Source organism: Antedon bifida, chromosome 5 (genome assembly GCF_963402885.1).
Source record: "Antedon bifida chromosome 5, ecAntBifi1.1, whole genome shotgun sequence".
Lineage (NCBI taxonomy): Eukaryota > Metazoa > Echinodermata > Crinoidea > Comatulida > Antedonidae > Antedon > Antedon bifida.
In genome coordinates this window covers 20,975,025-21,077,297 of record NC_136230.1, presented here as the reverse complement: position 1 = coordinate 21,077,297, position 102,273 = coordinate 20,975,025, and the positions used below count along the sequence as shown (strand labels likewise).

The following is a 102,273-nucleotide window of genomic DNA, read 5'->3' as shown; positions in this document are numbered from 1 at the left end:
AAAGAATAGAGATTTTACTGTGTAATTTGAACTATCCCCCCACTGATAAAAAGTGCTTATTTTCAGCAAGCTCGTGTAACACAAATAAAATCCCAACAATTATGGAACATCGGAAACTATAGATCGATAATTATTGGAATGTATGATCAATAGAAATTGTTTGCCCGCACCTGGCCTTTAAAGCTAAAAATCAAAACTAGACCACAATGTAATTACAAAAAAGATACAAAACCTCACATAACAAAAATTGCAAAATATAAAAAACCATGAAATAAAAAAAATGTAGGCCTAAATGAACAAAAAAAAGTAAAACGAATCTTTTGTGTTGATTTCCGTAAGCATTATTATTATTCCAATACTTCACACCTTTTCGATAACTTACCAATTCATATTTTATCATTAAAATGATTTAATCTGTCGACTGATTGACAGACTTCAACGTGAGGCGCACCCTAGATTAATATTCACACAGCACAAAGTCCCATATCCAGAGTTTTTCGGAACTAGAGATAGGGCCAAAAAAAAAAATTATTGTGTTGGCCACGTTTTGGGTAAATCCTAAAAATGGGTAGGTCGGTAGGAAAAGTTTTTTTTTTTTTTTCAGACCAAAAATGTGTTGCCGGCAAAATAATAAACAATTTACACAGTTGATACAAAAAGACTTTTAAACACTTTTCATAGCATCCTAGGCTCACGCTAGCTATAATTGTTTCAACAAAAGTTTAAAAAAGGTTTATTAAATAAACGTAGGCCTAGCTTTTTGAGGCAAAAATGCCTAGGCTAGCCCTAGCTACCATTTTTAAAGCCAACAACAAAAACAATTAAGATCGAAATAAACTATTTCCGTGTTAATGCTACATTACGCAAGTTAACATATTATTCTAGATGAAAAATATTGAGTTTCATATTGTTTTATCCATACGTAATTACACTGGCATTAAAGATATAACATTAAAATGTAGGCCGTTTTATGAGCCATATTTCGCCGATTTCTTATCGCGGGGAAATTCCCCACCAGCGACATCGATCGATCGAGGCTAGAGGTCCGGCTAGAAGCCTAGTGTGCATGCCGGAACGGATGGATTATCGCTATACAAATAACAAGTTTGAACAAAAGAGCTTACGACAATCTTAGGTACATTTTTATTAAACGTATATAGGCCTACTTGCTTGGCGAATCCATGCCTTTTAAAGGTTTACGATGAAATCGGTCGCGTCTGAAATCGGTCGCGTTTGAAATCGGTCGCGATAAAATCAACTTCCGGTATTTTGTATGGCGCGCCGCTAGAGCTATACTTTTGATGATATCGGTCGCGTTTGAAATCGGTCGCGCTATTTTGTATGGATCGAGCGGGATGCATGCTAGAACGGGATATACATTTTTTGTTTATATAGATTTAATTGATATCTTTTAGGAACTAGATTATTTATGTGGATATTTTTTACTTTCAATTTATTATCAATCATTAAATTAATTTTTTTTTGTATTTCACAGGTCTCGGAGAAGGACTGTGTCTTTTCAAAATGGCCATTTCTAAACACGTTTAAATATTATATTAGGCATAATTTTATATTAGGCATATAATAATTTACCTCTATTTATATGACTGTAATTAATATATTATATAGAGAATATTTTCGTGTCTTTTATTATGCAAACAATTACGTAAAAGAGAAAAATTTATTTAAAAACAAATAATTTTTTCAATATAGAGCGTATCCATTTTTATACTTATGCATACTGTGTGGCAGATTATATCATATCCATGTCGTTAACAACATACTATTCGATCTTTTTATTTCTATCCGTTATGTAGGATAATATTAAGTGTATAATGATTATTGTTGAGGCAAATCACGTGTATGTTTTTATTTCTAATGTTTAAAATAGTTTTTAGTAAAATGATCATTATATGCGGATGGTTAATAGGCGAGTTACTGAAATAAACCCCCGAATAGTGCGCCTTCTATGATCGTGCAGCTGTTTCCTCTAACAATACGTTATTTTGCTGACGGGGATTCCCCTTTTTAAAAAACACGCACTTGTTTGTGTGTCAAATCATGGACAAAACACGTACGATCGTTGTCCATGGCGAGGTAAAGATGACGTACATTTGAAACGTCTATAGGCCTCCTGCACGTGTTTTTGTGAAACGATCCAATGAGCTATAGATGCTCGACGCGATTATGAGATCATGTTCATTCATTCATTCTTTATTTAGACTTTAAAATCGAAATACATTTAAAACATAGGTAACCAAATCAAGACACGTGGAAATATAAGGAGGCAAGGATAAGCAAAAGCAATTAAAATCGCTGTAGCTCACAGGCTTGCTTATCCATAATAATTCCGAATAAAGCACTTTTTCTATAATTTGATAGTATGATTTATATATAATTTACGTATATACGTCGGCGATACTATAGATTTTAATTTGAATATCTTTTATTTCTTCATTTATAATAATCATTTAATGTAAATAATTAAGTAAGTGCAACTCAGTGTCTCGCATTCATACGCCGTTCGTAAATCTAAATGTTTAATATCAGTGCAGATTACCTCTTTGAGAATCGTGTCCACCTTTATTATCCATACATTATTATTCTCACATCTATCATTGTACATCATAGTCCTACTGTAGGCCGGTAGATTGATTTATAACGGCATATTATCTATATATTTTATTAATATCCTAAAACCATACGTAATTGTTTGCATAATAAAAGACACGACAGACGTATATTCTCTATATAAATTATAATATATTAATTACAGTACAGTACATATAAATAGAGGTAAATTATTATATGCCTAATATAACATTATGCCTAATATAATATTTAAACGTGTTTAGAAATGGCCATTTTGAAAAGACACAGTCCTTCTCCGAGACCTGTGAAATACAAAAAAAAATTAATTTAATGGTTGATAATAAATATTTATTAACCAAGTAAAAAATATCCACATAAATAATCTAGTTCCTAAAAAATATCAATTAAATCTATATAAACGAAAAATGTATATCCCGCTCTAGCATGCATCCCGCTCGATCCATACAAAATAGCGCGACCGATTTCAAACGCGACCGATTTCAAACGCGACCGATATAATCAAAAGTATAGCTCTAGCGGCGCGCCATACAAAATACCGGAAGTTGATTTTATCGCGACCGATTTCAAACGCGACCGATTTCAAGCGCGACCGATTTCATCTCACACCCTTTTAAATCATTTAACAAGTCCGTAATCGGATCGTAGTACTGTACAGTAAAACCAAAAAACATCGCATCAACAACCTCGTGCGATGTACGATCTGTTGTTCTTTTGCTGCAGATCAACATTGGTAGAGTCCATTAATTATGAGGGTGTTTAAAAATGTGATAACTATTAAAAACCAGTCTCAACCACTGTGTAATCAAAGTGTTTATTTAATTTAAACCTGGATCCCCCAAAAATTAATAATCGCGTATTCCGGTTATCACGTGATTGATTCACGGTTGGTTGCACGCTTCTTTTTTACACGTCCGGCGGAGGTGAAATATGTTCGCCAATTTGGCAAATAAGACAATATTTTTTCACCATTTTGTTTCAAAATTGCCGTTTGGCTCAAAAAAAAAAAGAAAAAAAAAGCCGACCTTCATTTTCGGCAGTTTAGGGTCGGTCGGGCGTGGCCAACACAATAATTTTTTTGTTTTGGCCTAGATGCCATTATGTTGCGTCTGGTCAGATGAATATTTAAGGCTACCCGTACATATAGATGTTGTGCCGCTGCACAATAATTAAAAGATGAAAGTGTTAGCAAAATGACCAGGTTACAATTACTTTGGTTAACATGCAGTGTTTGTTAAAGGCATGGTGAAGGAATTTCATGTACTGGTAGTACATGTCTTGAACTATTTTGATGTTGCACATAATTGTGTGTTTTGTTCCTCCTGTGTTTGACTGTTGTTGATGAAGGATTCTGGTGGTGAGAGGATATCCATACGGGGAATGCATCCTCACGCCTACTGTTTTGATGGCCGTAAATAGTTCCGAATTGTATTCTTGACAATTTTGTTTTTTGTAATAATTTGTCAGGGGCCGGGAAGAGTGCGGACAAACCATGCGGAGCACGGGTTCTGGTAGAGCACAATTTAATTACAAAAGTAGCAAGTACAGTAGGTAACAAAATATTGCAAAATATCAAAACCAGTGAAATAATAATAAAATGTAAATGAATAAACTTAACAATTCGTGTTTCCGTAGCAATGTGTTTTTCGTTCGATTTTTGTCCACTTTTTTATTTTATCTCTATGTATCAAAGTACATCACGAAAAACTCCCAAAATAATTAATATAGTTTAGCATTTTATACTTTCGTTATTTGTTTACGCGCATCAACTAATTCACACAGCACAATTTTTCTTTTAGCGTCTTTATTTTCGTAAAGTCTGAACAGTCAAAAGTAAAGTCTAAAGTTCCATATCCACTATTGCTTTAATTGTTTAGCCTACATATATTATAAAGTGAAGGGATAGTATATATAAATCAATGGCAGTAAATACAGTAGTTCCGAATTTTTTTCGTGATACAATTTGTTTTTATTTTAATAATATTTGTCAAAGTAGGCCTACATTTATCAGAGTGCGCTTTTATTATACTTGCCCATGAAAATTATATAACCACATATTAAGGCATAAAAAGACCGTGCGGAGCAGCATCGGGTTACTACTAGTCTATATATTAATGCTACTAAAGTTAAATGCAATGATTATTACTTTATTTATCTCTGTTTATTTCCCAGTATGCCTATGGGGCTGATATAAGACTAATGAATGTTATTAGTATACAAAATAATGAATTTTTATGAGTGTAATATGGTACAAATAATGGCATGAGGTGAATGATTAAAGGTTATATTTCAATGAGGCGAAATTATTATTAGCCTACAGTAGCCTATTAGTTAGGCCTACCCCAAAAATAGACAATATTAAGTCCAATTGAACAAATCTAAAGAAGCTAATTTATCACTTCATTCTGGTAGGAATGGGTGTCAACATTTACCCCAAAAATAGCTCGGTGGGGAACGGTCAGTTTTGGGGAGGGGGTAGCAAAGGTCAGTGACCTGAAATGTCATCGTGTTTGATCAAATGAAAGGAAATCTAATTTTAAACACAGGAGGTGGTATTTATTTTGTCATATTATGCATCTGTAAACATTTCAAAGATTGAAAGACATAGCAGCACTGTCTATGCGATTTAAATCTATTCAAAGTGTAGGCCTGTTTTGTAGGGAAATTTTGAACATTATGCACAACATAATATGAACATACTTCCTCTGCTGCTTCTTCTTGTACAAAACCACATGGTTCAATGTTCATCAGATTCTACCTGTTCCGATATAATCAAATACATAACGTAGATATGCATACACATTTTTTATACACATAAACATAATATTCAATTTTGCAAGAGCCAATCCATCCCATTTTAAGGCGCGGAGCAGTAGACATTACCAGTTCGTCTTGTACAAATATAATTATTATGTATACCTTATCGGGCGGGCGGGATACAAATTGTTGTAGTCATTTTAGAGGGCGTGATTATATTTGTTTTTATCATATCGTCGTAACTGGGCTGCTGGATTGAATTCGCTCTTTTACAGGTTTGTCACGAGAGAAGAAACATAACATAGGCCCTACTAGTACTATTACTAAATCTAGCATAAACAAAACTAGGCCTAAATAATTAGTGTTAAGCAAACATCAATACAATTAAAATGGCAGCACCAGAAATAAAGTATACGCAGGTAAGTTAGCACCGTGTGATGACTTTAAAAGTGTCAATAAAGTAGTACAGACAGTAGGTAGCCCTGACCATGATGGAGAAATAAGTTAACTTAACTTATTTCTCCATGCCCTGACTGATGTGATATAATTATTAGTTATCCGCTTGGTAGAGCGGATAACTCCTTGTTATTGTATGGGATCAATATTTTTGGTTATCCGCAACTTAGTTGCAGGATAACCCATGTGATTGTAAATATCTTTTTTTTCATCTTCTTCTTTAGTTATCCGCATTCAGCGGATAACTCCTTGGAACTGTCCTGTTTCATCTTTTTTTTTTCTGTATTCTTCTTTCTTTCCGTCATTTTTGTGCAGAGCGTATCTCTTAAACGTGTACAGTTAACATTTCATAACTTTGTCAACATATGGGCATTCACGTGAAGTTGTGCACCTCTTATTGTGAATGACGTCAGAGTTGCGCAACGTGACTTACGCGCGTTTTTACGTTTTTCGCGTATTTAACATAGATCGAAAACCATATAACAATTTCAAATGAAACTTAGCAAAAGTTTAATTTATATCATGCGCTAACTTTCTGTGGACAAAAAATGACATATTTCACACAAAGTTACGCGCGCACGGGCGTTTAAAATTTCAAAATGCGAAAAATCAATTACTAATCAACTTTCTACGCGTTTCATGTCATTTTAAGCATGTCAAAAATTCCCAGGCGCGCGCAATTTTTTTACGCATGCATGCGCACGTAGCGCAAAAAACTTTTTTTTTCGCGTGATTTATGTTTTTCCAGCCTTTTCTAGTAATTTTACAAACTTTTAAACAATTTCGACTTAAATTCACGTCATACGGCCACGTAGAATTGGATAATTTTCGCGAGTTTTTGATGAAAAAGTTAAAAAATTTGTCAAAATTTGTCAAAATTATACCTTTTTTTAAACAGTCGTAATTTCTAAACTGGACGGTCAACTTTTTGTGGATGACATATTCTTGAAGTTGATGAGTTGTAGATATCGGATCATGTATTAATATGGTTAATCGGACATTGTGACATCATCGTATGGCCACGCGAATATAAAATTTAGGATTTTTGTATCTTTCGTCATAGCTCATCACATTTAATAGAGCGCATCTCTACTTATCCGTTTTCCATTTTCACCCCGATTTTGATAGTGTCTAGGTCAATCAACTATCTTTCGCATGAGTTAAAAATATTTTAATTTTTATTACGTCATTATGTCTAAAAACGTCAATAACGTGGGTCACTTATTTTCATCTTTACAGTAAATTTCAATCTGTTATAGCTCGTCAGAATAAAAAGTGATAATCATGATTAAAACGTTTCCTGGAAGCTATTGGATTGTAGATACGAATTCATGTGAACATTTTTCCAATCCGACGTTGTGACGTCATTACATGGCCAGTTTAATAAAAAAAGTTGTATTTTCATATTTTGCGTCATAGTTCATCACATTTAAAAGAGCGCGCATCTATATTTTACGTATCCAAATTTCTTCTTCACGTTAACATGTTGTTGCTGAGATAATATCCTTCCGAAATTGCTATCTTAGTTTTTCATTTTGATACCGTCGCCATGTTAAAAATTGGAATAAATGGTGGGTCCCGTAATTTCACCTATTCTACACTGTATGTAATATATGTATAAAGATTTTACTGGTTATACTGACTGTAATGGAATGGTATAGCCCAAATCATTTATTTCCTACCTATTTCTATAATGTAGCAGGCCAAATAAGACTAGGTTCTGATTGGTTATTTTACTATTCGTGTAAAAACTACTCACTAATTTTTGGTAAACAACTTATCCAGGGACCTAGTAGGTCTCTGGCACTCTTCGTTTTGATATAAGGTAATAAATGCCATGATCTTTTTCTGTGTGCAATATTCCAACGTATGACGTGCGCGTGGCGCTTGTCGTGCGGATAACTAACTCGTCAAAGTGACGAGTTACATGTCTAGTTAGTTATCCGCATTCAGCGGATAACTCCTTGTAACTGTCCTTTCTTTCTTTCTGTCATTTTTGTGCAGAGCGTATCTCTAAAATGTGCAAAGTTAACATTTCATAACTTTGTCAACATATGCGCATTCACGTGAAGTTGTGCACCCAATATTTTCTAATGACGTCAGAGATGCGCAACGTGACTTACGCGCGTTTTTATGAATTTCGCGTATTTAACATAGATCGATAACCATATAACAATTTAAATTAAAACTTAACAAAAGTTTAAGTTATATCTTGCGGTAACTGACTGTGTAAAAAAAATGGCATGTTTCACACGAAGTTACGCGCGCACGCGCGTTTAAAATTTTAAAACGCGAAAAATTAATTTCTAATCAACTTTCTACGCGTTTCATGTCATTTTGAGCAGGTAAAAAATTCACACGCGCGCGCATTTTTTTACGCGCGTGGTGCGCACGTATCGTTGAAAACAATTTTTTTCGCGTGATTTATGTTTTTCCAGCCTTTTCTAGTGATTTTACCAACTTTTAAACGATTTCGACTTAAAATTACGTCATACGGGCACGTCGAATTGGATAATTTACGTGCATTTTTGATGAAAAAGTTCAAAAAATCGTCAAAATTTGTCAAAATTATGCCCTTTTTTAAACAGTCATAGTTCCTAAACTAAACGGTGAAAGTTATTTTTATTGCACATTCTGGAAGTTGATGAGTTGTAGATTTTGGATCATGCATTAATATGGCTAACCAGACATTGTGACGTCACCGTATGGCCACGCGAATATAAAATATAGGATTTTTGTATCTTTCATCATAGCGCATGACATTTAATAGAGCGCATCTCCAATTATCTGTTTTCCAATTTTACCCCGATTTTTATATTATCTAGGTCAATCAACTATTTTCCGCATGAGTTAAAAATATTTTAATTTTTATGACGTCATCATGTCTAAAAATGTAAATAACGTGGGTCACTTATTTTCATCTTTACAGGAAATTTCAATCTGTTATAGCTCGTCAGAATAAAACGTGATAATCATGATTAAAACGTTTTCTGGAAGCTATTGGATTGTAGATACGAATTCATGTAAACATTTTGCCAATCGGACGTTGTGACGTCATCATATGGCCAGTTGAATAAAAAAAGTCGTATTTTCATATTTTGCGTAATAGTTCATTACATTTAAAAGGGCGCGCATCTATATTTTACGTATTCAAATTTCTTCTACACGTTAACATGTGGTTGCTGAGATAATTTCCTTCCGAAATTGCTATCTTAGTGTTTCATTTTGATACCGTCGCCATGTTAAAAATAGGAATAAACGGGGGGGTCCCGTAATTTCACCTATTCTACACTGTAACATGTATACAGATTATACCGTCTGCACTGTATATACTATATGACACAAAATTAACAGAATTCAGCACTAACAGCATATGATATTCTTCAGTTCAGGTCATAATGCCATAATCTTTTTCCGTGTGCAAAATTCCAACGTATGACGTGCGCGTGGCGTTTGTCGTGCGGATAACTAACTCGTCAAAGTGACGAGTTTCATGTCTAGTTAGTTATCCGCTTAGTAGCGGATAACTCCTTGTAATCGTCCTGTTTCATCATCTTTTTTTTTTTTTTTTTAGTTATCCGCTTAGTAGCGGATAACTCCTTGTTATTGTAGTGGATCAATATTTTTTTTTTTCTGTATTATTCTTATTTCTTTCCCGTTTTTTTGTGGCTCACGTATCTCTAAAATGTGTAAACATAACATTTCATAACTTTTACAACATGTGGGCATTTACGTGAAGTTGTGCACCTCCTATTTTGAGTGACGTCAGAGTTGCGCAACGTGACTTACGCGCGATTTTATGATTTTTAATGTTTGATCATAGCTTAAAAACCAAGCGTAATTTTTTTTTGACCCTTTATGAAAATTTAAGTCATATCAAAAGCAAACTTTTAGTTAACTAAAAATGGCGTGTTTTACAAGAAGTTACGCGCGCACGCGCATTTAAAATTTTAAAATGCGCAAAATTAATTTCTAATCAACTTTTTACGCCATTCATGACATTTTGCGCATGTCAAAATTTCCCGCGTGCGCGAACAATTTTACGCGTGCAGTGCGCACGCAGCATGAAAATCAGGTTTTTTTCTATTAAATTGTGATTTTCCAGCCTTTCCTAGTCATTTTTTAAAAGATTGACATCATTTCAAATTAAAATGACGTCATACGTACACGTTGATTTAGACCATTTGCATGCGTTTTAGTTGCAAAAGTTACAAAATATTGTCAAAATTATGCCTATTTTGAATCTATTATAGCTCCTCAGGATCAACCGTTACCCCCGAGTTTTTTAACTTAATATGTAAGCAGATATGTTGTAGATATGAATTCATGCAGAATTTTTTCCTTACGGATGTTGTGACGTCATCGTATGGCCACACAAATGTAAAAAATAGGATTTCTGTCTCTTTCGTTATTGCTCATAACATTCAATGGAGCGCATCACGCTTATCCGTCTTCCATTTTCTCCGAGATTTTAATATTATTTAGGTCAATCAACTATCTTTCGCATGAGTTAAAAATATTTTGATTTTTATAACGTCATCATGCCTAAAAATTTAAATTACGTGGGTCATTAATTTTATCTTTACAGTAAATTTTAATCTGTTATAGCTCGTAAGAATAAAATGTGATAATCACGATTAAAACGTTTTCTGGAAGCTATTGGATTGTAGATACGAATTCATGTGAACATTTTGCCAATCAGATGTAGGGACGTCATCATATGGCCAGTTGAATAAAAAAAGTCGTATTTTCATATTTTGCGTCATAGTTCATCACATTTAAAAGAGCGCGCATCTATATTTTACGTATCCAAATTTCTTCTACACGCTAATATGTTGTTGCTGAGATAATATCCTTCCGAAATTGTTATTTTAGTGTTTCATTTTGATACCGTCGCCATGTTAAAAAATGGAATAAATGGCGGGTCCCGTAATTTCACCTATTCTACACTGTATGTAATATGTATACAGATTATACTGTTTATACTGTATATACTATATGACACAAAATTGACAGAATTCAGCACTAACAACATATCATATTCTTCAGATCAGGTCATAATGCCATAATCTTTTTCTGTGTGCAAAATTCCAACGTATGACGTGCACGTGGCGTTTGTCGTGCGGATAACTAACTCGTCAAAGTGACGAGTTTCATGTCTAGTTTTTTTTTCTGTATTCTTCTTTCTTTCTGTCATTTTTGTGCAGAGCGTATCTTTAAAACGTGTTAACATAACATTTCATAACTTTGTCAACATGTGAGCGTTCACGTGAAGTTGTGCACCTGCTATTGTGAATGACGTCAGAGTTGCGCAACATGACTTTCGCGCGTTTTTACGAATTTCGCGTATTTAACGTAGATCAAAAACCATATAACAATTGAAATTGAAACTTAACAAAAGTTTAAGTTATATCTTGCGCTAACTGACTGTAAAAAAAAAATGGCATGTTTCACACGAAGTTACGCGCGCACGCGCGTTTAAAATTTTATAATGCGAAAAATTAATTTCTAATCAACTTTCTGCGCGTTTCATGTCATTTTGAGCATGTAAAAAATTCCCACATGCGCGCATTTTTTTACGCGCGCGGTGCGCACGTAGCGTTGAAAACAATTTTTTTCACGTGATTTATGTCTTTCCAGCCTTTTCTAGTAATTTTACCAATTTTTGAACAATTTCGACTTAAAATTACGTCATACGGGCACGTTGAATTGGATAACTTACGTGTGTTTTTGATGAAAAAGTTACAAAAATCGTCAAAATTTGTCAAAATTATGCCTTTTTTAAAACAGTCGTAGTTCCTAAACTAAACGGTTAAAGTTATTTATATTGCATATTCTGGAAGGTGATGAGTTTTAGATATCGGATCATGCATTAATATGGCTAACCGGACATTGTGACGTCATCGTATGGCCACCCAAATATAAAATATAGGATTTTGTATCTTTCGTCACAGCGCATCACATTTAATAGAGCGCATCTCCACTTGCCCGTTTTCCATTTTCACCCCGATTTTTATTTTTTCTAGGTCAATGAACTATCTATCGCATGGGTTAAAAATAATTTAATTTTTATGACGTCATCATGTCTAAAAATGTAAATAACATGGGTCACTTATTTTCATCTTTATAGTAACTTTCAATCTGTTATAGCTCATCAGAATAAAAAGTGATAATCATTATTAAAATGTTTTCTGGAAACATTGGATTGTAGATACGAATTCATGTGAACATTTTGCCAATCAGATGTTGTGACGTCATCATATGGCCAGTTGAATATAAAAAGTCGTATTTTCATATTTTGCGTCATAGTTCATCACATTTAAAAGAGCGCGCATCTATATTTTACGTATTCAATTTTCTTCTACACGTTAATACGTTGTTGCTAAGATAATTTCCTTCCGAAATTGCTATCTTAGTGTTTCATTTTAATACCGTCGCCATGTTAAAAATTGGAATAAATGGCGGGTCCCGTAATTTCACCTAGATTACACTGTATGTAATATGTATACAGATTACACTGTATATACTATATATGAATCAAAATAATAGAATTCAGCAATAACAACATATCATAGTCTTCAGTTCAGGTCATAATGCCATAATCTTTTTCCGTGTGCAATATTCCAACGTATGGCGTGCATGTGGCGTTTGTCGTGCGGATAACTAACTCGTCAAAGTGACGAGTTTCATGTCTAGTTGTTATTCTTCTTTCTTTCCCGGATTTTTGTGCGTCGCATATCCCCTATTGCTTGTGAATATATCTTTTGTATAACTTTGTCATTATATGGACATTTACCTGAAGTTGTGCACCTCCATATTTTTAATGACGTTAGAGTCGCGCAGCGTAAGTTACGCGCGATTTTATGAATTTCAATGATTGATCATAGATTATAAACCAAAAGTCATTTTGTTTTGACACTTAGTGAAAATTTAAGTCATATCAAGGGCAAACTTTCTATGGATTAAAAATGACATGTTTCACAAGAAGTTACGCGCGCACGCGCATTTAAAATTTAAAAATGCGCAAAATTAATTTCTAATCAACTTTCTACGCTGATCATGACAATTTAAACATGTCAAAAATTCCCACGCGCGCGAAAAAAATTACGCGTAAGGTGCGCACGGAGCATGGAAATCATGTGTTTTTTTCTTGAATTATGATTTTACAGCCTTTCTTAGTCATTTTAAAAAAGATTTACATCATTTCAAATTAAAATGACGTCATACGAACACGTTGATTTAGACCATTTGCGCGCGTTTTAGTTGCAAAAGTGACAAAATTTTGTCAAAATTAAGCCTATTTTTAATCTATTATAGCTCCTCAGGATCATCCACGACCCCCAATTTTTTTAATTTAATATGTAAGCAGATATGTTGTAGATATGAATTCATGCAGAACCTTTACCACTCGGATGTTATGACGTCATCGTATGGCCACACGAATGTAAAATATAGGATGTTTTACTCTTTCGTTATTGCTTATCATATTAAATAGAGCGCATCTCACTTTTACGTGCCCAAAATTCTTCAAATTTGATTTAATGTAATTATTTAGATAATTATCTTCTAAAATTGTTATCTTTATATGTCAATTTCATGACGTCATCGTGTTAATAATTGGATTTAAAAGATGGGTCTCATAATTTTGTCTATGCTACACTGTATATAACATACAGTTTATTCTGTAAAATACTGTAATATGATGTATGCTACATAATAGGTACAATTCAGCACTGTAAACATATTTATTTCATGTCATAGGATGGCATAATAATTGTCGAGGTTCATATGGTTAAGTATGTGCATGTTGCGTTTGCGCGGATAACCCGAACTCGTCAAAGTGACGAGTTCAAATCTAGTTTTTCTGTATTATTCTTGGATCCTTCCTTCCTTTTTGTGAGTCGCGTTTCTCTAAAATGTGTAAACATAACATTTCATAACTTTGACAACATATGGGCATTTACGTGAAGTTGTGCACCTCCTATTTTTGAATGACGTCATAGTTGCGCAACGTGACTTACGCGCAATTTTATGAATTTCAATGATTGATTATAGATTAAAAACCAAAAGTCATTTAGTATTGACACTTTGACAAAATTTAAGTCATATCAGGGGCAAACTTTCTACGGATTAAAAATGGCATGTTTCACAAGAAGTTACGCGCGCACGCGCATTTAAAATTTCAAAATGCGCAAAATTAATTTCTAATCAACTTTTTATGCGTTTCTTGTCATTTTGAGCATGTCAAAAATTCCCACGGGCGCGCAATTTTTTACGCACGCGGTGCGCACGTAGCGTTAAAAACATATTTTTTTCTCTTGAATTATATTTTTCAAGTCTTTCCTAGTAATTTTGAAAACAATTTAGACCTTTTCCAGTTTAAATAACGCCATACGAACACGTTGAATTAGACAATTCGTGCGCGTTTTTTATGAAAAAGCTTAAAAAATCGTCAAAATTATGTCTTTTTTTAAACAGTCATAGTTTCTAAAGTAAACCGTGAACCGTTTATTTTTATTACAAAATCTAGAAGTTGATGAGTTGTAGATATCGGATCATGCATCGATAAGGCTAAAAAAACATTGTGACGTCATCGTATGGCCACACGAATGTAAAATATAGGATTTTTGTCTCTTTCGTTATTGCTCATCACATTCAATGGAGCGCATCACGCTTATCTGTATTCCTTTTTCGCCTAAATTTATATATTGTGTAGGTCAATCAACTTTCTTTAGCATGAGATAAAAATATTTTAATTTTTATGACGTCATCATGCCTAAAAATTTTAATTACGTGGGTCATTAATTTCATCTTTACAGTAAATTTTAATCTGTAATAGCTCGTAAGAATAAAATGTGATAATCACGATTAAAACGTTTTCTGGAAGCTATTGGATTGTAGATACGAATTCATGTAAACATTTTGCCAATCGGATGTTGTGACGTCATCATATGGCCAGTTGAATAAAAAAAGTCGTATTTTCATATTTTGCGTAATAGTTCATCACATTTAAAAGGGTGCGCATCTATATTTTACGTATTCAAATTTCTTCTACACGTTAATATGTTGTTCCTGAGATAATTTCCTCCAGAAATTGCTATTTAAGTGTTTCATTTTGATACCGTCGCCATGTTAAAAATTGGAATAAATGGCGGGTCCCGTAATTTCACCTATTCTACACTGTATGTAATATGTATACAGATTATACTCTTTGCATGTATATACTATATGACACAAATTGACAGAATTCAGCACTAACAGCATATCATATTCTTCAGTTCTTGTCATAATGCCATAATCTTTATCTGTGTGCAATATTCCAACGTATGACGTGCACGTGGCGTTTGTCGTTGTGCGGATAACTAACTCGTCAAAGTGACGAGTTTCATGTCTAGTATGCTTTGGTATTGTTCTACTAAACACCGAATTCGATCCAACTCAGCCCTAAAGTCAAGTCGATGTCCTCATGAAGAAGATTCCGGTTTAAATCCTTTTCAAATATAGTTCAAATATTAATAACAGGCCCGTAGCCAGGGGGGGTTTTTATGGTTCGGGCGAACCCCCCCTTTACAGCGAACCCCCCTTAACCGACTGCGAACCCCCATCCCCGACATGCCCAATACCTCACCCTCATCTCAAAATCGTCCAAATACGTGCCCCACAGTACAAAAAGTTGTTCGTAAATTGAAAAATTCGTAAACTCGTTCGGAATAACTCATACAGTACCTTCTTCCCTGTATGAGCGTACTTCGAGCCGCGATACGTGTCTGTAAATTTCTAAGAGTTGCAAATGAATTGCCGATTTTAACCTGAAAAATAAATGTTTGGTCCCTGCATGTAACATGATATTGACGCGTCTCACAGCGAGCTGAGGCACGAACGATTCGTACAAAGGACACCGCCAGACAACTGCGTACCAATTGTTTAGATCACTGGCAGTCAGGCAGCATGCATAAAGTATAGGCTATAGCCTTCCGACATACATCAGTATTTATGTGTGGCTATGAAGTATAATGTATTTTTTTTCTAGACCACCAGCCGATACGTACTCAAAATAATGTATCAATATCACCTATTTAAATTGGCATATTTAATTTCCTCAACAAATTGCTGTATATAAATATTATAGATAGAGCTATAATAAGAATTGCATTTGCCTTCACCCAGTGTGCTTTTTTCGGGGCTTCTCCTAGACGTACGTTCGCATTGAACTTGAACGCAAAACAAAATACAGTACAGAGTAAATGATCAACAATCGGCGGTTCCGCACAGAGCACGCGCATCTAACATACGGTAACAAATGTATTCGTTTAAATAGTCCACGAGTCCAAGTACGATCGTTTTGCTCATTGGTAGCATGCTGCATGAGAGTGTCTTTTCCGGCCATCTAGGGGTGTCATTTAACAAAATTCGCTTCGCCTCAGGCCCCAACCCAGTGGGTGGGGAGGGGGGGGGGGGGATGGGGGTGACCCAAATACTTAGTGTCCGAACCCCCCTTGACAGATCCTAGCTACGGCCCTGAATAACCTTACAATAGGCCATTATTGGACAAAATGTGTCATTGGACTCTATAGAAACATGTATGACACTAAAAATAATTTCATATGTACAATATTTTTAAAGTTATGCAATTTTATGTAGTGTAAAGATCAAAGGTCAATAATGTTAGAATCGGCCATTTTTTGCAAAAACATGCGATTAGACTGGATATAAATGTGTAGTTTTTGAACAATTTAAGCTCTAATTTGTATATCTCCGATTAGTGGTTGCTGAGATATGATAAATCAAGGTCAAAGGTCAATAATGTTAGAAATAGCACTTCCATTAATTTTTGGACAAACTTTTTCATTAAAGTGAATATAAATACATATATTCTAATGATTTTGACACCATAATTAAGTGTTCTGTGACTAGTGGTTTCCAAGATACAGAGTATGTTATTAAAAATGGCCGCCTACTTCCCGTCGAAAAATGTCTTAATGTTGATAAATGTGTTCAGTAGGGTCTAAATAAGACATTTCATAAAAAAAACCTTTTCTTGTGCAATTAGTTTGATTTAAAAATCTAAATCCAATGGACTAATATAATAATATATAATGGACTATATAAAGTTGTTTCCACAATTTAGCGCGTAGTTAAATTACACGCACAGTAAAATAGCCAATCAGAACTTAGTCTTATTAGGCCTTCTACATTATAGTGTAGGAAATAAATGATTTGGGCTATACCAAATTTCGTTACAATATAAATACTGACATGCATCACATACAGATTTATATTTTTGTTTTGATTAGTGCAATAAAATATGCCGTGAACAAAAAATGGAAGAACCGTCTAGTTTTCAGCAAGAATACAGAGTCTGCCAAAAAAGGGCAATAAAATTCAGCAACAAGGCATTGTAAGCTTATCTCTAGATGACTTATTACTGCTGTTACCAGGCTAGAGTAGAGCCTCAAACTAGCCTAGACGCACCTAGATAAAGAAAGTGTGTGAACTATATTTGGTACATTGTTTTCTCAAATTACAGAGAAACAGAAAATACAGGAGGAAAGAAGTTATGTTAATAATGTTAAACTTCAAATTGACTTGTTTTATCTGATGATAATTGTAATAAAAGTTTTATCGTATCGTATGTATGCATGACTGTGCCATAAAATTTCATTTCAATCTATCACACGATTTTAGAAAGCAGTTACACAGTGATAAACCAGTATAAATATTTGCACATATTGGGACATCAATTATTGTTTTAACCTAGAATGTTTGTCTAATACTTCATATTTTGCATCATCATGTATTTACCCATGTCTGATATATTATTAACTTATATTGTTATTTGACCCTCAAAATTTAAGCTTTACCTTGTAAGAGGCCAGAATTAAATACTGAATTGAATTAGGTGATAATGATGCACAATCGCCTGCACAGTGTTGTGTATTTCATGTCTCCTGTCCAAACAGTTAGATTGGGGTTTGCAATGGATGGGTGGGCTACTTATATAGTATATCAACATTGGAAATATCAATAAAATATAACCTTCCTGTCATTTGATTAGATGATGAGGGTCACATGGCATTCAATAGCCAGTATTATATAACACCTAAATAAATAATTGATGTAGGCCTTGGCTAGGCCTACCTTTTATTTGATTTAAATGACAGGAATCTATTTAGATGTTATAAAAAAAATAATGAATGTTTCATATTCGTGTAATGGTACAAATAATGACATTTGTTGAATGATGAAAGGTTATATATCAACTCGCCTCGTTGAAATATAATCTTTCATTATTCACCTCATGCCATTATTTGTACCATTACACTCATAAACATTCATTATTTGTATATTATAACACACCTGATTGTATTCTTGCAATTTGATTGGTCAATTACACATCATGTGTCATTTAGAATTAGCCCTATCTAATGAAAAAGTGATAATGCACGCTCAGCTTTCTGTAAACATTTTGAGAATTTGTGCCACGCGACGTTGTTGCCCGTAGTCTATAAAGGTTCTAATCTGCGTCTTAAAGTTGATTTTATGTTCACAAGAATAAGGATAACCAATGAAAATGTTTTTATATTTGTGCACAAATGAAAATTATTTGTACCATGGTACAAATAATTTTCTTGGTAAATTATGAAATTTTATTTACACTTCAAATTGAATTTCATCTTTCACCTCACAAAATTATTTGTACCATCGCACTCATAAATATTCATTATTTTTATATTATGAGATCTGGTAGTTCAAACACCTTAAAAATGTATATTAACAAACATTTGCGTGGTCTAAAAGTGGGACGTTTCGTACCACAAAAGGGCTGGAACATCCCACTAAAAATGGGCAGAATCATGCTAGGTCAAGTTGTCTGGACCGAAATTGTCACAGGTTCCTATCTTTTATAGCTTTAAGACAAAATTACTGCCCAGTGGGAATAAGCCATAATTTTCAACTCGTCTAAGCACCCAGACAGTAAATTTTAAATATTTTTTTTGCTTTTGGTAGTTGTTCATTAACAATGAATATGTGAACTCTGTGAGTGGGAAGACATTTCCAACCATCAATGCAACAAATGGACAGAAGATCTGTGATGTCCAAGAAGGGGATAAAGTAAGCTCCTAAACTTAACTTCATGGTTTTTAAATCCAGGATATTATTATTTCTATCTATTGTTTATAATGCCACTTTTTTGACAGTAGAAGCAAAGCCATTTTCTAGAATGAGCAGACAATGATTGGCTATCAAATCTTTTTTTTATTTATTAATCTGTTCTTTTGCAAAGAATGTTTCATTGTTATGCTCTACAGTAACAAACAACTTTCTTATAATTCTTTTTAGGTTGATGTTGACAAAGCTGTGGTTGCTGCACGTGAGGCAATGAAAGTTGGGTCTACTTGGCGCCGGATGGATGCATCACAGCGAGGACGACTTATGAATAAATTTGCAGATCTTGTTGAAAGAGACGTGGAATACTTAGCTGTTAGTTAACTTTTTCTTAAAATCATAAGTCATGTTGTTATAGGTTTTTTTAATGACACAGCAACTTTTCTAATTCTACCTGGCAGCTCCGATTGTCAACGTATGACTGGAACCACTTCACATGCACCAGAAACAGTCCCTAAGCCATTAATATATAGAATTTTTAGCCTGACATATGACTAGCCACACAATATAAGTATAATGTAACAATCAGATGTAATCTTATCTATCTACAGTATGAAATAATTCACATTTAGTTTAGAATTCATAAAATACTTAAGAATTTGTGTTTCTACTTCTTTTAAAATCCCATACTAAATCTTTTTTTCATAAATAAAATGTCCTTAATGTTTATGATTTGCCTTTTAGTATTTTCCATTTACATCAGTCTTTGTTACCCTCTCAAATTGCTTCACTATTTTCTAAACCTCTTCACAGTCACAACACGACGTCTGCCCAAACCTACATTCCTACTTTTTACCACCTCAAATCTTAGACGTCATTCCATCTTATGGTCCCAAATCTTGGAATTTACTTATACAAACCATCAATTTCTAGTTTTAAACACAACCTTAAAAATGCCCTGATCTCTGTATATGGCAACTAGAATTTTTTTTATTTTATTCTTTTACCTATATTTATTAAATAAACGAATCTACTTGTATTTGATTTTCGACCATGACGACCACACAGCCTACCAATTACAGTTGAGAGTACTATGCAGAAATGCATTCTCATCTTAATATATAACAATATCACTTGGTTATTCATTTTCACAGTACTGCAACGGCTTGTTTCTGCTGCATTATGAAAAATCGTTTATTTCAAAATAGAATTAAAAATATAATTTTTATAAAGTTTTACTCAATTTGTGCTCCCAAATAACTGTTTAAATTAATGAGTTGTCATCAACAAATTGTTCTCTACCTAAAATTCAATGAGCTAAGGCAGTAAAACAATGACTCAATGTCAATTGCTGTCTAAACATTCTAATAGTTTAATACCCAATTGATAGGCTAAATTTTAACTGATTATTGGAAATTGTTTCTGTTTCTGCCAAGAAATTGGGGGTAAGCTAATCACACGGTTATTAATCAGCAGAAACTGGTCCCAAGACAACATTTATAGAAATTTATCAATATTTCAGAGTTATTTTTTTTAATTTTAGAGGTTGGAAACACTTGATAATGGAAAACCACTGAATATCAGTCTAGCTGGTGATGTCCCTGGAGTTTCGAAAACAATGCGTTATTTTGCTGGATGGGCTGACAAAGTCTGTGGGAAAACCATACCTGTAGGTAAGTTAGAATGGCATGGAGTGATTAGGAAAATACTGTAAAGATACAAATATTACATTTAGTGATATCAATATCATAATTCACATTGCATTGTGAATAATCAAGTGTGCGCATCAGAAACTGGTATCGCACGTATACATATACATGTTGAATAAATAGAAAAGATACGAATTCGTCCCATTGAGGTAAGCTCCATTTAAAAATCTTAAAAAATTGTGGATGATGTCACTTTGTGAATTAACTCCTATCCCTCCCTGTTACAAAGTTTTTTTGGCGATAACTTTTGAAATCTATCTATCTATTTTGTTATTCATGTACTATTGCAAAAATGTATTTTAGTAGAATTTTTTTTTTAAATATAAAATAATATTATGACAATTTATAATCTCTAAATCAACATTTTGACAAGACTGAACTATATGCAGTGTGACATTGAAAATTACTCTAAAATATACTGTAACGTATGCTTGTTTTTAAAAGATGGTGACAATTTTTGCTACACACGTCGTGAACCAGTAGGTGTATGTGGAGCTATCATTCCATGGAACTTTCCATTGCTTATGTTCGCATGGAAAGTTGCACCAGCTCTTTGCTGTGGTAATGCAATTATTCTAAAACCAGCAGAGCAGACTCCACTCACAGCTATCTACCTTGGCTCTTTATTCAAAGAGGTAAGGATAAGGTTTGTTAATTGCAAAATAACGACGCACATGCATGTTAAACTTTACAAATCGTGCACCCAAAGTATAAAATTTAATATATATGATATATTTTTATTTGCATATGTAAGGAAAAATAGCTCCAGCTCCGATATTTGTGCCAAAATAGATTTTATTGGCTAACTTTCTTATTGTTGAGTTGCTGAATTAAAAAAAGTTTTTTCGCCCACCCTTTTAGCCGCCATTTTGAATTTCAAAATGGCCGACATTTCACACTAAACTTTGTCATCCATGGAATCATCGGAAAGGGAATGTAATATTGATCATTTTAGCCAATTACATCCATATAAAAAAATGCATAGTTACATAGTTATTTAACAATAAAATAAGTTGCGTGACCACGGTTTATCTTATTGGTTTAACAATTCATTCAAATGTTGGAAACATTTATCTGATTATAATAACAATTTCAGTGTGTAAACATACTTTAGTATAAGTTAAGTTTAACTATCAAGATCCTCGATATGCCCGATTTTCGCATTGCAAGTAAAAAATAAGATCAAATGACCATTGCTTTGCAGGTAAATTAGGTGCGAAGCAAAATTGTTGTGTGATCTTGGAGCTAACTTTGGAAAGTAATCTAGATTTGTCTTTTCTGCTAATTAATGTAGTTTTCTTTCTGATAGATATAACTATCCAGTGCAGTGGTGTCTATGTTGTTTTTTCAAAATTGGTTTTCTGCCAAAGTAGAAGAATTATGGCTATATATGCAAACAATTGTGTTTATTGCATGTTGTAAGCCTATATATATATATATATATATATATAAAGTAAATCGATAAAAAATTTGTTGCTTATTTTAATTAATTTATGTACACATTCTTTGTTTGTGTGACCATTAAGGCAGGATAGAAAACAGTTCATCTACTGTATATGATAATTAGTCGAATTAATCTTCCACGGTTTCAGATGATAACATAATTTACTGAATATACAATTAAATCGGTGGCATATGCTCATACTCATAAGAATACAAATACGAACAACAAACGGATACAATGATCATGCCCAGGAACAATAGAATAATAATAATGATTGAAAAGCCGATTTCGATCCTCTACCGGATTGTGGTCGAAGTCGATCGCACTTCACTTTTTTTTTAAAAAACCAACTGCATTTTTTATAAATATAACTGAGAAATGCAGTAAATGTAACAAAATTAAAATACAAATTTAAAAAAGGGAAATCAATAATTGAAAAAAAAAATTCAGTAAATTCTTGAGGAGTTTGATATTGACTGTGTAATTTGTGTGTCGCAACACTTGTGTTTGGCGATAAATAAACAAATGTCATCTACTGGGACTTGAACCTGCGAAGATTAGTCCACATCATCACGAGACTACTCTTTACACGCCGCGCCACGTAACTTGCTTGAAGAAATAAATCAACTAAACATGACGAAAGGCTGTTGATTGGTCAATACTCACAGTAATAACCTGGTACGCGGAGCGCGCTGAACATCCGGTGATTCGGCAAATTATTATTTATTTATTCAAAAATATTTTTTCTGTGTTACTAACCTTCAACTTATTTTGAGCAATTGATGAATGAATTTCCTTTTGGGCAAATAAAATGAACTATGAACTATATAACGCAGTAGTACTCTTGTTGGTAGTGACCAAGCTTTATACTTAACATCAACAATTATGAAAACAGTGGCCGTCGATCTAATAGGCCTAGAGTTATGGACCAAAACAGACAGAGAATAGACTTATCCTGTTGTAGCTGCACCTAACATGTAAAGTTCTGAACCATAATATTTGTTTGTTTTTAGGCTGGTTTTCCACCAGGTGTTGTAAACATAATCCCAGGATATGGGCCAACTGCTGGTGCTGCTATTGCTGAACATATGGAAATTGACAAAGTAGCTTTTACAGGTTCAACAGAGGTACATGAATATATTAATTACCTAAGATATACAGTAGTTAACTTCCCTAAGCCTAAAGCTTTAGGCCTACTGAGCTGCTAATAAGCAATGTAAAATATTCGAAAAGGGCCAATTTTATACCTCTTTGAAATATGAGAAACACAACCAGGATCACAATAGCTTTGATATAATTCAGGCTTGAAAAATGTTGAAATACACACCTACTGTAGGCCTACATAACCCTGAAATAACTCAATACTATTTAAGTCTGATTTTGTTTGTTTGTGAACACAATGATCAATCTTCTGTCACAATTCTTTATACATACACATCATTTAGAATTGCCATTCTGTATAGATATTTTTATTTTAAATGTTAGTCATATTAATAAACAATTTGTTTTTCTCCAAATTAAGGTTGGTAAACTTATTCAACAAGCTTCTGGAAAGAGCAACTTGAAAAGAGTGACATTGGAATTGGGAGGAAAGAGCCCACTTATTGTTTTAGCAGATAGTGATAGTAAGGGGTTTTACAGTTACCACTGACAGATTTATTTACACTCTTTGACAATTAAACATCATAAATTAAGTCTTCAAGAAATGTTTAAACATTTTTAAAAATCTCCCCCCCCCCCACCATATACATATACTATCACATTTTATGTGACAACAAATGTGATGTGCCCATATATGGACATAATGATGTCATATCAGTACCATATTGTGCATATCACTTCCAAATTTGGGCACATCACATTTTTTTTGTCACATACATTTTGATAATGTAGACAGTGTCACGTGGTACTTCGAGTCAGTAACAAAAGACACAACACGCCATCGGTATGCTTCCGATTTCTTTATTCTTGGATCTTCACCTTAGGAGCCCCCAAACTATAACCGTTAAAGTTTATGGCTTCCCAGCTCCTGAGGCTACCTACAATATAATCATCCCAATCATTGCTAGATAATAATTGGTACATATGAAATAACACAAAATAGCAATACTATATACACATAAATTACGATATATCTAACTACGAGCTACGACGTCCCTCGGATCGGCATAGTATATGGCCTGTCACAAATCCAGGCACTGTATATAGTTTAATAAGCAGAGTTGGAGGAGCAGAGTCTTCACATATGAAGTTGTCTCCAAATACGAAGAAGAAGAAGAAGAAGAGTAATACAATTTAAATAAATACTACTAGGACGTTGCTTACTGCTTCAGCAGCCACTTCGAACTTGCCCCTTACAAGTTCCTAGCCTGATCCTTGATCATAACAGCTACGGTAACTTCTTACTTCTCTCTACTTGGAGACCTGGGCACAACTCCAATTCTCATCAAGGCAACGCCCTACTACGTGGCATACTCTACTGGGTACCCCTTGCTTTGCATATTCATTTAAATAATTTTAATTAATTTGTCGCCCTCTAGCGGTCTAAAATCTTTAAATTACTGTATACGGTAAATAGAATAAAAATTTTAAAAATATAAAAACATTATCAACTGAGAGCTATAAGAGCTTTAAGCCCTTTTTTATGCATGCTCTAACTCGCAAACATGATTTTAAAAATGAGGTCATGTGACAACCTAAATAAGTTACAAACTGGCAAAATTCAGGCCAAGTAATGCACTGTACAGCTATGGCTTATTGTGTGCCTTGCAATATTGAAAAGAACCAGTCTTTCTTAAAAATTACAATTTTCTAAAGCATTTATAATATTTCTTTATTTTATTTTTGAACAGTTGATGTGGCTGTGAATTGGGCTCACCAAGCATTATTCTTTAACATGGGGCAGGTATGCACAGCAGGCTCAAGAACATTTGTACAAGAAGAAATGTATGATGAGTTTGTGAAAAAAGCCACCGATATAGCCAAGAAACGTGTAGTTGGCAATCCATTTGATGCTAGCACACAATCAGGACCACAGGTATAATAGTGTCCAGCTTGTACTGTAGAAATAGATATAATGAATAGATTTTAATTCATCTTTTTGACAAATTACAAGATATAAAATGATATAATCGGTACACAAAAATCTTATTATCCGCACAAACGCAACATGCAAGTATGTTAAAATATAAGCTCAACAAGTTGATGTTTGCCATCCTATGACCTAATGCATATATGTATTTAGTTTTTGATTCTGTGCTATTTATTCTTTGTTTTTATTGTGGTTTTTTTTTCTATCAAACAGTGATAAAGTCAAAAATTATATTCATACAAAAATGATAATTTAAATCTGTAGGTAGACAAAGAACAATTTGATAAGATCTTGGGAATGATTGAGAGTGGAAAGAAGGAAGGGGCAAAGCTTGAATGTGGTGGTGGCCGTAAAGGAGACCAGGGTTATTTTATTCAGCCCACTGTCTTCTCTAATGTTACTGATGATATGCGAATCGCACGTGAAGAGGTAAAACAATTTTGATTTGTATTCAAAAAATAAACTTGTAACATATTGAGATATTGAATTACTAGGTGAATAAATTTAGTTCAGCACAATATCTAGCAACAAGAATTTTTATCATATTGAAGTTTTTATAGACTGGTACTCGTTGTTCACGGAGTACCATACATAATATTGGAGTATAAATTATACTATATTTTATTTTCTCAGATTTTTGGACCTGTTCAACAAATAATAAAATTCAAGGATGTTGAGGAAGTTGTAGAGAGAGCTAACAGGACATTGTATGGTCTTGCTGCGGCGGTATTCACCAATGACATTAACAAGGCCATTATGGTGTCCAATCGTCTTCAAGCTGGCACAGTTTGGTATGCTATCTGTTGCACTTCTTCCTTTAATATAATTTGTAAGATTTTGTATGAATATTGCAACATCTGATACATTTTGCAACCAGGAAAAATAATTTCAAATCTTTAAACAATGATAAATACATTTAATAATTTTTCTTAAGATATTCAAAATGAAATAACAAATTTGTATTTGGTTATCGACATACAGGAAGGGTAAATGGTTTCAAATAAATTTAATCTCATAACAAAATAAGTTTTTAATATATTTTTGATAGGGTTAACCAGTATCACACTATAGATGTTGCTAGTCCTTTTGGCGGATATAAGATGTCTGGTTCTGGTCGTGAATTGTAAGTTGAAATGAAAACATAAAAATCATGTTGATAAGGTCTAAACAATTAGTTGTTGTCCTGGCTTTTTTGGTCTATTTTGTGAGATCCCTACCTGTATATATGCCGTTATTCCCAATATGGACACCCCTCGCCTGTTTCCCTGGGACTGGGCAGCATCTCTAGATTTAAAATATGCCTATTTTTTACATTACCATTTCCCCAGAGGACCATCATTGGCTACGGTTTCTCCTGGACGGGGAACTATACCAGTTCAGAGCCCTTCCGTTTGGCCTGTCCACTGACCCACAGGTCTTCACTCGGTCAAAGCACTGGGGGCAGTATTCCACTTGATGGGGGTAAGAATCTTCATGTACCTGGACGATTGGCTAAATCTCGCAAATTCGAAACAGGTCCTCGTAAACCACGTCAGCCTTGTATTGAAGATCACCGAAGCCACAGGTTTCATTTTCAGTTATCAAAAATCAGTTCTCAGTCCCCGCTGTTTCTTGGAGCCCGTCTAGATCAGATTCGGTCCCTGGCGTTCCCATCACAAGCTCGCATGGAGACCCGACGGGCAGTGATAAAACTCCTGTTGTCGCGACTGTCATCTCCAGCCCTGATTTGACTAAAAGTTCTGGGGTAGATTTAGTTCCAGACTGCCAACTTCACATGCGTCCGATGCAATTCCACCTCATTTATCATTTTCCCCATCAGAGATATTCTCATCCAATTCCGTCAATGCAAGTCACCGTCAACGCCTCCCTCGGTGGGGGCGGGCGGTCCTGCGCCCTCTGAGCAGGTAGCGAAAACCTGTACCATTTTGGAATCAGCCCTCCACATAAATGTCCTGGAACTTCTGGCAGTCTCAAATACTCTACACAGCCTGCTCCACTTATGTAACAGGGAGGCTGTCCTGGTGCTGTCCGACAGCGCCTTGGTGATATCTTACATCAACCGTCAGGGCTGAACACATTCCCCGGCCCTGTGTTTTTACATGGCAGCTCCTAAACTGGTGCCATCAGCAGGGGATCCACCTAAAAGCAATTCACATTTCCGGAAAACTCAACACGGTTGTCAATGCCCTCTCCCGTCGCAAGGGCTCTGTCTTTCCGACCGAGTGGATGTTATCGACAGCCATCGTCCAACAGGTCTTCAACACGTTTGGAATTATCGATGCTAATAAGAAAAAGGTTCAATATTCGACCTCCCGTGTGGTCTTTGCTTTCCCCGGTGGGACTTGAACTCGGTCATTGAGGCCCTCACAAAACCACCATACGAACGAACCCCTAGGTTCAGCATCTCAGCTCAATGTGTCTATTGAGACTGCGTTTCTAATAGCCGCAGCGTCATGTAAGCATAAAGGTTGAGATTCACACACTTTCCTTAGACCCTGGCCATATTCGGTTTGAGAACGACTGTGTTGGTCTCACTTTCCGAGCAGGGTTCTTAGCAAAGACACAAACGCTAAACCACTCTCCACCAACCATTTTTAATTTCTAAAATTTCCTTGCACTCGTCTGTGCGAGAAGCTTTGGTGCCCAGTGCGTGCGATACAAATGTATGTTAAAGATGTATTGTCCCTTTGACTAATTCCAAAAAAATAAAAAATAATAGATTTCGAAAAAGGTGGGTCATTTTGAAATATCATAATAGTTATTAACTATCACCAAAAATTTGTTGAAAAAAAAATCATTTAACTGAAATACAGACGTTTTTTTGTTTGTTTGTTCGATCAAAACATATCCCATAATGAAACGCGCTTATTTGGCTACTCTGTATGCATAATCATAAAACTTCCTCACGATCTGTGTGAAAATACCTTCTCAACCGTGACGAGTTGTAAACAATCCTAATTAGCATATGCATAATGCGTACTCATGGTTTGAAATCTTTGTTTACTTTCGCTCGCGACGATTTTCCAGACGAAATGTAACCAAATCAATTTACCTGTTAATTACGTAAACTTGTTGTTTTTGGCTCGAATGTTCGACTTAAAGTGAATAACTTTAATATTACTTTGATATGGCCAATTTAAATTTAGAATATTTTGACCTTCATTTTTTTGTGTTTCAAGGGACAATACATCTTTAATCGCACGCAACATTTACGAAACGGGACGTCACATCTGTTTGTGACCACAATAAAACCCCATGGCCCGCCTCTAAGGATACGATATCCTGTTGGGTGGTTTCCACCATCAAGTCAGCGTATGCATCTTCACGCTTGCCGCCCCCAGCTCAGGTGCGCGGCTCAGTGGCTTCGTGGCCGTTATTTCGTCGTGTGCCATTTGTGGATATCCATATTGGGAATAATGGCATATGTAGAGTCGATACAGGTAGGTATTTCACTCATAGACTACCAACACCACTATTGGTTTGTGTTTTTGTTACAAAACACATTTACACTTAGTGTAGGGCCTAGTTTACCTAATAGTCAGCTATTATATAACACTTAAATAGATTCCTGTCATTTGATTGGACAATTGTCAGTCACATGATAAAAATAAGTGCCCTATTTTTATGCAACGGCGCGACCCCTTAATTAAAGCATAAAACTAATTCATTATGCATGCTCTATTTTTTACGCGTTCTCTTACAAGAAGTTGTATTTACAGTAATTACTTTTGTGGAAGACCAGAACTACACGACCTTCCTAACAACGGCACTAGTGATCTCTGTTTGTTGTGGTATCACACAGCAGAGTTCATTCAACCCCCCTGTCTACGGGTCTTTATTAATTATATACAAATGCTGGTATTGATTGATTATTAAATGAATTCCTTGTTTCATTTCAGGGGTGAAGAAGGTCTTCATGAGTACTCGGAAATCAAAACAGTAAGTAATTAAGAATCCCTAAATAAAGTAATATTGATACTGATGGTTGTACTGATGTATAAAAAAAATGAATGTTTGAGTTGAATGGTGAGAATATTTATAATATAACGGATGAATTTGAGAAGAAATAGGTTTTTTAAAACTACTCATATCAAAAAACCTGTAAATTAAATCAAATTATGTTTTAAAATTACAAATCACAAATTATAACTCTTACAAATAATGCAATTTCAGTTTACTTGTTACTTTAAGACTGCCTCACCGGCTTTTGAAACTAGCACACTAGCAGGTCTGAAAATTATACTAAAAAGTGGTCCAGAATTGATACTGTGGTCCGGATTGCCTCCAAAATTTAATGGAGTGGTCCTTGACCACATATCTATCAGTATTTTCATTTTGGTACATATCTCGTAATTACTTTTTGAGTAATCTTGCTAACAAACAGACAAACAAACACATGCGATCGACTACATATACCTACATAAATTAGTGTTTATGCTAATGGTTGTACTGATGTAGGTATTAGCCCAATCCTAAATAAATTAGTGTTTATGCTATTGGTTGTACTGATGTAGGTATTAGCCCACTCTTAAATAAATTAGTGTTTATGCTATTGGTTGTACTGATGTAGGTATTAGCCCACTCCTAAATAAATTAGTGTTTATGCTATTGGTTGTACTGATGTAGGTATTAGCCCACTCCTAAATAAATTAGTGTTTATGCTATTGGTTGTACTGATGTAGGTATTAGCCCACTCCTAAATAAATTAGTGTTTATGCTAATGGTTGTACTGATGTAGGTATTAGCCCACTCTTAAATAAATTAGTGTTTATGCTATTGGTTGTACTGATGTAGGTATTAGCCCACTCCTAAATAAATTAGTGTTTATGCTATTGGTTGTACTGATGTAGGTATTAGCCCACTCCTAAATAAATTAGTGTTTATGCTAATGGTTGTACTGATGTAGGTATTAGCCCACTCCTAAATAAATTAGTGTTTATGCTATTGGTTGTACTGATGTAGGTATTAGCCCACTCCTAAATAAATTAGTGTTTATGCTAATGGTTGTACTGATGTAGGTATTAGCCCACTCCTAAATAAATTAGTGTTTATGGTAATGGTTGTACTGATGTAGGTATTAGCCCACTCCTAAATTAATTAGTGTTTATGCTATTGGTTGTACTGATGTAGGTATTAGCCCACTCCTAAATAAATTAGTGTTCCTGCTAATGGTTGTACTGATGTAGGTATTAGCCCACTCCTAAATAAATGAGTGTTTATGCTATTGGTTGTACTGATGTAGGTATTAGCCCACTCCTAAATAAATGAGTGTTTATGCTATTGGTTGTACTGATGTAGGTATTAGCCCACTCCTAAATAAATTAGTGTTTATGCTATTGGTTATACTGATGTAGGTATTAGCCCACTCCTAAATAAATTAGTGTTTATGCTATTGGTTGTACTGATGTAGGTATTAGCCCACTCCTAAATAAATTAGTGTTTATGCTATTGGTTGTACTGATGTAGGTATTAGCCCACTCCTAAATAAATTAGTGTTTATGCTAATGGTTGTACTGATGTAGGTATTAGCCCACTCCTAAATAAATGAGTGTTTATGCTATTGGTTGTACTGATGTAGGTATTAGCCCACTCCTAAATAAATTAGTGTTTATGCTAATGGTTGTACTGATGTAGGTATTAGCCCACTCTTAAATAAATTAGTGTTTATGCTATTGGTTGTACTGATGTAGGTATTAGCCCACTCCTAAATAAATTAGTGTTTATGCTAATGGTTGTACTGATGTAGGTATTAGCCTACTCCTAAATAAATGAATGTTTATGCTATTGGTTGTACTGATGTAGGTATTAGCCCACTCCTAAATAAATTAGTGTTTATGCTAATGGTTGTACTGATGTAGGTATTAGCCCACTCCTAAATAAATGAGTGTTTATGCTATTGGTTGTACTGATGTAGGTATTAGCCCACTCCTAAATAAATTAGTGTTTATGCTAATGGTTGTACTGATGTAGGTATTAGCCCACTCCTAAATAAATGAGTGTTTATGCTATTGGTTGTACTGATGTAGGTATTAGCCCACTCCTAAATAAATGAGTGTTTATGCTATTGGTTGTACTGATGTAGGTATTAGCCCACTCCTAAATAAATTAGTGTTTATGCTATTGGTTGTACTGATGTAGGTATTAGCCCACTCCTAAATAAATTAGTGTTTATGCTATTGGTTGTACTGATGTAGGTATTAGCCCACTCCTAAATAAATTAGTGTTTATGCTATTGGTTGTACTGATGTAGGTATTAGCCCACTCCTAAATAAATTAGTGTTTATGCTATTGGTTGTACTGATGTAGGTATTAGCCCACTCCTAAATAAATTAGTGTTTATGCTATTGGTTGTACTGATGTAGGTATTAGCCCACTCCTAAATAAATTAGTGTTTATGCTATTGGTTGTACTGATGTAGGTATTAGCCCACTCCTAAATAAATTAGTGTTTATGCTATTGGTTGTACTGATGTAGGTATTAGCCCACTCCTAAATAAATTAGTGTTTATGCTATTGGTTGTACTGATGTAGGTATTAGCCCACTCCTAAATAAATGAGTGTTTATGCTAATGGTTGATATGTACAAAAATGAATTTAAGAATTGATATCATAAGTAAACTGAATCAAAGTGGGTATTGAATGCCATTAACTACAGCTGGCATACAACTATGCAGTAATTGTTTTGTTTTATCTTGTTAATTTGATTAATCATGGTTTAATCTTTATTTTTATTACTTAGGTTATGATCAAGATACCAGAAAAGACCTGTTAAACATAATGGTAACAGTAATTATGTCAACACAAGATATATAAACATTTATTATTGATTTATTGCTAATAGTAATGAAATATTAGGGAGCTTTCGCACGTAAAAGTTAATTTTAACAGATGACGTCAACATACTACTCATTTGCATAACAGCATAGTTCAGCTAACAGTTAAACATGCTTGTTCGTTTTGATTGCGCTTTAATGCAAAGTGTAGAATGAAATGATGATCGCATAAATACTGTAAATCTTCTAATAGTAACCCACACTCTTATAGTAACCCCCCCCCCCCCCATCTTCTAATAGTAACCCACCTTATAAGTCAATCTATAATAATAACCCACTACTCTAATAGTAACCCATGGGGGTTACTATTAGAAGATGTACGGTACAGATCATGGAATTATTCCTTGGCCTATCGTACTTGGGTATAAATAGCATACTGAGATGAACAATTCTTATTGTTTGGCTTAATTACTTTAAATTTACCATTTTGTTACCAAATATAATGATTCATCCTTGTTTCTCCCTTGATTATATGATTTTTATACCTTGAGTTTTCAACTCAATTTCAACCATTAAACATATAGATGATTTTGTATAATTATCTAAATAATATGTGTATAATGCTGCATGAAGATTATTACCAATACAGTATTTTTGTTAATTAAATATACATAGAAAATGTTATATATTGTTTTATAAATAATTATATATTATATTATAAATATATATTATATTAATAATATGAATAAAGATGATCTTAAGTGCTTTTAATGAAATAAGCAAGAATCCTTCTTCTTATAGTTGTCTCTTTCTAACATAATTTATGAGTTGATCACTCAAATCATCAAACCTCGGTTACAATATAACTGAATGTTGATGTATGTTTACTACATTGTACAATCATATGCCGTCATAATTTATTGATTGTTTTTCAACGGGATAAAAATTACGTCATTTCATATGCTATGTAAAAGAGATGGGTTTCAGCAACTGTTTGAAGATGTCAATAGAATTGGCATTCTTTATTGATTGTGGAAGAGTATTCCATAAGGATGGAGCTGTGCAAGAGAATGACCGGTCTAATATATATAAAATATGTCTGCGTGTTCTTGGTTGGATTAGTTGAGGAGAAGATATAGATGAATGACGAATATTTCTGGGAGTGTTCTGGAAGAAGACGAGTGATGAAAGATATTGCGGTGATTGTTTATGGATGGCTTTGTAGGTGAGGGTGAGGATCTTGGATTCTATGCATTGTTTAACTTGCAGCCAATGTAATGAAACAAGATCTGAGATGATTGGATCATATTATTTGCATTTTTTTAGAATGGCATATTTCATATGTATAATACGTATCCTACCCAGTTTACTTTATTTTAAAAAATAATAACTAAACAATCGGATTCCATCAAAGCTAAATTGTTTATCTAACTCAGTAGGAGGAGCTAATTACTTAATTAGCCCTCAATTAGCATTTTCTGTCACCAACTTTGGTGCTTAGTGCACATAATTATTATTGTTTTGTATTTACTTGATCTTGAAAATGGTTCTATGATGGTACCGAAACGTCGATCTCTCTTTTTGTCATTAAATTTTATATTGAAATAACTAAAGACTTGGGGCAAATCTAAAAGCTCATAACTGCGCTCCTCACCTCTGGTCTCGAAAATAAATAGTGTTGAATTTGGACTTTTTTAATTCCATACAGAGCTCTCAAAACCGAACATCTCATGTTTTTATATATTGACATAAAATGTCAACAAATCCTTGTCAAGACCTGTGCCTCAGACAATTACAAAGTAATTAAAATAGTTTATGCTAACAATGCATTAGAAGGATCAGAAACATCAGCAGATACAGTAGTAATGAGTTCTTAAAGATGGGAAAAAATGGACTAATGTTTTGTAGCGTTTAAAAAACATGCAATTTCAAAATGATTTTTGTATTTTAAAAGAGACATTTTAATGAGTAATATAAAACAGATTCCTAAAAATGTTGTTTTATATTATTAGCAAACATATTATAAGTGAATCCTTATATAATGAAAATAATATGTTTTATTACCTTTGATGTTTTCACTCCTGCAGGGTGAAATAACCATTCAATCATCTCTTTCTACTGAGGTAATTTACACAAAATAGAAATGTTTATTATGATTCCAATGATTTTATCAAACTTTGTAAATTATTAGGGTAACAATATTTGTAATCGTATTCATTTTATATACATTTATTTCACGAGGTAACAACGGTTAAAGGTACATTTGGAACCTGGCCACGACGACCGCCGAGTTGTATCAGAGTAAGTTCTTTAATTTTGCTTCATAGAGCAAGGTGGTATAAACTGTTTTCTCATGCAGCCAATTATTTCATTTCCAGGGTTAGGTAATATTAGTAACGACTTGACTTATTTTCTTGAAATAAATGTGTTATCTGTTTATTTGTCGCCCATGCTTCACACTCATAAACTCATCACCATAGTTCACTATCATTTTAAAATATTAGGAAATAATCACTTCTTTTTTATAGATCATATCAAATGCCAACTGAAGATGAAAAACAGGAAGTTCAGGAACTTTCTCAAAGAGTTTGCTGATGAATATACCGTTCGACTATTAAGTACCACTGGCTGCGTTTCCTTCTATTCGATACATTAAACATTGCATGTCTATCCCGCAAAGACATTTCTTGTCTTCACACAAGAAGTAACATTTCATATGACAATGTGAATATTCTTGAAGAAATTGCCGAAGTAACTGACCAGCATTTAGCCAGAGTGATTGTAAATACGTACAAAGAATGTTACCTAAATCATGCTATGGATCGCAAAGGAGTACAGGAGAGGAGAACATTTATAACGTCCAAAACAAAAACAATAATGGCAAGAGATAATTTTAGAAAATGGACGAAGTCAGATCCCAGAAAGATGAGAATCTTGTGACAAGATTGCCTTTACAAATTAATTAAAAATAAATAATTATGAAAAAAATAAATACAAAATATGTTAATAAAATAAAAAATAAAGAAATAAAATAAAAATGAATATAATACCAGTAGATAAAAGTTTGAAAAATAAAGTAAAAATGATGAGCAGAAAAAAGTACAGATGCGGGGCATAGTAACGAATAAGATGACAAAATGAATAAAATCTAGCAAGTCACGGAACATGAAACAACGACCATATCGAACACATCGAAAAGGTGATTTTTAATTTTCTTGGATAATGAGTAGCGGGTGGCAGCACATGAAATTAAGGGGTGTAAATTGTTAAACATGAGTGGTCCAGAATATCTAATGCTATGTTGGAAATAGTTGGTGTTGTGGTTGGGGATATATGTTATTGCTGGTTCTAGTGACATATTTATGAACGGTATTATTGGGAGCGAAAAGATTGTTAAGATAGCAAGGGAGAAGGAAGTGAGTTGCCACAAAACACCTTGCTGGGATAGTAGTGTAGGCTGGTATGTCGTTTATATGAATGTCGTGTATATTTTTTGTTAAAAGCAAACTTTGACTTTATTTCATATCTTGATAATATAAGGAATGAAAAAAAATATGTTGCCATTTTTTCAAATAACCCTATTAAAAATCAGAATATCACCAATAATACAAATTATGAATGTGGAACAAGTCCGTTTTGATGGTATTACTGTACCCATTATACAATCTTAACTATGTAAAGCGATAATCTGTTGGCCATCTTGGATTTCAAAATGGCCGCCACTAAAAATTAAATTCTTTAAATAATTTTTTTTAAATATGTGTGCATAAATTGTTGTTTGTACACCATGTTCTAAAATTGTCACTTCTCACAGGATTGTCTAAATATAAGGCTGTCTAAAGTTGTCAATGTTCTCTATATAACAGATATATAATACCCCACTATGACTATTAAATTAAATAATCATTCAAAGTTGGAGTTGCAAAAGTATGGAACAACTTAACAATTTATATCAAATATTCAACAACAATTACGTCTAACTAGAGGGTGAGCTCGCTTCACTCGCTCCCCTCTAGGAAGTGTAAACGAAAGTTCTCGAAATGATAATGACTCGGGTAAAAAGGTTTTAGAAGGACGTTCTCCTTGTACATTTTCTGTCGGTTACCATTATTGAAAATGCTTGACATTCGAAAAACTAAACCTACTCTGTTTCACAGTGTCTTAGATGATTAATAACATTTTAAAGTATAGTGTTTATTGTTTGGTAGGGCCTTTATAGGGCGGAGGTGGGGAGGCAGAGTTCATTTGAGGGAGATGCTTATTCGAGGGATTTTTTAGTTTTAATAATATCGTAACATTTATAATCAAATAAAATCCTCTAATAGATATGAAAAGTGGTAAAAATGTATAACAAATGCTTGGTAAATTATAGTTAACAGTGTGATGAATTCTATTACAAATAGTATATACAATATTGTGTGTATAAATGTGGATGGGCGTTTATTAGATAGTTGGGTAGGGGGGTGTAGGCGATTATTATTCAAAGTGATGTTTTATTGGGGAGGCGTTTATTCAAATAAATACCATCATAATACATTATTTAATTTAAACATCTTTTGAAACTTCCGCGACAGTGTAGGCCATTTCGGCCCAAGAAGGAAGATGTTTTAGATGGCTTGCAATATGGGCCCTAATGGGACACAGATAGCCTACAGTTATTCCTGCCAGCTTACTCAATAAAACTCGGCTATCAGGATTTTATTATTTTTATATATTACTGTACCTTCACACGTGCGGTCCGATCCAAAAATAAACAAAAAACTAAAATAGCTATAGCCACTAACGACCAACTTAACTGAAACCAGGTAGTTACAAGGTGAACCTGTGAACTCATCGTGAACCCGGAAAATACTTTGACCGCGTACAATTGAAATTGAGTTGAAAATCTACCGATGAATCAGAAATTTTGTTTTAAAACTCTTTATAATATATTCCTAAGATAGAAATATGGAACAATATCGTAATAGTGAAAACTGTTTTACATTTCGTGGTACACCTGAGATAGTTCAGGTCGGTATCCAAGGCAGAGATTTGTTCCAAAGTTTTTCCATTGTGCTCGCCTATGTCAGAATTAACCATAATTTATATATAGATTCTAAATTACAGATCTCATTTCTTTTCATGAAATTGAAACTTGGATCACAATATAAAACAAGTGCATTTATACCTTATTGTGAGATCCTGTATAAATATGATGTTAAATAATAAATGCGTTATTGCTATGTAATTCAATGTCTGAACCTTCAGGGCCATAGTCACCAGTATGGTTGGTAAGTTTTCAACCTGTCAACTTTTGGCAGAAGCTTGAAGGAAATACAGATACAGCTCTGCCTATAAATAATCTTGTGAATGAATGAACTCCTACTTCTCATCTTCTACAATCTCAACCAATTTCATTAGATATGTACCCCCTACAGACAGACCACCATTATACACTGGTTTGATGAGTGCACATGGTTGTGGTATAAAAACTCATGTACTAGGGAAAGAATGCCTGGTGATGACTCTTGCCCAAGATGAGTGGAGGTGGACAGAGATGACATCAAAAAGCAATTATTATGTCGACCCGGGGAACTATATGGCTTTTGGACATGTAGCATTGTGAAAATAGCGTTGAGGCCAGTGCTTTTGTTGAAACTGAACTGTATTACCTATACAACCAGTGACACAAATATCTTAAATGGAAAACATCTCTAAAGGACAGAAGCACACTAATTCTGCTTTCTCTCTACAACTTGCTTCTACAAATGCAGACAGAGAAAGAGATTTTGAGTTAAGTATCATTTTGTTTGAAAGAGGCTGATCATAAAGATATTAACTTGAATACAGAGAGTTGACGAAATCTAAATGGTGGTTAAACTATATCCCTATATATGTATATGAGAGGACATGTATGTGTGGGACCATGGATTAAAGAATCTTTAATCCATGGTGGGACTTGCTAGATTTACATCAATTGATCAGGGTCATTGAGCGTGGTATAATTGGAATAACACAAATTAATGATTTCATCAGAGCTGGCAAATCTAGTTAACATTTAAAGAGAGATGATATCCCGATTAATGAAGAATGCTGCAATTCGCACAAAGGTGTTTGTTGGCCATGGCATGATGAAATTGGACAGAAAATGTTTGAGGCATTGGTAAAAGTCTTGTAAGGCAAACTGTCTATATGGGATCCTAAGAAAAAGACGAATATTGGCAAAAAATATATATGACGGTGAATACAGGTGACAAACTTATAAAAGTAAAAGAGGACTCCTATAGAGATTATTTGGCGGTGAAATGAGGTATTTCAGTTATTTTGCCAATTTGTTTCTGAACAGATCAGTCTGTGGAAGTTTGATGGATACAGTAGTAGAGAACGAAGGAAGGTCAACTTACTGTATCGCATTCAAGATTAGAAATATTTCACTGAAGGACTTTGGCAGAGTTAGTTATCATTTAACTGAAAAAGTTTATGAGATGTTTTAATATGAAGAAGTGTACTGTCAGTACTGTAGACCTCTTGATGGACAACATTTTGTGTTAATCACCATGTTGTTGTCACAAGCATATCATTTTGTGTATTTCAATCTAATTTATTTAACTTACACACGTTTTAATAAGAAATTTAACCCATTTTTAAAAAATGGCGGCCATTTTAAAATTCAAAATGGCCGCCATTTTGTGTTAGTCGCCAATGTTGTTGTCATAGGCCTATCATTTTATGTGATTTCAATCAACGTCATAACTTGCACATGTTTTAATAAGAAATTTAATCCATTTTTTAAAAATGGCGGCCATTTTGAAATTCAAAATGTCAGAATACTAATGAATATAGGTTTATAATAATTCTTATATAGCAGAGAACCCATATGAACTTAAAATATTATTCATAATGGGTGTTACTTTGTCCAATATGGTACATTTATTGGATATTTTACGTATTGGCGGCCATCTTGGATTTGACACCCTTAAGCTTTTTTAAAAAAATGGCAACATATTTTTTTCATTACTTTACATCCTAAAGACACTAAATCAGCTGGAATTTTGCTTTTAACAAAAAAATGACACGAAATTACATAGTGGCCTACATTATAGGTTAATGTCCGAGAGTTTGAGAAGATTGAGTTTGGAAAATAAATGGGAGGAATGTCAATGTGACAGTGGGTGAGCGCCAGATATAGTTCATAGCTTTTTTTTTGTAGAATTTTTTTTATTGATGTTTGTTGGGCAAGTGCTGGCCCAGAAAATATTACCATAGCTTAAATAAGGAAGATTGAGAGTGCAATAAAGGGTTCTGAGAATATTAGTTGGGAGGAAGGAAGATAGCCTAGAGATGATCCCAAGGTTCTTAAGACACCTTGATCTCAGTTTCCTGGATATGGTGTCTCCATGAGAGGCAGTTGGTAACGCCAACAAATTTAATAGACTTTACAGAGGGGATTTCATGATTATCAATAAAGATTTTAAGTGGGGACACATCAATACCTCTAGTCAACTGTGGGGTTCCAAATAGGATGTAGCTACATTTGTTATGATTGAGGGATCGTAGAGTTTGTTGCCTAAATCAAAGTACTGGGACAAGAGGATAACGTTGGTATTAAAGGTGTCAAAAAGAGTTTAAATATTTTTGTTGGCATGAAAAGCTGTAGTGTCATCAGCATATAGAAAAATTAGCAGGTTTGAGGTACGGTGGATAAAAGGGTGAAGGGAACAGGAGAGGGCCAAGGAAGGAGCCCTGGGGGACGCCACAGGTGATAGGGCAAAAATTGGAAATGGAGTTGGAAATGGAAATATTTAGTGCATTGGGAGCAGTTAGTGAGATAGCTTTTTAAAACGTTAAAAGCGGGTCCTCGGATTCCATAATGATACCATTTAAAAGGTAAAATATTATGATCAATGGTGTCGAAAGTCTTTGAAAGATCGATGAAAAGTCCGATATAAAATTGACGATTTTCGAATGCATGAATAATTTTGTTAGTGAAATCGATCAGAGCCATGTAGGCGTTATGTCCTTTTCTAAAGCCATATTGCCTCTTGAAGAGAATGTTATATTGATAAATTAAAATGTTCTATCATAGATAACTCTTTCCAAGGCTTTCAAAAAGATTGACAGGATGGAAATAGGACGATAGTTAGAAAGGTTGGATTTGTGGCAAGATTGGTAAATAGGGGTAACGATTAAAAATATGACACAAGGGAAGGGAGATATGGTTGATAACATTAGTATGGAAATCATCAGTACCAGGAGCTTTAATGTTATCGAAGGAGGAGATAATTTTTATGATCTCATTGTATTACAACACATTTATATTTGTAGTAGAATTAATTGACTGCTAAGCATTTTGAATGTATTAATGTGCTTTGGTTTTTAGTCGCGTGCGACGCGACTCCACAGCTCACTATGTCGGTCGGTTGGTCGGTAAGCATTGACTTGAGAGCGCGACTGCAGCCATGTATATGGCCTTGTTAACCCCCTTCTTAACAACAAATGCCTCGAGAGGTTTATAAGTACAGTATCGGTTTTCTTCTTTTACATGAGTGAGTATAACATGGAAATATTAAATGAAAATATTTTTTAATTAGTTTCCTTTTACATTACAGATTGTTTGCCACTGAATGAAGATTGAGTTTAAACTAGATGTAATAACAGCAAATAACTTAATCAGGCTTCATTATCTGTAGTCTTCATGTTGATAAATTGATGTGTTTTATAGACAGGAGGTTTGTAAATTTAAATGCGTAGTTTCTGAAAATTAAAGGTCAAATTATAAATTATTATATTAACATTTTGGACAGATCATCTTTCAAGATCGCAATATAAGTCAAATCATTTTTGAAGGGTTAACACTGCTCAGCTCTCTGCTAGACATGCTGTCACAGTGCCATTTGGGTAACACTGCTCAGCTCCCTGCTAGACATGCTGTCACAGTGCCATTTGGGTAACACTGCTCAGCTCCCTGCTAGACATGCTGTCACAGTGCCATTTGACGTTTATTATCGATATTATATAAATATTATAGCAAACTAAGTACATCCTTGTCATTTGATTGGGCGCTTGTGGGTCACATGATATACAAATTACAAATGTTATATACCACTCTCGACAGTTGTTTACATTACTGCATACTGAAATTTTTGTTACACAAGTAGGCTTATAATTACGTTTCTTATGGGTCATTTAGAAAACTACAACTGTAACCGACTCGGCTTCTTTTCAAGATATTTGGGCTTCTTTTCGAGATAGACTGTATTTGAATGTCAAATGAATAGAAATATACCTTTACAACCCTTAATTATCTCAACAACAAGCCTTATATATTTATTCTACAATTTATTGTTTTCCAAATGCTACTTTGATTATCTTCTTGTCTGCTTCCTTGGCAAATACTGTATGTACAGTAAAATTGGCAGGGAATGTCTAAAAAATCATACTATTGTAGTATTCATTCACACATTTTACAGCATTCATTTCGAAAAGAGACCCCCACTTCAGTTTACAAAAGTATACCTCGAAAAGGAGCCCATCCAAGAGCACATGGTAAATGTAATTGTCTTGGTCGGTTTGACAATCATAAACACAAACTCAATTCAAAATAAACTTAATTTATTTAAATAAAACTAAAAAAAAAACATCATATTCTTGTAATTTTTATAAATACTAACCACATATTAAGGCATAAAAAGACCGTGCGGAGCAGCATCGGGTTACTGCTAGTCTATAATATTAATGCTACTAAAGTTAAATGCAATGATTGTTACTTTATTTATCTCTTTGTTTATTTCCCAGTATGCCTATAGATGGGGCTGATAACGAAGACTAATGAATGTTATTAGTATACAAATAATGAATGTTTATGAGTGCAATATGGTACAAATAATGGCATGAGATGAATGATTAAAGGTTAAATATTTCAACGAGGCGAATTATTATTAGCCTACAGTAGCTTTTAGTAATAGGCCTACCCCAAAATTAGACAATATTAAGTCCAATTGAACAAATTTAAAAGAAGCTAATTTATCACTTCATTCTGGTAGGTATGGGTGTCAACATTTACCCCAAAAATAGCTCGGTGGGGAACGGTCAGTTTTGGGGAGTGGGTAGCAAAGGTCAGTGACCTGAAATGTCATCGTGTTTGATCAATTGAAAGGAAATCTAATTTTAAACACAGGAGGTGGCATTTATTTTGTCATATTATGCATCTGTAAAAATTTCAAAGATTGAAAGACATAGCAGCACTGTCTATGCGATTTAAATCTATTCAAAGTGTAGGCCTGTTTTGTAGGGAAATTTTGAACATTATGCACAACATTATGAACATACTTCCTCTGCTGCTTCTTGTACAATGAAACCACATGGTTCAATGTTCATCAGAGTCTACCTGTTCCGATATAGGCCTATTCAAATATTTTTATACACATAAACATAATATTCAATTTTGCAAGAGCCAATCCATCCCATTTTATTTGAGGCGCGGAGCAGTAGACATTACCAGTTCGTCTTGAATTGTACAAATAGGTTCTGTAATTACTCAGTGTGTATTATGTATATACCTTATCGGGCGGGATACAAATTGTTGTAGTCATTTTAGAGGGCGTGATTATATTTGTTTTTATCATATTATCGTAACTGGGCTGCTGGATTGAATTCGCTCTTTTACAGGTTTGTCACGAGAGAAGAAACATAACATAGGCCCTACTATTACTACGTCTAGCATAAACAAAACTAGGCCTAAATAATTAGTGTTAAGCAAACATCCCATACAATTAAAATGGCAGCACCAGAAATAAAGTATACGCAGGTAAGTTAGCACCGTGTGATGAGTATGAAGATAGAACTTGAAGTGTCAATAAAGTAGTACTGACAGTAGGTAGCCCTGTAACGCCAAATGAAGTGACATTGCCAAATGAGGTGCGCGTGGTCTGTATCGCACAAGGCTAGGTCACTTAATTTGGCAGCACGTTTCTGGCGAGCTAATCGTGTTATTAAATATTGATATTATTTATTTCCAAATAAACACAAACTGAAAATTAATAACCTGAGTATTTCTAACCTAATAATCTTTATTCATTGTATGAAATTAAACCATTATAACTGAAACATACAACGAAAATTTACGATTTTAGTGTAAAAAACGAAAGGTACTGCCATCGAAAAATATAGAAAACTCGACATGCATGATGGGAAGCCTACCGACCCCTTTCTAAGCAGCTGGAAAAGAAGACTACTCGTTTTAGCGCCAAAGGGAAGTGTCTGAAGTCACGTCTGCATGTTATGCGGACATGGTCTGGGACAATTTGCCTTTAGCGCTAAAACGTTGATTGTTTGAGTTATGGGACGCCATTTCTGCATTATTTCCTAGTAATATTTTGATTTGACGTTCCTTTCGTCGGTACATTATTCCCGTTACTATTTTGTTCGTTTTTATGAATTTCTATGTTTATGTTTTCAAATTAAAATGATTATTCGTTGAATATGAATGTATCCCGTTATTCTATTGATTATATTGTATATATTTTTTTGTTTAATATTGCTTAACTATACAGTTTCCTAACCTTTTAGTTTCATTTTTAATCAATTCCGTTTTTTTAAAATGTATAATGTTATTTATGTTTTTTATTTATAAGTTCTTTAAGAATATGAGTTACATGATCACATTTATTTCACTTATTATACCTACAGTATAACACTATATTTACTTTGATGTCTGAAACATTAAAACATAAATTCGGAATAATGGCGAACCTAAGTCGCAAATTGTTAGTTAGATATTTGTTATAATTTCATCATCTCATTTGTTACACGTGTGTGTGTGTGACCTATAATAAATAAATAAGGGATGGCAGGCTACAGGTAGGCCTACTTCGAGGGGAAATTCATCAAATTGTTTCATCAAAACAATAACTCATAAGGTCGGAAACATTTAGAACATAAATAGATAATGAAACCAAATTTTGAGATATTGCGTTGTTCTCTTTTGTTATCAATCTTTTCATGTCACGTACCGTAATAGAAGGTAACAGTTGAACATGCATATCACAATAAATAAATAATGGTAATTAACTAATTAATTCACCAATCCTAATGGCATTTTCATCAAGTTTTAACAATCTTTGATGTCGGAAACATTCCCAATAATGGACTAATTTTGCAATATGTTAGATATTTTATTCAGCTGGTACTTTTTACCTTGATATCGGGAACATTTGAACATAAATTCGCAATAATGGATCATAATTGTGCAATGAAGTCGTGTCATCTTGTTCATATGATGGGAAAAAACTTTGGATGAGATATGGGGTGAGCGAAATTCTAAGCAAGCTAAATACATGATACTTATTTTGAGGTTGGAAAAAAGCACGTGAATTCGCAAATAATTGAACCTAATTTTGCAATGAAGTCGTCATCTCATTTGTTCATATCGATGTGAGAAAATGTTTGGACGGGAATGTGGTGAGCGAAATTCTAAGCAAGCTAAATACATGAGTTATTTTAAGGTTGGGAACACAACGTGAATTCGCAAACAATAAAGTCGTTTGTTCAGATCATATTACAATGTGGGAAAAAAGTTTGGATGGGAATGGGGCGTTGAGCGAAATTCTAAGCAAGTATTACTTCGAAGTCGGGGGAACAACCTTAAATTCGCAATAATGCAATGGAACCTAATTTTGCAATGAAGTCGGTCACCTTGTTTGATACGATGTTGGAAACACGTTTGGAGGGGTGGACGAAATTCTAGGAAGCTAAATACAGTTAGTTATAACACTAATTATTTTGAGGTCGGGAATATTAGAATTTATACTTAAATGGAACCTAATTTTGCAATGGAGATTGCATGCGTTATTTTCATCTCGGTTGTTCGTTCCATCAATTATACGTCGTACATAATGTGGAACATGCATGCACTGTTATACTTTGTGGGGTGATGAGAGTGGGATGCTACTGTAATCAAGTTAATATATTATTTATTGACATACAGTAATTTAATTAGCTATATCGATGGAATAGTAGATTAGGCCGATATTTACACATTTGCAGCCTTCACTATTTATAGAATAAATCAGCATTAAATAAGCCAGTGGGTAAATTTTTATGGAATTCATTTAAAAGCAATATGCTATATAACATTGAATCACGGTGAAACATATAACAATAAAGAAACAAGTATAGAAAAATGGGTAGATTTAAGAAATACTATTATGCTAATATAATTTCTAATTTGCTACGATTATCAGAAAAGGAATTCACTGTGATACGAGTTACAGGTGGTACTGATCTGATTTTATTTCGTTTCATCTTGTATATAAATTACATTGTATAATCCGGGTTGTAAAATGAAAACAAACAAATGAAAATCTCACAAATTCTTTATGTGTAAAATATTTTAAAACGAGATATAGATGATAATGATGATCATTGTCAAGTGTATAGAAAAATATGAACATTAATGAAATAGGAGGTAATACGGAATTGATAAATGTAAAAATGTTACTGATGAATTGTAACGACATTGGGAATTAACAAATGTGTTAAATAATATGTTTGCGCCACAAAAGAGAGAAAAAAAGCTATCGATGGAATGGTGGGTACGAAATCCATGATAATTTAGCTATTTAGCTGAAATAAATTCGACGGGAACCTGATTTCACAAGAGGACCTCTTATATGAGTTGAGGACTCCGTTTATAGAGGACATCTTAATATCTGTTCTAAAAACTCCTTAATATCAGTTCCAGAATTAACCTTAATATCAGTTCTTTTCTAATGAAGAATCTGGGCAATTTACAATCAAGCAACAACACCACATAATTCTACGTGAATTCTACTGTACGTGAACTAGCCTTAATACCGCCTGATTACGGTATATAGGCCTACAGTATTAGCTTCAGAATAAATGACGACGCATTCTACAGATATTAAAAAAAATGAAAATATTAAATTGGCTTCGTCGAAATGTTGTACCTTGATAGACAGACCCCCAAGCACAGGTAAATCCTCAGATTCTGCTTGATCACAGACAATCTGCACTGCAGCACAACTAAAAAGCAGTAAAAAGATTTTGGCACACAAGGCGTATCATATAATTTGCGGACCATGACCGAAGCACTTCCGCTTCGATCTATTCGACGAAAATCAAAAAAGGATAACTATTTTCTGCTTTATATTTAATTTAATGTAATGGTGATCTAATAACAGGCGTAACAACACATAATACATATTGTAGTTTAATACTGGCTTAAATATGATTGTTTTATATAAACTGTATTTTAAAAAATGACAATAGAACTTCATTTTGCAATAGTACATAATTTGGCGCCTTAGACGCCAAATTAAGTGCGGTACCTCATTTGGCAGCGGTACCTCATTTGGCGTGACAAGCCCTATATATGCTTTGGTTAACTATTTTATTTTATGTAGTGTAAAGTTCAAGGGTCAATAATGTTAGAATCGGCCATTTTTTGCAAAAACATGCCATTAGACTAAATATAAATGTGTAGTTTCTGAACATTTTGAGCCATATTTTGTGTCTCTCCTATTATTAGTGGTTGCTAAGATATGATAAATCAAGGTCAAAGGTCAATAATGTTAGAATCCGCCATTTTTTGCAAAAACATGCCATTAGACTGGATATAAATGTGTAGTTTTTTAACAATTTAAGCTCTAATTTGTATATCTCCGATTAGTGGTTGCTGAGATATGATAAATCAAGGTCAAAGGTCAATAATGTTAGAATCTGCCATTTTTTGCAAAAACATGCCATTAGACTGGATATAAATGTGTAGTTTTTTAACAATTTAAGCTCTAATTTGTATATCTCCGATTAGTGGTTGCTGAGATATGATAAATCAAGGTCAAAGGTCAATAATGTTAGAAATAGCACTTCTTCCATTAATTTTTGGACAAACGTTTTCATTAAAGTGAATATAAATACATATATTCTAACGATTTTGACACCATAATTAAGTGTCTGTGACTAGCGGTGTCCAAGATACAGAGTATGTTATTAAAAATGGCCGCAATTTTTAATTATGCAAATTAGGCTACTTCCCGTTGTTGAAAAATGTCCTAACGTTGATAAATGTGTCCAGTAGGGTCTAAATAAGACATTTCATAAAAAAAACCTTTTCTTGCAATTAGTTTGATTTAAAAATCTAAATCCCATGGACTAAAGTTGTTTCCACAATTTAGCGCGTAGTTAAATTACACGCACAGTAAAATACTGACATGCATCAGGGTCAGTCTAATTACTGAAAATAACCGAAAACAAACCGAAAACAAAATAAAAAAATCTAAATACCGAAAACAAATTTGTATAATATTTTTGTTAATATCGCCCTCTATTGCTGGGTGTTGTTTCTAAAGCTAAGACCATACAGAGAGAAAACCGCGCGCGCAAAAGCCAAGGAAGACCCTACGAAATGGTAGTGTGCACAAAATACAACTCAAAATCGTACAAATTCAATGAAATGCACCATAGACTATATTTACTTACAAAATCTATAAACACATTTCGTTTTTAGTCTTTTCAAAAACAAAGCATGATTTTACCTAACTTTGCGTTTTCGTCCCCGGTTTTCGTCACTTAAGTTAATACTGAAGTGATTAAGTATAAAAACGTTATTTAAGGATAAAAACGTTATTTATTTACTCGACTACGGTAATTTTACTGAATAGATTTTATTGTGAATCCTTTATCGTGAGCTGGTTTTAAGTATACTTTATAGTCTCTAATATTATCAATATTCTTAAAAATATCATTTTTGTATTATTATCTTTGAAAATCTATAATTAAAGTGATCATGATTAACCATAGTCAATTTACTTTCTATACTATGGATTAACGTGATTCACAATTATTGTGACTGTGAGGAGTAGGCTAAATGCGTTCGTTTCTGGATCAAAAATCGAAAGACTAAAATTAAAATATTGTTATAGATTCTGTAAGTAAATGCGATGTTATCATTGATTGATTGTACGATTTTGAGTTGTATTTTGTGCACACTTCTACCATTTCGTAGGGTCTTCCTTGGCTTTTGCGCATGCGGTTTTCTCTCTGTTATGGTCTTAGCTTTAGAAACAACCATCAATAGAGGGCGACATTAAAACAAATATTATACAAAATTTGTTTTCGGTATTTAGATTATTTTATTTTGTTTTCGGTTTGTTTTCGGTTGTTTTTGGTTGTTTTCGGTTGTTTTCGGTTATTTTCGGTTGTTTTCGGTAATTAGACTGACCGCATGCATCACACACAGATTTATATTTTTGTTGCTTAGTGCAATAAAATATGCCGTGAACAAAAAATGGAAGAACCGTCTAGTTTTCAGAAAGAATACAGAGTCTGCCAAAAAAGGGCAATAAAATTCAGCAACAAGGCATTGTAAGCTTATCTCTAGAGGACTTATTACTGCTGTTACCAGGCTACGAGTAGAGCCTCAAACTAGCCTAGACACACCTAGATAAAGAAAGTGTGTGAACTATATTTGGTACATTGTTTTCTCAAATTACATAAAAACAGAAAATACAGGAGCAAAGAAGTTATGTTAATAATGTTAAACTTCAAATTGCCCTTTTTTATCTGATGATAATTGTAATATAAGTTTTATCGTATCGTATGTATGCATGACTGTGCCATAAAATTTCATTTCAATCTATCACACGATTTTAGAAACTGTTTTTGAAAGCAGTTACACGTGATATATATATAGTATAAATATTTGCACATATTGGGACATCAATTATTGTTTGAACCAAGGATGTTTGTCTAATACTTCATATTTTGCATCATCATGTATTTACCTATGTCTGATATATTATTATTATCTTTAACTTATATTGTTATTTTACAAACTTTGACCCTCAAAATTTAAGCTTTACCTTGTAAGAGGCCAGAATTAAATACTGAATTGAATTAGGTGATAATGATGCACAATCGCCTGCACAGTGTTGTGTATTCGGGTGCCGGTCATGTCGGCCCTAAACTCTTGTTAAGTCAAACTAATCAGTCAACTTGGCCCTAATAAAAGTATGGAATGGAACTATTGCTAGCTATTACAATGGCAGAATATGCACGCTGACGCTAGTGGCAATGAGCCGGTTATTGTGTTGTTGATACCTGTAATATTAATTTTGTAAATATGTTATTACCCTTTTGTTTTCCAAAAGCAAACAATGGAATTCTTGGATCGTCCTGAATCTTTTGTGATTATTTTTCATTGTACTGTATAGACCTAAATTCAAAATTAACTTGAAGATGATTATGCTAATTAACAGTAGTAATAAAATAACAATTATGTTGACCATGTCTCCTGTCCAAACAGTTTGCAATAGTGGGGTTTGCAATGGATGGGTGGGCTACTTATATAGTATATCAACATTGGAAATATCAATAAGATATAACCTTCCTGTCATTTGATTAGATGATGAGGGTCACATGGCGTTCAATAGCCGGTATTATATAACACCTAAATAAATAATTGATGTAGGCCTTGGCTAGGCCTACCTTTTATTTGATTCAAATGACAGGAATCTATTTAGATGTTATAATACAAATAATGAATGTTTTATATTCATGTAATGGTACAAATAATGGCATTTGGTGAATGATGAAAGGTTATATATCAACTCGCCTCGTTGAGTTGAAATATAACCTTTCATTATTCACCTCATGCCATTATTTGTACCATTACACTCATAAACATTCATTATTTGTATATTATAACACACCTGATTGTATTCTTGCAATTTGATTGGTCAATTACACATCATGTGTCATTTGGAATTAGCCCTATCTAATGAAAAAGTAATAATGCACGCTTAGCTTTCTGTAAACATTTTGAGAATGTGTGCAACGCGACGTTGTTGCCCGTCGTCTATAAAGGTTCTAATCTGCGTCACAAAATTACTGCCCAGTGGGAATACGCCATAATTTTCAACTCGTCTAAGCACCCAGACAGTAAATTTTAAATATTTTTTTTTACTTTTGGTAGTTGTTCATTAACAATGAATATGTGAACTCTGTGAGTGGGAAGACATTTCCAACCATCAATGCAACAAATGGACAGAAGATCTGTGATGTCCAAGAAGGGGATAAAGTAAGCTCCTAAACTTAACTTCATGGTTTTTAAATCCAGGATATTATTATTTCTATCTATTGTTTATAATGCCACTTTTTTGACATGGAGGTATAAAATAATTTATTATAATTTTATTTTATACCTCCATGGTAGAAGCAAAGCCATTTTCTAGAATGAGCAGACAATGATTGGCTATCAAATCTTTTTTTTTAAATTAATATGTTGTTTTGCAAAGAATATTTCATTTTTATGCTCTACAGCAACAATCTACTTTTTGTAAATAATTCTTATAATTCTTGTTTGTCTTTTTAGGCTGATGTTGACAAAGCTGTGGTTGCTGCACGTGAGGCAATGAAAGTTGGGTCTACTTGGCGCCGGATGGATGCATCACAGCGAGGACGACTTATGAATAAATTTGCAGATCTTGTTGAAAGAGACTTGGAATACTTAGCTGTTAGTTAACTCTTTTCTTAAAATCATAAGTCATGTTATGTTTTTTTAAATGACACAGCAACTTTGCATTCTAAATTTATTAGCATCAGTGGTGGTGATATTGTTATTGTACAAATCTTTTTCTTCTTTGTTTTTTCCCAATTTTTGTTTGAACAAATACTCACTATTCACTCACTAAGGGCCTGCTTTTGAGTGCATTGTTCACATTTTTCATCAATAAGCACCCACTGATTAAGGACCCATTCCCTACAATTGTTCACATTTTGTAAAAATAATGCATATACAGGTATACTTTAATAGAAACATTAAACCAGGTCATGTATTGTCTTAAATGTACGTTTTATGGTAAATTATGCTAAAAAGAGAGAAACAATGCACTACCTAAGTATGTCGTGGTGAATTTCCTCTCGTGGACGATCTTTAGGCCTAGCCTAGCTAGGCTAAGTTTTGTAGGCCTGTCTGGTAAACAGCAGTAACGTACGAACATCGTATTCTAGCTATAGGCCTACTGTAGTCTAACATTGACTAGTTGCTGCATTAATTGTCTTTATGTTTTGACAGAATCTGTTAATACAAATTGGGGGAAACCCGGTATTTTCGCTGAAACGTTACAGGTCTTCCATTTGTTTTGGACTCACTAATTTTTCACATTTGTAACAGTTTAAAGATGAAAAAGTTATCGCAATGGGACCATATAGTATAGTAGTTTGTGACCTTAAATTAGATCTAAAAAACGTCGGGAGGAATCGGATTTTTAACAATTTTGTTAAATTAGAAATGCGTTTTCAAATAATTTTTCTTTTATTATGCGCTATTTACATAGTGCTTTACACTTGCAAAATGGTACAAAAAACAACAAAAGAAAAAATAAAAAAAAAAATACATTCCATTCCATTCATGCAATTAAACTTGAAGATGTAATTTTAATTTTTGTTCAAAAAAAATAGAGTGTTGATGATTTACAAATATTAATTGGTTGGTCATTCCAGAGTTGTGGTCCATATTTTGAGAAGGATCACCTGAGGGGCGTGGAACATAGAGCCATGATTGGAGGACCTAAGACCACTTCCACCTGGTTCATACTTAATGTGCAATATTATTTATATATTGGTAAACCTGTACCATAATCTTAAATAATATATGCTTTTCAATTGATAGCCACTCTATTTTTCGAAGAAGGGTAGTTGTACCATGCTTAGGCACTTCAAACACAAGACATGCTGCCCAATTTTGTAAAACTTGCATGGTCTTAATATTAGATTTAGATGTATTGGCCCATAGCGAATTGCAGTAATCAAGTCGAATTAGCGCCAATGATTGTAATGCAGTTGCAGGTTTGATCAATGTATTTTCTAATACGCGCAATATTTCTCAAATAAAATTTAACATTGGCCTTTATTTTAAAAACGTGCGAGTTCATATTTAAATGTTCATCAAAGTGAACACCCAAATTTGTAACAACCTTAGATGGGGTGATAACGGCGTCCCCGAATAAGTGTTCCAAAAGAATTACATGATCAAGTACCGAATACGCCGCTAAGGTTGAGCATTAATAGTACAACAACTTTCTTCTCTTCAATGCTTATTTATCAGTTTTAACCTTTAAAGGTGTAGTTTCAGTACATCAATTATGCAGCAGAAACAGTCCCTGAGCCATTAATATATAGAATTTCTGACTAGCCATACAGTATCTACCATGACGACCACACAGCCTACCAATTACATGCAGAAATACATTCTCATCTTAATATATATCTTAATTTTCACAGTACTGCAACGGCCTGTTTCTGCTGCATTGTGCCATATAAACCGGTTTTTTCAAAATAGAATTAAAACTATAATTGTTATATAGTTTTTTGTGCTCCCAAATAACCGTTAAATTAGTGAGTTGTCAACGAAAAAGCATTCTCTACCCAAAATTCAATAAGGTCAGTCAGTAAAACATTCAAAGTGTTACAGTAGTTGATTCAATGTCAAAAAATGTTATTTTGCGTTATACTCAATCGATAGGTTGTTTTTAACCGTTCTTTTAGAATGGTATTTAACTGGTTATTGGAAATTTTTCCGGTTTCTGTCAAGAAATTGGGGGTAAGCTATTCACACGGTTGTTAATCAGTTATTATTTTGCAGCAGAAACTGGTCCCAAGAATGTATGTTTATAAAAAGTAAAAATATTTCAGTGTTATTTTTTAAATTTTAGAGGTTGGAAACACTCGATAATGGAAAACCACTGAATAGCAGTCGAGCTGGTGATGTCCCTGTAGTGTCAAAGACAATGCGTTATTTTGCTGGATGGGCTGACAAAGTCTGTGGGAAAACCATACCTGTAGGTAAGTTAGAATGGCATGGAATAATACAACTAATACATTTTAAGAATTATTTATAAATAGTTTATCTGCATCTAGTGCTAAAAAAGAAAGAAATTTCTTTATTTTCAAATTATTAGCAGTTACCCATTTCACCTATATGTGGTTGATGTGGTTATCAATATTATAATTAGGTTATATGCATTATCATATAACCTTATAATCTTTATTAGCAATATTTTGTCCGTCAATTATCTTGAGATCAATTTCATCTAGATACGTCAATTTTAAGTATAATCCTTATGGCCAGGAATCGATGTGGTTATCTTTTCATGATGTGGTTATCTTTTCATGATGTGCAATCAAAAATTATGCGGTCTACACACAATTTAACGAAATCATGTTTGTAATCATATCTTCACAAGCATGTATTATAAATAAACCACATTTGATAGTCATAAATTTCAGGTCATATTTAATCAAATCAAATATGTGCATAGCGCATATAATGCATGCACTCACGCGCATTACAATTTTTGAAATCGTGACAAAATGATGACAGGGAAAAAACAATTGAAACAAACAATGGAAATGATTTAAAAATATTATAATGAGCAGAATTCGTTCTTGAAATACTATGGACAAATACTACAGAATTAAGGTGTCGCAAATTTTGAGTAATGTACCCCTCAATTGAAATATCAATTTTCTTGTATAAAATCTTAGCTATAAAAGTAATTCCCAAAAACAAAAATCTATTAGAAAGGCTTATCAAACCAAGATTTCATAAGGAACAATTAAATAATTATTTTGTAACGTGGGCCTAGGAAAACATAATCTGGTGACCCTACGCTGTATTTTGTCAAGGTCCTTGACATATTGCATGGAGGGTTTAAAAACACACCATGTAGGAACTCCGTATTCCAGAACTGGACGGACGAGACTATTATATAGTTTAACAATAAGTTTAGGATTTCCACATCCAACTCTTCTGATTATGAAACCTATCGTCTTCGATGCTTTATTACCGGTTCGAAATACATGAGACCCCCAATCAAGTTTAGATGTCAGGGTGACTCCAAGATACTTGAATTCAAATGTTTCATCAATGGTATCCGAGCCAATATTATACGGTATTGTGTTTAATAGTTTATTTTTACTCCTAGTTATTTAGCAGACTTTATTTAAATCAATGCATAGTAACATATAATTCGTCATAGTGACGAATTAAATCTATTCACATTGTATTGTGAATCACGGGTGCGCATTAGAAACATCACACATTTAAAACATTTCAAAACTGGATAAAATAATAATGGTAGGCCTAATAAGATGTAGAGTATGAATGTTGTTCTCTGTAAATCTATCTATCTATATAAAAGGCAAACACAAAAAGTTTGTCCGCTATGCACGCCGCTGTGCGACATCCGGTCTGTCTGAATTTTACACCCAACATCCATTTTGCAACGATGGTATGACATGGGCTATATGAAAAATATTTACTTAATTATGACTTATTAAATAATAAAAAAAAACACCTCTGGACCAAAAGGCTATCAGATGTCATTTACTATTATAACAGCTAAAACCGTGCAAATGTCAGCATTACCGTTTGGAGAGGTGAGTCGATTTTCACACAATTTTCAAGTAAAAGAAAAGCTATAAAGTAAAATAAATAATTTGTTTGCTTTGGATTTGTAATCAAAAAGTTAGACTTGCCCCAAGTCTGTATTTATTGTCTTTTTTTTATTTATTTGTTTTTATTTCGACCGCGATTTTTGTATGAAAATATCCAAACTCAAGTAATACACGTATGAAACGCCATATGTGCAAAAATATTTATATTTTTACTAATATTAAGACAGAACTCCGTCTGGAGCCCAGACTATCAAAAAGTATGTAAATGCATTTTAATTTCACAGTTAAATAAATGAAATATTGTTTTAAATTTACTTTGTAGAGCTTACATCAGTTTACATGAGGGATACTGTACTTATCTGTCCCATTGTATCATCGTATTCGTTTTACCACCTGTAGTTAATTGAATTTATAAAAGTCTGCTAATTTCCAGGTTATTGATCAGTATACAATATAAGTAATGCTATATAATAAAACATTACACGCCTTATCATTTTGTCCCTATGAGCTTACGTTAGTTTTCGATTTTTGTATATCAATCTAAGTAAACTTTTGTAATGAAAGTCCTACAGTTAAATAAGTGTTATTGTATAAAGCCCATGGAGTAATTTTTTTTTCCTGATAAGCCTAATTACATCTACATGAATACAGTATCGATAAAAGTGTCAAATTTTCAGTCTTATTTGTTTTGTGTATACACATTGTATTTCAGTAATAAACGGCTACTACTGTAGGCCTAAGGAAACATTTGTTTGTACTGTATGGTAATCATTAATTTAAATAATAATATTTAAAGATATATTATCCCCCTGAATATTTTTTTTTTAATATGTCATTTTAAGGTTACATAATAATTATTCACTTTGGCCAAAAACTGGATTGAAAAATTGTTTACTTGAAAAAAATGTAATTTAAGGCAAAAAATACTTAAATTGTAATGATTGTTTTTTATTTATTTATTTTTTTTACAGAAGTGAATAACTTAAAACTGCAAAATGGCCTATTAAAAGTCTGATTTTATTAATCTTCATTTTTTTTATGTACCACCATACCATTCAAAACTCTTTTCAATATGTTCTAGCAATACTTAAAATAAAGTTTCAACTTTAGAATTCATTAACTTTTTGAACTTATAATAAGCATTTAATCTACCAGATGTAGGTTATGTATCAATGTATTTAAAACATAGAAAATGAGATTTTAATTTAAAAAAAATTATACTGTAATGAAAAATCTGTTATATGGGTTTTTGGTTAAATCTAACTTGAATTTTTTTTTTTTTCACATAAGTCACATAACTATATTAAAACTGCAAAATGGCCTATTCAAAGTCTGATTTTATCAAATTTCATTATTCATGTTTTTAGGAGACAATACATCTTTAATCAATTACAGGACACTATGGGTGAATGTTTTCTAGTACTGAAATAATTAAGAATCTGAAATGGAAAACTTACATTGATTGACCAAATAGTTAAATTAAGCTTTCTATAAATGTTTGGGAAAAGGTCCCTGGTTTATTACTCCTAAAGGCCCTCCAATGCTGGATAGTTGCATTACAGGGGCTGCTCATGCTGGGGCCCCTTAGGCTTAGACAGCGAGTCCTTTTACTGTACATATGTAGCTGTTGCCACTGCTTGTATATTATGCTGTTCAAGCATGGCACTCAAGTCTCACAGAACATCAACATATTGAACATTTACAGGATAGTGCCTATTTTTAGGTGTTGAGTATAAAACTCTTTATTTAACAATCTGATAACCCTAAAAGATTGAAGAAAATGTTTCCAACTTACAAAAGATCCTATATTCTGGATGATAACTAAAATCTAGACGTTAGGTCATTTCATTGTCGAATGCCAATTTTTCCATGTACTATTGCAAAAATGTATTTAGAATTTTTTTTTTCTTAAATTAAAATATTATTGTATAAATTAGTTTTTTTTTCTGGTAATATGTAGCATGTGATATTACCTAACAAGAATAAACTATATGCAGTGTGCCATTGAAATTACTCTACTAAAACGTAACATTAATGTATGCTTGTTTTTAAAAGATGGTGACAATTTTTGCTACACTCGTCGTGAACCAGTAGGTGTATGTGGAGCTATCATTCCATGGAATTTTCCATTGGGTATGTTCGCATGGAAAGTTGCACCAGCTCTTTGCTGTGGTAATGCAATTATTCTAAAACCAGCAGAGCAGACTCCACTCACAGCTATCTACCTTGGCTCTTTATTCAAAGAGGTAAGGATATGGTTTGTTAATTGCAAAATAACGATGCACATGCATGTTAATTTTACAAATCGTGCACTAAAAATATAAGATTTAATATATGATATATTTTTATTTGTACAATAATGCAATTGTAAATTGAGTGGCGACACATGGCTTTGTGTCATATCACGAAGATGAAAGTGCCATTATTTGATAAATATATAATGCAGTAGTTAAAGACAAGGAATTTTCATACTCTTGTTGGTATATAGTGAGCCTGACTGAGCCTTATACTTGACATCAACAACGACAACAGTGGCCGTCGATAGGCCTAGAGTTATGGACCAAAACAGACAGAGAATAGACCTAGTAGCTGCAACAACATGAAGAGTTCTTAACCATATTATTTGTTTATTTTTAGGCTGGTTTTCCACGAGGTGTTGTGAACATAATCCCGGGATATGGGCCAACTGCTGGTGCTGCTATTGCTGAACATATGGACATTGACAAAGTAGCTTTCACAGGTTCTACAGAGGTAAGATATAGTTCACTTCCCTACACCTGGTAGGCCTACATAGCCCTGAATAACTCAATAGTATTTAAGTCAACTCAATGATCAATCTGTCACAATTCTTTAGACATACACATCATTTAGAATTGCTATTCTGTATAGATAGTTTTATTAATGCTAGTCATATTAATAACAATTTGTTTTTTTCCAAATTAAGGTTGGTAAACTTATTCAACAAGCTTCTGGAAAGAGCAACTTGAAAAGAGTGACATTGGAATTGGGAGGAAAGAGCCCACTTATTGTTTTAGCAGATAGTGATAGTAAGGGGTTTTACAGTTACCACTGACAGATTTATTTACACTCTTTGACAATTAAACATCATAAATGTAAAAATTGTGCATTTCAATCATGAAGACCTAACATTTAAAAAAATCCTCCACTTTTTTTTTCTTTGACTTTAAAAATCTATCAAAAATATCATTACTGTAAATATATATACTATACTATCAAATTTTATGTGACAAAAAATGTGATGTGCCCATATATGGACATGATGATGTTGTATCACTACCATATTTGTGCATATCACTTCCATATTATAATATTAATATTATTCACATTTTTTTGTCACATAAAATTTGATAATGTATACAGAGCTTTAAGCCCCTTTTTTATGCATGCCCTAACTCACAAACATGATTTTAAAAATAAAGGTCATGCAACAACCTACAAATAAGTTACAGACTGGCAGCATTCAGGCCGAGTAATGCACTGTACAGCTATGGCTTATTGTGTGCCTTGCAATATTGAAAAGAACCAGTCTTAAAAATTACAAACTTATAGGTTATTATTTTCCAAAGTGTTTATAATTTTTCTTTATTTGATTTTTAAACAGTTGATGTGGCTGTGAATTGGGCCCACCAAGCATTATTCTTTAACATGGGGCAGGTATGCACAGCAGGCTCAAGAACATTTGTACAAGAAGAAATGTATGATGAGTTTGTGAAAAAAGCCACCGATATAGCCAAGAAACGTGTAGTTGGCAATCCATTTGATGCTAGCACACAATCAGGACCACAGGTATAGTGTCCAGCTTGTACTGTAGAAATAGATATAATGAATAGATTTTAAACGATTCACCTCGATAAGCACTTAAAGCGCTCATGAGGTTAAAAGTCAAGGTCATTGTAAACAAATTGTCAACAAATAAAAAGTAAATCAAATTTACATACATACAGAATATAGAATATTTTATATTTTATTTTTCCTATCAAACAGTTGGATAAAGTCAAAAATTGTATTCATATAAAAATGATAATTTAAACCTGTAGGTAGACAAAGAACAATTTGATAAGATCTTGGAAATGATTGAGAGTGGAAAGAAGGAAGGGGCAAAGCTTGAATGTGGTGGTGGCCGTAAAGGAGACCAGGGTTATTTTATTCAGCCCACTGTCTTCTCTAATGTTACTGATGATATGCGAATCGCACGTGAAGAGGTAAAACAGATTTGATTGAAAAAATAAACTTATAACATATATTGAGATATTGAATTATTAGAAGAATCAAATTATCATATTGAAGTTTTTATAGACTGAATGAGGTGGCTCGTTCATAGATGTATGTACCATACAGAATATTGGAGTATAACTATCAAAACACAGCAATACCAAATATAGTTCATTTCCTTAGATTTTTGGACCTGTTCAACAAATAATAAAATTCAAAGATGTTGAGGAAGTTGTAGAGCGAGCTAACAGAACATTGTATGGTCTTGCTGCGGCAGTATTCACCAATGACATTAACAAGGCCATTATGGTGTCCAATCGACTTCAAGCTGGTACAGTTTGGTATGCTATCTTTTGCACTTCTTCTTCTTCTTCTAGAATTTGTAAGACTATTGTAACATATGTTTCAATAAACATGTGAAGATACATTTTGCAACCAGGGAAAATAATTTCAAGTCATTGAACAACATGATTAATACACGTTAAATCAATTTTCTTAAGTTATTCAAAGTGAAATAACAAATTTGTATTTTGTTTCATAGGTTACAGGATGGGTAAATGTTTTCAATTTGAAAATTAAAAACATAAATTTTAAATATATTTTTGATAGGGTTAACCAGTATCACAATGTAGATGTTGCTAGTCCTTTTGGCGGATATAAGATGTCTGGTTCTGGTCGTGAATTGTAAGTTCAAATGAAAACATATAAATCATGTTGATAAGGTCTAAAAAATTAGTTGTTGCCCTGGCTTTTTTGTTTGGTACAAAATACATTTACAATTAAAAAACCACAGAGTATGACCTAGTTTACCTAATAGTCCGCTTTTATATAACACCTAAAAGATTCCTGTCATTTGATTGGACGATTGACGGTCACATGATAATAGAGCCCTATTTTTATGCAACTGCGCGACCCCTTAACAAAACCATAAAAATAATTCTTTATGCATGCTCTATTTTTTACGTGTTCTCTCACAAGAACTATTTAATTACTTGTGTGGATGGTGTGGAATACCGCCTGTCTACGGGCCTTTTTATTAATCATATACAAATGCTGCAATAATAGATTACATATTGCGCTACTACTACTGTGTATATTACTTAACCCTGTAATAAACAACTTTGGTACTACTATAGCAGGTATTGATTGATTATTAAATGAATTCCTTGTTTCATTTCAGGGGTGAAGAAGGTCTTCATGAGTACTCGGAAATCAAAACAGTAAGTAATTAAGAATCCCTAAATAAAGTAATATTGATACTGATGGTTGTACTGATCATGAATGTATATAAAAAATGAATGTTTATGAGATAAATGTGGATTGCCTTCAAAATTTAATGGAGTGGTCCTTGACCACATATCTATCTGTATTTTCATTTTGCTAAATATCTCGTACTTGCTTTTTGAGTAAACACATGCGATCGACTACATATACCTCCTTGGCGGAGGTAAATGAGTGTTTATGCTAATGGTTGTACTGATGTAGGTATTAGCCCACTCCTAAGTAAATTAGTGTTTATGCTATTAGTTGTACTGATGTAGGTATTAGCCCACTCCTAAATAAATTAGTGTTTATGCTAATGGTTGTACTGATGTAGGTATTAGCCCACTCCTAAATAAATTAGTGTTTATGCTAATGGTTGTACTGATGTAGGTATTAGCCCACTCCTAAATAAATTAGTGTTTATGCTATTGGTTGTACTGATGTAGGTATTAGCCCACTCCTAAATAAATTAGTGTTTATGCTATTGGTTGATATGTACAAAAATGAATTTAAGAATTGATATCATTAGTAAACTGAAGCAAAGTGGGTATTGAATGCCATTAATTACAGCTGGCATACAACTATGCAATAATTGTTTTGTTTTATCTTGTTAATTTGATTAATCATGGTTTAATCTTTATTTTTATTACTTAGGTTATGATCAAGATACCAGAAAAGACCTGTTAAACATAATGGTAACAGTAATTATGTCAACACAAGATATATAAACATTTATTATTGATTTATTACTAATAATAGTAATGAAATATTATTAGGGAGCTTTCGCACGTAAAAGTTAATTTTAACAGATGACGTCAACATACTACTCATTTGCATAGTAGCGTGGTGCAGCGAACAGTTAAACATGCTTGTTCGTTTTGATTGCCCTTTAATGCAAAGTGTAGAATGAAATGATGATCGCATAAATACTGTAAATCTTCTAATAGTAACCCACACTCTTATAGTAACACCCCCCCCCCCCCTTCTAATAGTAACCCACCTTATAAGTCAATCTATAATAATAACCCACTACTCTAATAGTAACCCATGGGGGTTACTATTAGAAGATGTACGGTACTGATCATGGAATTATTCCTTGGCCTATCATACTTGGGTATAAATAGCATACTGAGATGAACAATTCTTATTGTTTGGCTTAATTACTTTACATTTACCATTTTTGTTTTGATTATATGATTTTTATACCTTGAGTTTAAAGTGTTTTTGTGATTTCAACCATTTAACCTATAGATGATTTTGTATAATTATCTAAGTAACATGTGTATAATGCTGCATGAAGATTATTACCAATACAGTATTTTTGTTAATTATACATAGAAAACGTTATATATTGTTTTATAAATAATTATATATTATATTATAAATATATATCATATTAATAATATGAATACAGATGATCTCAAGTGATTTTAATGAAATAAACAAGAATCCTTCTTTTTTAGTTGTCTCTTCTAACATAATTCATGAGTTTATCACTCAAATCATCAAACCTCGGTTACAATATAACTGAATGTTGATGTATGTTTACTACATTGTACAATCATATGCGGTCATAATTTATTGATTGTTTTTCAACGGGATAAAAATTACGTCATTTCATATGCTATGCAAAAGAGATGGGTTTCAGCAACTGTTTGAAGATTTCAATAGAATTGGCATTCTTTATTGATTGTGGAAGAGTATTCCATAAGGATGGAGCTGTGCAAGAGAATGACCGGTCTAATATATATAAAATATGTCTGCGTGTTCTTGGTTGGATTAGTTGAGGAGAAGATATAGATGAATGACGAATATTTCTGGGAGTGTTCTGGAAGAAGACGAGTGATGAAAGATATTGCGGTGATTGTTTATGGATGGCTTTGTAGGTGAGGGTGAGGATCTTGAATTCTATGCATTGTTTAACCTGCAGCCAATGTAATGAAACAAGATCTGAGATGATTGGATCATATTTGCATTTTTTTAGAATGGCATATTTCATATGTATAATACGTATCCTACCCAGTTTACTTTATTTTAAAAGATAACAACTAAAGACTTGGGGCAAATCTAAAAGCTCATAACTGCGCTCCTCACCTCTTGTCTCGAAAATAAATAGTGTTGAATTTGGACTTTTTTAATTCCATACAGAGCTCTCAAAACCGAACATCTCATGTTTTTATATATTGACATAAAATTTCAACAAATCCTTGTCAAGACCTGTGCCTCAGACAATTACAAAGTAATTAAAATAGTTTATGCTAACAATGCATTAGAAGGAACAGAAACATCAGCAGATACAGTAGTAATGAGTTCTTAAAGATGGGAAAAAATGGACTAATGTTTTGTAGCGTTTAAAAAACATGCAATTTCAAAATGATTTTTGTATTTCAAAAGAGACATTTTAATGAACAAAGTAAAATAAAACAGATTCCTAAAAATGTTGTTTTATATTATTAGCAAACATATTATAAGTGAATCCTTATATAATGAAAATAATATGGTTTATTACCTTTGATGTTTTCACTCCTGCAGGGTGAAATAACCATTCAATCATCTCTTTCTACTGAGGTAATTTACACAAAATAGAAATGTTTATTATGATTCCAATGATTTTATCAAACTTTGTAAATTATTAGAGTAACAATATTTGTAATCGTATTCATTTTATATACATTTATTTCACGAGGTAACAACGGTTAAAGGTACATTTGGAACCTGGCCACGACGACCGCCGAGTTGTATCAGAGTAAGTTCTTTAATTTTGCTTCATAGAGCAAGGTGGTATAAACTGTTTTCTCATGCAGCCAATTATTTCATTTCCAGGGTAGGTAGTATTATACGACTTGACTTATTTTCTTGAAATAAATGTGTTATTTGTATAAACCCTGTCGTCGCCCATGCTTCACACTCATAAACTCATCACCATAGTTCACTATCATTTTAAAATATTAGGAAATAATCACTTCTTTTTTATAGATCATATCAAATGCCAACTGAAGATGAAAAACAGGAAGTTCAGGAACTTTCTCAAAGAGTTTGCTGATGAATATACCGTTCGACTATTAAGTACCACTGGCTGCGTTTCCTTCTATTCGATACATTAAACATTGCATGTCTATCCCGCAAAGACATTTCTTGTCTTCACACAAGAAGTAACATTTCATATGACAATGTGAATATTCTTGAAGAAATTGCCGAAGTAACTGACCAGCATTTAGCCAGAGTGATTGTAAATACGTACAAAGAATGTTACCTAAATCATGCTATGGATCGCAAAGGAGTACAGGAGAGGAGAACGTTTATAACGTCCAAAACAAAAACAATAATGGCAAGAGATAATTTTAGAAAATGGACGAAGTCAGATCCCAGAAAGATGAGAATCTTGTGACAAGATTGCCTTTACAAATTAATTTAAAATAAATAATTACGAAAAAAATAAATACAAAATATGTTAATAAAATAAAAAATAAAGAAATAAAATAAAAATGAATATAATACCAGTAGATAAAAGTTTGAAAAATAAAGTAAAAATGATGAGCAGAAAAAAGTACAGATGCGGGGCATAGTAACGAATAAGATGACAAAATGAATAAATTAAATCTAGCAAGTCACGGAACATGAAACAACGACCATATCGAACACATCGATTTAGTAATGAGACAAAAGGTGATTTTTAATTTTCTTGAATGAGTAGCGGGTGGCAGCACACGAAATTGAGGGGGTGTAAATTGTTAAACATGAGTGGTCCAGAATATCTAATGCTATGTTGAAAATAGTTGGTGTTGTGGATATATGTTATTGCTGGTTCTAGTGTCATATTTATGAACGGTATTATTGGGAGCGAAAAGATTGTTAAGATAGCAGGGGAGAAGGAAGTGAGTTGCCACAACACCTTGATGGGATAGGTTAATGTCCGAGAGTTTGAGAAGATTGAGTTTGGAAAATAAATGGGAGGAATGTCAATGTGACAGTGGGTGAGCGCCAGATATAGTCCATAGCTTTTTTTTTGTAGAATTTCTTTTATTGATGTTTGTTGGGCAAGTGTTGGCCCAGACAATATTACCATAGCTTAAATAAGGAAGATTGAGAGTGCAATAAAGGGTTCAGGGAATATTAGTTGGGAGGAAGGAAGGGATGCTAGTCAAGTCGCCCCATCGCAAAGTCGCCCCATACAAAGTCGCCCCTTACACAGTCGCCCCATCGCAAAGTCGCCCCAAAACAAAGTCGCCCCGACACAGTCGCCCCATCGCAAAGTCGCCCCATCGCAAAGTCGCCCCAACGCAAAGTCGCCCCATCGCAAAGTCGCCCCATCACAAAGTCGCCCTATCGCAAAGTCGCCCCAAAACGTTAAAAAATAGTTTACAAGTGCGTAAAATGTCGCAATGATACACAAAATAACACGGAACGTGTATGCATAAAAGGGGAAGCCCCGCCATGTAGTCTCAGGTTACACAATCGGCACGCACCCCCATCATCAGAGAGGAAACCCCGACTAATCACTCCGCGGTCGCACTAACGTGCTAGCTTACCAGAGGGAAACCCCCGTAATTACTCCGCCGTTGTCGCACTACAACGCACCATCTGAAGATGGGGAAACCCCGCCGGAGTTTTACGATGATATCAGTCGCGTTCGAAATCGGTCGCGTTTAATTTTGGTCGCGATAAAATGATGTTATACGATCTAGATTATTTTTACTTTGGTCGATGAATATTTATTATTATTATTAGGCCTATATTAATAATTGATTTTTGTTTTTATTTTACAGGTCAGTATGATGAGAAAGATGTGTGCCTTAAAAAATGACAATTTGTAAACATAGTTTAAGATTATAGTATTATCCAGCATAATGTCATTTAACAGTACATAATTATTTAAATGTGAAATATTTTATAGGAAACGTAGGCTGCGTCTGTGTCTTTTATTTTATATGCAACAAATTACGTAAAACAATTTATTTATAAACATTCAGTTTACTATTATATACATAGTATTACAATGAACATTGATTCTAAGCCTGGAAAGGCAATCCCATCATTATATCCATTATAAAATTGCATCATATCACCACTATATGTCGTAAATGATGACGTACGTGTACGTGCGTGTGTGTATTCGTCGTACGTCCGTGTACGTATTATTCCGTGCCTCTTCACTGTCTTGTTTAATTTAAAATTAAATAAACACCCGATATGAGGATATTTATTAGGCATGATAATTAGAATGTTCTATAACCAAAAGGGTTGAAAAGAATTTCTTCAGTAAAATGATCATTGTGCTGTTGAATAAAAGGCGACTCGCCATCTGAAACATTCTCTGAAACCAATCGGAGCTGCGCCTTCTGGTATCTGTTTCCTCACAGCTGCTACGTCTTTCTGCTGACCGTCGGGGATTCCCCTTTTTAAAAAACACGCACACGATACTGTACGATGGTTATTCCATGGTTATTCAATTTTACAAAAATACCTGCATGTAAAACAATCATATCGGTGATGAAATTTTTTTTTTTTTTTCTTCATTTTGAAAAGTCATTATAAAATTAAGACACATAATAATAAATGCAAAATGATCAATAAGTAGCCTATAACACTCATTGTCTTACAACACTGTTATTGTTTTAACTACTGTAAATCTATACGAAGGCCTACTACACATTTATTATATTATCCTAAAAATGAGCTGGTATCCACGCGTAGGTTGAAGAAAGATTCGTAATAGTGGCTCTGGTAACTAATTTTAAAATCATATTAAATTAACATTTTCGAAACTATAAATCAGGGATAATCTTTTTAGAACTTTCAAACAAGGGACTATTTCTTTAATGATTTTTAAAAAGCACATCACTCCATTAAAACCTGTAAAATAAAAATTAAAACACAAATTATGTATATAATAGGATAAACATTATAATGTATATACGACATTATACTTTAATAGCGCGACCAAAGTAACAACGCAATCGATATCAAACGCAACCGACTACAGCGTACTACTAGCGGCGGCGCTTCATAATCATACCGAAATAAAACCGTGGGCGACTTTGCGATGGGGCGACTTTGCGTTGGGGCGACTTTGCGTTGGGGCGACTTTGTAATGGGGCGACTTTGCGATGGGGCGACTGTGCCGGGGCGACTTTGTTTTGGGGCGACTTTGCGATGGGGCGACTTTGTATTGGGCGACTTTGTATGAGGCGACTTTGCGATGGGGCGACTTGACTGGATCCCGAAGGAAGATAGCCTAGAGATGATCCCAAGGTTCTTAAGACACCTTGATCTCAGTTTCCTGGATATGGGGTCTCCATGAGAGGCAGTTGGTAACGCCAAGAAATTTAATAGACTTTACAGAGGGGATTTCATGATTATCAATAAATAGGATGTAGCTACATTTGTTATTATGATTGAGGGATCGTAGAGTTTGTTGCCTAAATCAAAGTACTTGGACAAGGTGATAACGTTGGTATTAAAGGTGTCAAAAAGAGTTTAAATATTTTTGTTGGCATGAAAAGCTGTAGTGTCATCAGCATATAGAAAAATTAGCAGGTTTGAGGTACGGTGGATAAAAGGGTGAAGGGAACAGGAGAGGGCCAAGTAAGGAGCCCTGGGGGACGCCACAGGTCATAGGGCAAAAATTGGAAATGGAGTTGGAAATGGAAATATAATATTTAGTGCATTGGGAGCAGTTAGTGAGATAGCTTTTTAAAACGTTAAAAGCGGGTCCTCGGATTCCATAATGATACAATTTAAAAGGTAAAATATTATGATCAATGGTGTCGAAAGTCTTTGAAAGATCGATGAAAAGTCTGATATGAAATTGACGATTTTCGAATGCATGAATAATTTTGTTAGTGAGATCGATCAGAGCCATGTAGGAGTTATGTATTTTCTAAAGCCATATTGCCTCTTGAAGAGAATGTTATATTGATAAATTAAAATGTTCTATCATAGATAACTCTTTCCAAGGCTTTCGAAAAGATTGATAGGATGGAAATAGGACGATAGTTAGAAAGGTTGGATTTGGGGCCATATTGGTAAATAGGGGTAACGCGTGCCAGCTTCAACCTATTTGGAAAAACACATTTGCAGAGGACAAGATTAAAAATATGACACAAGGGAAGGGAGATATGGTTGATAACATGTTTAATGGCTTTAGTATGGAAATCATCAGTACCAGGAGCTTTAATGTTATCGAAGGAGGAAATAATTTTTATGATCTCATTGTATTACAACACATTTATATTTGTAGTAGAATTAATTGACTGCTAAGCATTTTGAATGTATCAATGTGCTTTTGTTTTTAGTCGCGTTGCACGCGACTCCACAGCTCGCTATGTCGGTCGGTTGGTCGGTAAGCACTAACTTGAGAACGCGACTGCAGCCATGTATATGGCCTTGTTAACCCCCTTCTTAACAAATGCCTCGAGAGGTTTATTTGAATAAGTACAGTATCGGTTTTCTTTTTTTACATGAGTGAGTATAACATGGAAATATTAAATGAAAATATTTTTAATTAGTTTCCTTTTACATTACAGATTGTTTGCCACTGAATGAAGATTGAACAGCAAATAACTTAATCAGGCTTCATTATCTGTAGTCTTCATGTTGATAAATTGATGTGTTTTATAGACAGGAGGTTTGTAAATTTAAATGCGTAGTTTCTGCTAGACATGCTTTCACAGTGACATTTGGGTAACACTGCTCAGCTCCCTGCTAGACATGCTGTCACAGTGCCTTTTGACGTTTATTATCAATATTATATAAATATTATAGCAAACTAAGTACATCCTTGTCATTTGATTGGGCGCTTGTGGGTCACATGATATACAAATTACAAATGTTATATAGCACTCTTGACAGTTGTTTACATATTACTGCATACTGACATTTTTGTTACACAAGTAGGCTTATAATTACGTTTCTATGGGTAATTTAGAAAACAACAACTGTAACCGACTCGGCTTCTTTTCAAGATAGTTGGGCTTCTTTTCGAGATAGACTGTATTTGAATGTCAAATGAATAGAAATATACCTTTAAAACCCTTAATTATCTCAACAATCAAGCCTTATATATTTATTCTACAATTTATTGTTTTCCAAATGGTACTTTGATTTAATATTCTTGTCTGCTTCCTTGGCAAATACTGTATGTACAGTAAAATTGGCAGGGAATGTCTAAAAAATCATACTAATGTAGTATTCATTCACAAATTTTACAGCATTCATTTCGAAAAGAGACCCCCACTTCAGTTTACAAAAGTATACCTCGAAAAGGAGCCCATCCAAGAGCCCATGGTAAATGTAATTGTCTTTGTCGGTTCGACAATCATAAACACAAACTCAATTCAAAATAAACTTAATTTATTTAAATAAAACTTAAAAAAAACATCATATTCTTGTAATTTTTATAAATACTACAAGCTATTTGTTATCAAAGTTTTTAATATATCAAACACTACTATAATGTATATACTATATATAGAAATATATCATATAAAGCTTGACTGAATCAGTCAAACTTTATCACATAATGCTGAGTATAAAGATACTTTTGTTGTGCATTTCAAATATCAAATTCAGATGTTTTTAATATGGATTTGAATAAAGGTGGCATAAGCCGCAAAAGAAAAAACATGTAGATTGGACTGCAGTCACACAGGTTGTATTTCTTCTAATCTGAATCCACCACTCCTATTGAACTTCAAAATAATTAATTAAATATTTGTATTAAAAGCATTTTATTAGTTTTGTTTAATCATAACCCATAAACACATTTCTGTGTAATATTGTTAGCATCCAAGTAAAGGCTTTTAAAATGGCCTTACAACAAGGTATTGCCTTTCTAATCGATATTAATTTATCTTAGTAATAGTAATAGTAAGCCTACTTTTAATACACAAATAAATCATACTCGGCCATTTTAAGTATCCTGAGAAGAGGAAGAACAAGTCACATTTAGCTCCGACATCTCAAAATCAATTTGCACCCATTCCCAGTTTCCAATACTTGGTGTTAAGTGAGTCCATATACACGTTTGGATTTACTCTATTACGCTATTTTCCAATTCGTTGAACCATCCATTCTTGTTGACATAAAGGACACCTGTTATTTTGCTTCACCCACAGTGACATACAACAGTTATGAAAAGAATGATTGCATTCACCCCATACAACTGAAAGAAAGACATTTTGATTGTGTTAATTCATCATCACTCTACAGTACATTCAGAAATCAGTTTGTGCATAATGGTGGTAACTCAGTATTTAAAAACAAATCTTGTTTTTATACTGAAGAAGACAGATCAAAGATATACTGCTCCAAAATGTGAAAGATTATTAATTAATAACATTTTTATAAGGGCAAAATAAAAATGATTTTAGGTAGATCAATGGTTTATTCTAAATCCATTTTTAAAATTTTGGTCAAAGTGAAATATTATGTACATCAAAAATGGCATATTTTACAAAGGGACAAATATCTTTAAAAATTAAATTATAATTAAATTGATCTTACCTACACATTCCTCTTGCTTGTTTTCCGTTTGACATCTCAGACATGCATCTAAGTTACAGAAAGTATTTTTGTTTACATTACAATTGTTTTGAATTGACTGGGTGACAAAACATAACATTTTGTCTAACAATAGTACAGTGTATTCATTTATTATATAAAACAATCAAATATTTACTAATCATTAAAATATAATATTTTCAGTTTCTGATCTTTAAAGATATTTTCCCCCAAAAACATAAAAAAATGAAAATTAATACTTTGAATAGGCCATTTCGCAATAAAGTAAATCACTTCCAGTCAATTTGAATATTTTTTTACAGTTTTTCAGTTTTAAAAGTAATTTCTTTTTGTTTGGATCCAATTTTTGATCAAAGTGAATAACTATTATGTGACAATCATTAAAATGGCCAGGCATATTTTCAAAAAAAACATTAAAAGGGGACAATATATCTTTAACAATTGTTGAATAAATGATCAACAAATGCCGTTAAGAAAAAATATGTATTGTGCAAGCCTTAAAAACAGGTCACATATTATTTGTTAAAAATAATCAATACAGAAAACTAGTAAAGTAAAACAAGTAAAAAAATGCGTCGAAGTCCAATGAGAGGAGATGGATTGGGCCTAAAAAAAATCCCTCTATGAAAATGGTGAGAAAAGGAGGTAGTCTCTAATAATACTCAGTTGTCTTGTATTTGCCGCCTCATTTGAATACACACGCTAGACTGAATCAACACTCATCATTATTTTTTTTCCTCCAAGTACTAGCCTAGGCCTAGCCTACTAGAGTGTTTAGACTGCGTTTAAAAAAATTGTTATGCCATAGTATTTTTTTTGGAATTTGTATTAGGCCTAGGCTAGGCCTAGAATTTTTAATTAATCTAATCACATTAGCAGCCTGGCCCTAGGCTAGGCCTATTTTATTTTTATCGATTCACAACGAATTACGATCATCTCGGTCGTGTTTCATTTCGGTCGCGTGTCAATTAAGGTCAATTTTCAACAATATCGATCGTGGTGTATGGCGCGTCAATTATGCATAAAGCATACGAAAATGGATGCTATTGTAGGATTGAGACTTAACTGTCAGATTTAACTCTCTTTCAGCAGTCGGTACGTGTAGCAGTTTGAATTTATAAACCTGTTTGCATTTGTAACGATTTTTATCTATATTTTCAGGACACAACAATTAGCTTACGAAGAAGACTCCAATATGTTAATAATTATGAATGAGTAAATTGGGAATATTTGTTTGGTGCCAGTTAAAATCAGTGAGAGACTTTACTGAGCTTTTTTATACACTATATTGCACTGAAAGATATTATTACGATTATGTAATACATTTTTTAAAGGCATAATGCATTGACGTGTCGCATTATGTCTCGTGCTATTGAATTAGAATGAAACCATATTGTCTGTTGACTTTGTATGCTTATTGTTATGAATACAATAAAAACAGAAATAAAGAAATAAGGCGAATTGTCTATTTTACCTTTTTGTGTCTATTGTCTAATTGCCACAATACAAATGGAATGTGTGTAGCTTTTTTAGATGAATTATTATCGAAAAATTATTCGTAAAACGACCAAAAAAAATATCTACCATGTCCCTCCATCCGTCCCTTAAATTATACAAAAAATATGTATAATTATTAGCTGTCGAGAAGAACTACACCGCTAACATAACCATCGTTAATACTATACTACTTTTCCAGTAAATTTTTTCTTTAAAAAATGATTATTTAAAAAACATGATGAAACGCTGATTATTGTCCACAGATAACGTAAAGCTGGCGGCAAAAATGTCTTACAAAGTCCTACATTTGTAGTCGCAATTTACTCAATCTACAGCATTAATTTTGCAAAGAAGCCCCTCTGTTTAGTTTAAAAAGTAGTCTTGAAAAGAAGCTCATCTTAAAATGTTCTTAAAAGAAGAAACCGCCATTGAGCATTTTTTTCAAAGTTTGTATCAAATGTATAAATTTAATTAGAGGCAATAAAAAAAAATATCAGAATAAGCACGCAAAAAAAGAGAGCGCGTGTGCAGCGGGGAAACAATGCATCCAGACAAAAGGGCACAAAGCTCATTGTACAGTATTTGTCGGAAAATAGCGAACAAATGAAATTGGGCGAGTGCCTACGCTTTGGTTTTGCCGATGTATTAAGGATGTACCCGAAATAGTTGATACAATATAACAGTGGGGCTCCTATAAAAAGGCCCAAAAACAACGAATTATGCACAGTGTTCTTCAATCTTCGATCATGGAAACCTGTATAGTATGTGATGAGAATATTACAACACACAACAATGTTACCCACTACACAGTTATTCACAACATGAAGAGAGTCAGAATGTTCACATCACAATGGAATTAGTTCATTGCGAAGATGTTGACCGGCTTCAGCGACAAGCTTACCGACGTGCAACTAGAACACTCTTACGCCTCTGGGACGAGTATCGCGCAGGCCAACGATCAGCGAGATCGCTCCTTAACGCTGGATCGCGCATTATATCAAATGATGTTCGCGATTTGTAGATGAGATAGATGTAAATATTGCTAATAAATAAAAGATTAAATAAATAGATAAATTAAATAAAGTCTGTAGATGTAAATAGAGGTAAACATTGTTAATAAATAAAAGATTAAATACATAGATAAATTAAATAACGTTTGTAGATGTAAATAAAAAGGTTTCAATTTGAATGATGAATGTAAACATTTGTATATGCGTTTTTGTTTTTAAAATAAAAGGATTGAATGATCATTGACAACAGTGTGAAACGAGTTTGTTTTGCATTACATTAACGTATCTATGTTTTGTTTTTAAATATATGTAAATATTTGTGTATATGTTTTTGTTTTTGTTTTAAAAATAAAAAGATCATTGGCAAAAGTGTAAAGTGAGTTTGTTTGTTATTTTTCCCGTCAGAAACAAATAGAATATTTACAAAATATAATGCTTATAAAAACATTTAAAAAAAAGTTAAACTAATAAAATACTGTTTTTACAATATTTATTTAAATATAATGATTATTATATAAAAACATTTTTAAATAAACACCTAAAAAATAATAGAGCCTACACTTCGATCTTTAATTATTAGAGCTTACAGTGTACAGTACTGCATTGAGCGGCGTTCCATAGAAATCGCAGGAAGTTCGATTTACCGGAAGCGCGACCGAAATGAAACGCGACCGAGATGATCTGATACCTTCACGACAACCATTTTACTTTTTAGGCCTAGCCTAGTAAGTAGGCCCTAGCTTAGAGAGACCCTATACTAGCTACTAGGCTAGGCCTAGTTCGCCTAGTAGTAGTAGTAGGTAGTAGTAGAGAGTCTAGCTAGGCCTAGCCTATTAGGCTCTATTAATTAGTTTAGGGATAGGCCTAGCGGCGCTACTGCAGTTTCGCACCACACCGTTATATCTTCGATTTCTCACATAAACTTTCCTTTTTCACACTCACAACATAAATATTGTGTAACATGTTTATACGATTCGACCACTTACGAAGTAATTTTTTTTAAATAACAATACTTTTCAAAACATTTTAAACGATATTGAACTCGCTGTCAACACACGGCGAAATGTTCGCCATCTTATATTTATCACTTAATTGCCAGAATGTATGCTTCATTTTCCCAAAAAAATGTAGAAACTATAGAGGGCAGTGTTATAAAATCCGATTACACATATATAGGCCTATTTAGTTTTGAAAGGCAAGAAGTGTTTTCAGCTGGCGAAATAGAGGTTAAATTAATATTTCAGTATTAGTATTTGTATTCATATTAATAATAAAAGGTCTGACTTCTATCAAAGAAAATTATCTCGGTCACTAATCAATACATTCACTAAAACAAAAACAGTGAGTGAATCCATGCTGTGTTTTACATATTGAAATTGAAATATGGTTTATGATTTTTAAAACAGTGAATTGTTTTTTAAAAAATAAAATGTTTTATGTACGGACTCATATCGTCGCCGTTTTGATGTACAGCTGGTTCTTTATAAAAACCACTCTCTGCAGTTTAAAAATAAAAACAAAAAATAAAACATACATTGATTTCTGGCAATTTTCTAATTCTAAAATGGCCACAGTTCGATCGAAGTATTCGAGGAAAAGGAGCTGTTTTGAAAGGCATTTTTTATTGTGATAAATGTAATTTAACGGTGGCTAAATCATGGGAACATGTTACATAATGTCCCAAAATTGTATGATGTGAGTGTGAGAAAAAATTAGGTGAGAAATCGAAGAAATAACAGTGTGGTACGAAACTGCAGGGTTTACGATGAAATCGGTCGCGTCTGAAATCGGTCGCGTTTGAAATCGGTCGCGATAAAATCAACTCCCGGTATTTTGTATGGCGCGCCGCTAGAGCTATACTTTTGATGAAATCGGTCGCGTTTGAAATCGGTCGCGCTATTTTGTATGGATCGAGCGGGATGCATGCTAGAGCGGGATAAACATTTTTCGTTTATATAGATTTAATTGATATTTTTTAGGAACTAGATTATTTATGTTGATATTTTTTACTTAGTTAATAAATATTTATTATCAATCATTAAATTAATTATTTTTTTTTGTATTTCACAGGTCTCGGAGAAGGACTGTGTCTGTTCAAAATGGCCATTTCTAAACACGTTTGAATATTATATTAGGCATAATGTTATATTAGGCATATAATAATTTACCTCTATTTATATGTACTGTAATTAATATATTATATAGAGAATATACGTCTGCCGTGTCTTTTATTATGCAAACAATTACGTAAAAGAGAACAATTTATTTAAAAACAATAATTTTTACAACATAGCCCGTAAAGCCAGCGTATCCATTTTTATACTTATGCATACTGTGGCAGATTATATCATATCCATGTCGTTAACAACATACTATTCGATCACCTTATTTTTATTTCTATTTTATTTCTATCCGTTATGTAGGATAATATTAAGTGTATAATGATTATTGTTGAGGCAAATCACGTGTATATTTTTATTTCTAATGTTTAAAATAGTTTTTAGTAAAATGATCATTATATGCGGATGGTTAAAAGGCGAGTAACTGAAATAACCCCCCACATAAGCCATATCAGAGATGCGCCTTCTATGATCGTGTAGCTGTTTCCTCTAACACAATACGTTATTTTGCTGACGGGATTTCCCCTTTTTAAAAAACACGCACTTGTTAGTGTGTCAACTCATGGACAAAACACGTACGATCGTTGTCCATGGCGAGGTAAAGATGACAGTTGACAGTATGATTTATATATAATTTACGTATATACGTCGGCGATACTATAGATTTTAATTTGAATATCTTTTATTTCTTCATTTATAATACAGTAATCATTTAATGTAAATTTAAGTAAGTGCAACTCAGTGTCTCACATTCATACGCCGTTCGTAAATATAAATGTTTAAATATCAGTGCAGATTACCTCTTTGAGAATCGTGTCCACCTTTATTATCCATACATTATTATTCTCACATCAACCATTGTACATCATAGTCCTACTGTAGGCCGGTAGATTGATTTATAACGGCATATTATCTATATATTTTATTAATATCCTAAAACCATACGTAATTGTTTGCATAATAAAAGACACGACAGACGTATATTCTCTATATAATTACAGTACATATAAATAGAGGTAAATTATTATATGCCTTATATAATATTATGCCTAACATAATATTTAAACGTGTTTAGAAATGGCCATTTTGAACAGACACAGTCCTTCTCCGAGACCTGTGAAATACAAAAAAAAAATTAATTTAATGATTGACAATAAATATTTATTAACCAAATAAAAAATATCCACATAAAAAATCTAGTTCCTAAAAAATATTAATTAAATATATATAAACGAAAAATGTATATCCCGCTCTAGCATGCATCCCGCTCGATCCATACAAAATAGCGCGACCGATTTCAAACGCGACCGATTTCAAACGCGACCGATATAATCAAAAGTATAGCTCTAGCGGCGCGCCATACAAAATACCGGAAGTTGATTTTATCGCGACCGATTTCAAACGCGACCGATTTCAAGCGCGACCGATTTCATCTGACACCAACTGCAGTAGCGCCGGCCTAGCTAGGTCTAAAGCCTGCCGCCCTAGCTACTCTACCCTAATAGCTTAGGGAGGCCTAGACTAGTAGCGATGGGCGACTTGACTAGCTTCCAGTTAGGTTAGGAGGCCTAGCCTAGTTATATAGGCTAGCCTAGGCGGCCCTAGCCTAGGGCCTACTTCTTTTCTTACCCATAACTTGAACTCGACAAATTGCACATGTATCACATTCTACGTCCCAACTCCACATTGCAACTATATTCCATTTCTTTAGAGTGAACATTCTGTCTTGTTTATGTTGTTCTGAAGATGACATACTTGTTTGGTCAATTGAAGTGCTAGACCTAGAGTTTCTGTTTTCTTTCGAAGAACGTCGCCTGGTATATTTCATCTGTGCCGCCGCCGCCTGCTGCTGTCGGTGGTCGGTCGGTTGTTAAAAAATATTTTGATTTCCTGCTTAGACGCCCTCTACGGTCAGCAAATGAAGCAAACTGTTTTAAATTTTATAACGGAAATGATATGATAGATGTCCTATTTCACATGTAAATACATTTTTATAAAATTAATAAAAATTGTATTCAATATTCAAACAAAAATAAAATATGTTTTCATAAGTTTTTAGTAATAAACTTAGGCCTATACAAAATAATAATAACATTCTCTAGGCTTACTTCTATCTATGGAGCGCCATTTGTGCCCTCAGCCAGACAGTCTTTGTGTGTTTTGTTGCGGCGTTGCCTGACGACGACAGACCGACTAGCCTAGTTGGGAAAAAGAAACAAAAAGTCATATTGCTGCTTCTTTTAACTTTAAGCATGGTAAAATATACGGACAATTAACCTAATTTATTTTCAGTTGTTAGGCCATAGGGCATTCCGTACGGCATTCATTCGGGAACCCGGCATTCTGTAGAGAGAAGTAGCCTCCTATATAGATAGGCCTAGCTAGTAGGCTAGCTCTAGGCCTAGGCTATATAGCCTTAGGCTAGTAGGCCCTGAAGAAGTAGGCAGAGGCTAGGCCTCTAGTCTAGGCCTAATACTAGTGGGAGGGATCCAGTCAAGTCGCCGCATTCGGTAGCCTACTAGCTAGCCTAGCTAGGACTACTTGACTTCTCTAAGACTAAAGTCTAGGCTAGGCCTAGGCTAGTAGGCCTATATTATTAACACTTTGACTGCCAGAGGTTTTTCCAGTTAGAAACTGCCACCGCCAGCGTTTTTAGCCCAATTCGATGTTTTTATTAAAAAAGCTGATTGAAACCATGTATGAGATCTGATTTATATGTAATTTAGACTAAAATAATTATAAAGATTTTAGCTTTACAATGGTACCAAGAACGATTTTAAATCGCAATATGTAAATCGTAATAGTAAAATGAAAGTAACCCACTTTTTGAGTTTTTCGTAGTTTCGCGCAAGAAAGTCGAGATATTCGCGATTTTGTGCAAGACATCACAATATGAAAATATCGCCCGGTGAGATCAACAAACAACAAAAAAGTTACTTACACGGCACCGATAGGCCTATAAAAACAAGTTATCACTATCGAAAAATGTATTACATTTTATAAATCATAAATCTTACATCAATGTTTCGCCAAAATCCACATAGTAAAGACACCAGGCCTAGTTAACCAGGCCTAAAGTTGGTCCGGAACCGTTTTACGACTAGGCCTAGGCTAGCCTAGTACTACTAGCCTAGATAGTAAACTGATGATAATATCCATACCATTTCAAATCAAGTTTGTTGCGTGAAACTCGGTCACTTTCAGTAAAACACCAAAACAATTAGGGTATACATACAATAATAAAATTAAAGACTTCATATTGAAAATGACTCCATTATTTTTTATTCAGATAACAAACAAACATGTCAATCCACAAAAACCTTTGTAGTGCTTCGGCGGCATAGCTAGCGCGCTACTGTGATGCGCGGTGTTTGTTATTTCGACAGGTACCATTTTGACAGTCGTTCGTAACCAGATTAGTTACTTTCAAATTGTAAAATATTGACGGTCCAGACCGAATATAGTGTTCATATTTATAGTATATACCAATAATTAACCTATCTACCAGATTTCGTAAAAAAACCCGAAAAACGAAGATCTTCGTGTTTGGCAGTCAAGCGTTGTGTTTCAAAAAACGATGATCTTCGTGTTTGGCAGTCAAAGTGTTAAGGCCTACTTCTACTCCTACTTATCCCTTATAGGTAGGCCTATGCATTTAATAAACATCTTCTTTAATATTAATAATATAATTATGTTTTGTGTCATTTTCAGAGAGACTGGGTGGGGAATAACGTTGCAATATTTAATTAAACAAAAGCTATGAAAAAATGACAAAATCGTACAAACTCAATGATAAAACCGTACATTTACTTAGATTTACAGAATCTATAAACATATTTTGATTTTAGTCTTTCGATTTTTGGTGGCAACACGTCTCCTCACATTGATTGTGAATGCGTTAATAATCATGATCAATTTAATTATAGATTTTAATAGATAATAATATGATATTTTAAGAATATTGATAATATTAGGGACTTAATTAGTATACTTAAAACAAGCTCACAATAACGATTCACAATAAAATCTATTCAGTAAAATTACTGCAGTCGAGTTATAAAATAACGTTTTTAGCCTTAATAATAAAACAATACAATCACTTAAGTAATTAACCTAAGTGACGAAAATGCGTAAGCAATGTTAATGGTAAAATCATGCTTTGTTGTTTTTGAAAATCGAAAGACAAAAACGAAATGTGTTTATAGATTTTGTAAGTAAAGGGCGACATTAAAAAAAAATTATACAAATTTGTTTTCGGTATTTAAATTTTTTTATTTTGTTTTTGTTTTTGGTTGGTTTCGGTTGTTTTTTCGGTAATTAGACTGACCCGGCAAATGTATGAATAATGAAAGTTTTCAATCAAAAAATCAAATCAAAAAACATTGGTAATAACAATAAAATAAAAATTGATAAATAACACAAAAAAATGTATATTAAAAACCATCTGGTTTGGTCTAAACTTTTGGCCTACAAAGTGGGATGTTTGGCCCAAAAGTGGGCTGAATCATCCCACATTTTTTATACTCTGTCATACGGTAAGTAAATAAAAATACAATTTTTTTCAGGCCAATCAAGAGCATCATCGATACTCGTTCACTGCTGAATGGTATGACTCAAATGCTTCTCTTGTACGTAAATACCAACTTCTTTTCTATGACGCAGATAACACTGTTGAAATGGTAAGTTTGGGAAAACTAAAATTTGTTACTGTTATACTACTTTTCCTTAATTTAAAAATACAGTAAGTATGTACTTATTAATTAAGACCATTGCCTTTCAAACATTACTATGCACACAAAAATGAACCGTTAAAAAATGCTAGGAAACACCAATATATTATTATAGACCATGTAGAAAGGTAGAACATACTGTACTGTTCCATTAGAAACATATAAGAAACAATTAGTCTATCTTGATTTCCTCCCTGCTGCAGACAAATATTGTCCAGTAAAAGAATGCTCATGATGTTATAATCGTAAACTAAAAATGTATCCTCATAAACCAGTCTACATGTATGCCCCTTGATCTTGTGCAGCTCCAAAATAGTTACAACCTACTTACCCGACCTACACACATAAACTTTCTTTATTATTATAATTCAGTTACTGTAACTTTCCAACACTGTTTTTGTAGCGAGTGTAATTTGCTATTTCAGTGTGTGAATAATTTGGTTGCTTGTTTATGAACTGTATACTGTATGGTTGTATTATCTATTATCCATTCTATTGTTCCACACATAAATTCATTTTTTTTTAGTATGACATTAAAAACCGGAGGTTGTTTCTCAAGCGTTCTAAGTGTGACTCTTTACGTTATGAAGACTTGTACATTGGAAGTATGATAAATATACATTCCAGACAGCTAACGATTGTTGACTATGCTGACGAATTCACGCGCAAGCAGTTAAGTCAACGTAAACAAAGGTGAATTTTATTCATTTCTATACAGTTACATACAGTTATGTTTTGATGTTATTAGATCTTGGCAGTGTAACTCAGGTTTTGAACTAAATATAAAAAGCATGCTTTTATAACATTTACCAATATTTTAGTGTACAATTATTACATTACAGGACACTAGCAATGATAAAACCTGATGCTATTGGAAAAGTTGGTGAGTAGCCATACATAATAAGTTAAATTTGTATAAACTGAGATATGTTCAAATGTCAATTTGCTACTAGTTGGGCTTTAGCTACTGTTTACTGTTGTAACCATTCAATTGAGTGTTAAATCAATCATTATATTTAAGCTAGATTACAACAATACAACAAATTACAATTTCAAACATTAAAGTAGCCTATAATATAATATATATCAAATTCAAAGCCTTTCATTTTTAAAATAATACAAAACTAATAATACTCTTATTATGTGTGCAAATCAAATCTTATTTCAATTATCAGTTCAAATTTTGTGTCATTAAATATTGAAAAGCTCTGTTCTTGTAGTAATTTTGCCTTAAACTTGTAGGCTTTTAACTTACTCAGGCTGTTTTGCATTGCAGGGCCAATTATCGATATAATCTATCAATCTAAGCTTCTTATAAATCAGGCTAAGATGATATCATTATCTACATCAAATGCACAAGCCTTCTATGCTGAACACAAAGCAAAGCCATTTTATGAGTAAGTACAATAATACCTTAATCTGTCTGTTGGTCCAAGTTTTATGTTCTTTAAACAGAACCGATAGTCCTATTAACTATTCTGCTTTTTGATTTGCAATTAAATGGTTGGATGCCTTCAAATCACTTTTAATTGCTCTGTGTGTGTCTGGCTCTTTCCCCCATCTGTGCCTGCTATTCCATTGTCAAATTGTCTCGCCTGTAGCATATTAGAGTAATATAATGATATAATATAAGGGTTAAACGTTTTTATTTTTTTCTTGACTAAACTAGTAAACTGGTACGTTTCATGACAAGTGGTCCTGTTGTTGCTATGGAGTTGATGGGAGAAGATGCAATTCAGGCTTGGCGACAAATTCTAGGACCAACAGACAGCAGTGTTGCAAGGAGCGAGGCTCCTGGGAGCATTAGGGCAATGTTTGGCACTGGTAGGTAGTAGTGGACATTTATGTGTGTGTTTCTATTTGTATATCATCAGTCGAAATTGTTTTGTTCATGTTGAGACTAAATTACAACCAAAAGGTGTATGACATTGTGAAAAGAAAGATAAGTTGAACATACTGTAATGTTAGAAGTCCCTTCGACTGGGTTGCAGTGATTGGCATCCACCAACTCTGCATCTTCCAGACAAAAATCCTTCTTTCCATTATGGATGAAACTTCTAAATGATGTGCCTTGTGGTAAAACTGTCTCTAATGGTCTTGAGAACTAGCGGAAACATAATGGCTAGCAGGGCAGTTTGCAGAGCTATGAAAAGTAACCCCACCCCTTTGATAGTGCTTTTGTTGTAGTGTGACAAAGAGCAATGGTAAATTAGTGGGTAGTTTTAAATGTCTGGTAACGAAGGTGTTTCAGCATGAAGGGCCACATCAAATTTGATCTCTTTTTTGCACCACATTTGCGACCTTCTACTACAATAGTACGATACCTGTCATAACTTCTGTTGCATAGCCAGGTTTGATTGATAAGTATTATGTATTACATTTCTTTCAGATAATACTCAAAATGCATGTCATGGGTCTGATTCACCAGCTTCTGGTGAAAGAGAAACTGACTTCTTTTTTAGCAAACCACATAAGAATACAGCACAGTTGAAAAACTGTACATGTTGCATCATAAAGCCCACTGCTGTAAAAAATGGTAAGTAACACTTTAAAAATGTCTACTACTATGAAATAACACTCCAATAAATGTTTATGAGTTGAATGAAGAGAATATGAGCTCCAGATAACAAAGCATCATTAACTGAATTGCTGATCAAAATGTTAATACCATAGGCTTTATTTGTTGCCCAGAAGCAATTTTTGTTTTTTGATTTTAAATTAAACAGGTCAGGCTGGCGAGATTATGTCTGCAATATGTGATGCAGGCTTTAAGATGTCGGCACTAGAAATGTTCCATTTGGAAAGAGCAAATGCTGAGGAGTTCCTGGAGGTTTACAAAGGAGTGGTTACAGAGTATATGGTAATTATTTATTATTCCTATTATACCAAGTGAAAATCTAGATTAGATTTAAATTGCATTTTTTTTTAATTGGATAGTAAACTGAATCCACTTTTCTATTAACTACAATCAATTATACAACCATACTACAACATCACTTGTGATTTTCCTCCTTGTTACATTCTTTTGTCTTACAATCGGTCTTTTTTTTGTAAGAACAATACACATGTAATATTATACAAATAATGAATGTTTATGAGTTGGATTGTGAGAATATTTCATGGCGTAGTGTCAATGATTTACGATAGATGAATTGAATAAAAGTAGATATAAAGTAGTTTGTTTTAAATGTTTGTATTCGTGGAATGGAGAGAATATTCAATTCATTCATAAAGCCACACAGAAATTGGTTGTAAAAATATCTCTACATCATAATTTATTTCTATGCCTCTATATACACCCCGGGCGATCATTGTTCGAGAGGCGTTTAATCGAGAGAGACATTTATGTATAATCAAATAAACACAATTGATATTTAGAAATTTTGTAAAAATTGTATAAAAATGCTTGTACATAAATGTCAATGAATTCTACTACAAATATAAATATGTGTATATGTGCATATGGTGTGTCGGGCGTTTATTCCAAACAATGTCCTATGGGGGGCATTTATTACAGATGGACGTCTATTCGAATGAATACGGTATTTGAATGTATTTTTTCTTCTCCGAGATCAGGTAAATTAGGTTTTGGCTAACCTAAGTCTATGGATTACATCCTCTTGGAATTATATTTTTCTCTCATGATTGTATTTTCCCTCAACACTACAATTACTTCGGAACATCAAATGTTATATTTCAGCTCTAAGCAGGCAATATCTCTGGGAATATAATTTCTTTTAAAATGTATTGTAATTTCAATAACTGAAGGTTTTTTTTTTTTAGGATATGGTTTCAGAGCTGTGTTCAGGCCCATCAATTGTTGTTGAAATCACAGGGTCCACAAGTATGGATCCCAACACGATTCCTGCCACATTTCGAGAATTTGTTGGTCCCTCCGATCCGGAAATTGCTCGACATTTGCGTCCTAAAACTCTCCGTGCCAGATTTGGCAAGAATAAAGTTTTAAATGCAGTTCACTGCACAGACTTATCAGAAGATGGAATGTTAGAAACGGAATACTTTTTTAGAATTTTGAGCTCTTAGACAGCAAATAATTTTGTCTTGTAGCTGATTTGTAACATATTTATGTTAGCTGATTCATGGTTTTGTAAATAGATAATTATTTTAATTGGTCATAATAATCTTTAAATAATAAAAATAATTGGTTTACTACTTGTTTTAATGTTTGCCGAGTTTGTTCTTGTACAGGTAGAAAATAAAAAATATTTTTAAATTAGCCTCATATGTGCAATTCTTTTTTCAAAAATCCAAGATTAGATGCTGTATAACAATAACTTCAGTGACGGGTCCAGGATTTTGAAATAAAGGGGGAGCCTAACAATGTTAAAAGGAAGTGCTGAACTTACTTCTGATAATGTCCTATATTTGTATCAAACAAACTTGTTTAGTTTAGTTATAAAATTGGTTCAGAGTATGTCTGAATTTGGTTACTAGTTCCTAATTCAAATTACATATACCTCCTTGGCGGAGGTAAATTAAGGGAAAATAGCAATACACAGTAAACCTTTTTGGGCATTTGTTAAATTTAAAAAATCGACTTGTGTTACCTCACAAACATTTTATGTTAAAGATGTATTGTCCCCTAAAAACATGAAAAATAAAGATGAATAAAATAACACTTTGAATAGGCCATTTTGCAGCTTTAGTAAAGTTATTCAACAAGTTATTAAAAAAAAATCGTTATTTCAATTATAAAAAGACAAAAGAAACGGTTAATTTTAACCAAAGCCCATTGTTTGACAGACAATTTAGGTATTTTTTGCTTTAAATTACATTTTTTTCAGGAAAATAATTTTTTTATCCAGTTTTTGGTCAAAGTGAATAACTATTATGTTAAATTTAAAATGGCATATTCAACAATATATGCAAACAAAAATATTTTGTTAGCGGGAAAATATATCTTTAACAATCAGATCTTAGAAATTCCATATGAAATTGCTAATGCTTTTAATTCATACTTTTGCTCTGTTTTTAATCCTACTAATCTCCTTCCATCCACACCTCCTGCTTGCAACATCCAATATCCATCCTTTCCTGCTGATGCAGCTTCTCCTCGGTTGCTTTACAAGTTCCTGATCACTTTTCGCATTGGCTTCTTCAAGCTATTTCTTTACCTATTTTTTACCCTCTGTATTCTTTTCTCGCAATCCAGGAAACTCTTTTAAATCTGGTAATGCCTCCACTTTGTCAAACTATCGCTCATACTTCAATCATCTGCAAGTGTCTTGAGAAAATTGTAAAAAGACCACCTGCTCATATTTATCTGAGTTTTTACTATTGTACCGAGGCCAACATGGTTTTGTAAAAAGTAAATCTTAAGCTACTCTTCTAACCAATATTTCTCATAGCTGATCCTCAACTCTTGACAAGCCACAACCTCCCATCATCGATCCCGTATTTTGTAGACATGTCAAATAAAAGGTTTTTGATACACTTCCGATCGTGACCTACTTAAGAAACTCCCTCAACAATACAACATTTGCGGACCCTTATTCCATTGGCTTTTAACCCACAGAACCCAAAGTGTGATTTGCCGGTAACGTTTCCTTCAAAAATTTAGTCACATCTGGAGTTCCACAAGGCAGCGTGTTAATGTTAGGTCGTCTTTTATTCAACTAATTTGTAAATGGCATCAACACTACTCTGAACTCTACTTCTGTAGGCCTACTCTTTGCTGATGATCTTCTCATTCACTCAGATACCGACTATAATTCTTCAATCTGATCTTGATTCCATTCACCAGTGGGCATTAGTTAATTCTAAGTCAAGAAGACGAAGGTGATGCATATTAGGCCTCCTTACTTCTATAATGGTCAATCACTTTTCACTGTCTTTTCACACAAATACCTTAGTCTCACTCTTGACAACAAATTATCCTGGAATGAACAATTAATGTTGCTACTAATGCTTCAAAAATGTTCAAAACCTTCTTTACTGAATGTCACTTTTTAAATCTTAAATTTTACCCATTCTTGACTATAGACTACCTGCTTGGATGTCTCAAACAAAGGCAATCAAATCAAACGCTTTTAGATCAAATGGAAAGGTTTGGCACCCAATTATGTCCACCCCCACACGTTTGATTTATTTGCCATTGGCCAATTAGCTTCCATAAAATTTCATTAGAATCAACGTGACTGGTAGTACCAAAACGGTACTTTCCATAATTCAAAACCTTCCCACTTTAAAAATAAATTACAGACCTCCCAACTCTACCAATAATGGCAGGGTATCTCCCGATACTTTGAGTCATCTCCCACTAAAATTCAATTTCTCTCGATATTTTGGATAAACCAAAAATTTCTCCTGATATGTATTCATTCATTCATACATTTATTTGATCAAAGTCACATAAAACAAGTAAAAAGGTTCATGAATAAAACCGTATTAAAAACAACATAATTTATAAAACAATGATAAAAATATTTTAAAACATTGATTGTGAAACAGTGATACCCTAAGTATTTGATTGTTGACACTGTCTTTATAGGGATTTCATTACAGTATACTTTAACATCCCCGACCATTTTCATTTTATGTTTGGTTCCAAATAACATGGCTTCAGTTTTTCCCATATGGGAGGATAACTTGTTGTCAATGAGCCATTTATTACAGGAATGACGATTCTGAACTCAGTCTAAAGCTATAAGACATGGATTCTTTCCAGATACTAAAAGAACGCTGTCGTGGGCGTATAAAATCAAATTACAATTTACTCTTATTTTCATATGGTTAACATATCATAGAAATAATAGAGGCCTCAATATATTTCCTTGAGGTACACCATGAGAAATTCCAAATGGCTTAGCTTCTACCTTATCCATATACTAATTGTTGCCTATTTCAATCTATTGGTCCAATCCCAATTGCCTTTAGTTTTTCGATGAATATATCATGGTCAACTTTGTCAAATGCATTTTGCAAATCTAAAGTGTAAACCCCAGTGTAGGCTAATTGCCAATTGACATTTGATTTCTAATATAATCATTAATAAGAGTTCTGACTGAAATTCGAACATTATGTTATTATCTTTAAGGTACTTTTCGATTTGAACATAAACTGCTCTTTCAAGAACTTTTGAAAAAACAATGCTGATTGGTGGTCTATAGTTGGTGACGTCACACTCATTTTTATTTTTGAAAAGCTGGTGGACTGGGGCAATTTTAAAGTCATCAGGAACATTATTGGAGGAAATAATATTGGACCTTTGAGTACATTTTGCACCGTCACGTAAGAATCTGGCAGCATATAGTCCTGTACTCTTACAAATATTTAAACTTTGGAGTTCCTTGAGTAAAAACTCTTCTGATACAGGTGATAAACTCATTCCCTTTTTATCTAATCTCTTGTTCTCATTGTACCTTTTAAATTTGACTGACACATTGTCAAATGTCTTAATAGTAGTATTAGGAAGTTTACGTGCCAAGTAAGAAGCAACACTTGTGAAAAATGAATTAAAATGGTTTGCAAACAATGTTGTCAAAACAGATGTCATCCTTTATGTTAAGTACAATTCTAGACGAACCACTTACTTTCATTTTCGTTAATTAATGATTTCAGTTGTTTCTATAATTTGTTTGGGTCTTTCTTATTTTCCTCAATCGTGTTGGTAAAGTATTTGCATAACACGTCTAAGTTAATATATTGTTTATTGTAAATTTATTTTAGTTAAGACCATGGGACTGCTGACTGATCATATTACTTTAGCGGTCCCTGACCAATTCATCTCTTTTTATTTTATATTATGGTTTGTTGGTCAAATAAATTAATGAAAATGACATTTTGAAATGAAACCATTCATACAAAAATAATTTTAAGGATTTATAACGTCTGTTAAGCTATGTTATTTTCGCCGTAAGAGGGCGTAAATGTATAAAAGGTCATTGAACTTTGGTTGGAAAAAGAAGAGGTCAAGGTTAACCTATATATAACTTTATTAGACAGTGACAGTATTAACTATTACGTAGAAAATATATTTGTAAGCCCTCTCTGAACTTTAAAGCTCAGGTACAGGCATGAATTTTAAATATAATATTTGGTTAATTGTACATAAATCAAATATTTGTAACAGAAATCAAGACGAAAAAACATGAATTTCCCTTAATATGGCCAAATACAAAATTTGGCAAAATTCTTCCATAAAAACCAGGAAGACTTTTTTTCAGTAGTTAGGTAGTTAACCTAATGTAATAACATGTCTGGTGACTCCCCAGAAGGTGAAAAAAGATGGTGGATATACGGTGGATAATTTTTGCTATAGCATAAAAATAAAATGCTGAAGTTGAATAAAAATACCAGAAATGTAATATTCAAGTTATATTACCTATATTTAGTTATCTGATAACATTTTTTACCACACCGTTTATTTTTCATAGCTTTTTAAAATGCCTCTCTATTTACAAAATTTGTGTACAAAAGAATAGAGATTTTACTGTGTAATTTGAACTATCCCCCCACTGATAAGAAAGTGCTTATTTTCAACAAGCTTGTGTAACACAAATAAAATCCCAAAAATTATGAAACATAGGGGAAACTATAGATCGATAATTATTGGAATGTATGATCAATAGAAATTTTTTGCCCGCACCTGGCCTTTAAGCTCTCCCTGAATTTTTACTTTAATATTTTTTTTTATCGGGGCTTTTTTCTTAGTACGCCAATAATTTAAGATACATTTTCTGTTTCTGCAAATTCATAATTATAATACTTACCGGTATATTATTTCGACAACAGGATCGAGAAACCTCGCTCTGCTTACAAAAACAAAACGAACCGGGTACCAACATGTTTTGCAATTTACACAGTATAATTATTGCTTACATAGGTCGCAATAATTCAATATCGGCTCCAAAAAAAAATTTTAAAAATATATTTATTTGCTGGCGTATTTCTTATAAAGCTCGTTAAAAAACGTTTAGTAAACAAACATCACCATCTACAATATTTTATAATCAGAAAATTGTTCTTTCCCTTTAAACCATATTATTTTATTCAACGACGTCCTATAGGAGGATAATATTATTTCAACCAATCAGATTGCAGTATATTTGCTGCATATTAATGTTCGAAAGTCAGCCACTATCCGATATTAAAAGGGATTTATCTCAATAGTGTGCCAACTTGCTCAGTACACATAGTAAGAGTAGGCCTACTTAGTGTTCCATTTCTTTTTTTAAACCGAGTAATGAATTCCGAATATCAAATGTATGGATTAACAAGCGAGATTCTATAGATGTGCTTTTTTGGATGCTGCCTGATTGAGGAACTTCTCTGACGAATTATTCAACTGAACTGGATATTCTGTGATGCTAAAAATCTTCCTGGAAATGTATACACGATAAGCCTTTCCTCCTCCAGAATCATTGGAAATGATGAGAAGAAAGGTAATTATATTATAATCAGGCTACTTGATATCATATTGTTTTATTGAATTGTGTGCTAGATGTGTATGCTACTGTATTATTCTGTCCGAAATATAATAGGCTATGATATATTTATTTGTTGTTGTTAAACCTTTTAAGTGTGTTGCGAGTTTTTCGTTATTGTTTGCATAATGATGTATTTTTATTTTTCTTAAAGAGAGCCCTGAATAATTTAACCTACTGGGCTAAACTAGATGGTTGAAATATGATTGAAATTTTAAAAATTAGTCTATAGAATGATCTTACTTAAGGAGTATTAACAATTTCTTTCAGTAGTCATTTGTTTTTTTATAGAGACTCTGCATTCGGCATTCCCTGTTGAAAAAGAACCATATTCCTTAACCAACAGTGCGCCCTATATTTTAATGTTTCACGTGTTTAAATTGTGCTCATTCATCTATTAGGAGTAGGCCTACTATGCATGTCTATTCAATTCAATTCGAAATAATTGAATTTAGGTGGCTCAGCTGTTTTTGTCTTAATTAACATTCAGAACTTTAGGCCTACTGATGATAATGTACAGACCGTGTCAACCGAGCCACTCGTAGTTTCCTGTTTTGTTTTTCATGTATTTTCTTTTGTAGGTGACATCCCATTTTTTGCAAAATATAAATATCAGTTATTACTAATTTCTCCATGATAAGATCTAGGGTTACATAATGGGAACTATTATTGTCATGGTGATTAGTGAGATATATAATGTGCTGGTACACAGGCCATCCTTAACATCAACTTAATTGAATTGAAAACACAATAAAATTTAAATGCCATGAAGAAATAGGTCTACGTCATCTATATCTGAATTTGATCTGATACAGATTTGCCAAAACAAAGTAGAATCATCACAACTGACATATAAGTCCATGCAGCGTGTAGTTTAAGATAGATATTTCGTAATTTTGAACTACCAAATTAGGTATTGAATACAGGTTGAATTATTTAACTGTACCTCTTTTGATTTAAAATATTCCGATGTTCTTCATATTTTTTATTTATATACGATATATACATACTAAACTATTCGTAGAAAAATGTTAATGGATTTAATTTTTATTTATTTTATTATTTAATATTTCAAGGTACAGTTGCTTCTAATTGGATGTATTTTATTAACATTTACCAGTTTATACATTTACAACTCTTCTTCGTCGTACGTCGTACCACTACCACCTTTCAACCTTTATCGAAGCACAAACGAAGTCTTCCCAGATAGTGACAGACGTATGTTGCCAGCACCTATGATGTAAGTTAAGTGTTGGGTATTGGCAGGAATAACTTAGATTCGCCCATCTTTTTAATTATGTCGGAAATATTTATGGTGTATCTCCCAAACATAATTACCACACGGACACAGTATACCTATGCTTTAAAACTATTACTCATCCCCAGGACGTCAGCTTAAGAAGGAGTAACGTGTGTGTAGACGTGTTTTCATTGTGTGTAAATTGGTCCTGCGGGTATTTTCCTTTGAAGTAGGCCTGCCAAAGTGTTGTCTGAGGGTATTTTCGAGGGAGGGAGAATACACCGATAGTTTAGACGGTTATTTTTCCTTTTACTGCCTAAGAAAATTAATCAAATCAAGACAAGTAAGATAATATAAAAACAAATAGTAATATCATAATGCTGATTTATTTGGTGCCGCGATTTGAAAGAATAAATCAATGCGCTGCTTTCACCATTCATACGGTCCAATATAAATTTACATCAGAGGTCCTTTTTAATATTTGGCTCGTCTTTTTGTTTCATTGTCGGGCCAAGACTTCGTCTTTTTTTCTGTCGGGTCAGACCTTGTAAATTATTGAATGTGTACTACTGTTGAATAATTTCAATGAGCATTTGAACATAATGCAGATTCATGATCTAAAATGTTGTAAATGTAGATGATTAATTCTGTCATATTTGTCCGGGTCCTCTCTGCCGAACGATCAGGACGACTGGGATGCAATTGTTTACATTTTCCTAGCGCACGTACAGTACACACTATTTATGTGGTCAGTCCAATTAACATATTTTGTATTAGAAGAATTCTGGTTATACGCAATTCAACTGGCTTAACGCTCAACGTAATTACCACATTATTTCAACGTATTCATCTTAGCGTTAAGAAAGAATGACTTACTTATAGTACGTTAATGATCCTACGTCAGCCCATGGAGAAATATTCTCCATGGGCTGACGTAGGCCTTGAATTATAAAAACTATAAACATTACCAAATTATTGCAGGTAACATATTCGTGATTTTATAAAATCCTTATTTATTAATATCTAGGTGAATTGCAGATCATGGGTTCAATTTAAAATTGTTTGAAGTAATTCTATCTTTTTCACCTCCTATTTTTAAAAAAAAGGAAGTGGTGGGGAGAAATTATTAACGATAGCCAAAACGACATCAATTTACATAACACAATTATAATTAGATGCAATACCGGTACATGGACGACTGAATGTGAAGATTTGTAATTTTGTAATGTTAGGCTTAGCCTAACTTTTACAGAATACATTTTTACGTTTTTACACTTTTCAATTCAACCATGGAACCATTGGTGACTTTGCGACTGACACCCATTGGGAACAATAACAGCATATGCTTAAAATTGCACTTTTGACCTTTTAGAAATAGACTCGATCCTCTACCTCATTATAAAATCAGTGTGATACTTTATAACCACGTCTTTTACATTAGCTGGCGTACAATAAATAAGAAATTTGGTATTGCAACGCTGCTATAATTTCAATTAGATCAATTGAGGTCTATAGAATTTCAAATACCACACAGAATAAATAGTTTCCTGATTTGTACAAAATTCAAATATGAGTAGATGTTACGTACAACTTACATAATAATTATTTAAGCATTGGATTTATTCTTTTTAAAAATTAATGAGAAACATTTATACTATAGTAGTAATAGTTGTAAAACTCCGTGGAAAAACAAACTGTTTAAATGCGTATTTGTGTATAATTTAGTGGAAACATAATTGTGTATGAATGTCATGAAAATAACCGTAGTTAAGACCAATTATGATTGCTACTAACTCATGGTTTGTAAATAAATAATATTTTATTATTCCAATGTCGCTACAGTAGAGTATTTTAAAGACAATGACATTATTGAAAAACATCCTGTGTACGGAAAGATGTAAAATAATGATAAGAAACTATAGCACAAACAAACGGCTATACTGATGAATAGTTAAGAAAACACAAACGTGTGATAAATAAGTGAATTATCTGAAATAATTTACCGCAATTTTGTGTATCTTGCGTATTTGAATTCAAGGTCGTTATTGTAGTACTTCTTTGTATTGTTAAGGTACTCGGACACCCGGACACAACGTGTGCTTATGTCGGTGGTTGATGGTACCTCGGTCGTTTGTGTCGAATATTAAAAACAAGGCCAACAGCCATAAGTCGCGTGCTAAAACGCATAGTGATACCGGACCGACAGACAGACCGACAGACCGACCGACCGACATAGTGAACTATAGAGTCGCGTCCACGCGACTAAAAATACGAAAAGTAAAAGTCATTATAACATTTTGACAGTCGGTGTGCAATTAATTTATTTATATATATAATTATTGTTTCTTTTAGTGGACGAGCTTTGGCAAAGATTGATCGGTCAGAAGTTGGTGGCACCGACGTAATAGAAAGAAAGGAAAACACATTGTCACATGAAGGAAACTTGCAACTGAGAGAGAATGGTACCATGCGATTTGCTTCCAACAAAACCAACAACCGTGTAACCAATAGGACTTTTTATAACAAGACAAATCTTGAATCAAAATCACAACACAGTAACACAGTTGTTTCTGAAAATACCACGCTAGGCGTGTTTGCCCGTTCTAAACTTTGGGCGAATTATGGAACAACTTCGAATTGCTTCCCTTCAAAAACCAATGTTGCATTTATTAAGACGCATAAGACGGGGAGTACAACATTAGGACATCTTATAAATCGGTATGGATACCACAACCGATTATCATTTGTTATGAACAAACACAGTCGGCATAACGGCCATCTAGTTTATTATAATGTTACGAAAGATTCACCAAGGCTAAAATTTCTTCCACCTATTGGTGTAAAGATGAGAGATTATAACAATTATAAATATAATCTTATAGCAATACACGTTAGGTACAATCGACATGCTATGGACTCATTTATGAAACCAAACACTAAGTATATTTCAATTATACGAGATCCGGGTAGTCAATTTGAGTCTGCCTTTTCTCATTTCCAATTCGATGATGCATTCCCAATTAATGAAAGACGAAAATTTAACACAACCAAAGATAAGCTAGAACATTTCTTAAAGAAGCCTAATCAATACCGCGACCGTTTAAAGTTAATGTCATGGGAAAATTCAATGGGGCTACGGTGGTACTATGCACGGAATAATCAGGCTTTCGATCTAGGATTGGATCACAAATACCATATGAACACAAATATGGTGCAGAAATTTATAGACCGGTTAGGACGAGAAATGACTGTAGTTTTACTTACAGAATACTTAAACGAGTCTTTACTTGTTCTACGCAAGAAAATGTGCTGGACGTGGAGCGATATATTGTACATTGCTAAAAATAGACGACCACAAGTTGAAACTTTACCGGAACTTCTACGAGAAAAAATACGTTCATGGAACGCTGTAGACACAATGATGTATAATCATTTCAATCGTACCTTGTGGAAGCAAGTGAAAGAGTATGGCCAGGATTTTCAAGAGGATTTGTCGATGTTCAAAGAAATGCTGAATCAAGTATTTACTGAATGCGTGTCCACGCAATACCAAAAGTCACAAGGACGTGATTTTCATTGGGTAGAGTATCAACCTAGAGTTGGGTCATCTTATGAGTGCAAACTACTTGTGGAGTCCAAAAAAAAGTTATTCAAGAAAATTTGGACACGACAGGACATGATGCCTATGCTTAATGACAGGAGTAGATACAACAATATTATGGCAAGTCGTCGGACACAACACGGTTATTATAGTGCAAAGAGACGCACATACAAGGTAGGTGGATATCAACCCGAAGAAAATAAATCTATGAATATGGAAAAGGGAAAACGATTTGATGCCAATACTCGATACAGACAGCCAATTCACCCACAACATACACGGCGTGCACAAACCTTACAGGCACAACGACAATCTAAAATGGCACAGTTACAAGATCAATAACGTTTGTGCAGAGTTTGAAAGTGTAATCTAGGATTGCGCTATCTTCTATAGCATTTGCCGCAATTCCTAATTTATGATTCTTGACGCATTCATGCAGTGAAGATTTGCCGCATTACCAACTATTATTGTTGACGCATTATTCAGGCAGTGACTCACTCGCATACTCACTCACTCGGAGTCAGCTGCGTGTTACTATTGAAGGATTGTTTTGAATATTGATGTCCAGTATACTGTATATCAATAATCATTACAAGGTACTGATTGACAAATATTCTATACCCGTAGTACTATGAATAATTTAGGTACCGTGTGTTTATAGAAACTCTAATATACTTAATATCAATGCGTGTTTCCTGGATTGTTAATACAGGTACATGGCATTTACAATTAGGTTACATTTTATCAAAGAGCATTTTTTGGATTGAAAAAGTTGTATGATCATAAATGTTAACCTCATACAGTACTATGTCTGTGCAACAAATAATAGATGATGGTTCGGCTCCTCCAACTCCAACTCCCCGTAATAAGTAGTTGTCGAACCCCTAACTAAAGCCGTAACCGGGTTTACCTGTAACCGAGGACATCAGACCCTATCAGTACGTACATACTGTTAGGGGAAAGGCTTAACGTCTCATCCAAAGGACGGGAAATTAAATATATATTTTCATATCTATATATGACACAAACACAAGTATCAAACTGGTTTAGACCATTAATGTTGCATCTTGTATGGTTGTGTGATATTTATTATTCAAAAATAATCTCAGGTATCGATAAGTTTCAGATTAAACCAAAGCCTATGCTTTTTTTCTACGTATTTTTATTAAGAAAGTGTGCTATTATCCCACGAAAAAGACTTATTACCGTTATTTTCAGTTTTCGATAACAAACTTTTACATTATCTGTTAACACCAAAAAATAAACATCTTGAAAGACTACCGTAAAGCTTGTTTCCATATTATGTTCCCCCATGGGTTATTTTTGAAATCTAATTTACATTATAAAGAGATAAATTGTCCGTAAAACGAAACATAAACATAAATATTAAATCAAACTTTGAACAGGCCACTTTTTACGGTAGTTTAGTAGGCCTAAAGTTATTTACTTTTGATTTTAAGAAAATGAACAAAAATACTGATTTCGGTTGTAATATATCTAGTTTACCTTAGGTCAATAGAAAGAAACCTAGAAAACCTTGCAATTTTTTAAACTAGTTTATCTTAATATTATGAGAAATAAAATAAAACCAAATAAGAAACTAATTGTAGATGAGACAAAAACAGTCTATACAATAAACCCATAGTTTAATAATTGTTATCATACGAAGAACTTAATAAAAAAGAAACCTATTTTTACTTTATTTCAATAGAATTAGGTAGGTAAGAAGATAGATAAGTACTGTACTTTGATACAAACTAACCAATTACAACATTTCGCGTCAAAAAACATTAGTATGTTGAAGTTATCTATTTTTTTTGTACCATGAAGTTGTAAATTGGCCTTTTAATAGGTTGCAGTTACATGCTATACATTCAATATGGAATTCTTTAAAAATAATTTCTAATGTATATATTGGTATATTTTAACATCCATAAGAGTTAATTTACATGTTTGTAAAATATAATATGTTTAATTCCTCCGCAAGGTAGAAGCCATAATGTGACCAAACATAATACACATAGGCCTAAAGAAAGAAGGAGGACAGAAAGCCGGGGAACACGTTCTCATTACCAGCTACACTCATATCATTATTATAGTTGCCATGCAATAATATAGGTGTTATGGCAACATAGCGCCTTGTAAAGTTGTAGTATTGTTTTTAGATTAATTAATTTGTAATAGTTTAAGAGGCTTAATAACAGTGTTAAATGAATAGTGACATACGTTGTTTAAAGACCCCTTCCCTGCAATTTTGGACGTTTTTTGGAAAATAATACATATATATCACTTTAAAAACATTAAACCATGTCATTCCTTGTCTTAAATGTACGTTTTATGGTAAATTATGATAAAAAGTGAGAAACAATGCACTACCTAGGTAGCTCGCGGTGATCGACCTCTCGTGGACGGTCTTAGGCCTAGCCTAGCTAGGCTTAGTTTTGTAGGCCTAGCTGGTAAACATCGGTAGCGTACGAACATCGTACGCTAGCTATATACCTAGCCTGACGTTGTATAGTTGCTGCATTAATTGTCTTTCTATTTTTGCCAGACTCCGTTGATACAAATTGGGGAAAACCCGGTATTTTCGCTGAAAAGTTAGGAGTCTTCCATTTGTTTTGGCCTCACGATCGATCGAAAAGTGGGCGAATTACAGGTGAAAAACAAAAATATCAATCCGCGCGCAATGCATTTTGGGATTTATAGCGGGCCGCTATAATTATTAGAATCGACTTATTTTTCACATTTTTAACCGTTTAAAGACGAAAAAAGTTATCGCAATAGGACCATATAGTATTATTTTAACATTAAATATAGTTTGTGATCTTAAATTAGATCTAAAAAACGTAGGGAAGGGGGCTTTAAGCCCACTTCTGAATCGCAGTGATGATGGTATCGAGTTTCAAGGCAATAGTTTTATGTACGGTTAGTGGACCATGCATTTGTTTGAAATAAAATGTTTTAAAAAAATGGTATGATGATTTTTTTACAAGCAAAAGAGAAGCTCTGGAAATAATTTAAAAATAATTGAAGAAGTCGCTCGATGGTAGGCCTAACGATAATAAATATAAAACACATGACATGTCTGTGAAGTTGGTTACTAGTTCCTAGTTCCTAGTTCCTTATTCAAATTCAATTAAAGGGACAGTCACGTCACAAATATTTTTAAAAACGGATTTTAATACGTAATAATTGTCTAATTGAGTTGTTATTGCATCAACATGTTAGCCTTGACCTCCTCTACTTCTTCCGGTCAAAGTTCATTAACATTTATTAATTTACACCCTCTACGGCGAATAAGTAACTAGCTTTTACGAACGTTATAACACTTGACCTACTTCCTTTTTTCAAAATATTTTGGTATAGATCGATGACCCTTGACCTACTCTAGCATTTTCCACCCTAGTTCCGCGAACTTTTTTGCATCTACGCCCTCTACGGCGAATAAGTAACTGGTTTTACGAACATTATAACACTTGACCTGCTAAATTTTTTCAAAATATTTTGGTATGAATCGATCACCCTTGACCTACTCTATCATTTGCCACTCCAGTTCCGCGAACTTTTTTGCATCTACGCCCTCTACGGCGAATAAGTAACTGGCTTTACGAACGTTATAACACTTGACCTACTTAATTTTTTCAAAATGTTTTGGTATGGATCGATCACCCTTGACCTACTTTACCATTTGCCACCCCAGTTCCGCGAACTTTTTTGCATCTTCGCCCTCTACGGCGAATAAGTAACTGGCTTTACGAACGTTATAACACTTGACCTACTTAATTTTTTCAAAATATTTTGGTATGAATCGATCACCCTTGACCTACTCTATCATTTGCCACCCCAGTTCCGCGAACTTTTTTGCATCTACGCCCTCTACGGCGAATAAATAACTGACTTTTACGAACGTTATAACACTTGACCTACTTAAATTTTTCAAAATGTTTTGGTATGGATCGATCATCCTTGATCTACTTTACCATTTGCTACCCCAGTTCTGTGAACTTTTTTGCATCTACGCCCTCTACGGCGAATAAGTAACTGGCTTTACGAACCTTATAACACTTGACCTGCTTAATTGTTTCAAAATATTTAGGTATAAATCGATCACCCTAGACCTACTCTACTAATTGCCACCCCAGTTCCGCGAACTTTTTTGCGTCTACGCCCTCTACGGCGAATAAGTAACTGGCTTTACAAACGTTATAACACCTGACCTACTTAATTTTTTCAAAATGTTTTGGTATGGATCGATCACCCTTGACCTACTTTACCATTTGCCACCCCATTTCCGCGAACTTTTTGGCATCTACGCCCTCTACGGCGAATAAGTAACTGGCTTTACGAACGTTATAACACTTGACCTACTTATTTTTTTCAAAATATTTTGGTATGGATCGATTACCCTTGACCTACTCTACCATTTGCCACCCCAGTTCCGCGAACTTTTTTGCATCTACGCCCTCTACGGCGAATAAGTAACTGGCTTTACGAACGTTATAACACTTGACCTACTTAATTTTTTCAAAATATTTTGGTATGGATCGATCACCCTTGACCTACTCTATCATTTGCCACCCCAGTTCCGCGAACTTTTTTGTGTCTACGCCCTCTACGGCGAATAAATAACTGGCTTTTACGAACGTTATAACACTTGACCTACTTAATTTTGTAAAAATATTTTGGTATGAATCGATCACCCTTGACCTACTTTAACATTTGCCACACCAGTTCCGCAAACTTTTTGGCATCTACGACCTCTACGGCGAATAAGTAACTGGCTTTTACGAACGTTATAACACTTGACCTACTTAATTTTTTTGGGGGGTGGCAAGTGGTAAAGTAGGTCAAGGGTGATCGATCCATACCAGAACATTTTGAAAGAATTAAGTAGGTCAAGTGTTATAACGTTCGTAAAAGCCAGTTACTTATTCGCCGTAGAGGGTGTAAATGAATAAAATGTTAATGAACTTTGACCGGAAGATGTAGAGGAGGTCAAGGCTAACATGTTGATGCAATAACAACTCAATTAGACAATTATTACGTATTAAAATCTGTTTTTAAAAATATTTGTGACGTGACTGTCCCTTTAATTGAATTTGAATAAGGAACTAGGAACTAGTAACCAACTTCACAGATATAGATATGACATTGTTGTTGTTATCAACATTCAGTGAATCTATTATTATGATTGTCAGTAAGTACAAATCCACAGATTCAAAGATAGAACATATATTGAAAAGATTGGGCAAGCTTTGCGCTTGTACAAAATAACAATATAATTTTCCGACGCATTACAAATATATATCTTCAGTTGTCAAAACAATTTTTGATGTCCCGCTTACAAGAGGAAAAAACATTCGAATTGGTACGGTACGGTCACAATTGTAACACAACTTTCGTGAATGTTCCAGCACAACCATATGACGACATACAACGTTCACAATGAAAGCGTTCGGATCGTGTGAACTGTTCCTCATGTATGAAAATAGGGGTTCCGTAGGATTTTAATGCCCAAAATGAGATTTCACTTGATTTTACTTTATTATGGTGCTAGGATACCAAAAATGCTAGGTAACAAATTTTCACGAGCCCGTAACCATGGTAACAGCCCCAAGTTCAAAATGGCGACCAAATGGCCCTATCTCCATACCCCTTTGGTCTATTGACAAGATATTGGTATCAAAATACTTGGAATATATATATTTATATTCGTTGTAATAGAACATTTTTACTAAATGCAACCGGAAATGCTATTTTTCTGTACTATTGACCCTTGACCTTGACTCGTACTGTATCTTAAAAACGGCTGGTCATAACAATTTTAAAATGGTCTCAAATTGCTCAGACCTTATATATTTATATTTATTGTAATTCAATATTTTGTTAAAAAATGTCCGGAAGCAAAGTTATTGACCTTTGACATAGAGAATAGCTTACAAGGATTTTTATTCAGTAGGGTCTGGTCATATCTCCATAACCATTTGGTCTATTGACAAGATATTGGTATCAAAATACTTGGAATAAATATATTTATATTCGTTCTAATAGACCATTTTGACTAAATGTAACCGGAAATTCTATTTTCCTTTACTAGTGACCCTTGACCTTGACTCGCACTCTATCTAAAAAACGGCTGCTCATGGAAATTTTAAAATGGTCTCAAATTTCTCAGACCATACATATTTATATTTATTGTAATGCAATACTTTGTAAGAAAATGACCGGAAGTAAAGTTATTCGCCATTGACATAGAGAATAGCTATTTACATTACAAGGATGGATAAATATTGGTCAGATGTTTTGGCCCTACTCTGAAGTTATTTCACTTTTACTAAGAATACATCAATAATACTTAAGTAATGTGGGACTCCAACAACCTCCAGATCACTAGCCTGGCGTTCACTAGGATAATTATGTTATGCATTCAGTTCTTTTCTAAACTCACATTTTCAAATATGGTTTTTAATTGCCACTTTGAACCTCTATAAACGTATTAATTGAAGATTTCTGATTTGGCTAAAAGTAGTAAATGCCAGAGTGAGATTTGATGGTAATTATAACCTATATTATTAGGAAGGTATCTTGTAGATTTGTTTCGCCCATGACTGGTTTTCATTTATATGCTCGTCTGATACATTGCCATCTAACACAAATGAACCAGCTTGGCTTGATGTAGATGACACAATAACAGTGAATAAAAGATTGTAATTAATTTGAATGTAAAGAAAAAAAAATCTGTATTTAAATAGTGCTCTTTTCCCGGATCAGGCTCTAGAACAGAAGGAAAACAATTAAAATGGGTTGGTGGTCTTGTTGGCACTACTTAAGATGAGGAAATCAAACTAGATATCCCATTGAACTCACTCTTCAACACAAAACACACAAATCCTTCAAGATTTCATCAAAATACATTCATAACAAAATCAACACTTTTTTGTCTTAGTAATAATTTCAAAAGAAGTCAAGAAATATATCTTAAACAGAGATAATAAAAAAAGGAGTTGAAGCTTTTTGAAGTTTGTGAGCAAAGTCTGGTTGTGGACTCCCTGAAAAGAAAATGAAACTAAAAACATTTAGTTGCTTGAAGGAGATGAAATCATAAGATGCTGTAAACATCAAATTGGTTCCTTGGCTTGGCGATATGACAAAATAGCAGTCAATGTTAGCATTGAAAGATTGCTTCTCATATCTCGAAACATCTAAGAAGAAAAACCAAGGAATGTCTAACCATGTAATAATGTATGGCCGGCAGCAGTTCAATGTATGAGAAACAGCCATATATGAAATGTTTCAAGAAGAACAAGCATTAAAGGTACAAAAGTTGAAGAATCAACCACTCTTACTCCTTGACTGTCTTAATGGCAACGAGGATGCTCACACAATAAAAGCATGGTATCTATATATAAATTATGGAATAGGCGAGCACAATGGAAAAACTTCGGTACCTTAGGCTATCTCAGATGTACCGCGAAACGTAGATTTGATAACATTAGTTTCCACTATTACGATATTGTTCCATATTTCTATCTTAGGAAGATATTATAAAAGGTTTTATAGGGAAATTTCTGATTTCAATCGGTAAATTTTAACTCTACGCGCGGTAGAAGTAATTTCCGGGTTCACGGTAGGTGTGTCAATCACCTTGCAACTTCCCTGCATGGTTGGTTTCAACCAGGGAGTTGTAAAACAACTAAGTTGGCCGTTGGTGCTTGGTGGCGATAGCCATTTTGGTTTTTCAAATTAAATATATTCATAACACATAGGAGTAAATTGTGGGAAATAATTATATAAATTACATCGAGAGAACTGATGATAAGAGCTTTTGTTTGAAATCGAATGAAACCCCGATTATAGCCAAATTGTTGAGTTAAGCTGCCAGGACTTTATGTATACTGTGCGCTATCTGTGTCCCGTTAGGACCCTGGGATACTTCTGCCCATGTTGCAAGCCATCTAAAACGTCTTAGGCCAAAACGGCTTACTGTGTCGCGGAATAATGTATTAATTTTACCAATTAGGATGGTACAGTATTTATTTGAATAAACGCCCGGAACACCTCCCCAATAAAACATCAATTAAAATAATTATCGCCACTTATCGCCATCGAATTAAATATAATATTCGAATGATAATAATATGTATAAACTCATTTTTTAGTCCCTACCACAAACAATTGCCTATACGTGCTCAAATAGAAAAATGCAAAGTTCATGTTTATTAGGTCAAAGGTCACTAACTTTACTTCCGGTCATTTTCTAAAAAATGTTGCATTCAAATAAATATAAATATGTATGGTCTGAGCAATTTGAGACCATTTTTAAATTTCTATAATCAGCCGTTTTTTAGATACAGTGCAAGTCAAGGTCAATAGTGCATAAAAATGGCATTTCCGGTTACATTTAGTAAAAATGTTCTATTACAACAGATATAAATATATTTATTCCGAGTATTTTGATACCAATATCTTGTCAATAGACTAAAGGCTTATGGAGATATGACCAGAGAATACTGAATAAAAATCCTTGTAAGCTATTCTCTATGTCAAAGGTCAATAACTTTGCTTCCGGACATTTTTTAACAAAATATTGCATTACAATAGATATAAATATATAAGGTCTGAACAATTTGAGACCATTTTTAAATTTCTATGACCAGCCGTTTTTAAGATACAGTACGAGTCAAGGTCAAGGGTCAATAGTACAGAAAAATAGCATTTCCGGTTGCATTTAGTAAAAATGTTCTATTACAACGAATATAAATATATATATTCCGAGTATTTTGATACCAATATCTTGTCAATAGACCAAAGGGTTATGGAGATATGGCCATTTGGTCGCCATTCTGAAATTGGGGCCGTTACCATGGTTACGGGATCGTGAAAATTTGTTACCTAGCATTTTTGGTATCCTAGCACCATAATAAAGTTAAATCAAGTGAAATCTCACTTTGGGCATTAAAATCCTACGGAAATACACGAGGACCCTGACTATCACCTGTTACTACGCTTGTGCGAGAGCAAGAGAAATGGTACGGACCAATAATCCGGAACACGTCCTAAAACTTCGCGACATTACCATATCATACACTATAGGGTCACCTTCCAATTTAATTCCTTCAAACACCACAAGGACAAATCCCAACATTTCAGCATTGCCAAAAAAGGAAACAGCATAAATTCCCGGTAAAAGTGTTACAGGATTACAATTCG

At 33.5% G+C, this 102,273-nt stretch overlaps 5 protein-coding genes across 7 annotated transcripts; 4 read left to right on the top strand and 1 right to left on the bottom strand.

Annotated features, from left to right (window-relative positions):
- The first annotated feature begins 5,646 nt into the window (after positions 1-5,646).
- On the top strand, positions 5,647-32,589 carry LOC144843140 (retinal dehydrogenase 2-like). Its single transcript, XM_078699864.1, has 13 exons — positions 5,647-5,786; positions 18,832-18,936; positions 19,165-19,305; positions 20,474-20,603; positions 21,084-21,274; positions 23,097-23,210; positions 23,606-23,708; positions 24,936-25,120; positions 25,439-25,603; positions 25,808-25,965; positions 26,223-26,297; positions 29,074-29,113; positions 31,913-32,589. Exons 1-13 carry the CDS (start codon positions 5,757-5,759, stop codon positions 31,943-31,945), a joined length of 1,470 nt encoding a protein of 489 aa, XP_078555990.1. The 5' UTR covers positions 5,647-5,756; the 3' UTR covers positions 31,946-32,589.
- Positions 32,590-42,590: 10,001 nt separating this feature from the next.
- LOC144843139 (retinal dehydrogenase 2-like) lies at positions 42,591-61,234 on the top strand. Its single transcript, XM_078699863.1, has 13 exons — positions 42,591-42,732; positions 49,918-50,022; positions 50,317-50,457; positions 52,658-52,787; positions 56,457-56,647; positions 57,039-57,152; positions 57,346-57,448; positions 58,024-58,208; positions 58,460-58,624; positions 58,818-58,975; positions 59,244-59,318; positions 59,815-59,854; positions 60,552-61,234. Exons 1-13 carry the CDS (start codon positions 42,703-42,705, stop codon positions 60,582-60,584), a joined length of 1,470 nt encoding a protein of 489 aa, XP_078555989.1. The 5' UTR covers positions 42,591-42,702; the 3' UTR covers positions 60,585-61,234.
- A 6,998-nt stretch (positions 61,235-68,232) lies between these two features.
- On the bottom strand, positions 68,233-75,954 carry LOC144843759 (RING-box protein 2-like). The gene is made up of 3 exons (XM_078700693.1): positions 75,676-75,954; positions 69,402-69,449; positions 68,233-69,060 (listed from the first exon to the last, which is right to left on the bottom strand). Exons 1-3 carry the CDS (start codon positions 75,872-75,874, stop codon positions 68,942-68,944), a joined length of 366 nt encoding a protein of 121 aa, XP_078556819.1. The 5' UTR covers positions 75,875-75,954; the 3' UTR covers positions 68,233-68,941.
- LOC144843758 (nucleoside diphosphate kinase homolog 7-like) lies at positions 75,945-83,013 on the top strand. 2 transcript variants are annotated; one of them, XM_078700691.1, is made up of 9 exons: positions 75,945-76,025; positions 78,612-78,725; positions 79,303-79,469; positions 79,619-79,659; positions 80,053-80,173; positions 80,446-80,600; positions 81,166-81,312; positions 81,503-81,636; positions 82,560-83,013. In XM_078700691.1, the coding sequence occupies exons 2-9, from the start codon at positions 78,723-78,725 to the stop codon at positions 82,818-82,820; spliced, it is 1,029 nt and encodes a 342-aa protein (XP_078556817.1). In that variant the 5' UTR covers positions 75,945-76,025; positions 78,612-78,722; the 3' UTR covers positions 82,821-83,013. The 2 variants fall into 2 exon arrangements, with proteins under 2 accessions (XP_078556817.1, XP_078556818.1); XM_078700692.1 differs by lacking the exon at positions 75,945-76,025 and adding an exon at positions 76,155-76,301.
- Positions 83,014-87,922: 4,909 nt separating this feature from the next.
- LOC144842572 (uncharacterized) lies at positions 87,923-94,620 on the top strand. Of its 2 annotated transcripts, none has more exons than XM_078699025.1 (3): positions 87,923-88,180; positions 89,305-89,462; positions 91,815-94,620. In XM_078699025.1, the coding sequence occupies exons 1-3, from the start codon at positions 88,166-88,168 to the stop codon at positions 93,403-93,405; spliced, it is 1,764 nt and encodes a 587-aa protein (XP_078555151.1). In that variant the 5' UTR covers positions 87,923-88,165; the 3' UTR covers positions 93,406-94,620. The 2 variants fall into 2 exon arrangements, with proteins under 2 accessions (XP_078555151.1, XP_078555150.1); XM_078699024.1 differs by having other exon boundaries at positions 89,299-89,462.
- Positions 94,621-102,273: the final 7,653 nt, after the last annotated feature.

Excerpts from the sequence above, each read along its gene's own strand:
- LOC144843140 (XM_078699864.1), top strand. The coding sequence starts at position 5,757 with ATGGCAGCACCAGAAATAAAGTATACGCAG. Across the intron at positions 20,604-21,083 it reads TGGGAAAACCATACCTGTAG|ATGGTGACAATTTTTGCTAC; the intron begins GTAAGTTAGAAT and ends TGTTTTTAAAAG. Across the intron at positions 23,211-23,605 it reads CTTTTACAGGTTCAACAGAG|GTTGGTAAACTTATTCAACA; the intron begins GTACATGAATAT and ends CTCCAAATTAAG.
- LOC144843139 (XM_078699863.1), top strand. The coding sequence starts at position 42,703 with ATGGCAGCACCAGAAATAAAGTATACGCAG. Across the intron at positions 50,458-52,657 it reads GAGACTTGGAATACTTAGCT|AGGTTGGAAACACTCGATAA; the intron begins GTTAGTTAACTC and ends TTTAAATTTTAG. Across the intron at positions 52,788-56,456 it reads TGGGAAAACCATACCTGTAG|ATGGTGACAATTTTTGCTAC; the intron begins GTAAGTTAGAAT and ends TGTTTTTAAAAG.
- LOC144843759 (XM_078700693.1), bottom strand. The coding sequence starts at position 75,874 with ATGAAATATACCAGGCGACGTTCTTCGAAAGAAAACAGAAACTCTAGG. Across the intron at positions 69,450-75,675 it reads TTGTCGAGTTCAAGTTATGG|ATGCATGTCTGAGATGTCAA; the intron begins GTAAGAAAAGAA and ends TCTGTAACTTAG. Across the intron at positions 69,061-69,401 it reads CAAGCAAGAGGAATGTGTAG|TTGTATGGGGTGAATGCAAT; the intron begins GTAAGATCAATT and ends TCTTTCTTTCAG.
- LOC144843758 (XM_078700692.1), top strand. Across the intron at positions 80,174-80,445 it reads AAAGCAAAGCCATTTTATGA|TAAACTGGTACGTTTCATGA; the intron begins GTAAGTACAATA and ends TGACTAAACTAG. Across the intron at positions 81,313-81,502 it reads GCCCACTGCTGTAAAAAATG|GTCAGGCTGGCGAGATTATG; the intron begins GTAAGTAACACT and ends TAAATTAAACAG.
- LOC144842572 (XM_078699024.1), top strand. Across the intron at positions 89,463-91,814 it reads ATGTTGCCAGCACCTATGAT|TGGACGAGCTTTGGCAAAGA; the intron begins GTAAGTTAAGTG and ends TGTTTCTTTTAG.